The 139,473-nt window shown below is 37.9% G+C and overlaps 16 protein-coding genes and 1 non-coding gene across 23 annotated transcripts; 9 read left to right on the top strand and 8 right to left on the bottom strand.

Moving 5' to 3' along the window:
• Window positions 1-5,964: 5,964 nt before the first annotated feature.
• On the bottom strand, window positions 5,965-9,276 carry LOC145212982 (uncharacterized). The gene has a single exon (XM_080081229.1). The coding sequence runs from the start codon at window positions 8,314-8,316 to the stop codon at window positions 6,577-6,579; it is 1,740 nt and encodes a 579-aa protein (XP_079937355.1). The 5' UTR covers window positions 8,317-9,276; the 3' UTR covers window positions 5,965-6,576.
• Window positions 9,277-18,502: 9,226 nt separating this feature from the next.
• Window positions 18,503-23,613, top strand: LOC145212990 (alpha-L-fucosidase-like). Of its 2 annotated transcripts, none has more exons than XM_080081238.1 (8): window positions 18,503-18,878; window positions 18,966-19,305; window positions 19,605-19,737; window positions 19,957-20,167; window positions 21,818-21,998; window positions 22,300-22,376; window positions 22,556-22,679; window positions 22,841-23,613. In XM_080081238.1, the coding sequence occupies exons 2-8, from the start codon at window positions 18,985-18,987 to the stop codon at window positions 23,270-23,272; spliced, it is 1,479 nt and encodes a 492-aa protein (XP_079937364.1). In that variant the 5' UTR covers window positions 18,503-18,878; window positions 18,966-18,984; the 3' UTR covers window positions 23,273-23,613. The 2 variants fall into 2 exon arrangements, with proteins under 2 accessions (XP_079937364.1, XP_079937372.1); XM_080081246.1 differs by having other exon boundaries at window positions 18,508-18,878; window positions 19,055-19,305.
• A 4,091-nt stretch (window positions 23,614-27,704) lies between these two features.
• On the top strand, window positions 27,705-33,176 carry LOC145218552 (mirror-image polydactyly gene 1 protein-like). The gene is made up of 12 exons (XM_080085971.1): window positions 27,705-27,903; window positions 28,681-28,971; window positions 29,505-29,598; window positions 30,014-30,142; window positions 30,221-30,326; window positions 30,611-30,737; window positions 30,957-31,005; window positions 31,231-31,401; window positions 31,564-31,656; window positions 31,717-31,811; window positions 32,038-32,211; window positions 32,542-33,176. Exons 1-12 carry the CDS (start codon window positions 27,785-27,787, stop codon window positions 32,648-32,650), a joined length of 1,557 nt encoding a protein of 518 aa, XP_079942097.1. The 5' UTR covers window positions 27,705-27,784; the 3' UTR covers window positions 32,651-33,176.
• An 812-nt stretch (window positions 33,177-33,988) lies between these two features.
• LOC145218561 (organic solute transporter subunit alpha-like) lies at window positions 33,989-36,081 on the bottom strand. Its single transcript, XM_080085978.1, has 8 exons — window positions 35,887-36,081; window positions 35,653-35,795; window positions 35,512-35,597; window positions 35,235-35,402; window positions 35,049-35,160; window positions 34,853-34,993; window positions 34,661-34,766; window positions 33,989-34,578 (listed from the first exon to the last, which is right to left on the bottom strand). Exons 1-8 carry the CDS (start codon window positions 35,948-35,950, stop codon window positions 34,424-34,426), a joined length of 975 nt encoding a protein of 324 aa, XP_079942104.1. The 5' UTR covers window positions 35,951-36,081; the 3' UTR covers window positions 33,989-34,423.
• Window positions 36,082-36,151: 70 nt separating this feature from the next.
• LOC145218525 (CCAAT/enhancer-binding protein zeta-like) lies at window positions 36,152-50,642 on the top strand. 2 transcript variants are annotated; one of them, XM_080085955.1, is made up of 19 exons: window positions 36,152-36,382; window positions 36,544-36,678; window positions 36,890-37,208; window positions 37,400-37,525; window positions 38,228-38,334; window positions 38,505-38,652; window positions 39,159-39,249; window positions 39,396-39,572; window positions 39,636-39,739; window positions 39,807-39,937; window positions 40,029-40,150; window positions 40,327-40,608; window positions 40,859-41,119; window positions 41,360-41,551; window positions 48,492-48,668; window positions 48,845-48,915; window positions 49,262-49,360; window positions 49,544-49,649; window positions 50,383-50,642. In XM_080085955.1, the coding sequence occupies exons 1-19, from the start codon at window positions 36,257-36,259 to the stop codon at window positions 50,588-50,590; spliced, it is 2,982 nt and encodes a 993-aa protein (XP_079942081.1). In that variant the 5' UTR covers window positions 36,152-36,256; the 3' UTR covers window positions 50,591-50,642. The 2 variants fall into 2 exon arrangements, with proteins under 2 accessions (XP_079942081.1, XP_079942075.1); XM_080085949.1 differs by having other exon boundaries at window positions 36,544-36,705.
• Window positions 41,560-47,867, top strand: LOC145218542 (uncharacterized). Its single transcript, XM_080085962.1, has one exon. The coding sequence runs from the start codon at window positions 45,380-45,382 to the stop codon at window positions 47,531-47,533; it is 2,154 nt and encodes a 717-aa protein (XP_079942088.1). The 5' UTR covers window positions 41,560-45,379; the 3' UTR covers window positions 47,534-47,867.
• Window positions 50,643-52,489: 1,847 nt separating the features above from the next.
• LOC145235576 (uncharacterized) lies at window positions 52,490-66,014 on the top strand. Its single transcript, XM_080099594.1, has 20 exons — window positions 52,490-52,766; window positions 53,622-53,768; window positions 54,282-54,383; window positions 54,592-54,637; window positions 55,511-55,657; window positions 55,850-55,868; window positions 56,055-57,295; window positions 57,788-57,947; window positions 58,199-58,351; window positions 58,742-60,531; window positions 60,817-60,965; window positions 61,091-61,184; window positions 61,362-61,408; window positions 61,477-61,572; window positions 62,070-62,173; window positions 62,355-62,519; window positions 62,909-63,121; window positions 63,385-63,547; window positions 64,010-64,134; window positions 64,679-66,014. Exons 1-20 carry the CDS (start codon window positions 52,670-52,672, stop codon window positions 64,904-64,906), a joined length of 5,286 nt encoding a protein of 1,761 aa, XP_079955720.1. The 5' UTR covers window positions 52,490-52,669; the 3' UTR covers window positions 64,907-66,014.
• A 269-nt stretch (window positions 66,015-66,283) lies between these two features.
• LOC145235619 (serine/threonine-protein kinase Nek2-like) lies at window positions 66,284-70,772 on the bottom strand. The gene is made up of 7 exons (XM_080099597.1): window positions 70,726-70,772; window positions 69,585-69,948; window positions 68,829-69,227; window positions 68,348-68,531; window positions 68,226-68,286; window positions 67,724-67,942; window positions 66,284-67,211 (listed from the first exon to the last, which is right to left on the bottom strand). Exons 1-7 carry the CDS (start codon window positions 70,755-70,757, stop codon window positions 66,950-66,952), a joined length of 1,521 nt encoding a protein of 506 aa, XP_079955723.1. The 5' UTR covers window positions 70,758-70,772; the 3' UTR covers window positions 66,284-66,949.
• Window positions 70,773-71,152: 380 nt separating this feature from the next.
• Window positions 71,153-80,242, bottom strand: LOC145235593 (DNA-dependent ATPase/E3 ubiquitin-protein ligase HLTF-like). 2 transcript variants are annotated; one of them, XM_080099595.1, is made up of 26 exons: window positions 79,120-80,241; window positions 78,610-78,720; window positions 78,256-78,422; window positions 78,016-78,152; window positions 77,784-77,860; window positions 77,331-77,405; window positions 77,005-77,113; window positions 76,843-76,940; window positions 76,593-76,684; window positions 76,443-76,519; window positions 76,210-76,303; window positions 76,067-76,143; window positions 75,637-75,687; window positions 75,523-75,576; window positions 75,402-75,463; window positions 74,392-74,538; window positions 74,184-74,325; window positions 73,941-74,076; window positions 73,606-73,785; window positions 73,422-73,543; window positions 73,131-73,309; window positions 72,740-72,862; window positions 72,559-72,671; window positions 71,964-72,078; window positions 71,762-71,884; window positions 71,153-71,528 (listed from the first exon to the last, which is right to left on the bottom strand). In XM_080099595.1, the coding sequence occupies exons 1-26, from the start codon at window positions 79,267-79,269 to the stop codon at window positions 71,367-71,369; spliced, it is 2,973 nt and encodes a 990-aa protein (XP_079955721.1). In that variant the 5' UTR covers window positions 79,270-80,241; the 3' UTR covers window positions 71,153-71,366. The 2 variants fall into 2 exon arrangements, with proteins under 2 accessions (XP_079955721.1, XP_079955722.1); XM_080099596.1 differs by lacking the exon at window positions 75,637-75,687 and having other exon boundaries at window positions 79,120-80,242.
• An 81-nt stretch (window positions 80,243-80,323) lies between these two features.
• Window positions 80,324-82,199, top strand: LOC145235735 (protein SPATA45 homolog). Of its 2 annotated transcripts, XM_080099607.1 has the most exons (4): window positions 80,324-81,130; window positions 81,299-81,419; window positions 81,597-81,711; window positions 82,010-82,199. In XM_080099607.1, exons 2-4 carry the CDS (start codon window positions 81,315-81,317, stop codon window positions 82,030-82,032), a joined length of 243 nt encoding a protein of 80 aa, XP_079955733.1. In that variant the 5' UTR covers window positions 80,324-81,130; window positions 81,299-81,314; the 3' UTR covers window positions 82,033-82,199. The 2 variants fall into 2 exon arrangements, with proteins under 2 accessions (XP_079955733.1, XP_079955732.1); XM_080099606.1 differs by lacking the exon at window positions 80,324-81,130 and having other exon boundaries at window positions 81,159-81,419.
• A 270-nt stretch (window positions 82,200-82,469) lies between these two features.
• On the bottom strand, window positions 82,470-85,536 carry LOC145235719 (barrier-to-autointegration factor A-like). Its single transcript, XM_080099605.1, has 2 exons — window positions 85,318-85,536; window positions 82,470-82,962 (listed from the first exon to the last, which is right to left on the bottom strand). The coding sequence occupies exons 1-2, from the start codon at window positions 85,441-85,443 to the stop codon at window positions 82,816-82,818; spliced, it is 273 nt and encodes a 90-aa protein (XP_079955731.1). The 5' UTR covers window positions 85,444-85,536; the 3' UTR covers window positions 82,470-82,815.
• Window positions 85,537-88,700: 3,164 nt separating this feature from the next.
• Window positions 88,701-93,181, bottom strand: LOC145235651 (uncharacterized). Of its 2 annotated transcripts, none has more exons than XM_080099600.1 (2): window positions 92,069-93,181; window positions 88,701-91,315 (listed from the first exon to the last, which is right to left on the bottom strand). In XM_080099600.1, exons 1-2 carry the CDS (start codon window positions 92,087-92,089, stop codon window positions 90,602-90,604), a joined length of 735 nt encoding a protein of 244 aa, XP_079955726.1. In that variant the 5' UTR covers window positions 92,090-93,181; the 3' UTR covers window positions 88,701-90,601. The 2 variants fall into 2 exon arrangements, with proteins under 2 accessions (XP_079955726.1, XP_079955727.1); XM_080099601.1 differs by lacking the exon at window positions 92,069-93,181 and adding an exon at window positions 91,916-92,062.
• Window positions 88,745-89,774, top strand: LOC145235677 (putative RNA-binding protein EIF1AD). The gene is made up of 3 exons (XM_080099602.1): window positions 88,745-88,831; window positions 89,123-89,340; window positions 89,407-89,774. The coding sequence occupies exons 1-3, from the start codon at window positions 88,745-88,747 to the stop codon at window positions 89,633-89,635; spliced, it is 534 nt and encodes a 177-aa protein (XP_079955728.1). The 3' UTR covers window positions 89,636-89,774.
• Window positions 93,182-93,239: 58 nt separating the features above from the next.
• Window positions 93,240-95,478, bottom strand: LOC145235635 (uncharacterized). The gene has a single exon (XM_080099599.1). It carries the CDS (start codon window positions 94,990-94,992, stop codon window positions 94,249-94,251), a length of 744 nt encoding a protein of 247 aa, XP_079955725.1. The 5' UTR covers window positions 94,993-95,478; the 3' UTR covers window positions 93,240-94,248.
• A 252-nt stretch (window positions 95,479-95,730) lies between these two features.
• LOC145235693 (uncharacterized) lies at window positions 95,731-97,834 on the top strand. Of its 2 annotated transcripts, none has more exons than XM_080099604.1 (4): window positions 95,731-95,819; window positions 96,178-96,379; window positions 96,448-96,594; window positions 96,762-97,834. In XM_080099604.1, the coding sequence occupies exons 2-4, from the start codon at window positions 96,196-96,198 to the stop codon at window positions 96,947-96,949; spliced, it is 519 nt and encodes a 172-aa protein (XP_079955730.1). In that variant the 5' UTR covers window positions 95,731-95,819; window positions 96,178-96,195; the 3' UTR covers window positions 96,950-97,834. The 2 variants fall into 2 exon arrangements, with proteins under 2 accessions (XP_079955730.1, XP_079955729.1); XM_080099603.1 differs by lacking the exon at window positions 95,731-95,819 and adding an exon at window positions 95,893-96,118.
• A 19,833-nt stretch (window positions 97,835-117,667) lies between these two features.
• On the bottom strand, window positions 117,668-122,060 carry LOC145228658 (cdc42 homolog). The gene is made up of 4 exons (XM_080093908.1): window positions 121,591-122,060; window positions 121,454-121,512; window positions 118,861-119,075; window positions 117,668-118,690 (listed from the first exon to the last, which is right to left on the bottom strand). Exons 1-4 carry the CDS (start codon window positions 121,802-121,804, stop codon window positions 118,414-118,416), a joined length of 765 nt encoding a protein of 254 aa, XP_079950034.1. The 5' UTR covers window positions 121,805-122,060; the 3' UTR covers window positions 117,668-118,413.
• Window positions 122,061-124,513: 2,453 nt separating this feature from the next.
• On the top strand, window positions 124,514-124,585 carry Trnat-cgu (transfer RNA threonine (anticodon CGU)). The gene has a single exon. It is a non-coding gene; the product is annotated as a tRNA-Thr (tRNA).
• Window positions 124,586-139,473: the final 14,888 nt, after the last annotated feature.

The raw sequence follows: 139,473 nt of genomic DNA, 5'->3' as shown, positions 1-139,473 counted from the left end.
ACGGTGGGCGGCTGAAATCTCACGGCGATTGCGTTTTCGGGTTCCTATGCTGGTCATGATTCAGGGTGACCGAATCGCCACACCTTTGGAGTGTTAGTGGCCGGCGGTTGGGAGTCATTTCATGGAGAAAGGGCCTGATTGATGTGGTTGGCTATGTGTTGGAACGAGCGCATTGGTAAAGTAAAAGCAACAAAATTATTTTTGCATCTTTTTAGGTAGGACACAAATTATGTCAAACATAAACAAACAATATATGTTTCAGGAAAAAAAATGTTTAGCTCGGGTTTTTATACGGGCATTCCTGGTATTTTTTAATGGCGCGCCCCAAACAGACTGTGACGTAAAACTGTAAAAGGTATTTTTGAAACCTTACTGCCTTTGCAATCCCCTTATTCCCATAAACACCGATGCATCACCCAAGTTATTGGATGACAATTATTTGTTGCAGCACTACCTTTTTGTAACTAACTTAAAGGATTTGTTATACAACGCTGCGATGTAAGTTATATGGAGAAATGGCCATACTGTGTCGTTAAACAAACAGAAAAAACACAAACACACTCGAATGGGTATAAATAGTAACGTTAAAAGTGTCACTTTTGATTGACAGCCTGACAAATAGCTTTTAACTGTGTTTTGTCTTGTCCATTGCCTGATTTGCTTACCGGCAACGACCACGCATCACGCCTTCTAGTGCATAGGTTAAGCTTTGAAGCCAACAGGCCGATCCTTGACGCCGCAACTTCACCTTATAAGCACACAAACGTGTATGTTGGGAATCCTGATGCAGGCTTGACTCAATTAAAAGATTTGAGACGCGCTGAACTTATTGTGGATATTCGGCAAACGCTGCCAGCGTTTGGTTTAACTTGCTGCTGCAATTAGCGCGGGCAGTCAAGCGTACCACTGAGCAACACGTCACGGTATTTCGTGACGGGTATGTGCATCCCCCGGATTAATTTGACAAGAATTCTATTTGAACCACTCAAGAGTTTTTTCTTGTTTTTAAACATTTTTTTTATGAATCAAAACGATAGTATAATACACAACAACCTCCGAGAAATGTGTATGTAATTTAATTAATTCAGAACAAGAAAAAACACAGCAACTAGTGTCAAAAACCTCACATACGAAAAACCTTACTTGGGACGAAATGGTGTATTATTTTTTTCAAATAAATACGTTTACCAACACTGTATTAGTGATACAAATTTTACGCGATCCCAAGCATATATATAGCTATACCAACCAACGTTTTCCAGAAAAACAAAAACCCATAACCAACCTAAAAAGTTGTCTTAGCATATTGATATCATTAAAAAAGTCTAGGGTGCTGCAGAGTAACATTTGATTTCAGACTCAGGTGTGGTTTCGTATTATAAGCGGGGCATGGTTAAGAAGATGACCAATTAGGGTTAGGGTTTGAACCAATTTTTTGCATGGTTGCACCCCGACCTTACGGTCGTTGCTAAGGCGACAGTGACCAAAATGTAAGGGAAGGTTACCTCAGCAAACCTGCTAATTGCTCTTCCGAAGTGAAAAGTTTGGATAATATGACCACGCACACCGAGAGATAAATCAATGTCAAGGCGAGTTTGACAAAGACAAGCTATTGTGCTTGACGTTTAAGCTGTGATATGGTTCAAAAACGTTGAACTTAAACCAGGACGCGCCCGAATCAGTTTGCTGAAAGTTTGAGGGGTAAAGACATCGGATGTGACTGTACCGTTGTATCCAGTAGCCCGTGGGCTAACCATTTTGGACCGGAATATGTTCGAAAATTTGTGAATGTCCTACCGAAGTCGATTCAAATAGAATCTTGGTGCCTCGAGAAGTTTTTGTAATTTACGCAAAATGTGCTTATTACATTGTTTCAAAAGGATTTCCAGGAACCCTGCTATAGGACCTTGCGAGCAAATGTGTGTTATACTCGCGGAGGTTGATATTTTTAAAAAATTACTAAAACAGCGAGAGCATTAATTGCAAGCGATGTCGTGATGTTATTCCTCGCAAGATGTTCCACAAGAGCAGATTAAGTCACGACATCAAAGGCTTTTCTTCACTTTTACAAGCGCCGATTACCAGTTTTGGGGAATCATCAAAACACACAATATCTCAGCGACAACTGTCGAACAGGGAATCGTTCGGCCGAGTGCTATTCGAGAGGCGTCTAGGACTAAGCTTTGGTGCCACCAGCTAGGGGACCTCGCAGTGAAAGTGGGGACTTGTGATGAAGAGTGTGTGGTACGATAGCGAAAGGCTGAGTGGCAAAGTGCTTTACGTACGAGCTGGGAGCACTTGTCAGGATATCTTTCTCGTTGGAATGGACACGAAAGGATGGCGCCAACTTACAACGGCCTGTAGGCTATATAATTTACTTTTTTGGTCTAAAAAATTCTCACTAATTATTATCTATAGATGTTTTCATAGCAATTTGGATTTCTTAAATCATTGCGTTTTGTAACCACGTAGTTACCTATTTTACACATAACAGCCTACGCGTTTTATTGTATATGTTTACTCGTTTGTTGTATGATCTTGATAATAAATCGATATCATTTGATTGCAATCAAGTCACATGTGACTTCATGCCAAACAAAACTTTTGATTTCAAACTCGGTGCTTTTATGCATTCCTGAAGCAGATTCCAAACAAGGCAAGGATAACTCAACATGTCAGTCTTCCTCGCGTTTTACCATAACCAAAAATGTCAACAATAGATCAAACGATTTTAAACCGGTGCAAATTTAGTGACTCGGCACGAGACACACACGTAGAGACAAGGCAAACCAATTTGCACAGGAAAGCACGTGCGAACCTTCAAATTATTAATTAAAGCGACTGGAGAATTGCAAACCAAACAAACGGCGACAAAGCGATCGAATGTTGACCGTCGCGTAACCCCTCTGGCAGTGTTTGCCCGCCCCGTAAGCGACAATAGAAATCAAAAGGCAGACGACGTGGTGGTCCAGATCGAATCGGGCCAGCTCAGTGTGGACACAGACCTACTTTATCTGGCAGATATCTCGCCACAATGCGACGTATTCGTGTCGCACAATACGCGGGTTTGTGTGGACCGGGCCAGGGCCGTCGGATTACTGCGTTCCGAACGTGATGTAATCACGCCAGTTTCATTTTACAACACAGGCCAAGCCATTGAAAGTGCGATTAGCCCGGTGCGCCCGTAAGTGCCCGCGAGCGTACATGCTTGATGTGTGTTGTCTTTGTTGTTCAAACAAACAAGCAAACAATACACCGCGACACCTTGTACGGAAACGCAACCAAGATCAAAACTTTGAACATTTCTGTATCGTATGGGCAAGTGTGTATGTAGCACCACAATATATGTCCGTTTCATACAATAGGTGTTGCTTATTTGTGCCCAATTTTTTTTAATTTGCTACTCATTCTGAACCACGTTAACATGAGTTTTTTTGAGCAGGTGTTAAACTAGTGACAACAAACCAGCACTTGTAGTGGACACCCATCTGGTGACGCTTTTCGAGAGATCGCATCAAACTTCCACTTAATCTTACGTAAACTCCACAGTAACACAATCACTTGGGTCTCGTGCGGTTGTTGTTTTTGCTGTTCGTGGCACGCCTGGTCAGTAACGTCCAGTGGCGGTCGGCTACGGTGTGACGGGTCTAGTTTTTACCCAAAACACTAGAGTTCCTTTCAAGCGCATAATCGGGCCATTACGGGCGATGGACTATAAACGTGCGTTGTGGCTGCGCTTCAAGTTTCGTCACAAAGGCGGACCCCAATAAGAGTTTATTTCCATAGGCTTCAAAGTTTTAAAGGTTAATTTTTACCACACAATGCTCTTCTCACACTGGTACAAATCCTCAACGGACTTGATCAGGTGGAAAACGGACACACCCAGTTTTATACATCGTGGGTCAATTGTTACCAAACGTTGTTGACAGAGGCCGTAATGGCTGGACGCATGGGAGGCAATAGTGCGCGGCAAGGTGAGCGAAGGGTGGATATGGCTGGATTGCAACAACGTGGACCTCACCATCCTTCGACCCAAGCTAAAAACGTTTGTGATTAAGCATGCGCTTAACATTTTTGCGGCAGGTGATTTTGCTTTTTAATGCGCGTTTCTACAGCACCTGTCGCATGGACACGCCGCTTTGCAATAGCGAAGAGCATTGGGGCAAACGCATCAACGAGTTTGACTGGGCATTTATGGGCGTTCTTGCATCACACTGTGGGTTATCCATCACTTCAATTTTCTGACCTGCTGAACGCACGAATGCTAAGAACTCGGCACCTCTCCAGAACCCCAAAGCCGGTTGCCACCCGGGTGCCAAATTAAAGGCAAAAATGGAGGACCGTGCCTGTACTCAACCACAGCGAGGGTATCAAGTATCCACACATCTGGCCGACGAAAATCCTGTTTGCGCAAGCCAAAACACTGCGAGAAAATTTGTGTTATCTACAAAATGAATGAACTAGTGCGCTTTACATTTTCGAAAACACCTGAAGCCTAATTAACGACAACACATATTAGCTATAGATATCTATATGTAACGAACAAGCTGAAATATATAACTAAACCTATTGCAATACCAACACGCAAAAATACTATAACACGACGGATAGCAACTAATTTTATGATACATTTGTTTCAAATTACTTTCACCTTTCCTCCTTGTTCCGTTTTTTGCAAACCAAAATAAACAGCAACCTATTTGATGTTAATTAGATTTTCACGGTCGATAAGTAAGCACAACTGGCTAAATCATCACAAACCCGAACAAATATTTCGCACTGTAAACTTTGTTACATTAAAGCGAACAATTGCCTGACACTGCTGTACAGTTACAGCCTGCACGCAGTGAAGTGCTAGTTACGAGGTTGCACGATCTGTTTCAGTCTACCGTGACCTTGAACGAGCACCGAAAACAAAGCAAACAAAATGGCGGAGTAAAGCTCATGGTCATGAATAACCTTCGGCTAAAACAGCTGAGGCAATGACAAGCGCTATGTGTTGTTAGTTTGGAATAAATTCAAACGAAAACTTGCATGTTTTAACATGCGGGTGTACATTACCTCAGCGAAAAGTAAACTATGACAGTTGCTAACTTACTTAACCTTTTTAAAGACAGTTTGCCAAACAGTAGTTACATGACAGCTAATTGGAATAATTTTAAAGTCACATTGCTGATTAAATTAGTACCGCTTTAGGTAAATCATTTGTTCATGCGACACAAGCATATAACCACGATATTTTTTTCCAAAAGTATCAAATGTTTTGAATTTCCAAAAGAAAAGTGTTAAAATATTGTGTAAATAAATATGTCATAAAACTGTTTTTAGACAAACGGCCCTATATACCTTTTTGGACAAAATTGTAGAAGTTTAAACACAATTTAAGGTTCTGCGCAGTGAATGAAAGATAAACTGGAAGACTGCGTTAATGCATTTGTCTACAATTTTTGTCTACAAAAGTTGGGTGTGCTGTTACTTTAGTCAGTAAACCAAAAACTGTTTGTTAAAAGAGTTAGGATTAGAATGAATGATACGGAACTATAATATTCATAAGATTATAGATCCTGTTTTATGTTAAAGCATGCACGCTAAGCACTTACAAACCACAAGGCTCGAGAATACAGAGTCTCTTACTTAAGCAGTCCGTGACAATTTATGTCAGAAGGTGTCAAACGGGAATACATTTTAGGTTTTTGAGGAAAATAAGTTGGCCAAATTATGTTGGATATGTAACAATAGGGTGGATAATAAACTTGGGAGTAAATATTTAGTGTGTTGAAGTAACCTTTTTTCTTTTGAAATCTGCAAAGGGACAGACATGAGAAAAAAGGTAGACCTATGATTTAAGCATATTAACTGTAAAACTGTCTTTTGTGATATTTTAGCTTTGTATTGCATTCGTAGAAACGTGTTTGGGATGATTAGTTGTGTTGTCATTTTTTAACCTAAAATATGAAAGCAAACTTTGCAGTTTTTCAAAACGTTTATTGCTCGTGCGTTCACGAACTATAACACATATGCACAGTTTGAATGCACTTTATATTTACAACTATCCTGTTGCAAGCAGGAAAACGCAAAACTCGTATAGCCAATATCAAACCTTGTGATTAGTACAGAGCACATGCAAAATACATTGCACAGCGGACAAAAAATAGCAAAGTAATAAATCACGACAATCACAATCGACAGTGAATTACTCCATGGGCAATGGGTGCAGCTGTAAAGTTTTAGTTGTAATTATTGCAACCAGTAGCAGATGTTTATGCAGTGTAAAGGCAACCAAAAACCGCAGCTTAAATGAGATGTTTAAGAAAATTACAACCACAAATGTTTGGTCTTTCAAGTGACATTATCAACATGCGAAATAAATAAACACCATAAAAATAGGTGGCCAGAAACACAAAAATATAGAAACTCTTGAAACGCGCAAGGTGAATAGATCATTCGACGCCATGATACATGTGTTATAGAGGTCAAAATGTACCTCATTTCATGCAGATTTATCAGGACGGCATGCGAATGGTAAATAAGTGGTAGAAACGGCGAAGCAGTCAAAAAATCGTTTTAGTGGATGTATTAGTTGGCCGGTACGCACCCTTGGTAGTAATTCGTTGTATCTTGTTGATGTTCGCTGTGTTCCAGGTGACTTGATTGTAAAGGAAGAGGGGCCTGGTGTTGCTCGTGCAATTGCAGCGGGTTGTAGTGCAAGGCCGACGAGTAGTGACTGAGCGATGACGACGATGCAGGCGATGGCGTCGACACTGATGTGGATGATGATGCAGAATTGATAGGTGACTGCGCGTTGGTACATTGCTGCGAAGGCATTGTGTCATTGACAGTCGATGGTGTGATGCCTGTTGTACCAAATCCGTTCATGCCCGAGTTGTAGTAGTGCATCGCTTCTTGGTAAGCTCGCAACTCTTTCGAATTAGCGTAGTGCTGCTGTTGTTGCTGCTGCTGCTGTTGTGGATGATGCTGGTCAGCGACATTCATTAGGCTGCTGATTGAAAAGGGATGAGGTGCAAAGGAGTGTGCAGCAGCTACGGCGGCGAAAGGGTGTTGCTGGACGGCTGCAGCGTACGCAGTAGCTTGGGCGTAGTGCGAGTAGAAGTCATGGTGTTCTTGTTGATGTCCAGATGACGATTCAACTTGGTTGTGTTGCGGCACCTCAACGCTTTGCGCGCGTGAACCAAGGGTATGTCCATCGCTTTGTTTCTCGGTCACCGGCGCCATATTGTGAAGGTTGCCTACTGATTCGGAGTTGACGGGGGATGAAGAACCGACTGATGCAGGGCTGATTTGCTGAGTGTGCTGCTGTAACGCAAGCAAGTTTTCAGCATGGTCACCGTGGATGTGGGACCCGTATGCGGAAGGTTCTTGGTGCCTCTGTGGAACTGGAAGACGCTCATGGACTGAAGTAACGTTGGTAGCAGCGGTGTGCGTGTGGCTCATCGTTACCGGGTTGTAGTGCGTTGATGTTGACGCTGTTCTGTCTTCCATTTCTGGTGATTTTATGCTCGAGTCCGAATCGATGTAAGCGCCGTGGTTGTCCGGTGGGCTGCTACTTGCTGATCCGGGGTTGGACGGTGGTGGGCTGGCAGTTTCGTTTTGTAGCTGCTCAAGCGATTGCTGCACGTCTAGACCGGCACCACCCTTGTTCTTCTTGTCACTTTTGAAGCGCTTTTGGCGTCGCAGGTAGCAACCATTTTCGAACATATTACCAGCGTCGGGATGTAGAGACCAATAAGAACCCTTTCCTGGTTTATCAGCCGATCTTGGAACTTTGACAAAGCAATCATTGAAGGAAAGACTGTGGCGAATAGAGTTTTGCCAACGTTGCTGGTTCTGGCGGTAGAATGGGAAAAGGTCCATAATCCAGTTGTAGATCTCGCTAAGAGTCATCATTTTGCTGGTAGATGACTGCAAAGCCATGGTAATGAGCGAAATGTAGCTGTATGGTGGCTTTGCATGCGTGTAGTTGCGACGGTAAGCCTTCTCAGTACGGCGAATTGACATAAGCGCCATATTGGGACTAATGCCTACGCCCGGTCCCATGCCGGCGTAGGGAGATGCCATTCCCGGGTTTCCGACTGCTGCAGCGGCGGCCGCCGCCATTTGTACGCTGTGGGCCGTATGATGTCCGTTCATGCCGTAGCCCTGGTTGACTGGGTTGTTAAAACCGACCTGATTTCCGATCGAAATCGAGTTCATGGTGTTAACGTAGGGTGCCTGCATTCCGTTTGGAATGTTGGTCATGTTGCCTCCGTATGATTGCTGGAACGGTTGATACTTTGATGGGGGAGACGACAACATCATTTTGACTTGCTTTTGCGTTGATCTGAAGCAACGTTTATGTCGGCAGACGAACTAGTGTTTTTGAGCAGAAAGCAAGTTGTACAGATATTTGCAGAAATAATCTTTTGACAGTTTCGTGAAATATCTACAAAAATAACAATTTCACATTTAGTGTTTGGCACAAAAAATAAATAAATTTAGGTATGGCAAAACCGACAAAGTTTTAATCAAAGCCTCACACACGTTTTGGAGTTTAGCGGAAATAGTAATGTATACTCTAAACACGGCTGTAAATATCACGCTACACTGCCAAAGGCTATCCGCTGCTTTACTGTTTATCTGATCCTCAATATGTAACTCTCTTTCGATAACCTGTTAACCTTTTGCTTTGTGGACGAATTAGTCGGGTTTTATATCACATTGGCATTCACGTTCAACTTCATGATCCTAACAAATATTTGACTTGCGAATTTTCTCGCAACTCTTTCGCGGGTCAGCGCCAAACGTTTACTGTTACACCGTACATTCAAGAAATGGAGCGCGCGGACAATATTTGTCTGTTATACTCAGCACAACAGCGCCCTCTCCCTGTCTAATATGTCTATTCTGGCGTTGCGAGGCGCATAATATTTGAAATGTACGTTTTTCGAGAAGTTTCTTGTGCGCATAGCTTTCAACAGGTTACGATTAGACACGGTCTCGACAGTCGAAATCTTTTTGTGCAGATGTTCTATCATCTTCCACTAGCATTTCTTGGTTATGAAATTAAATTATAATCGAAAACCAACTATTGACAGAAAATTGCGATTTTTGCGAAGTAAAAACTATTGCGTACAAAAAATTAGACTCTGTCATTAACGCGTTTAAATTGCACACTCGCTAACCCTTAGTTATATAAGGTATAAACGGCTATTCGTATTTCGTCTAGTAATTTTGCTACCGTTTCACAACTGATTGCTGATGCTTTGAAATGACTACTATGAGCTCAAAGGCTGGAATGATTCCGTCTGGTCATTCAGTGGTTTATATTGGACACCAGTTCCGTCCAGTCCCTTTCTTTTTTCTCTTCGATGATCAATGCGGTCCAATCTCGCGCCTTGGCTGGCCCAGGTCTGACCAGCGGCCGCATGCTTTAGAAACGCCCTTATTGGCGGGCCACTGTCTTGATGCGTGACGTAATGCATCTTGATCAAGCCTGTGCCCGCACGAGCTTGCGATAAGCTAGGTACTATCAACGTATCGCAACCTCACACTTTTCATGGGATTCTAAATTTTGCAAGACACAGTTCTAACTGAAATAGAAGGTGAAAGTTACACTTTGAAAAATTCGACGAAACTGCTGTAACAGGTGCAAAAAACGCATACAGTTTTGGTCACGATCATGCTATCAAGTAAGTTTACAATATTGCCAGCCTTTTTGTTTTCAAAAAACTATTCCCAAAAATCGATTTTGATTTTTTTACAACTTTATCGACAAAATTCAAATTACAACTTTATCGGCACACACAGTAACCTTCAAACCTAGCCTTATTCTGACAACTGCCAACAGAAGCTATATGTTGACCGCCTCAAACAGTAGCTGTTTGTTGATCGTTCTATGTCTATATGACCAAGTTTGAGGTAAAGCCTCTGTAAATATGAAATGTGTACAATCTTGGGTCAGTTTATTCAGAAGATTATTGGCTTTTATTCCTCAGGAATCACGACGTTTGATAATAGGGCTATGCCAGAAATGCTTAAAGTTTTTTTCTCTTTAGTAATAAAGACAACTACATGCACGAAACTAGGTATCAATTTTACACACATACATTCACTTTAAAACTTGCGAAAAATATTGGCTATAAATGCCGCATTTCAAAACATCCTCAAATATTTGCTTTGGTCGGCAGTAATAACGGAAGGCACAGCAGAGCTATCAAGCATTTTCGGCAAAACTTCCTTTCACAAAATTTTTTACGTAGCGAGAGTCACTCTACGGGATAACGTTACCGGTGCAAAATAATTCTCACTTTCGCCTCCATTTTGTTTGTTTGTGTGTCGAACGGTGGAATTTAGGAAGTGAAGGTGTGTTGTTTGCTTATTAAACGGAAACTGATCGTGTTCGTCTGCGCAACAGTTTTTTGTGACTAACAAGGATATTGACAAATAATAAAAAGCGTGGCTTTTAATATTTTGTGTCTCTTAAATGTGTATTGTAATTTTTCTTACAATTTCTTGAAATGATTTGAAAAATTGTAGCTTCTTGTGTTTCTGGCAAACAACTTTGTGTTAGATGTTCAACATTAAAGCGGTCTTTGAAACCATAGATATCCTTATCAAACGACCACACGACTGACTTTATCATGGGCTATCGGGTAAAAGCGAAATTAAAAGGTTCTAAACTGTATAGTGCTGCTTCCATGATGTTAGAAACCCACTAATGAACACATTTTTATCAAGTTCAAAGACTCATTGATTGAATTTGTATTTGTCTTGGACCATCGCATACTTGTGAAGTTCCTAGATTCGTGTTTGTTTTGGAGCCAACTTAGTTCTAAAATGGCTCCAGAGTCTAAAATGGTTTGCAAAAACAGTTGGCATAATTTTATCAATTTTAATGTAGCAGTTAACATGTTCTAAAGTATAGCGTTTATGTTTTGGGGAAAACAAACATTGCAAAATTCTAATAACGACAATCTAATAACGTTATTTCAAATGTTGCACATAAACTATATGCTTTCACGTTAATAGATAACATATGCGACTAATTTGTCCTGCCAGACATCCTGGTACAAAATGCAACACAGTGGATAACTAGATTTAACATAGTCTCTGACGGCAACAAATCACCAGACGTTGTTAGTTTATTGCAGTATTGGGGGCCTAAAAAGAGCGCAGTGTTTGCGTAAAGGATCGAATCGCGACTTCGTCCGTGGACTCTTCCACACCAGCACGAGAGAATCGCACCAAACAGCAATGACAGGGTCGCCGCTTTTGATGGCTTTCATAAAGAACTGAGACGCTGCTGTGAATGCTTATGGGCCTGAAAGAGGCCGAGACCTTGACTCCGACAGTCGAATGTTTGCAAAAAGTATTTTGCCGGGATACAGTTTTCTGATTGTCTAGAAACTAGATAAAATTTCGAATACCATGGAATCCAAACCTTAGCATACAAATCATATTTGTTTGTTCGTTTAAAGTTTGTTTTTCATTTGACCTAAAAGAGGCCTTTATTTTCAAAACGATTGTGTCAAAAATTTTAAAAATTTGAGCCAAATTGTTGACTGCTAAAACAGTTATAAACGATTTAGATTTTAAAAATCAATAATGCACGAATTCCAGATAATTCTGTTGTCTGTGACGTAACAGTTAGACAGACGATGTGGTGAGTAATTCTAAGCACCTGGCTAATGCGGGTAATCTGAAGTCTTGTACGCATCACCCTTTTCAGACGTTATTTAATGCTGTGTTTGCTTTGTTCATCGCAGCTGATTAAAAGCAAATGTAAGGTTTTACCGGTTGGAAAGACCGATTTGTTGTTTTGGCTTCTATTTTTCCCCACTCCTGTGCATCAGTAACTGTAAACCAAGCTTTGACTTTTATTTTCAAAAACTTTGAGAATCGACTGAAAACAACCAAGCAAACTTACGTCTTCATATTTTATTACAGTAAACTATCTTTGTGTCTAAGCAGGGTGTCGAACTGAACCGAACCCGCGAGCCGGTTTGAGCGGTAAATTTCATTAAACCCGAACCGAACCCGACAAGCGGTTCGACTCCCTGGTTCTAAGGGCGTGTTAGTTCAAACGGAAAGTTTAGTTATCTATATTCTACCATATTTTTGAATTACTATTTTCTGCAACAATTGACAAAAACTTTGAAGGGTTCCTTGAAAAAGGTACAAAAGGACTGTGTCAGATATATCTACAAAGATCGTGCAATTCACTGCAGAAGCAACAATAAAATGAGGACAGTAGGCTACAAGTGCAGGTGGAGTTCCCACAATCCACCATCTAAAGCTGGCCAAACAAACTTCCCCTGTAGTTTTTATTGAAAGTTTTTGATGTATACACTGTATCGGAAGCGACAAACAAAAGGAACAAGCAATGCAACATTTTTTTGTATTTCCGTAGCAGGTTGACAGCAACTGTGGCACCTGGATCGTCACTATTGTCTGGCCTCTGCAGAAAATCAACCTACCAAGCTAAATACACAACACGTTGAAAGCACGTATACGTCAATGGCACGGCACTGGTTTGTTTCCGTCGTTCTTTGTCATCGAAACTTGTTTCCGTCCAGGTCTGGTTTCATAAAAGTTGCTAAAATGTTTGTTGCATTACTAGTATACTTTGAACGATTATGGAACGGGAAATTTGCTAGCCTACATTTTAAAGATCAAATATTTTAGGTTCTAAGCGCAATAAGGAAAAACTAAGATGGAACTTTATCTCTCAATAAAGTTAGGTACACAATTTACGGTTCTATAAATACGCTGTCGAAAAGTTGTAATGTTTTTAACCCAGATGTTAGTTTGTATCGTTTTGCGGAATTTCAATCATATAGCATGTATCGTAAATTAATGTGTACGCGTAGTTTTCACTTATAAAAAAACACCCAAAACATGTTTCGTATAAAACAGAAACAAAGCGCATCAAACGGTATCGATAATCCGTCACCCAATTTTCAAACCAAGTTGGTCCGTTCCTGGGAATTTTAGCTGAGCAAATAGCAGCGGCGAGTCAAGAGCAGTTTAGTCGACGATAAAACATTAGGGTCAAGAGTTGTTTGCTTCTTGGGATCTCGAGTGATTGCGTCGCAACAAAATAAGGTTAGACCACTGTAAAACTCATTCACAAAACTGTTTTTGATTTGCACAGCCTAGCGTTAATAATAATTTGCACAGATTTGCGCCATAATAATGTTTTTAAACGCTGCATTTTACAAACACAAAGGCTTGTTACCGTTTTCATTCAAAAATTGTGGCAAAAAAGCGAATTTTAATGTGTTGCGTTGCCGTTATATGCGTTTCAATACAAACGCCAAAGACCACTGCTAACTTTGAAGTTCGCATATGCGACGATTCGTCCCAAACTGCGTGTTTGACCAACTGTTGACCACAACGCCGGTAAACCTTAATGCAGACCCGGAGTGAATTAAACTGACCAGTAAAACTCACGCATTGTTGAGGCTCAGGTGAAACCGGCCATTATTAGTCAAGTTGCTATTCGCTGGCACGAGGTGAGAATGGAACGACTGCTGTGTCAACAACGCCGCTTGGGCACATGCTGACATTTCAATGCTTTTAATGCGACCTGCACTTGAAACGCGTATTTTTCAACCATCCACGGCGGTCCGCATAGGCTGTTAAGCTGGCATTTCGGGCACGTGCTCAAAAGACTTAATTGATTTTTTGAGCTTGTTGTGTTTTATTTTTTACTAGCGGAATCTGAGGTGATTATACAAAGCACAATGAATTTCTCTCAAACTGTTAATATAAACATGATTGACGACTTTAATGTTTAGGAAAAACCACAGAATGTTCCTCGTTGGTTTCATTAGCCTAGCCTACACTTTATCGTCGTGTATTTTTTGATTTTAAGCTAAGCTTATATTTTTGCATCTGCAGCCGCAGGGGTTTTGCGATACGCATAAGTTCTGGGACAGCGAAAGTGTAGGATGTCGCTCTTTACTGACACAAAGCGAATAATATATTTTAGTCACGCATCCGCTAGGGAAAAGAAGTTGCACCACGCTTCACCTCATATAAAATATAATTCTTCCCGGGAGCGTCCAGGGTTGAAACCCCGCAAGAAAATAAATGAGCTGCAAACCAACGTGATCTTTTATGGTATTTTGCATTAATTGGTTTGGAGCAGAATTTTTTGTCCCCAGTCCCCACTACAAAAATTTTGGAGCAGAATCCAAGTTTTCTACATATACTTTGAGTTGAGTTTAGCCTACTTGGAGTTGGACAAGCCACTGTGCTAAAGCATAAGCTAGTGGGCTAATGACTGGACAAAATTAAGGGTTTAAACTGAAGGTTATAAGAGTGTTTGTAAAGTTCACAAACTAAAGAATGACGAGATGCAAATAAACGCGAAGGCAACTCCAAAATTGTAGCCTGGAACATATTTCAACTGCTTAGAGCCTTATAGACTTGCATTGGGTGAGCATTTTATTAATGTAAGTTCCATGAATTGCTAGGTATGGTTTGCGTAGATCGAATAGATTGCGTAGTTGAGGCCTACAGTCGACTATGCGAATTTGTCGTATGCTATGATTGGCACCAGCGACTTAATTTAAAGTAAAATGCTTCCCACGCCTGCCCTGGGCGCTTTGATTCTAAGTTAGTCTACTATCTAACATAGGGTTGCCATACGTCAGGATTTTCCCTGACATGTCAGCAAGGATGGCAGTACGGTACGGTACAATGGTACGGTACGGTACGCAGCAAATTTCATCAAAAAGTACGGTACGTAGGTACGGTACGCAAAGAAAGCTGAGGTACGGGTACGGTACGTGGTACGGTCCTTTACTAGAGCGTACCACCGTACTAAAAGCGTACCGTACCACCGTACTGGTACGCATATTAAATGTGGATTAAACGGTCATTTTTGAATCGTTACCATTTGCAGATAATATCAAAATTGTCCGAAACTTGAATTTAAGTTGTTTAAAACATGATTTCATCACAGTGTCCCTGTACCAAAATAGTGCTCAAAAAAGTTTATGACGTCACTGCTTAATAATGCGTGCTTACCATGCAAAAGGAGGGTTACGCGCAAAGGCGCCGAGTGGGCGGTGGCGGGGCGGGTTTGTAAAGCACGGTGGCGGCCACCGTGGATATTTTGATTTGTTTGTAGCGGTATAGTACGAAGCATCGTAAAATCTGAAAAAAATTGGGAACAAGCATGCTGGCATAAAAGCAACAAAACGCGAGGAAACTGCAACGCGTTTTGGTTAGAGCTTTAATTGTTTATGACGTCAAACAAATTGTTGGCAGTGCATGTATGGCCATTATTATGTACAATGTGATTGTACTGTGATGAATGGTTATAGTTTAGACCAGGGGTGGGCAACCTGCGGCCCACGGGCCGCATGCGGCCCTTCATTAAAGGCTGTGCGGCCCGCAGAGACGCTTGGATTTCAAAAGTACTCGCAAACGAGTCCAATTAATACATATTTTTGAGCTGATTAATGCGCCTGGTGCTAGTTTACTGCGATCTGGCAAAATGTGGCTAGAATCAAATACGAATTATACTTGTAGTTAAGCATATTTCGTAAGAAACAAAGCAAAATCACTTTGTGTTATACACAGTGCGGCCCGCGATCCAATTTTGACATTCATAATTGGCCCTAAAGTAACAAAGGGTGCCCACCCCTGGTTTAGACTTTGGGTGATACAAGAGCAACAATTTGATGAAACTTTTTCTAAACGTTGCTAAACCAATAAAACGTTAAAGCAAACTGTTTTAACTGAATATTATTTAAAAAAATGTTTTTTTAAAAGAATTTAACGAATGTTACATTCCATTGAAAGTTTCTTGGGCTTTGAGGTGGGTTCGTGTGGTTGCACGCATTAGTGACGTCACAAAGAGTGACGTCATAATTTACGTCCGCCACCTCGCATTTTTATAAAACTCGGCGCCTATGGTTACACGTACCGTAGACGTATTATTAAAACGCGCACGTAACAAGAACAGAGATTAACTCGGCATTTGTAATTGATTCTCCAGTTAGTTGAAAAAGCTAGCTAGTGTTGTTGTCTCTTAAGAAACATGCTGTTGAAAATTACCCACTGTCACTGCACGAGCCCATCGTAGAAAACGCATCAACCTTTCATTTCGAATGAGCTGGTTGTAATGGGACAGCTTGTTGTTTAGACACCTCTCCTTATCCAACTTAATCCCGATTGGTTTATTTGAAGGTACGGTACGCAAATTTTCGTACCGTACCTTGAGTACGGTACGCTTTGATTTTTGACATTTGGTACGGTACGGTGGTACGGTACGCTCTACGTGACGAGGTACGTGGTACGGTCAACGTAATACGTACCGTACCGTACTGCCATCCTTGCATGCCAGGGAATTTAGTGTTTAAATCTGCGTCAGGGAGAAATGTTAAAATGTACTTAAAAGTCAGGAATTTAAGAAAAATATATGGATATACCATGAAATTAATGTACCAACGGAGAAAATTTCTAGTAGTTAGCTACAACCGCGTCTCTACACCAGTGCTCCGCAACCTTTTTTCACGCACGTCACACCATACAAGCTTTAAATGTTCGGCGGCACACCCGAACCAAAAAATGCGATAATTTTTCGAAAGACTAAAAAAAGCATTAAGCAAGGGGTCTTAAACTTCTTTGAGGGCCCAAAACATATTTTGCGTTGGTAAAGGGCCGTACTCGTACTATTGGAACTTCTTCTGTAAAAGTAATTTGAACAAAAATATTATGTGCTTATGTTGTGCGTTCATGCCATTTAATGTACAAAAAACATTCGTAATGCAATAAACAGATATACATGCAATTACGACACAATTGAAAAATTTGACGCAACAATTGGAATTGCTGATTTTCAACAGGAGGAACTATTTCCATCATACGATTAAATAGTCGCATTTATTTCTAGCCCTTACGAATAAAGTTGGAATAAAGTTTAGTTGGATGTTGTAGACTACTGTATCATTTGCTATAATGTTAAAATACACAAAAACAAATTTAAAACAAAAAGTTACGGTTTTGTGGCGGCACACCCAGCATCGTCTTGCGGCACACCAGTGTGCCGCGGCACAGCGGTTGCGGAGCACTGCTCTATACCATGAAACGTAAAGAGGTTCACTGGCGGCGCGCAGGTTAACGCACAAGGTTACTGTTTCGTTTTGCAGTGTGCGTGCGTGCGTGCGTAACAATACCTGTTTGTTACCATAGTTGTCTAACAATACGCGTTAAATACACAAATAAAAATCCGCGTCTCAAGAAAACACAGCATTCAATGCTACGTGCGAACGTGGGAAGTTTCATTTGCTTTAACTGTGTATCTAATAGGCAAGGAATTAACTAACAACAAAAAGTCGAATGTCGTGAGATATAAAAACGTTTTTACAGTGGCATTTTATTGCAAATTTAAAAAGGCGGCTACCAGTGTTGTTGTTTTTCTGTGACAATTTGAAATTGGTCCGAACAGTTTTTAGAGTGGCAAAGGTTGGCGACCCGTAATATATGTGCTTATAGTTTCAAGGATAGTGAGAGTAGTAAGCTTAGCCTAATAAACTTAACTAAACAGAAGCTTACGCAGAAAGTTAATTAACAAGAATCAGAGTATCGTATCTAACGTTTTGCCGTGTCGCTGTCCGTGTGACTTCCGAATATTCTAAATTTATTCCGCAAGAGAAGTAATTGGATCGCAAAAAAGGTGAACCCAACGGTTCTCAAACTGGGGTGCGGTCCTTTAGGGCTCCGTGAGGCAATTTTGCGGGGACCGCAAAAAGCTGGAAGTAATTCTATATTCTAATTTAGCGTCAGTTTGTGCAACTAAATAAGTTTAAATCAAAGTAAAATTGAGAATCGACCGTCTCCATTGCCAAACAATAAGCTTTATTGCATGCCAACTGACAAAAATGCAATTGCTCGCGTACAATGGTAATGTTTTTGTCTTGTCTGTAATGTCAGATTTGGATCATTATATGCAGAATTTTACATAACTAGCTAAAACCCTGCAATCAATTTTCCTTTTTTAAGCCCTCAAAATAATGGCAAAGAGACCGTTTAGAGCAGCGGTTCTTAACCTTTTTGGGATCGTTTCCCACTAAAGTCGATCACCAAGTTCGAATTTCCCACTCTGTTATTTTTATGATGAGTTTTGTGTTCTACATTAACTTTGATTTCTTTGATTGAAATAATTTTGTAAAGCGATTTGGTTGGGATCTTAAAAGCTTGGTACAATCCTATTTAGTTTGAATAGTGCTTCAGTGAAAGAGTAAAAATATGTGAAAAGTTGAATCCTTTCTGCTTGCAAAACTCAATTATTGCATCACAATCAACATAGAAAGACATTTATTCGCGCACAATAACAAAGGCATTAATGCTTTCAGACATGTCTGTGATGTAACAAACGGTTTTTTTGGATTGTATAATTTGATTTTTTATGTGTTTTGTAAAACCAGGTGAAATTTATCTAATGTTGTTGCTAAAAATGCAGTAAATTAACATTAAACGGTCAATTCGAAGCCGGATTCGACCCACTGGACCGAGTTTCGTTACTCCTGACTTACATAATTTCCCTCTGAATACGTTAAATTTCCCACTGGTGGGAAATTTCCCACCGGTTAAGAACCACTGGTTTAGAGAAAATAACGAAAAAGTTTGAGAACCACTGGGTTAACGCAACTGAGATAAATTTTGTCAGGGATTGTGTATCATAAAATATGGCAACCCTAATCTAACATCACACTCAATTGTATTTATGTTTTTTGCCAACCACCATATGATATGACGCATGAGTTTTGATACGATGTGCAATCAGACGTGAAGACAGAAGTCCAATGAAGCGGAATGAAAACAACACTGCAAAGTGCAAACAAAGTTGTCCGATCTTTTGGGAGGTAAATTTTAACACGTTCATTTCAACAATCGTCATGCGATTGTGTAGTAATGTGCTTTGATATTGACCACATATCATTTTTAAACAGGAACTAGATCTGTAATGCAATGGTTTCCACGAGTGTTATAAATATTTGTCTAATTGCCATTACTTTATTGGCAAATGGAATAAATGCAGATTCGGAGTTTGTTATGCGGGAACTTCAAGTTGACATGGAAGAATCCAACAGTGAAGTGATCACTGTTAAAAAAGAAATTGACATTGAAATAAAAGACACAAAAGAAACAAAGTATGAACCAAACTGGGCATCAATTGACAGCAGACCTCTTCCAAGTTGGTATGATGAGGCAAAATTTGGAATTTTCATTCACTGGGGTGTCTTTTCAGTTCCAAGTTATGTTAGTGAGTGGTTTTGGAATTACTGGCAGGTATGATGTTTTCAAAACGTATGCATGTAAGATATTTCACAGCAGAAGTTATTAAACCAGGGTTACAAAGTCGGGTAAAAGGTGTGAAAACATGAAAGTAGAAATAAATGTTAAAAAACCTAAAAAAAGATGTTTAAAGTAGACTGATTGAAAAGCAAGACAAAAAAGTGACTTTGACTCTGGTATTTTTAAAAGTCTAGCTAAAAATTTATTTAAGAAAATAAAAAATGCAGATGTCTGGCATACCAAACATTTTTTTTCTAATCTTGCTGTAGCTAAAAAACATTGCAATTTTTTAGGGCAACTCTCCACATCCTGATGTGGTCAAATTCATGGAACAAAACTATCCACCAGGCTTTACTTATGCTGATTTTGCAAAAGATTTTACAACTGAGTTTTACCATCCTGATGACTGGGCCGAACTATTTAAAGGTAATATTTTTAAAATGTATACACTTCAAACAATTGATGTTTTAACACCTGTTTTTTTTGTGGGAACCGTATGCCTGTTTGTTGGTCTTGGATTCTCATGTAGTGTGTTTATCAATTTTTTGTTTACAATTTAGCACATATTTTCTGGTATTTTGTATCTGTCCTTTCATAAAAAACTTTAATTCACAATAAGTACTAATGTTTTTGTCTTTTCGGTAGAGTCTGGTGCTAAGTATGTAGTGTTAACCAGCAAGCATCATGAGGGCTTTACAAATTGGCCATCTGAGGTTTCATGGAACTGGAACTCAATGGATGTTGGACCTCACCGCGATTTAGTTGGAGAACTTGCAACTGCAATCAGAAGCAAAACTTCAATCAAGTTTGGGTTATACCACTCCATGTTTGAATGGTTTAATCCCCTATATTTGGAGTAAGTATGATATAGAACAGTGGTTCTCAAAGTGGGGGCCTTAAAAAATAAAGAATGGGTGCAGAATGTGAAATGGGCAACTGGGGGTGCTGGAATTAATCTGGACAATTGAAACATAATACAGAAACAAGCAAAATTTGGATGTATATCTTTTTAACTGACCAATGTAAGCAATTTGGTTTAGTTTTTGTGTAATACTGTGTTGAATATTTCCAACTTGAAATCTAAAATTAATAAACTGGTGTCAATCAGTATATATTGTTGCCTGGCATAATTCTCATTTGGGGCATCTTCATAGTGTCAATCAGCTTAGCTGTATTTTTTTAGTATTTTGAAACTTCAGTAATGCAAACTGTGTTCAATTTTTTATGGGTCCCCTTCCCTGAAGGGGACACATATTGATTTTACTCGATTTGTTTGTTTGTTTTTTCTTTTTTTTTCTTCTGCCCAAAGTTTGTCCACCTCGTTTTGCCTTGAAATGTTTGATGGATTTGGATGAAATTTTCACAGATGGTAGATATGGTTATGTAGATGTGCCATTTGTTTTGTTTGACTCGATAGCCCCAGTGTTTACCCCACTAGCCCCCTAAAATGGGTAAATTTTGAACAATGTCCGAATTGGATGAAATTTGGACAGTTTGTTCATTGTGCCATTTTAGGGCATCGTTTGTTGTGTTTTACACTGTAGCCCCAATATTTACCCCAGTAGACCCCTAAAATGGGTGATTTTTTAAACAATGTCCGATTTGGATGAAATTTGGACAGTTTGTTCATTGTGCCATGTTAGGGCATCGATTATTGTGTGTTACCCTTTACCCCCAATATTTACCCCAGTAGACCCCTAAAATGGGTGATTTTTTTAAACAATGTCCGATTCGGATGAAATTTGGACAGTTTCTTTATTATGCCATTTTAGGGTGTCGATTATTGTGTTTCACCATGTAGCCCAATATTTACTGCTTAAGCCACCTATTTTTTGAAAAACGTCCGATTTGGATGAATTTGGCATTTGTAGCTGTCGAATATTGTGTTTCACCCTGCAGCCCTATTATTTACCCTACCAACCCCCCAAAATGGGTGAATTAATCAACAATACATTTTGACAGTTTGTATAATATGCCATTTTGAGATGTCAGTGTTTTATGCTATTTAGGCACACAAACTTATAACAATGTCTCAATTGCATGAGATTTGGACAGTTTGTGCTTTACATAACTTCTTTTTTTAAGTAACACTACCAATCACTGTGTTTGACTTTATAGCAACGTTTCTTATGGTTGTCTGTTTACAACTTTGCAGTTTTGGGGACCCATGAGTTTCTGCCTGCAGAAACAAATCAAGATTATAAAAAATGTTGGCTAATATAGGACCCAATATAAATAAATATAGAGAATATATTACAATTTGCAGAATAGGTTGTAGTGTATATGCTATAGTAAAATGTGCTAAGCCACCCTTCTAGTTTTGTGTGTTTAAACTTATAAATTATTTTAAAATTTTTGTATTTTTGTATTTATAACTTGTTTAAAAAAAATTAAAGCCAACAATTTAATTGTATTGGACTAAATTAATTTTGATAAAACAGTTGTTTACAAATTTAATTATCTGCAGCAAGGTTGCAATTTTACAACAACACATGTATTTCTAAAGGGATTCATCATCAAACTTCACAACTCGAAATTATGTCACTCAGAAAACATTGCCTGAGCTGTTTGAAATTGTGAACACATATAAACCAGAGATTGTGTGGTCGGATGGTGCTGTTGGACCTGTCGAGTATTGGAACTCGACTGGATTTCTGGCTTGGTTATACAATGAGAGTCCTGTTAAGGTTGGCAATATTTGATTTGTTTCACATGACTTGAGTTTATGGTCTGTGTCTATTGGACTACCAATCAATTGAGACTAAAAATGCTTGCTGAAGCTTATAAACTTGAAAAGATAGTAACAGTGCAATTGTCCCGGTGTTTTATGAATACCACATACTTAAATGAAACCACAAATTCATTCCTTGTAACAAAATCCAAGACATATATTTTTCCACCCATCTCTGTGCTTTGAAAACTCAGATTGAAAGTGATTCATAAATTAGGTTTTTAAAATGTATTTGTTTTTTTTTGCTTTACTTCCAGGATACAGTAGTAACAAATGACAGATGGGGAAATGGTTGTGCTTGTCATCATGGTGGCTACTACACTTGTCAAGACAGGTCAGTAATTGACTACTAGGTATAACTCAGCAAATCTAACTCAGCTTTGAATATGCTTGAAATATAGACATTATTTTACATGGCCTGTTGTGTATTGAACTTTTTTTTCTGGTCACTATTTTTAAGTCCCCCTTTGTATGCAGTCACTGCACCTTCAAACTAACTTATTTCATGGTCAGATATAATCCAGGCAAAGTGCAGAATCATAAATGGGAAAACTGCATGACCATTGATCGCAAATCATGGGGTTATCGCAGAGATGCTAAGCTTGAAGATTTCCTTACAATTGAAGATATTCTCTCAGTAAGAACTAAATTTGTTTTTCTATTAGGCAATTTATAATCACCCAAAAAATATTCAGTCATGGTAACCATTTGACTCTTTTTTCCCAATTTTAGCAAATTTAGTTACTATAGACAAGTTTGCAATAAAGTTGTCTATTAGCTCATTAATTTCTTTTGCAGACATTTGCATCCACCATTAGTTGTGGGGGCAATATGTTAATGAACATTGGCCCAACCAAAGATGGAATCATTGCTCCAATCTTCCAAGAACGACTGAAACAAATGGGAAGTTGGCTAAAAGTAAATGGAGAGGCAGTGTACTCTAGTACTCCATGGAGAGCACAAAACGATAGTCTTTCTGAAGGAATTTGGTACACTGCAAAGAAGGGTGCTGTTTATGCATTTGTCCTTAATTGGCCAACTGATAATCTGCTTAAGTTAGGTGAACCTGTTTCTATGGGTACTGAGTCTAAAGTTACCATGCTTGGCTGGGCAAATGCTCTTGTTTGGTCAGTTTCGGGAAAGGAAATTCACATTTCATTTCCTGATGCAACAGTCTCAGAATTGCCATGTCAGTGGGCTTGGGTAGTGAAATTACAGAATTTCAAATAGGCTGTCACGGTACAGGATAAGCTGTTTTCTTCATCATTCATTAATGTGGCGACATTTTAAAAGAAACTTTGTAAAACTGTGTCTGATTTATCATGACCCATGCTTCATTTGTGCTAGATTTGCATTCTAGAAAGTTCATGTGGAAATTTTCGTACTCTTCATGCAGTGGCATATTTTTTTGTGTGTTAAAATTAAGCAGCAGTTTTTTGTTTTTGTGTTTGAAGTGCATAAACCTGGTTAATGGTAACTTTTGCAGTACAATTGTAGCCATATGCACTACTTGCTGCTCTTTGTCATTGTCATGTATTGCTAAATCAGAATAAACAGGCAGATAAATGTTGTTTTTCTGTGAATCATGTCATTTCTGTGCAGTAAGCCTTAAGAAAAGTAACAATGAACTCAATCATTATTTTAGACAACAGATATGAACCATGAAATGAAGTAAGAATAAATTAGCCCAAGAAACTGAGCTGACATAAAAGAACGTTTTTACCTTCGGAGTCAATAAAGCATCGGGAACACGCCACAAAATTGAGACCCTTTTTCCGGATAATTTTGTTTCCACGCGAACGTGCCACCGTTGTCTTCCGCAGTTTTCGTCTACAACGTCGACGAAAACGTAGTTCACCGGCACCATGAACTTGAAAGTCTACGGAATTAACGTCATCACATTGTGGCTTATTTCGCCCAGGAACAGAATAAGTGGCTACACATTCAATGCATGTTTGTCGGCGTAAAAGGTAAGCGTGTCTCCTGCTATATGTACAATGTAGCCTACAATCTCTACACTACAATGTAGGCCAATACCAACGTCCATCAACACACAACGTTTAATCAGAAACCGAGCGCAAAAATGTGCGCACATGATGCCAAAAACGGACAGAAGTCAAAATGTGCGCACATTTTTCGAAAATGTGCAGATGCCAACATGTGCCTACCATTTTTTGAAAATTGGCGTGATCGGGGCATTTACGCTTGCACATTTCTGCGCACATTTGTGCAAATAAAGCTCGCAAGTCTCAGAAACTGTCTTCACGACTAGAGCAACTATCTAGCTAAGCAACCTAGAAACTAACCTCGAACTAAATAATTTACAGATCAACTAGCTATAAGTGTAATCTACATAATCTGAAGCAAGCAACTTGCCAAGTAGAAACTATAATAAAGAAACTAAATTTATACAGGATATTTACCACTGAGTACGAAAACCGTGTTTTATGTAAATACCCAGTTACATTGGTAAAACAGTCCACGTTCTACAGGTGAACATTCGTCCGTTCTTAACGTGCGAAGACCAACTTACGCAGCGCATAGGCTTAAATTTCGCCAGAAAGCCTCTTGTTTGGCAACTCAATCGATCAAAACGATAAAATTTGTTACCTACATGCTCGTGAAGCATGTACGGCAATTGCTGCATCCATAACGCATCCTGTAATTTGATTTTTCAACATCAAGCCATTGTGTTCAACAGATCCCCATCGGTCATCCACAGGCACCTCTAGCACCATTCTTACCCATCCCACACTGACTAGGCCTATATATTTTTGTCGTTACAAAATATTTGATAAAAATGTACATCCGACGAAACGGTCGTTTTTTATCTTACAAAATGCTTTTTCTCTACAAGACCATAAGAAGGGTACCGTAGAAAGTTTTCTTGTTACAATTTTTTTGTGCCTCGTTTATATGTGTAATTTTATCATGCGTAAATTATGGGAATACCGTACCACTAGTCCACTACCATCTCGTCCTTACCAACAATCTCTCTAACCTAGGGTTGCCATATTTTATGATACACAATCCCTGACAAAATTTATCTTGGTTGCGTTAACCCAGTTTTTCTCGAACTTCAAGTCTGAACGTGTTAACGTAAGTCTGAACGTGTATTTCAGAAAAAAACAAAAGTTGATTGTAGGATTTTAGCTAGTTACGCAAAATTACGCATAACAATGATCCAAATCTGTCATCACAGGCAAGACAAAAAAACATTACAATTGTGCGCAAATAATTGCATTTTTGTTAGTTGTGATGCAATAAAGCCTATATTGTTTAGCAATGGAGATGGTCGATTCTCATTTTCACTTTGATTTAAACTTGTTCAGTTGCACAAACTGACGCCAAATAAGAATATAGAATTATTTCCACCCTTTCGTGGCCCGGCAAAACGCCCTAAAGGACCGCGGACCGCAGTTTGAGAACTTTTTTTGAGATCCAAACACTTCTATTCCGAAATAAATTTAGAATATTCGAAAGTTACACGGACGGCGACACAAGAAAACGTTAGATATGATACTCTGATCCTTGTCAATTAACTTTCTGCGTAGGCTTCTGGTTAGTTAAGTTTATCTTGAAGCAATAAGCACATATATCCGAGGTCGCCAACCTTTACCACTCAAAAAACCATTCGGACCAATTTTACACAGAAAAACAAACAAACAATGAGAGCCACAAAGACCTTTTTAAATTTGAAATAAAATGCCACTGTAAAAAAGTTTTTATGTCTCACGACATTCGACTTTTTGTTGTTAGTTGGGTTCTTGCATATTAGGTACACAGTTAAAGCAAATGAAATTTTCCACGTTCCCACGTAGCATCGAATGCTGTGTTTTCTTGAGACGCGGATTTTATTTGCGTATTTAACGCGCATTGTCAGACAACTAGTAACAAACAGGTATTGTTACGTGCACACTACAAAACGAAACAGTAACCTTGTTTGTTAACCTGCGCGCCGCCAGTTTACCTCTTTACGTTTCATTGTATAGAAGCGGTTGTAGCTAGCTACGAGAAACTTTCTCCGTTGGCACATTAATTTCATAGTATATATATATTTTTTTCTTAAATTCCTGACTTTTAGGTACATTTTAACATTTCTCCCTGACGCAGATTTAAACACTAAATTCCCTGACATGTCAGGGAAAATCCTGACGTATGGCAACCCTACTCTAACCTCCAGCACCAGATTAGCCTGTAGCGGGTTTCTTTGAAGGGATTGTTTTCTGAGATAAATATGTTGCAGCAAGCTTAGTGCCTAGGGACAGTAAACTTTTGCCACACGAAGTTCGAGAGGGTATATAGTTTAGGGTTGCCATACGTCAGGATTTTCCCTGACATGTCAGGGAATTTAGTGTTTAAATCTGCGTCAGGGAGAAATGTTAAAATGTACTTAAAAGTCAGGAATTTAAGAAAAAAATATAGATATACTATGAAATTAATGTGCCAACGCAGAAAATTTCTAGTAGTTAGCTACAACCGCGTCTCTATACCATGAAACGTAAAGAGGTACACTGGCGGCGCGCAGGTTAACGCACAAAGTTACTGTTTCGTTTTGCAGTGTGTGTGCGTGCGTAACAATACCTGTTTGTTGCCAAAGTTGTCTAACAATACGCGTTAAATACACAAATAAAAATCCGTGTCTCAAGAAAACACAGCATTCAATGCTACGTGGGAACGTGGGAAGTTTCATTTGCTTTAACTGTGTATCTAATAGGCAAGGAATTAACTAACAACAAAAAGTCGAATGTCGTGAGATATAAAAACGTTTTTACAGTGGCATTTTATTGCAAATTTAAAAAGGCGGCTCCCAGTGTTGCTGTTTTTCTGTGACAATTTAAAATTGGTCCGAACAGTTTTTAGAGTGGCAAAGGTTGGCGACCCGTAATATATGTGCTTATTGTTTCAAGGATAGTGAGAGTAGTAAGCTTAGCCTAATAAACTTAACTAAACAGAAGCTTACGCAGAAAGTTAATTAACAAGGATCAGAGTATCGTATCTAACGTTTTGCCGTGTCGCTGTCCGTGTGACTTCCGAATATTCTAAATTTATTCCGCAATAGAAGTAATTGGATCGCAAAAAAGGTGAACCCAACGGTTCTCAAACTGCGGTCCGCGGTCCTTTAGGGCTCCGTGAGGCAATTTTGCGGGGACCGCAAAAAGCTGGAAGTAATTCTATATTCTAATTTAGCGTCAGTTTGTGCAACTAAATAAGTTTAAATCAAAGTGAAATTGAGAATCGACCGTCTCCATTGCCAAACAATAAGCTTTATTGCATGCCTACTGACAAAAATGCAATTGCTCGCGTACAATGGTAATGTTTTTGTCTTGTCTGTAATGTCAGATTTGGATCATTGATATGCAGAATTTTACATAACTAGCTAAAACCCTGCAATCAATTTTCCTTTTTCTGAAAAACACATTTAGGCTTAAGGACCACAAACCCTCGAAATAATGGCAAAGAGACCGTTTAGAGAAAATAACGAAAAAGTTTGAGAACCACTGGGTTAACGCAACTGAGATAAACTTTGTCAGGGATTGTGTATCATAAAATATGGCAACCCTAATATAGTTATATACCTCCCCTTTAAAAATAAATACGTTTTATCTATGCATTGAAGTGTGACGGCCGAAAATATTTAATCATGCGTGACGCGTCATGCTCAACGCGGCGTTCGCTTGGAGAAGTTATTGTTTTCCTTTTGTTTTGAAAGGTTTAGGGGCAAGTCTCACCAGGTAGGTGATGGACGCTGTTGATGAATGCGACAAGTTGTCAAAAGATTTGCTGATACAAGCCAAAACAGCGGTTGAAGACATAACTGAGCAACTAATGAATGCCGAGAAGGAATTTGATGGCAGCAGGTGAAGATATCTTTTTTTTACAAACAAATTAAATGGTTAGTTATCGTAAAGTGCACTGCTCTTCAACCGGATATACTTTATACCCAAGTGTATACAACATCAAAACTAGGGTATATAACGAAATAATGGTATGTGAATAAATTACAAATTAATTCAGTGTTACTGAATACTGATGGTCACAGTTGTCTTTCTATGAATGTTGCCAGGAAGGTACCACATCTTGACCTATCTAAGGTTATATAATTGCACAATGTTTTTTTAGACTTTTCGGGTACAATTTTAATATATGCTGTGCTAGGTATTAGTGATGGGACAGGTACCCGTTGCTCGTACTCAGTATCGAAATATTTTGTCTTAGTTTTCGATACCAACGTGCGAGTACTGAAGGCCGATTTACACCATAAGAATACGGGGAACTTTATGCCAATATTTGCTTCAGACAGCACAAAATTGGGAAAAAGTTCCGCCAGTTTATGTATATCTTTTACGCTATCGCGTGGAGATGACATTTTTCGGCATGTGTGTGTGCACGTTTGTACCCCGACCTACACTTAAGTACTCGGTACTCTGTATCGAAGGTATATACATGTGGTACTCATACTAGGTATCGGTACTCGCTTCAAAACCTGGTATCGTCCCATCACTACTGGGTATACAAAATTGCTGAAAAATTTTAAAAGGTCGAAAAAAGGTTAAAGAGAACTGGTATAGTTTGTAAACAGCTCATTACCACAAAGAGTAGACTATACAAATAGATATGTTTAAATGTATTTTTAGTGAAACAACAGATCCTCATGTGGTAAATAATGACACCACCAAACAAGACAAGCAATCTGTTGGTGGCCAGCATTTGAGCCATAAACCACCAATTACCCATCATGAAGCTGCCTTTAGAGAAAAGTTGGTGGGATTTGACACACGAAGCAGCACACCAAAACAGAACACTGTTGTTTTACAAAAGACCGAAAGACAACCACGGCAAGCGACAAAATGTGTGATGAAGCAACTGACTAATGATTCAGAAAAAAGCACTGATGCATCAGCTGGGATATGGAGTTTGGATTCCAAGTATGTATGAATTTTTGTGTTATTTTTGTTGATTACGGGCAAATATGATGACCAGAATAGATGTAAAACACAACATGCTTTATTATTCAAATGAGGTTACATCAGTCGCACCCACTAATGATGGCATAAGTACTTTCAAAACATTTGAATAATAAAGCATGTTGCTTTTTACATCTACTTGGGCTATGATATTCATTATTACACTTATTAACAGATCCATGTTGATTCTGTTTCGGCAAAATTGCCATGACTTTTCGCTGAACTATAACATATATTTACAGTATATATATTTGTCTGCTGTTATTATTGTGACATAAAGATAAGGTTATGCAAATATATGCCACTAAAAGCAGATACCGCTGGAGATAGTACTCCTATAGTTTGTAAATTGAAATTTTTTTTCACTGTTACCACTGCAGCCTATTATTAGTAAAAAACCGTTGTGTTCAAAACATAAAAAAGCTTTGCAAATCGAGCATGCTATTAATAGTTATCATCATGTAAACACACTGACTAACCTATTTGTTTTTCAGACCAGTTCAATTTGCTGCTTCACAGGATGACACCAGTACAGTGGATTTTCATTTGGTAGAAGCAGTTTTGCCAAAGAGTCGTCGTTCATTGCATGTTAGTACTAATGAATTTATATTTTACAACAACTTTTTTACAAGTTATGCTTTTGCCTAATTGTTTTGTTCATTCTGTTTTTTATTGCTGTGACTTTTTTAGGAATTTGTAACATGCAAATCAGTACACGAAATAGTATTAAACTTTGTTGTTGCACGTAAAAAGTTCCCTAATAATAATCAATAAAAAAAGATTAGGTACATAACGCATGGTTTTAAATTCTAAACCAAAAGAACAAAAACTGGCTTTGATCTTTTTGCACGGAATTGGAAAATTGCCAACAATTTTTTTGAAAGCAATCATGTCAAAACTAATCAAAAAATGTGTATGAAATAATGCTAACTAACTTAACACTATTACAGTTTGATTCAAAATCAGCTCAGTGAATAATAACCTATTTTGTTCAATTTTGCAGGATCACCTTGTTAAAGACACAGCTGCTACAGATGATGATGAATTATCTGATGGTTCTCAGTCACACTCAGTGTTTACTATTGCCAAGTTGGTGAGCAGTCTCAATGCAGAGAAGAAAAAATCTAAAGATGTAAATAAATTTCTTTATTGAAAAAACTATGGACCAAATTGATTCCAGTTTATCATGACCTGTTTTTTCACATTTCAGTTAGAAGAGCAAGTGTTGTATTTAAAAAATGAAATTGAAGCAAAGAAAATTGAACAAGAATTGAATGAAGCCAAACGCAAGGAAGCAGACACAAGTCATGTTGCAAGTATGAGAACAGAATAATCTTACAAAGCATCTGCTTTCATCACTAAATAAACATTGCAGACTTTATTTTGTAAATATAAAATATATTATAAAAAAAATAAAAATGAATAAAAAAATTGATTTAATGCATATCTATTAATAACAAATTAGATTAAAGCCACCTATGGCATAATTTTAAGCAACATTTTTTATTAGGCATGTGTTTGTGAGTTAACAACCAGCCAGAACATCTCAACCTAATCTGAAAATATAATTTTGTTTCAACTTGTTCATGTGTGCAAACAGGTTTAGTGGAAGAAATTTACACAGCTCAAAAGGAGCGGGAATCTGCTGTCCTTGCCAGGCTTAAACTTGCAACACAAGAAAGGGATGAGGCAATACTAAGGGCAAAAGCCTATGCAAAGGATGCTAGGTAACTGGAGATGGGCTACATTTTTTTCCTGCTAAAATATGTGTGCACGTGTGTAGCCAAAAGTTTTAAATCTACTGCAATATGAAAGTTATTGTTTTTCTGCCAAGTTTATTATTTACATGTTTTACAAGCATAAACTGTCAAATTTTTATTAATTTATTGTACATCCTTTTGAGAAAGGATTTCTTACTGTTGAAATATGTTAGTTCTGTTTTGCAGACTTTCTAGTCATGATGTAAATAACAACAATGCAGCAATGCAAGAAAAAGTAAGTAACTTTTCAACTTCCAATGAATAGTTGTTAAAATATCTTTCTGCTACTGTAATGCAATAGCCTTTTCGTAACTTAGTAAAATGGAATATATCCAAAGCATTTGATTAAATCTTTTAAACCTAGATAGAGCAATTTAAAGTGGTAAATGAAAATTTGTGACAGATATCTTTGTTTACAAAAATAAAATGCTATAACTAAAATGCTATGTTGCATTTCCAGAGTTTACAAGTTTTATTGAATGCTGTTTGTGAAGCTGAAACTGGAAGAGCTGCTGAAAAATACAGCCGTGACATCATTTCTAGAATTGGTGTGATGAAGAAAGAAAGGGATAGAATAACTTGTGAAGAAATGAAGGCTGTAATTAGAGAGCGAGACAGTGCTCAGTACATGGTAACAATTGTGTGCAAATGTTTTTACTATTTTATAAATTTTTTCAATCAAATTTTATCTTCTCAATATATTTTGCTATTGATAGTTATTCGTTAACACATGGGGACCAACATTTGCAATTCCAAAGCATGTTGTTATGTATCAATAATACTTTATGGTTAGTGTCGCAGTTTGCACCGGGAATTAAAAATTTTAAAAGAGAAACGAGCAAAAAATGATGATTCGTTTCAACTTGAAGAAAATCAAAAACTAAAGGTTTGTAAATGAACTATTAAACTGTAAATTTTTGAGCTAACCCCAGTAAATTTTGTGTAGGAGCAACTACGACAGACTGAGGATGAAAGAGATGATGTTATCGCAAAACTTACAGCAACAAAAGAAGAAATGGAAACATTACGAGTTTATTATAGGTCTGTTTTCCAATAGCCCCCCAAAATTGATGTTTTGCATTGTATTTGTTGTTTTCTAAATGAGATGTAATTCACCAACTTTTGGTTATTCAAGGCATGGTTTGGGTGATAAAAAAAATTGATGTGATTGTGACTGAAGGCATGAATTTGTCACCAACCTGACTTTCAGAGTATGTCCCACTCTGGTCAAAGAAACAATTTCCTGTTAAAAAAAACGTATTTTTAGTCTGCACAAAAAGTTGGTTGAAAGTGGAAGATTGGCGAACATGAATTCGGACCAAGATGATGCAACTAGACTTGCACAAGTGTTAAGAGTCGCCCATGAACACAACCATGTTCAAGAAACAAATGCACGTCGCCATGAGACAGAGGCATGCAGGTTACGGGAAAAAAATGAAAGGTTTGTATGTGTCAGCAAGAAAACTTATAAACAGGGTTGCAAGGTTTAAATGTTTGTAGGTCATATATTTACAATACAATAAAGTCCAATGTCCATTTTGTTCAAGAAGAAAAGTTTCTTTACAAAGTTTTAAAAGATGGTGGTTTGCAAAACACCTGTAATGTTATTTTGGAAAAGGTTTAAATTCTTTTATCTTAATGTTGCAGAATGCAGTGTAATTTTTTGGACAGTTTGTAGCATGTTTTTTGTCTAGTTTAATCACATAAATGTATGATTTAATTATTGAGAAAACAGCACAATTCAAATGCGTTGTTCCAAAATTTTATTCAGGTTAGACCGTCTGGTCACTGTACTCCGAAAGAAATTGGCTCTACTTGCCCAAAAATCTGCTCAATCGGTTATGGATGCCAGTAGTAACAGCAGCAGGGAGATATACTGAGTTGTACTACTTTTGTTTCTTGCCTATTTGCACATTATTTATGTTTTCCTTGCCCATCAAAAATGAATTTATTTTCCAAGTTACCTGTACTATTTTTCACAAATTTTCTACTGTGAATAACAATGTGTGTTACTTCTCAAACCTGTACTCACGATTTTTTTTACTTGTGGCTTTTTTGCTGCTGTCTAACAGTAGCATATTTTTCTCTCAGAACACAAGCTTTACTTTTCAACAAAATAACGAATACAATCTATGCAGATTTAGACTGGAATAAAAGCACTAAACTTCCTAAAAATATTTGTCATCAAACTGTGCTTTTTGTGTGCTAACTATTTAAGCTTTGAAAAAATATGGTAATTGCTGGTTACTATGTTGTAGATTTACCTGTCTATCTACCTAACGCCTGCATTATTTGGATAAGTGTGCCACGTTTTCTTTTAAACTTTTTTTCACTTAGCTGCTGTAGTGTTTCAAAGCAGTAGTGTAGTAACAAAACTAAAAAATAAACAATTTATTTGCACAAAAATGTTGTATCTGATGGTTTATTTTGTAATCACGGTAGTACATGGTACAACTTTGAAATTTGAAAAAAAACTTAAAAAGCATCGGCGAGGACTAAACTTATCAACAGGAATCGCTTTTTAAAACCCATGCAACATTTAACCCTAAATGAAACACTTGGTAGCAATTACGTTACGTTTTTGTGAAAAGCAACAGATTTTAGCAGGGCTTGGTTAATCACGCGTATTGACACTTAATTAAAGCACCAACGAAATAGGGCACCACAGAAACTTTTTACAATCAAAATTCTTAACAACAAAGCGGATTCTATATTTCCAAGCTTAGTCCCCATTATCAAAACTGTTAAGCAACCACAACGCTCCCAAGCGCGCCAGCCACCAGTACACTCCTAGAAAGTCGTAAGCCACTCCTACAGTCGAGGCCGAACCCCTAAGTTGTATCAGGGCTTGTGACGTTTACTTGCGCAAAAGCGTGCACGTGAAAATATGCGCCTCTAAATGTGCAAACATTTTTGAAAATACATCAATTCAACATATAGCGGAAGGTTTAGCTCGAAGTTTTGTCACGATTTCGGGACAAAGCACAATCGTTGAACGACGGAAGAAAATGAGTCGTCCCTCTCTCCCGAGCTTATAGTTGTCCTGACTCCTAACCTCGCACCTTTTTTCAACAAATATTTTAACCCGGACACGACCCAGAGCACCCGGTCTAATGCTGGTCGGCTCCCACGTTGAAGCTTGAACCTTGAAGGCCCGCTTTGCCCGCCACCCGTCCACTCTTTGGTCACTAACTACTACAGTACAGGGCAACAAAATGTCAGTTAAATGATCATATTTTATTAAAATAATTTTAATATTAAATTAATCACAGCAAAATCACATTTAATTTAAAAATATGCACAGTTGAGCAAAAGTACACAGTTCACGATTTAAAAAAATATTTAACAAGAAACAGGCGAAGGGGTATACTTGTAAAAAACATGACGGTTCATTAAAAAGAACCGAGGGATTGTCGAAGTGTCATATTTTTTACAATCATTCTGGCTGGTCTGTTTCTTGGTAAAATATACACACGTAACAAAATGGAAACAATATTGCACAATGTGAAGACTATCGTCTGAATGGCGATTTCGTCGGTTTTAAGACGTTATGAATTTGCTTGACAAAAAAACGTCGATGGGGTTGGCATTTGGCACAACAAGACCGAAAAACCAATTTAGGACATGAAAACACTCAATGCCGAAAAGAGTTATTATTCAAAAAATGGTTGGTCAACTAATAATGGGGTAGTCTCTTTGGCAAGCGATGTGCTATCTCTTTGAGTTTGCTGTGACCATTTTCTGCAAATTCCACTTGAAAAGATCGAGAGCAATAACATTTCAGGAAGAACTAGAACATGGTGGATCACTAAAACACAGTTTTTAGTTCTTACTTTTAATAGAATGTTTGGGGAGTGGGGACCAATAACAATTTTATGCTGTTTATGTACCTGAACCACGAACAGCTGAATTAAATGGATCCCTGCAGGGAATAACACCTTTTTCCACCAGCAGATGAAAAATTGCTTGTTGGATTGTAACAATAATCATAACAATCTGCCAAAAAATGTAATCAGAGACAGATTTTTTAAAATTGCTTCACATTATTATCATAGATCCTAACTGGTGGGAAAAGGACAAACCTGAATACAGTAGAACTTCATGGTAATATAATGAGGCTTGAACAGTTCAACATGTCCATTGTAAAGCAGTTTCATGAAATACATGGCAACAAGAACGGCCACAGCACTGAGAATTTCCAACAGCTCAATGCCAAAATCTTCCTACAAAGTCAAACACTGGTTTAGTTAATGTCGAGGAGACTTGTACATGCTTTACCTTAGCAAAGCCATAGTAACCATTGGTCCACAGAACAGCTTCAATAAATGTAAACAGTGGTCTCAAAATGACAACTTGGTACACTCCAATTTTTACATATTTAAAGAACTTGCTACCATACAAGGGAAAAACATAATTACATTTTGTTTTGTTGATCTCAACAATTTTTTTTGAAAAAGGTCATACCTATTGATTTTCACATGGGGACAAATACAAATGAAGCAGCAAGCCAGTGGGGGAGCAGCCAGTGATACAGTTTGTGGACAATCGCTTTCTTGTTCTTCATCTACACCCTTATTTTCTAATATATGTAGCATCAAGTCTACAAATTCTTTTAGAGTGAATGAAAAGTATCTAAACAAAAATTTTGTAAGTTGCATATGCACTGAACTGATATTTACAACATTAGTGCTTACAAAATACAAGCTTCAAACTTATTTACTGTAGGTATTAAGATACTTACACAGAGAAGACAAATTCACACATTAGACTTGAAAGAGGTGAAACAACACCAAGGAATGACATCAATGAGTAAGCCGCAAATGTTCCCTAGAAAAAATACATAACTGGTAAAAATTTACAAAAATAATTTACCAAAACTTACCTGAATGTATATTAGATGCCTGGCTGATGTCTTTGATTCTTGTCTCTGCACAAACAACACACTTTCAACGATGAACAGAACCACAGTGGCAACAAAGAAAGCAGAACAGATGCTGAGAAGAATTATTTGCCTCTCCGTAACATCTAAAAACGTTATTTAAGCTATTTGAGTATTTTACCACATTTTCATATCTTTATCAGTAGATCTTTAATAATTTCACATATTTGGACTAACCTGTGAATAACGTGGTAATGTTGGGTGGTGAGTCGTACGTGCAGTTGGTTTTAACGCGTTCCATTGAGGTAGTTTCTGTTAAAATCACTTTATTTGACTACAACAAAGAAACGCATGGCTGCAATATGCAACCGTTTACATTGAACATCACATGCCTGGTGCTGGTCAATGTTTACTCTGTTACGCATGAACAGAGCGGGTTGACTAAATAGCGTTTTTCGTTTTTCATGCTTTTTTTCTTTTTTCTCTCTTTTTGTGGCGAGTTGACACGTGCGTTTCTGAACATAACTTTACAAGTTTACATACTGCATAAAATCACAGTGAATTTGGCGTTCATGTGCTTAAAATTACAGTAAAATATACATTTACAATGGATTCAAATGATTTAAACCTCGAGGAGGTTATAGCGCTTGGTGGCACAAAAGAAGACTTTGACATGCTGAAGGATTTAGAAAAACATAAAACATCTTTAGCATCTAAAAAAGATACATTTAAGGTAAGATGATTTTACTGGTTATTGTTAATGAATGTATTTACTTTAGTATAGTATAATTGCAATTTAAGTGACTTGGCTTTTTATAGCTCTTTTACTTTAGTGAAAATGTGTGAACAAAGCTGTTTTTACAACTTGGTTTCACCTTGTTTTATGATTTGTAGGAATCTGAATTTGAAGATCTGGTAAAAACACTTGGATTTAAACAAATTAAGAAGAAAAAAAGGGCAACCAAAGAACCAAAAACAAGTAAAAAAGAGGAGTCCCTGAAGAAAAAGAAGAAGAAGAAATCAAAAGAGGTTTTTAGTTGCCACAAACTTTTTATGGTAGTTACTTTCACTGAAAAATCTCTTTTGGCCCTTTTCGAAAATATCTTTTGACAAGTTTTGGCCCCAACCATAAGCTGGTGATCATCATGATTTTATATGACACAATAACATGAATTTCTTAAACTCATTCTGCCATTGATAACCCACTTGCCTATATAGTAACATTTTGTTGTCTTTGCAGCCAGTCCAAGACAATGCTGTCAGCAGCTCATCTGATGACAAAAAAATAACTGAGAAGCCCAAAGTTGCTAAACCAGAAAAAATTACTGCTTCTTTGCCACAAAAAGTCCTGTATAAAGCAGTAGAGCCCTGGCACGAACAGGATGAAGATGAATTATCTACAACTGGTGCAAATGATGACATTGATGGTTCTGAACTAAAGCTTTATGCCGAAATAGTGTTGAAAAATGAACTTGCTTTGTACCAGGAGAAAAGGTCAGGCAATACGAAGAGCCAAGGCACAGGAAATGCAGTATGGATGAAAACAGTTGCTACTGCAGGTTTAAAAATAGATGTATAGCATCAATTTAATGCAAATTTTAATCTGCATGAAAACAACATTAACTCATATTCTTGCAATAAAAACCAGGATTACAATAACCAAATGTCCAATGTCTACATTTCCATTTGTATGACATACATCCTGCTGAAATACAAAAACTAGTCTGGCTATGCATTTTTTGCATTTCAGGAACTCTGTCTGATCGTGTTTCTGCCCTCTCTCTTATGGTTCAAGAAGATCAACTACACAACTTCCATTGTCTTGAGCAACTTCTTGCTATGATGAAGAAAAAGGGGAGGAGAGAAGCTATTATGGGTAGACTTAAAACACTGAATTATAAAGTTACTGTTTACTAGTTTGCTATATTCTAACCCAGTGGATTTCAACCAGGGGCCATGGCCCCCCAGGGGGGGCACGAGCTGTGTTCCGGTGGGGCCACAGGTGTAGATTCACCAGAAAAACCAACTAAAAGCCATTTTCGTTTTTAATGCGCAAAATTAAGTGTGTGTTGCATAAAGTCATTCACTAAGTTTAATTGATTATTTCACACAATGTTTGTCTGTATTGAGGTTTTTTACGATTACGGATTCTTGTTTATTCTATTAGACCTGTTTTAAACCGAAAGTAGTACCATATTCCAACATGAGTTTGCCATTATATTTTTTTAAGGGGCCACAGGTCTTACAGGGTTACTTAGAGGGGGCCACCAGGCAAAAAAGTTACTTTTAGGGGGCCTCGGTCCACGAAAGGTTGATAACCACTCTTCTAACGTTTAACAGTCACCATGGGTCTATGAATTGCTGTGCTTAGCATTGGAAATTTAGTATGTGAAAAAATTGGAATAAAAGTTTCATGCTTAAAATTCACTACATAATTACCAGCCACGAATTTTTAGGTTATAATTCACAAACATGTTTAAATTATGAGGAGATTAAAAGTGTACAATGGCTAAATTAGGATCAAAATTGAATTACGTCTTTGTACAATTTGCCACATAACTTTTTGTTTTGTGTGTAGGGTTGGAAGCCATTAGGGACCAAATGTTAGGAGATTTGCTACCATGCAATAGAAGGCTAAAATTTTTTCATCAGCAGCCTCTAAGTACAGTTGCTCAGGAATTAGCAGTAAGTTGTTGAATTATATCTCTTTGTGTAATGTTAATAAGTAATTCTGATCAATGTAGCATTTTGTGTAAAAATACATTGTCTTCCTTCTTCACAATTAAGTGATTTTATTTACATATTTTTGATTTTATTTAAGTGATTTATAGTAATTTTTTTTATTTGTTATGCAGAAAGATGAAAAAAATTGGTCAATCGAGTCATGCCAGCGCAAGTTGCTTTTATGGATTTTTGAGGATCATCTAAAAACTCTTTTTAAATCCTTTCTGGATCATCTTAATGTTATGGCACATGATGCATTGGAGGCTTCAAAAACAAAAGGTGTGTTGAGTTGTTTAAACTGCACCCCAGCTATAACATGACTTGTTACATGTGGATATATATTTCACAATTAAAAAAGCCTAAACATTCATTCTAATGAAGGCATCCATTCCAGTGTGTGTACAGTTATGACTGTGCTAATATATTTTGACGCATTAACTGTAAAATTTATGAATATCACCTTTCTTTATAGTAAATGTATGTATTATGGTACAAACTTTATTTGCAAAGCAAAATGTTAGATTGGAAGTATTCTTACTGGATTGATAAATTTGATTAATTTATATCCAAAATGAAATCAATACCTTTCATTTTTTTTCACCCTCTTTCAATCTAAACTGTTGCTAGATAAGTTCAGATTGCATTTAATATTTTAACTACATATTATTTGTAAACATATCTAGGTCCTTCCATGTTTTGTTTTACTTTAATTACATATAGGCCTAAACTACAAATGTTCACTTAAAACAATTATTGTTGCTGTCATTGATGTTTTTTTGTTTTAGCTATGTCTGTTGCTCTAAACTTGCTGTTGAAAAAACCCGAACAAGAAAAAGCACTCCTCATGCTGCTGGTCAACAAACTGGGGGATCCAAAGTAAGTTTTGTCTTTTTAAATAAACCTAATATCTGTACTGGTTATTTTGCATATGTGATACCTGTTTTATAATCATTCTGTAGCATTGCTTTTATACCCCATAATAGAATTCTAATGAAAATTTTATTGCAACTTTGTTTTTTTAGGTATAAGATTGCATCCAAGGCTCTTCACATGCTTAACTTAGTAGTTTTGAATCATCCACTGATGCAGGGCATCATTGTACGTGAAGTAAGAGATTTACTTCTGAGACCCAACCTTGCAGCACGTGCCCAGTATTACTGTGTGTGTTTTCTGTCATCACAAATTTTGAGCCATGAAAGGTAGTTTTATCATGATTAGCTGATTAAACTTTGTCCTACTTTTTAACACATTGTTTTTTACAGAAAGGAGGTTGCAAAAAAGCTTATTCAAATCTACATGAACTTTTTTAAGTCCTGCATAAAGAAGAAAAGTACAAACAACAAAATGCTTAGTGCTTTGCTTACAGGTAACAGTTAGTATTATTATTTTCGTGCATTTTTTACTGTGTATGATTTTTGTGACATTTTTTGCAGGTGTAAACAGAGCATTTCCTTATGCTGATCTGGCTGATGAAGACATAGTCAATGAACTTGATGTTTTGTTTAAAACTGTACATATTGCTGGATTGAGTACAATGGTCCAGGCACTAGTCTTACTCTTTCAGGTTTGTGATCAATATTTTTGACCTACAAAAAAATTACTCCAGTATGTTTGCCAAACCTGTTTTTTTCCATAAGAAAAAGAATATTTTGTAGGTTTACAGTTCAAGAAATGAAGTATCTGACAGATATTACAATGCACTTTATTCAAGCTTGTTCCATCCTGAGTTGACAGTGAGCACTCATCGCCATCCAATGTATCTTAATTTGTTGTACAGGCAAGTGTTTGAAACCAAATATTTTTTTGTATTTAAGCCACCAGCATGTTAAACAAATTTGGCATGTAATGTTGTACCTTACTTAAAAACTTTCTGTGAAGTAAGATTAGTACATTTTTTTCCCATTGGTTTTGTAGTGGTGGCTAATCAAGCATTATCATGTTTTATTCAAACAGATCACTAAAAGCAGACCCATGTGAGCCAAGAGTTCAAGCATTTGTCAAACGCATGCTTCAAGTCTGTGCCCTGCAACAGTCACCATTCACTGCCGCTGTTTTGGTTTTGATTCATGAACTTGCTTCATCCAAACCCTCACTGGCTTTCTGCTTCTTCGGTAAAACGTCTTTGCATGAGGATGAAATAAAAAAGGAAACATTGAAGACTGAGGATGAAGGGAAGAGTGATGATGAAGATGAGCATTTTACTGATGTTAAACTTGACTCTGATATGGAGGAAAGGTAAGTTTGTGATAAGTTTTTAGCTTAAAACTCATAATAGTGCCAGAATATAGACTGTGTAATAATATACAAATTTTTAAAAATCAGGTGTTGAGCTTGTTTTGTAAAATTGGGTCTTCTTGTTAACAACTTTGCCACAATTTTAGATTGCTTTTTAGCTGAAGAAATATTGGTGAAGACATTTTGGAAAAAAACTGCCTCTACATTTTTACCGACACAAACTCTATTTAAACATATTATTTCTTTGCAGTGAAACAATTGATGACAAACCTGACGTAACTTCGGCATGGACTCACAAACATAGAGAACAAATGCGCTTTGGAGAGGGAATGTATGACTCCCTGCACCGAAATCCTCAGTTTGCTGCTGCTGAGAAGTCTTCCCTATGGGAACTTCATAGATTTATCCGACATTTTCATCCCACTGTCTCACTTTTTTCTAAGGACTTGCTGGAACAAAATAGCAATGCTGAAAAAACTGGTGACCCATTGGATGACTACACCCTAATCAAGTAAATTATCAGTTCTTATTAATTGTGGGAAAATTTGTAACCAAATTGTTTTTTGTATTGTTGTAACTGTTAACAGATGTTTACTACTGATATGTAACTCACTGAAAAATACTGCTTGTTGTGTATAAAATACATTATAAAACATAAAGGTAATTAAACAAAAATCATACTCACTCTAATTGAGTAAGATTAAATTTCATTTTTGTAAACACAATTTAGGTTGTTGTTTAAATGTTTTAGGTTTTTGGATCGCTTTGTTTATCGAAATCCAAAATCAAAGGAAGGAAAACGCACCAAAAGTGGAGAACCAGTCAAGATGCTTTCCATTCACAGGCGAAAGAGACATGCTGCATTTAACAGTGTTCTTCCTGTCAATAGTGCAGAGTTTCTTCAGAAACAAAAACTTTGCCCAGAAGAAATATTTTTTCACAAGTAAGCAAGAATTATATTGTAAGTTTAATTTTCCGGCACTGAAAAACAGTTTTATTTCTTTGGCGAACAATATAAGCGATTCACTGTGTACTGTTTCAAAAAAGTGTGCTGTCAAAAAAATGTTCTAAAAATTCAAGAACTACTAATTATGTGTCCCCTTCCCTGAAGGGGACACATATTGATTTTACTCAAATTGTTTTTTGTTTTTTTCTTTTTTTTTCTTTTTTTTTCTTCTTTTTTCTTCTCCCCAAAGTTTGTCCGACTCGTTTTTCCATCAAATCCTTGATGGATTTGCATGAAATTTACACAGATGGTAGATGTAGTTATGTAGATGTGCATCCCACTTTGTTTTTGTTGATAACCCGAGTATTTACCCCGCTAGCCCCCTAAAATGGGTATTTTTTCCCCAAAGTTTGTCCGACTCGTTTTTCCATCAAATGTTTGATGGATTTGGCTGAAATTTACACAGATGGTAGATGTAGTTATGTAGATGTGCATCCCATTTTGTTTTTGTTGATAACCCCAGTATTTACCCCGCTAGCCCCCTAAAATGGGTATTTTCCCCCGAAGTTTGTCCGACTCGTTTTTCTATCAAATCCTTGATGGATTTGGATGAAATTTACACAGATGGTAGATGTAGTTATGTAGATGTGCTTCCCACTTCGTTTTTGTTGATAACCCCAGTATTTACCCCACTAGCCCCCTAAAATGGGTGAGTTTTTAAACAGTGTCAGAATTGGCTGAAATTTGGATAGCTTGTAGAGTATGCCATTTATAGATGTCGATTGGTGTGTTCAACCATGTAGCCCCATCATTTACCCCACAAGCCCCTAAAGTGTAAAACGTATTTATATGTTACTGGGCACCACAAACGAAAGATTTCTGTTGCTCAATAGTGTTACAAGGGCAAGCAGTTGTATGTTACTCTTTTATGACTTTGTGGATTGCTTGGTGAACGTTAGTTAGGGGGTTGTTAACAGCCCTATGACATCTGAAACATTAACGGTTGTCGCTCAAAACACCTCTAGTGGTCGAAATTTTAAACATTGGCGGATTGGGCTGAAATTTTGCAGTACTATTGATTGAGTCATTGAGGTTTCATATTTTTTTAGTTTGAGTGTCTGACCCCATTAGTTACCCCACTAGTCCCCTACAATGGGTCAGTTTTTTAAACAGTGTCGGGATGGGATAAAATTTGGGGTAGTATGTGGACTATGCTATTTGTAGGTTTCAGTTGATGTGGATTACCTTTAGCCCCAACATTTACTCAACTAGCCCCCTAAAATAAATGAACTTTTAAAAAACATTCTAATTATATGAAATTTTGCAAAGTTTATTAAACATACTCAAATGTTATGTTTTTACATAGTATTATTATTTAAGCCCAGTGCCGATCACTGCGTTTACCTTAAAACACCAAACTTTCACATGGTTATCTCTTGAAATGCATTATCTACAACTTTGCATGTGTGGGGACCCATGAGCTTCTGCTTGCAGAAACAACTAAGGTTATAAAAGATAGTGGATGGCATGGGACCCAATATAAAATAAGCATAGGAAATATATCAATGTTTGAAAATAGGTTATAGTGTATATGCAAGGGCAATATGTGCTAAGCCACCCTTCTAGTTTTTTGTGAACATGCATTGTTTTTAAATATATATGTATGTAATCTTTGTGTTCTGTGTAAATGATTCTTTGAATAGGATATCAAGGTAAACCCTTTGTAACTGCCAGATAGGCATAACTTGCCAATATATTTGCTTGGTGTTAGCCAACCTCATATATTTATGGGTCCCCTTCCCTGAAGGGGACACATATTGATTTTACTCAAATTGTTTGTTTGTTTTTCTTCCCAAAGTTTGTCCGACTCGTTTTTCCATCAAATGTTTGATGGATTTGGCTGAAATTTACACAGATGGTAGATATAGTTATGTAGATGTGCATCCCACTTTGTTTTTGTTGATAACCCCTGTATTCACCCCGCCCGCCCCCTAAAATGGGTATTTTTCCCCCGAAGTTTGTCCGACTCGTTTTTCCATCAAATGTTTGATGGATTTGGCTGAAATTTACACATATGGTAGATATATTCATGTAGACATGCATCCCACTTTGTTTGTCCAAATAACCCTAGTATTTACCCCGCTACCCCCTAAAATGGGTGAGTTTGTAAACAGTGTCAGAATTGGCTGAAATTTGGATAGCTTATAGAGCAGTGGTTCTCAAACTTTTTTGAGCGCAACCCAAATTTGAGTTTTATGAACATCTCACGACCCAAGCCTCAAACATCAATAAATGTATTTTTTCTTGTACAAATACTTACTCATTCTTGAACGCTAACTGTTACATCTCCATGTTCAGCTTCGCATGATTAACTTGTCCTATCATTTCGCGCGTTATGACATCACAATCGGTAAATGCGTAACAGTAAAATTGGAAGGCTATTGTTGTATCCAGTGGTCGGCAACCTTTTAGGCGATGCGTGCCAATTTACTTGTTACTTCCATGTGTTAATGACCTCGCGTGCCAACGTTTTTCTGAATAATAATGGTTCGTGCCAGCTGATATCAATAATAAAGACAAAGCATAGTTTTTGTGCATGCAAGGCTAAATTTTAAGACAATGGTGTGATAAAAGACTATAAACAAGCAATGTAACAGGTTAAATTGTTACTTCAATATAAACACACAAATCGGTTGGCGTGCCATGAAAAACCACCTCGCGTGCCAACCTTGGAACGCGTGCCATTGTCTGAGATGAAGCCACAATTCAGTTATGATGGAGAATTAAAAATACTTTAAAAACGAAATAAAAAAGTTGGTTTTGGCAGAATTGAATCACCATAGCGTGACCCATTTTTTGACCCTGCGCGACCCATGTTTGGGTCGCGACCCATACTTTGAGAACCACTGTTATAGAGTATGCCATTTATAGATGTCGAGCCCCAAAAGTGTAAAACGTATTTGTATGTTACTGGGCACCACAAACGAAAGATTTCTGTTGCTCAATAGTGTTACAAGGGCAAGCAGTTGTATGTTACTCGTTTGTGACTTTGTGGATTGCTTTGTGAACATTTTTGTGCCATGGCAGTTAGGGGGTTGTTAACAGCCCTATGACGTACGAAATATTAACAGTTGTTGCTCAAAACACCTCTAGTGGTCGAAAATTTAAACATTGGCGGATTGGGCTGAAATTTTGCAGTACTATTGATTGAGTCATTGAGGTTTCATATTTTTTAGTTTGTGTGTCGGACCCCATTAGCTAGCCCCCTAAAATGTTTTTTTTTCACTGTTTAAAAACTTACCCTATTAGCCCCCTAAAATGGGTCAGTTTTTTAAACAGTGTCGGGATTGGATAAAATTTGGGTAGTATGTGGACTATGGTATTTGTAGGTTTCAATTGATGTGTTTTACCTTGTAGCCCCAACATTTACTTAACTAGCCCCCTAAAATAAATGAACTTTTAAAAATCGTCCTAATTATATGAAATTTGCAAAGTTTATTAAACATACTAAGTCCTCAAATGTTATGTTTTGCCCTGTAGCACCACAACTTAACCAACTAATCTCTAAAATGTGTAACCCTTTTCACAAAAGCAAAAACTCTAACACTTCCTCAAGTTTTGCCTCCCTACCTTGGCGCTTGCTATCGCAGCTACAAAATCAGATATGAGCGCAAATTCAATTGGTTATGGTTCAAACAAGCTGAATCCCGCAAGCGTCTTAAGTCCGCGCTTCAGAGTGACGCACATTCCACCAAACGTCGTTTGAAGAACAGAAGCGACAGAAACCGCTACATCCGACGTAAATGTAAAGCTAATGCCACTGTTATGAACCAACAAGCCGAAGATTGTATTCTGAATAAATCTAGTGAGATTTTATCACATACGGACAAATTGCTCCTCTTGAAAGGCTTAAACTTTGCCCCCACACCTGACTGGAGAAATAACTTAAACCTAGAATATCGCTCAAGCCTGCACAAGCTTAAACGACTTGTCGCGAAAAACGTCATAATCATTTGTGAGACGGACAAAGATGGGAAAATCGTCGTAGTAGACTACTTCGACTTCTGCACTATTATGAGAAAAAGCCTAATGAAGTTTTCCAAATTGCCAGTAAGCCCTGAGGACTTCGACAGCTACCAAAGGCATATCTACCTCGAGTGCGAAGCATTGGTAAAAAAACTACACTTGACCGATGTCATAGACATGGACATGCTGTTCCACACCGTAGGTATAAAAGCGACGGGTTCTACCTATCACCATGTTTCAGGACCTTCAGCCAAGTTTTTTAGCAACATCAAACCGGCCTATGCATACCCTTTATTCAAATCCCACAAACTGGCACCACAACAACTGCAGCTTGCCAAGTGCTCAGATATCCCGGTGAGATTAGTACATGCGGCAGGAAATACATCTCTGTCACGCATTACAGCACTACTGGAGTACCTTCTCAAACCGGTCAGCCAAGCCTTCTGCAAAAGTACTGTGAACGAATACTGCAAGGACAGCAAAGAATACCTTTTGGAAATTGAAAAGTGGAAAATGGATTACCAAGCACACGGCCACACGGATAGTTTAGTTATTGAGGCTGCCGACGTAGAGGCCCTTTATCCAAGCCTGGACCGAAAGTTGACAAAAATAGCACTGGTCCATGCCTTAAAAAACCACACTAAGCACAGCGTCACAGGCCGATGCCTGCTAGTCAAGCTCACTATGCACTGTTTGGAAAATGTTGTCACCCAATTCGAGAACAGCTTGTATTCACAAAAGACCGGCATCATCACCGGCGACAATCACTCGGTTTCGGTGGCAAACATAGCTCTACACCACATCATTTATCAATGCGCCTCAACCATACAAAATTACACGATGGTGTTTAAAAGATATATCGACGACATTATATGGATTTCAAAAAGTGCAGATGATGCAAAAAATGTACAGGACGAATTAAGAAAAACTTTTGCCAGTTTCGGCCTGTCCCTCACCTTTCGAAAGATATGCACAGCTGCACCTGGAAAAGAATTGGAGTTCCTCGACGTTCTCCATGTAACGTCCGACACCACCGCAACAGGTTTTACAACTAAAGATTACGTTAAACCTACGGCTGTATCCCGTCGTTTTTTAAATGGATTTTCGCACCATCCTCCTTGCGTATTCAAATCAATTGTTTTTTCGGAAGCAGTACGCATGCGCCGCCTGAATGAAAATGATGCCGACTTCATCCACAGCCTTAAGAGGTTGCAGCAAAAATGTATACTTTCTTGCTTTGCTAAGAAAATGACTTCGGACATAATCACACTAGCTTCCACCTGGAAACAACGGTTTGGACCTAAAACTATGCCGCAGAAGCCACACCAAAGGGTTGTCTGGGCTACAAATTTTCCGAGCATCCTTCACCTGACAGGCAAAGAAAAAGCGCTGAAACCCGGGGCTTGCATTACGTTCAAACGTCCCAAAACACTGGGCGCAATACTATCAAAAAAGCACGTACTGGATATGTCGAGTCAACAGGCTGGTGGATATTCACGACCATGCGGCAAATGCGCATTGTGTGGTTGTAGAAAGGGGTTCAAAGCTATGGTTCCCTCCGTTTCCTGTGTCACCACCCCTTCCAACCACTCTATTCCTCTAAGGCAACAACTGACATGCAAAAATTATGGCATATACGTGGCCACCTGCACCACATGCAAAGAACAATACGTCGGGCAAACGAAAAACCGTTTTAGCACAAGATGGAATGCACACAGATCAACGTGGCGAACAGGGGACGTAACAGACAGCAAGAGCGACAAGATGGCGTTGGCAAAACATTACCTAATCTCCCATCCCTGTCTACAAAAAAACAAACCGGACATATCAAGTTGTTTTTCGGTAATATTTGTTGAAGAGCCGCCTATGAGCCGGTTAGATATTTGTGAGGACAAATGGTTGAACGACCTAAAGGCGTCCATAAACATACAACCAATGATTTTCCACGGGTAAAGTAATCAGCCTTCTGACACCTTGTACGCACGACCCCTTATCACTTAATGACGTCATCGCCTTCTAACGTGTGTTAGTTTATTCGCTTGCTACCGGCGCCTTTATTGCCACCCCTTTTTAACAGTCAGTTAGCTTTGGTGTTAGTTGCAGACCTTCTCCATTGTTTTTCACCGCTTTAGTCTGATTTTGCGGCTGTATTTTACCGTGGTATTTTACCGTTTTAGCTTTTATGTGTTTTTATCGTTCTTTTCTTTTTAGACGGAAACTGACGATGCCCAAATAGGCGAAATTAATATTTCTGTTTTTCAAAAATAAAACATTACACTGACGCTGATCGTCTGCTGCTCTTTTTGAGTACATTTTGTACCCTTTTCACAATGTTCGAATTGAATGAAAATTGGACAGCTTGTAGAATTTGCTATTCATTTTTTGTTTTATCCCATTATGCCACTACTTACTCCTTTGTTTCTTTGAAAAAGAACGTTAAATAGGACATACTTCATACAATACCTGGGGTGAATCTAAATTTATATAGTTTGTACTCTACATAGTATTAATATTTAAGCCCAGTCCCGATCACTGCATTTTACCTTACAACACTATGGTTATCTCTTGAAATGCATTATCTACAACTTTGCATGTGTGGGGACCCATGAGTTTCTGCTTGCAGAAACAACTAAGGTTATAAAAGACAGTGGATGGTATGGGACCCAATATAAAATAAGCATAGGAAATATATCAATGTTTGAAAATAGGTTATAGTGTATATGCAAGGGCAATATGTGCTAAGCCACCCTTCTAGTTTTAATATGGTTTTCTACTTAAATTTATCGTTTCTATGTGTGATTGATCAAATTGTATCTTATCCACAAATTTTATTTCATAAATTTCAACCACAAGTTTATTTATCTCATGTTACAATTTGCAGTGGTGAAAAAACTTGTTCTTTTCTTTTTAGGTATTTCACTAGTCAAGCAGGCATTAGACCGAGAAACTACAAATCACCAAAATCACAAGAGGATGAAGAAATTGAAAGTGTCAGTGATGATGAGTTTGATAACTTCATGACAAGTTCTGAAGGTCAAAAGCAGCTTGACCACCAACTTAATTTCTCTGACCATGTGTACAAAAACAGGTAAAAAATAAATACTGCCATTGTAGCCGGTTTGATAGGCCTACTGTTATAGGTTTCTGCCTGTGCTTAGGACATGATAGACATGCTAAATAGGCCTGATTGAACTTACGCTCATAAATTCATCATTTTTTGGCTATGGAAACATAAATATCATCAAATAATTTCCTTATTTTCAGCTCTGGATCAAAGAGAACATCTGATGACGCAGCTTTAGACAGTGAGGAGAGCGACATGGAAGATGGACTTGGTAGGTTTTACTTATATTTTTGCCACGCATGTTTGGTGTAGTTAGCTTTTTTATAGGTAATAGTGGATTGTGCAAGGTGATCTTCATATTAAGCAGAACGAATAGTGTTTGTGCATGTAAACTAGATTTTAATGTCATGATAAAAACTGAAAACAAGCGGTGTATCAGGTTAAATTAGTAATTCAATATAAACACGCAAATCGGTTCCAGAGGTTGCCGACCCCTGAGCTAGCCTATTGTCTGTAACTAAATTTTGGTTCCAGAAAAACTGATTAGACCTTTACCCATCATCTGTAAAAAACACATTAATTTAGACGTAAATTGAAATTTGGCATTTTTATAACAGATGACGATGAAACAGATATGGGCGATGGTTATGGGTTTGAGATGGAAGATGATGAAGATGACTTGCTGGGAAAAGCGGGAACGTTCGATTTCGAAGAAGGTGGGGACCTATGACCTTGGGCTGTATTTAGATTGTTTGTTTGTTATTTTCGTTTAATAATCAACTTGAAAGTTTTCATGTTGGCATTGGAGCTGTGTTATAAAAATTGTTGCCGAACGACCAGGGCACAGATCGGGTATAGTGTAAGCTTTCTATATTAAACTGCAACTCTTACAAACGCAGATATGCCAAGAAAAACCAGTAAAGCTAAACCGCAAAAATCGGTGAAGAAGGAGTTGGACGATGTGGATGAGTTCAGCATGATGCTTGAGGAACACTCACACAACAAGTATGTTGTGTATATTAGTTTTTTTTGGCAAACAATCATTTAAAGCATTGATTCTTAACTTTTTGGTCGAAAACCTACCTATTCTTATAGTCTTATCTTTATCGCAGTGGTTTTCCGAGTTTTTTAAATTAGATGCGACGCCTTTAAAACAGTTTTATGCGTGCGACGTAAAAGCTATGAAAACAGTGCCAAGTTTAATGTTTAAAACTTATAATGTTGCTTGTATTTTTTGTTAAAAGCGCTTATCCACGCGCAGTATTGCAAGTCCGCTGAATCATTTTTCTTTTTCTATTTTTGGCTTTTACAATGCGTGACCTAAATTTAGTTCGGGAAACCACTGGGTTGAAGTAATGCCAATACAGTTTCTTCCTCAAGGAAAACACAAGCGACGGAGATAGGATTAGAACGCACAACCTTGTGCACACCTGAGGGTTGCGCAAATCACTCGACCATCTTGGCACTGACCTGGTTGAGATGTTCCCTGTTCCTCTGTTGTGTTTCAACTTAACTGAGTTTAGCCACGAGACGGCTTCTGCGACGCTATTTTCACACAACGGACAGTTTGTGAACCCTAATCCTAATAATGTAGCATTTTCGCACCCCTGGGAACATGTCATAGGTCACTTACATTTTTCCCCCTAAATAGTATTTAACTTAATTCCCCAAATATTCCCTAAATATAATAACTTTTTTGCTTCCATTCTCATGTTTTACGTTTTTTTATCCTTCGTAGATTTGATTCGATTTCAAGCTCGGCTGTAAGCAACAAGGATCGAGCAAGCGTAAAACAGCTTAAGTGGGAACGACAGCAGGAGATGAAAGACGCCGTTGCGAGAAAGAGGCAGAAAATGGGAGACAAAAGGAATCGCGGTGGATTAAACGATCGTAGAGGAAAGACACACAAAAACAGTTCGAAGCGACGGGAAAAATTTAAGCGATAAATTTTATTTCACCGGTTTCGTTTCAAAAAATAAAAGAAATACAGTACAGCCATTTTGTGTCTTGGAAAAGATTTTAGCGATAAAGTTAGATAAAATAGTTATAGTTTTTCCAACAACTTGCACGAATTAGTTAAAATTGGTAATTAGTAAATATATCACCCTCTGGGGACCTCTTTTACTTACGACCGTGTGACATTCCATGTGTTAATGTTAAATCTTCAGAACGGTTTGTTGCAAGCAAAATTATTTTAGGTTTAAATGATTGTTTTTTAAATTCAACAACATTGCAACTGCAACAATTACTGACACTTACAGAAGCAGAACTATCACACTAAACACCTTAAACTCGTTTTGCAATAACCATCGTTTTACAAACGCACATGTTTCGGTTAAGGTGTGCAAATTATTCTCGGCAAGCAAAAATGTTTAGGTGTTTAAAAAGTAGCCAACACACACAACTCACTTGTTGCGTGTTGTGCTGCTGTTTTTTTACATGCAAGTGTGCTAGTCTGGGCAAAACCAACCCAGAAACAAGGCGGAGCATTTGTTTAAGAGAGGAAGGCTACTTCGATTGCTTGTTCAAGAACAACTACGAGAAGTGTCGATAAATAAAGCAGGTACCCTTTTTATCACATAGGCTACAATTCACGACTACAGAGAATATCTTAGGCTAAATGTAATAATGGTAGCCCTGTTGTCCTGTTGGTGACGCAAAACTCAAAAAGAGGTATCAGCTCTCTAAGGAAATGTCACTTCCGTGGTTACTGGTTTGTTGATTGTCTCATACAGGTATTGATTGTCTGATAAGTCCGAATAATTCAAATGCGTGGTAACATAAGTGTAAATTTTTGTGCAATGTTTTTGTTAAAAATACGATTTCTTTGTGGTTAAAATGTATTTGTCAATGTGAATAAGTTTAAATTGTTATTATTGCATGATCAAAAAATTATAGCTAAATTGCATGTGGGCAGTGTTTTGACATTTGTTATGATGGCCAACATAACAAAACAAAAAAATATTTTTTTTTACAAATTTTCTATATTCAACAAGGGAAAATGAAAGATGTAAATATATTTTGCAATAAGATTTGTTTTTGAATAAAATGTCAATAAACTTTGCATTTGTTTGATTTTATGCTATTTCCCAAACACGTGGTTTTCTGACGACCTTCACTGGTAACCGTACATACTCCGAAAAATGACATCAGAGCAATGTGACGTCAATTTTCGGGTAATGTGAGCGCAACGCTGCATAACAAACACGATGGGAGAAAATTTGCTAAGGGAAGGCGCAACGCGAAACAGCGAAACTCGAAAGACGGAAGGTTTTTGACAAAAGAAACTTTTTTCATCACGTGGCGTTTAATCATTGTGACGTTTCGGGCTAAATGTTTGCCCCTAATGATTGCATTGTTAAGCAAAATGCGCTCAGCTCAGTTCAGCAACGAGACTAATTTGCAAATGGTCGCCAGTGGCTGTTAGCTGGCCGCGCGGCAGTGAAACATCGTGCAATGAGTTCGCTGTGTTGTCGGTGACGTTTTTGATAACAAACGCCTCCTGAGCAGATTTCTAACTTTCAAAAATGCTGCAATTGATTTCATGACATGATGACAAAGATGCGATTTCAAAGTTCCGTTTATGTTAGGTATTGACTATGACTATTGATTACAGTACAGTCGATCAACGAAATATTCTGTGTTGCATATGTAGTGTTAAATAAATTCGCCATTAAATTCAGATTTGTGCAAACTTGTGAACACAATCTGCCTAATATTTTCGTAATTATTCCTTTCAATAGTAGTTCTCAATTAAACACATAAGACAGGTGACAAGGATTTTTTAAGTAATAAAGTTTGCAAGTTTAAGGTCGCATTATTCAACAAACACATGTTTAGTTCTTTAATTTTGTAACTCCAAGTTTTTACATCAAAAGGTCAATAACAATGTACAATAATACAAACCCTTTTACAAACTAAAATGCAATTGCTGGGAATAAATCCTGAATCCCAAATTAGAGTATAAGCAAGCGTTGTGTGGATAACAGTAGCTAAGCATATCTTGCTGACAATAGTACTGCAGCATGGAGGATTACCCAAGGGATAATATGGAAGTACTTAAAAGAGAGAAGAAGAACTTGCTTCTCACAAACAAAGACCCAAGCCTATCACACTTGTTTGGTAGGTTTTGATAGGTGTATATATTGAAATGAGTATTTATATGTGCATCACAAAACTTTACAATGTAATCAAAACTTTCTCTAACACTGTTTTCAAGTGGAAAAATATAAAATTGGTGCATTATTTACATTTTACACATTGCATTATACTATTGTTATTAATATTTTACTGAACTTATAAACATGTTTGTACATTTTACCAAATACATTTTCGTTTAATGTGTTAGAAATGATTTTCCTGAAATATCTTTAACGTATAAGTTTTACATCACTTAACTGCACATTGCTATAAAAAATATGCACAAAATTTAAGTGCAAATACTGTAGTAGTTGTAGAAATATATTCTAATAACAGAGGACACACATTTAGGAATAGTCTTATGCAGATTTATACACAAATTGAAAACATGTGCATTAGTTTTACAGCACAAATACACCTGCATAGAGTTCAAAGGATGTGAATTTACTTTAAAAATAAAAAAATATTCTTTCCAACATACATAAATATGTGTATTAGTAATACCTATAACTAAAAATGTATGGACAATCACATGCTTGGCATAGTTTTGTTTCACATGAATACATACAAGTTTTTGTTGGCTAAAGTTAAAAATTTGATGTTAAATAGAAGCTGGTGCTTTGTGTAAAAAACACATTTTTGCTTTGAAAATGTTAGACCCAGAGTTTATGTTAATGTGTATGTTAATTGCTAATGGTAGAAAACATAGACTAACAGTTTTCATTACCTTTGGCTAGTTAGGCATAAGTTTTACAGCCACTTAAAATTGTTTACTCATTGCTTACAAATCCACCTTATGCAAACATTTCCAAGTTGTGACACTATATACATTTCCAGACAATGCTGGACCTAATACACCTAATAGTGTAACAACTGAAAGTTTAAATCAGTCTACTATGGAAGTGGATGGAGGTTTTCCTGAAGATTCCGGTGACCAAGACAACTACCCACTATTTGATGGACACAGTGACTCGTATATACCAGGTGGTGAAAACATATTGTTTTTGGAGCATTGGAGTCCCAAAGTATTTGCTGTCAATTTTCTCTATAAATACTAATTAACTGCAAACAAACTGAGTAAAAATGTTTGTCAAACTTTTTTTATGGTGAAATATAAAAACATTGAAACTGATAAGTTTTTTAAATTTGTCTGTTTTTATGTGTGGATATTTGCCTTACCGTGTAGAGAGCAGAAAGTTTGTTAATAAAAATTAGTGCTGTCAGGATTCAACTTGCCAACACATGTTTAAATCTTGCTGTCAACAATCCTGAATGCATTGCTGTTCAAATTGTAATTAACAAGTCACCTCATGGAATGTGACTTCTATTGCCTTGTATGAATGAGTATGTGGAGCAATGAAATTTCCAGTCACCCTCAAATTGCTTAGTGTGTAGTAAAATACAAAGCATTGTGAACAATAGGGGTTGCCATTGTAATACATTTCTCCTTTATTATGTGAGCTTATACATAAATTTCTTTGCGCTTATTTTTCTTAGACCTGTCACCTGAATCTTCCCACATTATATTGGAGTCCAACAAACACACTTCATACAATAACAACAACAAATCAGACCATGGAAAACAAAGACCCCAAAATGGTGAGAACTTATCAAATCTATCAAAATCCACAAGCATTTTTACCTTATTTAATAGGGTTATACAATAACAATATGCACAAGCTTTTGGGTGCACAGTGTTTTTACTTGAATAAGCCTTTAGAAACGCTCTTTTTCTCCAACACAGTTCTAAAGAACATTTAATTGTTAGATTTAAATTTTCCTACAATTTTTGTTTACTTTCCAACAGTGCTTCCTGAACATGTGAAAGCTGAATGGGTGGAGGGCAGACAAATGTAAGTTCTTTTTTACAGTGCATTTTTTATGTCTGTATTGTGCCCAAATTAGGTGGGCACTTGCCTATATTATTCATGCAGTTTTGTTGGACCAAATTGTTTGGCAATGCAAAGTCCTAATAGTAATTATAGGACTTGCATGGTTCATGCCCTAGCAGCCGGTGATCTCTAACACATGTATTAACATGGACACGCATTTGCCTTGGGGCATTTTATATTGACATACCAATCAATTGTGTTCTGGTGCATTTTTTGTAAACTTTTAGTACAATTTCTTTTTCATTTTTGTATGACCTACCAGGCTGATATATAAAGGGTGTTCAAATCTAGTATTTTAAGCCGAACTGATGCTTGTCTAAATTGAAACTAGACGCTTATTGTTACTACACATGCCATAAACACAACAAGTGTTTGAGTAACTAACTTTCTTTGTGAAATGAGAAAAAAAGTAACATACTTACATATTCTAAATATTTATGTGGCAGCATATATACTGCAGTGTTGTTTTACCTGTCATAACTAACTTCATTTTGTGATTATGAATGTTCAGTATGAAAACATGACAATCAATGTTAAAAAATTCAGCAAGGCAGTACATTTTTATAGCTACTGGTATTTGCACAGACGTAATTTATACAGCTAAATTATTGTAGCGCTTTCACTGCCATTAGAGTTTACAGCTTTGGTCAATACTTTCAAAACATCAACCTTAAGATGCTTGTCATATGGTTCCAATGAAAGGTGTACTGAAATACTTTCAAACATTTTTAAGAACATTAAACCAAAATCATTGATGTAAGACGTCATATTACTTTGATTTGTGATTCTGTATTGACAAAAGGTATAAACATAACAACTTCATCTTTTGTGTAGTGCACCAGGAATTCGCAATTCTCCCAAACCACCATCCCACCTCTCAATACAATCAAGGAATAAAATCCCAGCTGATCAAGATAAACCACCACCTGGTAATCCAAATCCCAGATGGAATGGTTCAGAGGCGGTTGAAGGCAATGCAAAGTAAGCGAGCTTAATTTATATAATTTGAGCCTCAATAAGTTTGTAATTTTGGCAATGATTGGTTAAAGTATAGATATATATATGTACCAATCCTGTAACTTTGTCTGCATTGAAATGCATGTCATGAAAAAGGCACAACAAAATGCATATACCGTTTTCATTAATTTTAACTATTGTACTATTTTATTTCAGTGTCACACCCAAACTAGAGGTAAGTAAAGTTATTTTTTTCAAGTTTGTTTACAATTGCATGTCCAGCATAAAATGTTAAGGGATTGGGTTTGTCTGTAACAAAAATGTACTGGTAAAACTTCTTTGATACTTATGTAGCATCTACTGTGCAAAAGAAAGTGCAAACCTCTTGTATCTATTTTTAACTTTTATATATACATTTTAGATTGATGCCGCTAGAAAGGGTAAAGCGGCTCCTCAACTTACATCACCCCCAGCAGACCATTACAATATGCAACTACTTGCATTCAGTGCTCAACAACATCAAGAGCAGTTACTTGAAGAGCAACAAAGGTTGCATGGTGAAAGTTATAGGCAGGGCAGTAGCAGTGATGCCCTTCAACAACTTGCACTCAAGGCTAAGCTACGACAGGAAGAGCAAAACAGCTCTGTCAGAAACCAAAGCAAAGGCGATTTTTTTGTAAAACCAGAGGTACAACAAATGGTCGTGCCTCCAGCATTGGTTGCTGGCCCTTCTGGTACCTTGGCTCAAGTGCAATCCAGAAAGTTGCCTATGAATGTTAATGTCTCTGCTTCAGCTGGAGGATGGGCTGTTACTGATCGTGCTGTGCCAGATTTAGTACCTTCTCAATCAACAGCTTCATGCAAGCTCCCCAATAATGCCAATAGTGACATTGCCTTTGCCTCTCAGGGAAGCCCAATCCTTCCTTTGCAGAGCACAGAGTCCCCTCGTAACACTCCCAAGCTGAACACAAGCAGGAAATCAACACCCTTTGCAATCCCAATTACAAAAGTAAAAACAGCTGCAGAACCAGAGCTAAAAAGTCCTCTTGATCATCCTGAGCATCAACTTGATCATCAGCAAAGAGCAAGGTTTTTCTCTGGTGAATCAGTTTCTGCAACTCAAGGTGCAGAGCAGGCAGATGATGAGGCTCCTCTAAATGAACGTGACAAGGAGGCAGCTTTAGCACTCCGTAAACTTTTAGAACAAAGTGAAAAGACTGCTGGGACAACAATGGAAAGCAATTCCAAAGCACTAATCATGGAGAGCCTTGTAAAAGCTCATCGTGCCTCCCCGGCAGTTTGTTCTGCAATCCCCAGACTTTTGCACGAACAATACATGATTCGAAATACTCCGCCCCCTGCATATGAGCAGCCCTTTGCCCCACAATCTGCAATCCAACAGCTCCTTAGACCTGCAAATCCTGTTCATCAGCCATTTGTTCATGTAAATCCTGACACACGCCTGTCAACGGATGGCGGAAGAGAGCTGGTTGCCAACAATGGAATTAAAATTGAACCACACAGCCCAAGTTCAAGTGCACCTGCTCTACAGAGCTATGTTCCAGCTGGTGTGACGTTGCCAGGACAAAGCATGGTTTTTCCATTTGCCCCTGGAGCTGCTGTTCTTTATCCATTGCCTGGTCAGCACCCAAGTGTAGGAAGGTATGTGTCCTTTTTAAAGATTGTAAACCCTTTTAAACTGTAAAACAAGTTTGGTAGGCTATGGGTTGTTGGTAGAAATGTTGGAATTTTTTACAAATAATGTTTGAAAAAAATGTTCAAATATCTTCCATTTTTTTCCCGGTAAGTCTATGTGACATGTACTTTTGCAATGCATTATATTGTTCAAAATGTTCTGTTTTCACAAAATAACATATTCTGCTGAATGCAAGTGTGTAATAACCATCATAATGTGAAAATTTGGCTCACAGAAAATTAAAAAATTTCAATTGGGTTCTGCTTCAATGAGCATGCAAAACAAAACAGATGCACATAGTTACATGCTGCTTTCTCTAAAAAATTTTACACTTTTACTTGGTAGGCATATGCATACATTATACCTCAAGGGCTACAGTTGCTACAAAGTTTTGTTAAAAGATATAAAATGTTTATGTTTCTATTTCCGTTTTTATCATTTTTTAAATTAATATTTAGACAAGGCAGTCCAGTGGTTTCATTTGCTACGGGTGATATTCCCTATGCTGTTGTTCCAACTGCAGTCAATGCTACTGGAAACTTCTATGTGCCTCCTAACAACAATGTTGGCAACCCTGAGGCTGCAGTAAACAGAACCAAAGCAGTCACACCTGCTAAGGTACATCTTCAAAAACATCTAGTATTTATGTGCAATAACCATTTCCTATGCTGGCGGTAATTTACGATAAAACTGTACAAAGTCAGTCGGTAAAGTCTTTTTATTTGACACATATCAAACATTACTATGTTTGTTTGTTTTTTCTATGAATTTATCACAAAAATTAGCAAAGCAGGCTGTTGTGTGGCTAAATGCAATTCTAAACTCACAACAACTCCATCAATGTTACTATTTTTTGTTTCCAATGCAAGGTTCCAGCATCTCGGGATAGAAAGAGTAGCAGTGGAAGTAGTGGTAGAAGAAATTCTGATGGGAGTTTAACATGTGGTCTATGTGGTCATTCATTTAGAAGCACACCCGCTTTGAATGGACATATGAGGGTTCATAGTTCTTCAGATAAAAAGGTACAAAGGTTGAACACTCATTGATCATAATGCCTGCATTTGGTTTAGCTTCTTTCAGCTGTGTATTTCACACTGAAACTGACATACCTCTTTTATTGAAAAGCATTGGAAACAAACAAATCCTGAAAAACATTTTAAAATATTTTTGTTTGTGGTATTTGGTATGTCTTTAAACCAGGGGTGCCCAACCTTTTTTGACTCAAGATCGACTTTTGAGGTCGACGGGTTGGGCACCTCTGCTTTAAACCTTCTGGTTGGATCACTTACAATTATCGAAAAACTACACACAAAACAGTACAACTAATACCTACATACATGTTTGCTTATGTTTTACTTTCAAACATGGGCATTTATAATTTGAAAAAGACAATAAACATGCATTGCATTCAGAGCAAAGAGGACAGACACCAGAAAACCCCATCTACAGACTCAAGTAAGGGTTCTACCCTTCAGCCACACCAAGTTCAACCAGCTGCCCAGGCTGATTTTATTGATATTCGATCACCTCCAACATTGTTACCAGTAGGAAGTACTCACTCAAGTCTTGAAGGAATGTCCCAGCTACTTCCCCAGCAATATGCATCTCCTTCAATCAACCAACAGGTGGCTGGTCGTCCACATAATGGACTGTTGACAATGGCATCAGCTGCATCGTACCTTAAAACAGAGCCAACACATTCTGATTATCTGTACCAGCCAACAATGCAAACTACATACGTTGTTCCCCAAAGCATGGTAATACCACCAGCACAAATGGTTGCAGCCAATTTTGGTCCTACCACCAGTGATACAATGCTAAAAGGAAAAATTCCACAGCCTGCTTTGAACTACCAACAAATTTATGCTGCACAAATGCAAGCCCCCTTTCCGATGAGTATGCCCAATGCAATCCACCATGTGCCCCCTCTTCTAGCCCCAGATGTCCAATATGTCAGCAATCAAGACCATGCAAATTTAGGTCACGATGTCCAGGTCAATCAACAACCATATACACCTGACCAGCCTGTAGTCGAAAAACCTATGGCATATCCCATCCAGGATGAAAGTTATCCAATTAACTATGAACAGCATCACATAGAAAATAACTCCCTCTCTCAGTTGGCGTCAATTGCTGTTGCAGCAGCCAATCGAGATCAACTTCCTGAGTTGGCTGGAATAGATTCAACTTTCCAACAGCAGCCATTTCATCCACCTGCAGAAATGCATAACCAAAGTAATGATCAAGTTGTGGGTTCCGATTTGGATTGGTCCAATTCCTCTGTACATTCTGCATCCCAAGACCCTACAATTGTTCAACAGAACTCAATGTATGCAGAAACAAAGACATCACCAATTCGAACAGGCCATGATCCATTTATTCTGCCTGTGACTACTGCTCAAAGACGCCTTCAAAGTCGTTACGGTGAATATGAATCCAACCTTGTAAGCCAAAGTCCATCTCTTAACCAAGAACCTACAGTAACATGGCATGATAACATCCTTATCTCATCATATGATGACCATGATCCGATTATGCGTGAAGCTATTAATGTGGCAAACCCAAGTAAGATCCTACCCAATTCCATGATGGGTGGCACGCCTTCATGTAGTGGTATGTTTTCAAGCTCGAGTGTGCGGCCATTTCGGCAAAGACATCACAGTGAAGGTTCCCACTTGGTCAAATCTTCAGGAAGCAGCATTTTAAAGCAAATTCTCCACAGCCCTGTACCTACTGTGAAGTTACGTCCCAGTAAAACTCCTCCAACAGAAGATCTTCAGTCTAGTGGAAACATAGGTGAACAGATGAGTGCTAACTACCCTCCCAATGAGGCTGCCAACATGCCAATTTCTCAAACAGACACTGGAAAACAAAGTGCTGCTCTACCTGCACCAACACCAGAAGTATGGGCTGAACCGAAACCTGTCTCCCGACGTATTCGCAGAAGACGCCACTCTGCAGATTGTAGGTTAATTTTAAAGTCAGGCCTGCAATCAGCTTATGGTCATACTAGGCATGACATGCTAAGACTTGGCCATGGAACTAGTAATGCAATGAAGAAGCCAAACAATGCACTGATCAGGTCAAATACCAGAGTCCGTCATAAACCACCTCCTTTGGTGATCCCATCCAGTGTCAATGCCTACACCACTGGACACGGACAAGCTTACATTTACCAAAGCCATCTACATCACAGGAGAAGGTGAGAAATTGTGTTTGACATTTTGAACATGGAGTGTAAAACTAAACTAGATCATGTGTGAAATTACCTTAACATATCTTGCACATTTGGAAACTGAAAAAAATACTATACAAGGAATATTTGGGGCTTCTGTTTGGCATGTTATGTATTTTTAAAAGCATTTTCTGTCCTAGCTAAGGATGTTAATATTCTTCCTAGTTTATGTGTAATTTGCAACAAGTTATTGTGGCAAAGATTTTTTCTATTTCATTTGAATTTCATTTTACACTTATTTTTTACTAACAGACCAAGTGGGGACAGCAATTCAAGTTACAATGGAGTAGCTGATAAAATTCCCCCTTACACCCCACCCCCTATGATCAGCCCCCTGCGAGCTGGATCAGGATTGTATTGCACCACCCCTAATACCCCTTCTGCCAAATTGTTCCGACAACGTAAGTATACATTGCTAAATTCAATGCTTACAAATTATTGCCATAAAACTAACATAAGGCCTTTTATCAACATTTTGAACTAAAGCAATATGTGTGCATCAAAAGTTTTTTTTCTATTTCTTTAGTCAGTGGTGATGGTCAGAACATTCCCACCATTCTTGAAGTGGATGAAAACCAGGAGACTGATGAGGATCAAGAACTTGTCAGATCGAGTGATCCGTATGTTATCTGGAGAATTGCTTTTTTCTGTCACATAGAGTAAAGCTGATCAATTTGTGTAAAAATATAAAATTGTTTTTTTTAATTGTGGGACATTTATGTATAATCTATATGTTTGGAATCATGTGTATTATGCTAACACGTGCATATGTAATTTTTTTTGGATGTGTTTTGCAGAAAAATTAATATTGGGTCAAGATTCCAAGCTGAAGTGCCAGACGCCCGTAAGTATCAATTTTATGTTATTCCTGACTTCCGGTACATTTGTGTTAAACTTCACCTAATTTGCCAGGGCCAAGGAAATATGCAAATCGTGATCGTCATCCGGCAGATCTTGTGTGGCATGTGCCACCTGCAACAAACAGTAATAAAAATGCATCTAATCTCAGTAAGTTTTGGCAGATGCCTTTACTGTAATTACTGTGTCTCAAAAAGCTTGCTTGTGTGGTTTTATGCTGTAGACTTAGATACAACTTCTACAGGCTGTTGGGACTAAGTTGGTATAATTGAGTCCTGGACAGGATGCTTTTAACAGTTTTAAACTGCAGCATAGTGTCAACAATAAGACAATTCTCTTCTGAAGGAGACCTACAACCTTTGGCCCATTTTTTTCTTACCTGTAAATGCTGTTGGCAGGACATGTTTTAGGGAGTGGAGCAAAAGTCTTGCACATGGTACATAGCCATGGCCATGTTTGCTCCATTTTTCTGTAGCTTGACAAAAGAACAAATGCTGTTCATACTTATGCATAGTTTCTGTGATTAAAGTTATAAAGTGTTTTAAAACTTGCAGTTTGACAGTTAACTTATTCAAGCATGTTACTAGTTTAGTGAGCTTAAATACTTTATAACTAGTCATCATGTAATTTGTTTTGTATGTTTGCAGTGGAAAATTTCATGGAATTATCCTGTTCTGCTGCTGTTCCCTATGGTGGTTCAAATAGAGAATATGCCATTGATTGCCTTGCAAGGGCAAAAGGAAACATTTTGGTAAATACCAGTTAAAATGCATTGTAACAGTCAAGATCTAAAATTTTTTGCATTTTGCTGTTTTTCTAAATGACTAATAGACATCTGGTGTTTTTCATTTTTGTACTTTTTCTTTTTTAATATGCTGTTGTGGTCCTTATATGAAAAGAGGAATGTAACCTGTACTTAACAAATTAAATAGGCGGCTGTTCGCCAACTGATTTGCAACAAATCCACAACTCCTTCCCATTGTGAATCAACAAGGGAATTTTTGGGTTCTGGAAGTTCTTGGACACATCAGGAAGTAAAGCATTATGAAGCTGAGATGTTGGATCACCGCAAAGACTTCTTTGTGATTTCCAAAGCGGTATGAGTATTGCATGTTTTAAACCGTTTCCGTGTAGAATAAGGACAATAGCAGAAGCTTAAAATTAAAATATGTATCACATGGCACATTGTAAATCCTCTTTTATAAGAAACTGAGATGTTGATCAGCACAAAGACCTCTTTGTGATTTCCAAAGCGGTATTGCATGTTTTAAACCTGTGCCTTGTGGTTTCAATTTGGTAGACACAGTACACAAAGCATTGAAAAATGAAAATATACTTTATGAGGTCAAATGTTTTGCATTGACTTGGTTTTGACAACAGTTCAACTTGTGTTTTTAATCAAATTACTTTTAGGGCTGTATAGTGTTTTTAAATTCTTGTGATTAGCATTTCCTGTAAACCTAAAATATGTTTACCTGCTTTTTAGGTGAAGACCAGAAGCACTGCAGAATGTGTTGAAAGGTATTACCATGTGACCAAAAGGCAACGCAGAAGAATACAAAGACCGAAGCGCTTCCATGGTGATGATGGAAGTAGCGTGTTATCCCTGTTAGCTGGAACTCCTTCAGATGTTCGGAAAGCAATGAAAATCGAATCTTCTCCCACATCATCTTCTTCTGATGAGGAAGTTTCCAACAAGGTAAATAACTCCAGCAACACATTATTTGTGTAACAAGTAGACTGCAGATAATACACACTGTTCACTGTATGAGGTTATATGAGTGCAGCTGGTGCCTAGACGTGGACTGTGTATTAAGAAATTTAATTATGTGATACACAGGTTTTGGCATTTTGAAGTTTTGTGCAATCTGCACATTTCTACTTTATGTGATTTTAATTTGCTTCCGTCGTAAACCTTGACTTGTGCTTTTTGCTCATACATAACCAAACCATATGTTACAGAATGATCTATACATGCCCCCTGGACAATCCAGTTGGTCTGGCCAACAGCATCCAGTGGACAGCTACCCTCAACAGACTGGACCACCCAGGGTCACTAACTCTCTTCCAATGCAGCAACCCAATGTGCAACCAGCAATTCCTAAGCCTTTAAGGACACATAAAGGTTTGTAGTTTTGTTATCAGTCATCACTAAGTTTTTCTTGAAAACCGTAGTGTTATATGTACTGTTTTTATTTGATTGTATACCACCCTCGATTATAAGCTAGCTGCATGTTGAAGTGTCAAAAACATGATCCACATGCTTTGAAGTTAGGTACTATTGTTTCATAGCACTTCTTTCTGTTGCTACATACAGCTATTTGTCAGCATTTGTTATTCAGGCAAACAATTGTTCTCAGCAAAACGTATGTTGACATGTAAAGCTAACATGTAAAAGAATTTTGAACGGAAATAAATTAAAAAGCGGGGACGTAGAAATCAAATATATAAATAATAAAATAAAATATAAGCCACCCTTGATTGTAAGCCACACAAACTGCAGGGTAAAAAGCTGCAGCTTACAATCGAATAAATATGTATGGATACTTGTATTAGCCTTTATAACAAGTAACCTCTGTTGGTGCAGGTCGGGTTCAGCATAGTGGAATTGGAAGTCCTTCCCCTGCTGGTTCTCCTGCTTCCACCACATCAGCTGATGATCAACCCACACAAATATTCACCTGTCCTGTGTGTGGAAAATCATTCGGCAAGGTAATAACATGTTTCAGTGGTACAAAAAGGAAAAAAAGAACATCTTTATTAGAGTTGCACTGTTGGTTTCAAAGAACTTAATAGACATAGTGGTTAAAAGTCAAAAAATTTGTTGCAATGTAGGTTGGGTCATTTTATTCAGTAAGTTTCATCAAACCTCTGCAATATCATACTAGCCTTTTCAATGCATGGAATTTTCATCTTGTCCAAATCTTGAGTTTTTGGGTATCAAACAATTGTTATGGTTATAAATATGTGTTGTTTGTTTGGGGCTATCCAGGAAATATTGTAAATGATTTTTAAAAATTCCCCAGCACCAGCCATATGTTCACAAGCCTATTCAATAATTTATCATTTTCAGCAGTCTGTATAAGCAACAATTTAAATATGCCTTTTTCCATAACTATACACTTTCAACTTCAATGCATTGTTTGCCAAAGTTATTGAATTGCCACAAAACTACATGAAAGTTAAAATTGTTAGTCTCTAAACTTAGATTTTACCAAAACATGACATCAGACCAATTCATGTATTTATGTTCCAGGTAAAAAGTCGAAATGCTCACATGAAGACCCATGGGAAGCAAGCCCAAGAAAAAAGACGACAACGGGAAGAGGAGGCAGCCCGACGTAGGGAAGAATCCACCAGACAACTACAAGTTCCTCATGTAAACATCCCAAGAGCAAACTTTATAGTTCCGTCTGTTCCTGGCAACCAGTTACTACACAATGTAATTCGAAGCCCTCACAGCAATGTTCACATATCTATGTAAGATGGTATTCAGCATGTATCCTAGAGGGTGGCAAAGGTACAAATGGTACACCTTCAAGGAATTTTAAAATTGCCTTTAACAGGTGCATAAAAAAGTATGTTCCTAATCTTTTAGTACAACCTAAAATCCTTACAACCCCACACCTAAGGGTGCCTGTTATATAGTGCCAGGTGTTTTAGCAGAAAATCCAGATTTCCGTGCCTTTTTATTATGTGTACAAAGTTCCATTTTATTGCTTTCAACCAAGTTTCCTTTTTTGTGACTATGAAGACTAACATATACCCTGCACTGCTTCCATTTTTAAGTTCCAGTGTTTATCGCTCTGTATGTGTCCGACATTCTTTTTAGTGTCTGTCGTAAAAACAACCTTGTGAGTGGTTAACACAACAACAACTACAAAGCTTTTGCTGAACATTAAACTTAAAAAAGGAAAATTAAATTGCAGATATAATATTGACAAATTTTGACAAAATCCTTTCATTTTGACTGTGTTGAACATCTTTTTTTATGTCAGTTTTAAATCCTAAACTTTACAGAATGCATATTTTTGACAGCTCTAATCATGCATTTGTTATAAATCCCTTCTTCAAGGCAGAACTTCTAATGTCAGTGCCATCGTATGTTTCGTACAAAGGTGTTGAACTTTTATTTTCTCTTGCTTTTATGTGCTATTAACAGTTGTCAAATAACAATTCATTGAAAATGTTACAACTTGGTTAGGAAACTTGTTTTTGTAGAATAATTCTTTCTTTTATATGCACTTACATTTTGTTATGTTTCTGGCTGAAACCACACTGTCTCCGCCCCATAGGGCAGTGTTAGTGTTGGCAACTTAGACGATGTATACAAGCTGCCACAGTTTACCACAAACAGCTGAAAAAATGTCAATTCCATTTAGCGGTACATCTATAAGATTTCCCTTTACAAAAGTCCTAAGTATGTGGGACGTATGTGTCACTTTATGTACAGTAACTTTCTCCTATTTAGTGCCATTTTCCTCTCCCACCCTATGGAGATTGTCTGTGTACAGGACACACAAATGGTTAACATTCACGCATTGTTTTTTGTGTTTTCCCTAAAAATATACATTACAGTTTTTTGCCATCAATGCAAATGGATATTTTCATGAGCCCTTAGTACAAAAGTCAAGTACAGATTTGGTCAACACTGGTAGCGTGCTACAAAGTTTAAAAAAAATTAAATCTTGCAGGGCAATTATAAAGTGTTTAAATTAAACGAAGCAGGTCAATATAATTTGTCAAATTCAGAATCCCCACAACTTTTATTTCATCTTACATTGCCTTGAAATGGACTGTATAGTTTGCACTGATAAGTTTGGAGTTTTGAACGAATGTGTTGAAGAAAGACATTTACAAGCACAATGCAAGGCTTTTACTCACGCAAGACTGTACATAGTCACAGGTTTGTACATCCAATACAAATATTAAGGCGTTATTTGAAGAAGCAGCTAGCATAATACATAGTGTCTATTTCTACACCAGCTTGGTACTCTACTAAAGAGTGTCCACTGGGAATACTGTAGATGGTAAGTGACAAAAATACTAGGGCTAAACTTAAAGCACTTTGTTTGTTGTTGTTCAAACATGGCATTTAAAAGTATCATGCTTTAGAACAGTTTTATCTGTTGCAATGAAAGAATGTAAGAAATGTACACCAACAAGTGTATCAGTTTATCCACAGGACATATGCATGAAAAGAAATGTTAAGCATTTTACACCAATAGCTTGGGTTTTGTTTCAATAAGCTGAAAGAAAATTCTACCTGGCAAATATTTTGATGTCTCCCAGTACAAAATTAGAAAATGGATTGTATAAAAAATTATAACCTGTTACGCTCATATTTTGTGCAAGGTGTGAGCGTTAGCAGGTTAGAAAAGCAAGTATTTACATGCAGTACAATAAAAACATTCATCTGCCTAAAAAAGTGTAAAAAATCTCAATACAATTTCAAACAGTGCTTGATAAAATGTGAAAATTGGCCATTCAGACTCTCGAATGAATTGAGACATGGGCTTAACTTAAGTTATCTCATGCCCAAAATGTGACGCACTTTAACATCAGAATCAAACTTTGGCACTCTGCCATACTTTTTGGTTTGTTCCTCATTGAGTTTTAGATCCCTGAGTTTTCTGCGATAGTCAACAACTGGCTTCCCAGCCCCATAGTTCTCTTTTTTACCAAGTGCATAGCGATAGTTGTCCAACCCATAATAAGCAGGGTCATTCTCCTTTGCTTCTGCTGCAAAGTGAACTTGCTTTCTGTGATCCATTGCATCAAGTCCATATCTATGACAGAAAGTATGTGTTTATGAGTTTTTGTATCAACTATACATAACTTACATTTAAGCTTTACTGACATCGTTTTAGTTCCATTACTAGTGCAATCTTGTATTATTCAAAGCCACATTATGATTTAGCACAAAAAGCATTGAAATAAACCTCTATATCCTTGTGTTTTATTTCAAATTTCCCAACTATATAAGTCGAGCAAAGGTAAGATTAATTATAAACGTAAGGTTTAAACCCCTTTGTGTTCTTACAGCAATGTTAGCTTCACCCAGGCAGATCAACGATTATACTACAATTACATATGAATCATATTAAGCCAGGCTTATTAACGGCATTATTATCAATTAAGCTGGTCTCTCTGTTGTGGGTTTCAATTCTCTCTGCTGACTATTTTTTTCCAGCTATTGGCCTTGCCAGATGTAGGAATGCTCGTAAGACCAGCCTTGTTCGGTATATAAGCTTGGTATATTAAAATGACGAAAAAGAACAAAGGGATATTTTTTACTTACTTGTCCTTGTTTGCAGCACCAAAGAGCTTTTGATCTGATCTCAGCTCTCTGTATTGTCTTATGAGAGATTCTGCAGTCTTCATCTTTTCCTCTGCAGCTTTTTCCCTCTCATCGAGAAGTCGCGCTTTACGTTTCAGATCTCGCTCTCTCCTCTCTAGTTCTCTGCTCTTTTCATCCAGGGCTGATTCTTTGGCTCTTAAAGCAGCATCTGGTGACAACCTGTAAACAACGTGTGTATATTCATGTGTACTGCTAAAAATGGTTTCAACTAAAATGGATACTCATACTCAGAGTAAATATTTCAAATTTATATCCCTGTAACACATTGTTTTCATTTTTTATTTCTAAACATATTGTAGTCACAAATCTAGAATGCAAAATCCACATTGCACTCATTAAAAAAGAACTGAAAATGTGCAGGCTGCAATGTTAGAAGGCCTGTACCAGTCCAGGTATCCTTCTAAGACAATGTTATTGTTTTAGCTTTTGTACAATAGTATACCTTCTAACTTCACCACTGGATGTAGAACTTGAAGAGATTCTTCTTTCTGCCAGCTTTCCTTCTACATAACCAATGTTAAAAATATAAATAACACTCTAGGGGGAAACAAACAGTGACATTACCTATTGCCTGCAACACCCTTTCTTGAGGTTCTGCAGGAGGGGTGGATGGTTTTGCTTCAGGTTGAGCAGGAGTGACATGTTCACTGTATTCTGCAACAATGTTCCTGAGAAGTGGTAATTGAAGAAGGTCTTCTAAGGATGGTCGAGCTGTAGAAGTCAGTCTCAGCATTGAAGAAATGCAATTCTGCAAAAATGGGTTTCATATACATTCAAAGCAAAATTTTGAATTTTAACATTCAACACATTTGCTTTCAAAGGTTTCCAATTTATCCTCAAACAGTGGTTATAGTAGGTTGCAAAAAAAGCTCTAACAATAAGTCTGTCACATTACAGCGGTAATACAGGAATTTCTTTTTTATCTATTTGAACACAAACATTTTACACTGGACATTTTGGGCAGATGTAAACGCAGCTTTAGAGTGTGATACCTTACTTTTAGTATCAAAATAAAGGTAGTTTAAACATAGCAGTGGCTACTTACATGCAGCTCATCAGAGTATTTGGATGGTATCCTTCTGAATCGCCCTTCTTTTATTTTCACTGCCAACAGACGTTGGTTGGGTGCAGTGAAGGGTGGCACAAGAGCACAAAGTTCATACACCAAACATCCCAAAGACCACAAATCTGACTTCTCATTGTAATGTGCCTTGCTCATTTGCTCTGGTGACATGTAGTAAGGAGTTCCAACAAAGGTCTTGGCAAAACTGGTATCATGGTGTAGCACTCGTGCAAGACCAAAGTCACCAAGTTTTACATTGTGATTTTCATCAAGAAAGACATTAGCTGGTTTCAGATCCCGGTGCAGTATTTTGCCTTGGTTGCCACTTTTCTGGCGTTGCCCATGACAGGATTGCAGGGCCAAGATAAGCTGGACAAATATCTTAAAAGGAAAAAAATATGTATACTTGTAAATTTTATGCATTATTTTCAGCTTTCAAATTAAAATGTAGCAAATGTAATTTGTGATGGTGTGTACAAACAAACTATTGCACAATTATTTTACTAATGTACTGGCCTATTTATTCATGAAAGTTCACATAAAAATCCAATATAATTATCATCAAAATTTTAACCACTTCCATGTTAAATCATACAAAATTACTGCTTGCTTAAAGTTTAAAATTATCAGTTTATGACATTGCTTTAATTGCATAAAACACATTGTTTAAAGGGATCCAAAAACAATCCTTTACTCTCAGATTTAGATGTAACAATCTAAAAGGTTTAATGACTTTACCTTGAGTATGAATTCTTCTTCCATAAAGCGTCTCTCTTTTCTGTATTTTGTGATAAGACTTGCCAAATCACCTCCTGCACAGTATTCCATGATCAGATACAGTCGGCTTTTAGATCTGTCGATGATCCTGTCATGATACCGAACAATAAAGCGGTGTTTCAGTTCTCTCAACAAGTTAACTTCAGACACCAGTTGTTGCTTTTCAGGCTCTGTCATTGAGCCATAGTCCATGTCTTTCCAGACTAAAATCTTGCTGTCACTTCGTCGTCTTACTTTGAGGCATTTTCCGTATGATCCTGACCCAATCTGGTACAGAATGTCATAGTCGCTCAGCTTGGAAGGCATATTTAGGTCAGTGTAAGTTCTGAAAAGCAGAATTCACAAAGTTTAGCAAAAAAAACTACTGTATTTATATTTACACAGATAATTTAAACACAGATCAAAAACCTTAAAAAAAAAATTACTTCCACCATACGTATTATATACAAGAATTATAATTCTTGCAGTTGCAAGTGTACTGATTTGTTTATTACACAACATTTTTAATTTGTGCAACAAATCATTTTGTTATTACTGCACACCTTTGGTCATTACCACAATAACTTTAAATCCACCTTGGTTCACAAAATAAACGCCAACGCCGTGTTACTATAAAGTACTTTGTTCTTTATTGCCATTACATATGAACCGATAAACTCGCTTGTTGCGTTGTGAACGCGATGCATTTTAATTATTTGCTCTTCGACTCTTTCCAGTCTTAATCTAAAGCGCTTACGCGTACGAAGAGTAACCACCTACAATTGTAAGTTAAATGAGAGCGACTAGCAAGCATAGCAACCGCTCGCATTTTCTGTTGAACGGAAAAATGTTTAAATTTCCCGTTTCAAAACATTGTGCGCAGCCAACCGCATCTGTTATTATACGTCACAATAGTTTAAATGCCCAGTTAAAAAAGATTTTTTAAAGCAGGGGAATAAATCACTTTGCATAATTTTTTGAAAAATAGATTATTTGCTTAAAAATCTTAGACAAGAGAATCTATTTTTTTGATAATGTCTAAATTTTGTCAAGATTTTATAACCTTCGTCTAAAGAAGTTAATTGCCACAGAGGCTACATACAGGAAAGTTTCAGAAACTAACATGGTAATGTTTCCAATTTGTTTTTTGCACATGCAATGACAAATATCTAGGGTGTGCCTTTCAATGGCTAAGAAGATATGTTTCTTGTGTCAATGGATCTTGGTAGTACAAGTCGGTGCAAACCTGCAAGGCATAAATTCCTAATCGCAAAACGAAAAACGACGCAACGTGACATTTCGGCACTCCATTCCGTATTTTAATGACAAAATCGAAGGTGTTTTCCAATTTTTCAAAATTTTTAAATCACCAGCTCTCTACTGCACAGTTTTTGCAGTCGCACTTACAGCACTCCACGACAATCTGTTCCTCTAAATTCTAAAATAATTTCTTGGTCGATATTTGGCATCACAATGTTTTCTAATGAGGGGCGATGTAGAACGAATGCTACCCTGTCCTAAATTATTAAATACCACACACTAGCACTGAGCAAAGTCAAATACATTCATCTTGTGTCAGACACGAACTATTTGACAGCCATAAAAAGAAACAAACGTAACGAAACATCAAAAAGAATGTGGTTGAAACGAAAAACTCTAAAACACTGCTGGAACACCATTAGTAGCTGACCAACAAAGCAACTTGGTGTCACTGTAAGCAAATTGTACAGAAAAGAAGTGAGAAGTGAAGTTGAAAAAAACTAATTAAAGGTTAACAAGTTGTCGCAGATCTTCCATTCTTTTCCGTTGTCTTTCTTCATGGTTAAGTTTTAAAAGTGATTTTTCAGCCAGGGTTCGCTTGACGCTTTGTATGTCGGTTATACGTTCCTCAACAGATTTAGAGCAAACAAACTTGACGATTTTAACCTGTATAACACATTACACACTAATTTTTCTCCAGTATTTTTCCGATTTAGTGAGAAACGATTCCGATTCAGTGAGAAAAACCGCAAGTCACAAACGTACTAAGAGAGATTATTTCGCAGGGAGTCAAAAAGGTTTATACAAACACATTCCGAAATTTTAAGGCATATTTCTGTTAGCTAAAACAGAATCACGGTCTTCAGCTTAACTGCAGTCTTATGCTCTTTTTTACTTACAGGCTTTGTTTGTCCAAGTCTGTGAACACGATCAAAGCATTGTTCCTCAGCGGCTGGATTCCAAGCTGGTTCCATTAAGAAAACACGAGATGCTGTAGTGAGGTTTAATCCTACTCCCCCAGACTATACAACATACAAATACACAGATGTATAAAATGGAGGCTTTCCAATGTGGTAAAATTAAAACATTTTTGAATCGTACCTTCAATGAAAGCAGCAGAACCGATGTTTTACCGCGTTGGAATTTCTGTAGAGTACTTTCCCGTTGTGCGCTTGTCATTCCACCGTGAAAGAAATCATACGAGATATTTTTGGCCCTGTAAGATACTCACAGACGTTAAACCCTGATTTACAAACCTATTTCCAGTATCAAGCAACAGTATTCAAAATGGTCGTGTACTGGAACCAACGCCTCGTTAATGTGACCGCGAGCTCTTTGGTAAAACTTTTTAAAAATAATCAAGGGAAAGTTTTCACTGCAATTAAATACAGCTTATGGATTGAATAGAGTAGGGTTTGTTTCGAGTTTGAAGATAAAAAGGCTACAAGTAAAATATTGGTCGGCCAGGTCTGATAATTAATTCAATTACGTTAATGCACCAAAAAACGGTTATAAAATTACGCTACAACGCCCAAACGTGGATGTTTATAAAAGTCCGGTTTCAATCCACCTAGAACCTAGTCACTAAAGTATGGTTTAAACATTTTTTATTTATATAAACTATGGGGGGTTGCTTTATACGTTTCGAGTAGCCTATCAGTCCCACTTCCCACAGTTAAAAGTCAATCCTACGTACTCTAAATGTTTGGCAATAATCCTGAGGAATGATGTGAACTGGGAAACAACCAAACTGCACACTTCGGGTTCTTCATCACGGAGAGCCATCAGTTCAAACATCAAAGCATTGATCTACAAAACAGTTTTGCCAGTTACATTATAAAAAGAAAAGATTGGGTCTGGTAGAAAAAAGGGTTGACCTTTGAACTTGGATTCATTACTTCATCACCTTTCACCTCATCCTCGTCTTTAATAGTTGCTGGTATTTCAGTCAGTTCATCCTGTTTTACCTCTCCACGACACAAAGGACACTTTGCTGCATCCTGGAGCACATTTATTTGTTCAAAATCAAAACCAAATTGCTTTAAAGAGGCTAGGAAATGTTTGCATACAGACAGATTTTGGGTTTAAATGCAAAAAATTTCTTTCTTACAAAAACTATAAACGCTGAACATTCCTTGTTAACAACAATGCCCTGTACTTTGTCAGACTTTTTAAAGTCAATGTTCTGGAGCTTCTTCCGCCTTGGTGAAATATTCAGCACAAATGTGCAGCCATCACAATTGTGCAGACAATTAAATCCTTACTTACCATGGCATTAAGGATAACTTCTGAAATGCAGGTTTTGCAAAATATGTGTGCACATCTTGTTATAACAGGGGATGATAGTGAATCAAGACAAACACAACATTCCTCTGCTGATCCTGAGCTTAGGAGCATGATTAATTTAGAAACTAGCTCCTTAGCTTCTGAAACTGGAACAGAAGATCCTAGTTGCAAGTAAAAAATAAAACAAACTTAAAATGGTTTAAATCATTAGCAAACAGTCAGCAGTGAAGTACAACTACTGAAAACCATATAACAGAAAAAAACAAAGCTCACCAGAGTTTAATTCTGCAATGGCATCCTTGGCTAGGTATGGATGACAGCAAATTTGCCTCAGTCTCATTAGAATAACCAACACCTCAGCATAATGGGACATGACCGTACCATTTTGTATCATACTAAAAACATGCAAATTATTAAACACTGTTCCTGAATTACAGGATAAGAAGTAAGTACTCACTTGCTTATGGTTTTCTTTGTCTTTGCATCCATTTGGTTGTAAAGCAATCTTTCTTCTGGTGACATTTCCAACTTTTTAAGGATGATTTCTTTTGTTGGCAAATCAACAATTGGTTTTCCATTAACTTTCTGATGTTTTGTTCGACGAATACAAATAGACCCCATCAAACATTGTACTCTCCTTTACAAATTATTAACTTATTAAAAATGCTAATTCTAATTTATTTCGAATGTTGACAAAGGAATATTTAAGTGTTTTTTAAAGCAGTACTGTGCTAAAATAGATTGTATGAACCACCCAAGCAATGAATAGTTTTAAACAAGATAAACTGTTACTTGATTGCTGCTTGTTCTCCATTGCGCAAAGGGCGCTCTATTGTTCTTTGCCACCATGTTCTATCAGTAAATGGTTCCAAGCCAAGAAATGAAACAACAGTCCAAAGGTCTTTGATAGAGTTTTGTATTGGTGTACCTATAACCAACATGTGTTACAACAGCTGACTTAAAAATCAGCTTTAATTTTTTTCGAACTGTTTTTAGACATGAAATATGGACACCTCTAAATTTAATGATATTTACCTGAAAGCACCCACTTTCTTTCAGCTTTTAAACTACAACATGCTTGTGTTTGCAATGCTGATGGGTTTCTGATCACATGACCTTCATCCAAGACAACTCTCAGCCAATCAGTGATCAGCAAACGACCTCTGGTTTTTGATTTCTAAATTAATCCAAGCTTTTAATGTAAATGTTGTGAGATACATCAGAAAATAAATTAGAATGAAACCTTAAATTCCTGGGCCAGTGTCTGGTATGTCGTAATAACCACATGTTGTTCACTTAGCTTTTGTTTGGTTTTTGATGATTTTGTAAGACCATGATAAATGAACACTTCTAAATTTGCAGATTTGTGAAGATGTTCCTTAATTTGCCCCTGGTTAATAAATACTAAATGAAGTTTTAGGAACACTATACATAACTTTACATTTTCAACAGGTTTAGCTAGGCCAGGGGTTGCCAACCCGCGGCTCCGGAGCCGCATGCAGCTCTTTGATCCCTCTGATGCGGCTCAGTTTTTGAATTTACCAAATGTTGCACATTTGAATAAAAATTATGTGACAATTATGCCGAACACGAAAATTGAAGTGCAGTAGCATGACTGTACTCGCTTGTTGTAGTTACCTGCAACCTCGCCTCTATACCATCAAACGTGAAGTCTGAAAGAGGCAAACTGGCGGCTCACAGGTTAACACGCAATATGAGACAATACTGTTTTTGTTTGCAGTGTGTGTGCGCGCATAACAATAGCTGTTTGTTAATTGTTATGCAACAAACGCGTAAACAAAGGAATAAAAAACTGCAAAAACAGAATATGCAACGTTACGTGAAGTTGTTTTCTCTGCTGACGAGACTAGTATATCAGTGTGTCTAATATGCAATGAAACACTAGCTAACAACAAAAAGTCGAATGTCATAAGACTAAAAACGTTTTGCATTTTATTTTAAATTTTAAAACGGCTTTGTGGCTCACAGTGTTTTTTTACTACGTGAAACTGGTCTGAGTGGCTCTTTGAGTAGTAAAGGTTGGCGACCCCTGAGCTAGGCCAACAAAAAACAGAGTACAATTTTAACAACAACAGCCCTCAGATCCAAAACAGTTTTAAGGTCAAGTAAAAACACTGGTTCCAAAACTTTTCTACTTTATTGCACCCAAGAGTCAACATTATGTCCCTAGTCATGACAACAAAAATAATCAAATGTAAAAACACAAATCAAGATATAAATTCATTTTCCTACCTCCCAATTGGACATGACTGATAAAGGGCAAACAATCAAAGTGGGTTTCAAATTTTCCACAACTAAAAACATAAATTAAGTCTTTCTACCCAAAAATAAATCTTAAATAAACAATACAAACCCTGAGTAAATTTAGGGCTTTGGTTGTTTTCCATGGAGCAAGGAGGGACATACACTAAAGAAAAATGTTTTGTGTTGATATAAACAAAGCTTAATAAATAAAACAAAGTGATACCTTTGTCCGAGCTATCGTCACTGATTTTCTTTTTTGTTTTTAACTTTTTATCTAAAAATAGTTAGCTGTGTAATTGCTATAGGGTGAAATGGGTTGCATATGAAAAGATGAGGGGCCAAATTAAGGTTTGATAAAAACTTGGCAGACAAAAAACTTGGTAGATTTATAAGAAACCAAGTGAATTTTAAGCAACAAAAGGCCTACACTTATTCTATGAATTGAGCCTAGTTCAGTTAACACTGAAATATTTGACCAGTGGAGTTTTTTTTTACCATAGACCTTTAGCAGTCATTACACTTAGTGTACATCACATAGATCCAAACATGTCCTCTAAAAAATCCAAGTACAACAATTAGTTCATCAGCACAATAATGCTAGTTTTTTAACAGTTTAGAAATCAGATTAGAATTCTAGAAAAAATGTATGAAACCTTTTTTGGGTAACACAATTTCTGGAAAATCATATTCCACAACTTCATCAACATATTTAGCAGGTCTTTTTGTTGCTCTGTAAATGTTGATGATTTAATTATTAGACACGTTGCCTAAATGCACAAAAATTTTACGTACATACCTTCTGGGATACTTTGGGGCCTTGTTGGAACTTCCAACAGTAACTGGTGTAATTTCTTTGTCTGTCCTTTTCTCATCCACACTCGGAGTTGAATCTGAAAAACAATAAATGAAGATGTTCAAAATTAAATTAGAAATGGTTAATGCTGATTACTACATGTTTCTGAATAGCCCTTACAATATACTTTTCACTTTGTGTGTCAAAGTTTAGGAACAAGTCTTTCACCCATTCACCTGCAGTTAAGTCAACAAAAATTGTCTTGTTTTCGTCTAGTTTGGTTGTTTCAGATTGACTTTCGTCACCAATATTGCTGCAAACAGTGTATTTTAATAAATGTCTTTATTTGGTACCAAAATAAAAGTGGAAATTTTAAAGTGTCAAACCTCTGAAACATTGCATTTTCTGTAACTTTAAACATTGGTTGATTTCCACAAGAATTTCCCACAATCAATGAAATTACGACAAGAGTCTTGCCCTGAAATAGTCAATACACTACATCAATTAAAAACTTCTTGAATACCTTTTTTCCTTTTTTAACTTACATACAAATTAAGTTACATGCTATAGGAAAAAGTGGTCATGAAAAAGTGGGACATAAAATGGCATCCATATTAACCATCAGCAAACCCATACCAAACCCATGTCATCAGCAAGTATTCCTCCTTTAACCCTTCCAGGTTCAACAACACTCTGAAAGTTTGTAACCGTATTTTTAAAGGCAACTTTTCCATCTATATAATAAAAACTGTTTAATGTACTTTGTTAACATGGTAAAACATTTTTCCAAGTTTGTACCCAATGTTTTTATTTCTTCCCAGAATGGAGGAAGATCACTCCCACGCTCCCTTTGGATCATCCAACACAATGCTTGACGTTGGTGTTTAAATAAGGGTGTTTTAATAACCTATAGGACAAAAAACATTTTGCCTTACTTGCCTATATGCATGCAAATGCAACCTTTTTTGTGAAACATAAAGTTACAAAATGTCACAAAGAATTTAAGGCAAATTTCCAGATTATGGACAACTGACAGACTCGTTTTATTAAATAAGAATACAACTAGACACATTTGTATTGCTGTTCGACAGTTAATAGCATAATTTGCATGTCATATCTGTCACCTTGTCTTGTTCTATTTCAGATGTTTGATCAACTTCTTTCAGATTTTCGAACAGTGAGTCCAATTCATTTTTGACCTAATGACAACGTACATAAGATACAAAAATTTCATTGCATTTTTTTAATCTTCCCTTGTTAGGCAGGTTTACTTTCTAACTGCTAAGAGATTCACATGATATATTCACCCCATTAAAAATCTACCAGCTCTTGGGCTGCTGAAACCATTATAGACAAAAAAGTGCTTACACAGCTACACAGTAATGTTTAGATTTGAACGTTAACCCCCCCAAAAAAAGCATTTTAACTTTAAAATCCATTTTGAATCCAAAATAAAAGATAAATAAAACACAAAAACATTATGTAGTTAATATGTCTGATAATATCTGAAATGTAGTGAAACGATATGTTGTGTTTAATTATCAAATAAATAAACTATACATATGTCCTCTTCTTACTTGTGAAGAGGATAGTTTGAATGATTTAGAATTTGGTTGTGAATACATTAAACCTGCAGAAGACCCAGTGCCTCCACCTGCACAATATTAAATAGCATATCAGAAAAAAGGAATATTATTTGTTTAATTCAACATTAAAAATACAAATGTTGGCACTGCTAAAACGTTTAAGGTCACTGATTTCATACAGAATGCCGAAACGTCATTAAAAGATATACAAACATATTTTTACCTGTAGGTAATCCAGACTTCAGCTGGAATCCACACCTTCCTAATGATTTTGCAACAGCTTCTTGTTTTTCACTTTCTCCCCAAAATGACAAAATAACTGGGATTGTATAGACATTATCTGATCCCCTAGGAACTAATCTAAAAAGTAACCAAAAGATCAACTTTAGCAAAAGCAATAAACCCTTAAAGTTGTCACATGTATTGTGAAATTGTAAAAAAGCACAAAAATAAGTTTTCTCACCCTTCCACTCTTGTCATGCTGTTGTCCATTAAAGGAGCCATTGCTTTTGCTAAGTCTCGCTTTATGTGACCGACTTGTTGGCCTCGTACATTGTTAACTCGAACAGCATTGCAGTCATATGCATTATCTGGTTGCCTTTGTAAGCTAACCATTTCTCGATTGCTAACCTGACAATAGAAAATCATTCTTAAACTAATTCTTAAACTTTGGTTTATAAATGTAACTCTTTTGGGTATATTGTTTATATTGTATGATTAAAACATTTAACACATTCAAAAAAAGTTTATTTCATTACACAACAAAGAAACAAATGAAAAACCTTAATCCCCAGAATATCCTCATAAATACACTTACCATGCCCGAATAATATCGCACACCCACAATAGATGCATTGATGAAGCCAAAATAAATTTCATCAAAAAGAATGCTTGAATTGGATGCATCAACTATGCTTAGGGTGGAGACCTTAGAGTTTTACAAACATACAAAAACAGTATTGAAATTTCACAAAGACTACACAGTTTAATTCAGAGGTGTAAGGTACTGCAAAAATATATGCTTAGCAACCAACTGTTCATGTATCTGTAAGCTTGAAATGTTATTTAAAAGACAAATTGGGGCGATAAATCTTTAAATTTGAACAATTAAAGCATGTCATTTGTTTAAGATAAAATATGGCTCAAGATAGAAAAATTCCCATAATTTCAAAACTGTAAAACTAGCATAGAAACTTTACTAAGAGAATGTGAACAAAAATACACACATTTAAACTTGGAGCCGGTGCAAATGAGTATCTTCTATCACAAACCTGCACATATTTTTTGAAAACAAATAGATTTTGGGATGAGCAACTAATGCCTATACCTGTGTAGGTCTGGCATCTACTGGTGGTGCATAATTAACATCAGGAGTTGTATTTTCATCAACCAATCCTGTCCATTGCGGCAAACCAGCACCAGAAAAATTTCCTCTCCCCCAGCGCCTCTTTCCTTTTCCACCACGCTTTCGGAACATTAGGCCCAATAAGAGTTCCTTCTAAATTACGGGCCACTCTAAAATACGCAATCTACGCAAGCTATATGCAATCTACTAACAAAAACTAACTAAGATGTTGACGGTTAGTGCTATTAGGGTCAGGGTGAGGGTTTGTGATACAATTAACTTTATAATTTAATTTCAGATGCCTTTCAGGTCTAATTTTCTCTACAAGTGTTAACATGCGGTACCATACAGTGTTTAGTACCACTCTCAACACATATCAGAATATTAAGCCCAAACTGGACATCTAAAACTAAATTATAGTGTTAATTTTATTATAAACCCTCACCCAGATCCTAAAAACCCTAACCGTCAACATTTTTAAAGGTTGCATACGCTTTATAAGTAGATTGCGTAGATTGCGTATTTTAGAGGAGCCCCTAAATTACCTTAATAATGCTGTAATAACTCTAGTTTTAATGGTAAAAGCAGTGTTGGTGTTGAAGAAATTACAAATACCAATTAAAAACCGCTAGGTCATAAATTGGCAAAACGGCGGATGATGAATTTAACTAGTTATGTAATGATGACTTTTTTTCTTGACTTAATTTATGTCTCTTTAAAGTCATTCCCTGTGTCGAGTCATCAACCACCAAGAATGGGCATAAAGTCAGGCCGGGTGCCCTTTTACCTAGCGATGTTAAGGTGCACTAAGAGATGTAAAGCTGTGCAAAGTGTTACGTTGCCAAGCGTTGATAATAAGAATCCAACGGAACCAAGTAGTCCAACGGTCCCAGTATATTTTAGATAAAATTTTGCGCTGACGGACAACTTGTTTTCGATACTTGCTAAAACTAATGGCATGATGGATGCCTTCGAATACGGGTTAGGGACGTTTTTTGCGTCTGTATTAGGGCAAGCGGCCGAGCGCTTAACATTTTTGGCTAAGTTGAAGCTTTGCTAAGTTAAAGGTAATCAAAACAAATTTCCCACAATGTGCCGCTGCGCGGGTTAAAACTTGGGGGTTTACCGAAAAAGAAAAAATGTCGGTTTAACTTTTTTCGCTAGGGTGCCGCATGTTAAGGCGTTAAAAAAATAATGTAAGCCGCCCTCGATTGTAAGCCGCACGCTGGAATTTTAGATACGATTGTTTCTTAATACATCCTTCTGTTGTTATATGGCAGGTGTGGCCAACACGTCGATCGCGATCGACTGGTCGATCGCCTGCTTTTGACTGGTCGATCGCCACTAAATTCTCCACAACTTATCAAAAGCTTATTAGTTGAAAAACAAACTAAATAATATAAAACAGCACTTCTGACATTTTGACACAACGCACAAATGTGCAATCGGACAATAATTATGTAATTGACACTTTCTTTGTTGCGTAACAATTGTTATTTTGGCACCAAATTGTGTCGTAACATCTACAATGCTTTGTCGTCACAACTTGAGTGTTTGCTTCAACGAAGCAGTTGCTATTAATTGGGGGGATTTAAAAGTTCCCACTGAATACTTTGATAAAAAATATGTACGTATGCGACGTTTTAGTGTTGTAAGAACTACGTGATGCTTGACAATAAAACTCATGACTATAAATAACTGTCAATCAAATCTCATGCTGATGTTTTCATTATTGCTTTATGTTACTGGCAGCCTAAATCACGACTGATCAGTCGATCGCGTACAATTAGGAAAAATTTTGTCGATCTTAACGACTGGCAAGTTGGCCACCCCTGTTATATGGTATGACTATTTGCCCATATCTGTTAGTTTAGTTACGTTGATAACGTACCCAACGGAACGTATATCGACGTATAAACTGTACATGGATACAAGTCGCACAAACGGCAGCTAAAAAACAATATAAACTGCGGCTTACAATCGAGTAAATACGGTGTGTATTTAGTGAGATTCTATTGTGCTCATATTTTGTTGTAAAGCTGTGAAAATCATAGAAATGTTCACTTGTTTGTAACCTAGCAACGCTTGGCGCTTTTCAGTTTCGAAGAAGGACCTAATATTTTTTAGCTTTCAAAAAGACCAGTCGGGCATTTTATTCCAGATCTTGAAAAGTCAGCATGAGCGCACCTTTGGAAGATCTGGGAAACGCACGGGAGTCGTGGTGTGCAGTTGAACTAGGAAAATCACAATCATGGTGCAGGACTGAACGTCAACATTACAAGGTTTGTTCAATCCTTTTTTTTAACTTGGTCTAAAAAATCACCAAAGCATTGAGACCCATTTATTGGTTTACTTTGGCCCACTTCTTTACAATTTAAAAATACAAACAAATGCTTTGTGTGATTTCAAAAAAAAATTAATTGTGACCAACAACAAATATTAAAACGTTTTATTTTAAGGAAAACTTCCAAAGCACAGTTTTTGAGCCTAATCGTAATATGGAATCAAAACCAAGATGTCAGTGGAAAATAGATGCACCAACACATAGAGAAAAAAGACATTTTTCAATTCACCGTAAGTTCAAAAGTATATTTTGCAAATATTACTTTGTTCCTTGTAGTTCTCCACCTTCCACGAGTAGTTCACAGTTTTAAAATTTTAATTGGGAAAACATAAGTTAATATCACAGATTAAAACAAAACTAAGATTTGGCATCTATGTGTTCATTCCCAAGCATAAATAAAAAAGGTCTTCTCTAAAGTAACTGCTGTTTAGATGTTAGTGTGTTTAATTCTATTGTAAATCCATCATTTTTTTCGATGTTAATGAGGTCAAAACAATATTCTGCCTACAAACAAAATGTTTTGTTTAGATTCTTGCCAGTTGAAATTCTGAAATGCCATGCTGCCTTGCTACTTTTGGCCATACTTAGAACAAACAGCTGTGAGATTCATTTTTTGTATAGAATCTTTATTTTGTGAAATTTATTGCTTATGACTTATTGGTGCAAATTACATGTTTTTTGTACATAAGAAATAAATGGGTCTGTTCTGAAGCATAAATATCTTCCTCTGTGTAAAGTTAAATATTATAAGCAAGTAAGACAGTTGTTTAATGATAATTCTTTAATATGAAAAATGCTGAAACATGCATCATTAAAAACATTTAGTTTTATCTTAAAACTTCAGAAATAGCAATTTGGCAAACCTCAATTGTTTTGACTTATTGTTCACACCTCAATCGCTATGTCACAAAAACAACAAATTGTGATATCAATGCAGGAAAGCCTAAAATGTTAATAAAAGTTTCTGTAGTCTTTTAATCCATGCAAAGAAAACGAATCATCATTTATTTACAAAAATTTGCAAGAAAAATAACATAGTTTTATGAATAATTTTAAAATAATTCCGTAGCAAATAGTTGAATCAGTGAGTTCAACCCTAAAATATTTAGCAAATAGGGCAATAAAACCAATTGCAAAAACTAACAGGTTAAAGAATTAAATTTGTTTTTCTTGCACCAATATTAATTACCACATGTATGTTGCTATTTCACTTAGAATCATTGTTGAATTTGAAATTTTTGTTACTGTTGAAGGTAAAATGGTGGATGTGCCACAATAAAAAAGACCCCAACCTTGCACAACATGTTTACGACAAAATAACAATTATTGCAATATTACATAAACGAGTCACACCATTCTTTAAGGCAAGTGTATGAGTCTCTTCCCTGCTTTTTGTTGGCCTTGATTTCCTCTTTAATCCAGTCAATATAAAGTTCTTCGTCTTTATGCAGTAACAAAAATTGTCCAAGAAGAACATAAGCCTAAAAACATGTAAAATGTATACATACTGGTCCATTTGACATAATTTTAAAAGGGTTCATTTTGGGGCTTCATGGCAAGAATTTTTCTACTTGTTATACAGTCAACCATAAAAAGGCAATTTTTTTAAGCAATGTCTCAATTTGTTAGGCCATTGTGTAGAATATCATTGTTGGTTGATAATCTTGTGAAGTTTGATAAAATTTTAAAAGTCTGAAATCGATAAAATTTAGACATTTTGTAGCCTATGGCTATGTAATACGTAAATTTCACCCTATAGCTTCACTAGCTATTCCACTACGACCACTAGCCCCTGTTAATCGATTTAAACTTGTAAACAATGCCCAAGTCCTGGGGTGTTAAAGTGTTATGATGATGGGTCCAATTTTTTTGTCTGAATTTAATTAGGTGTACACAGCTTGTTGTTGACGTTATATCATGTTGGCTGCTGTGTTTCATCCTGTAGCTACACAAACTTGAATACATGCAAGATGCACTAGATTGGTTAAATTTTGCACAGTTCAAAGAACACATAACATTGGGTGTTTCAATTGCTGTTGATGGCTACACAACCCAACCAGTTAAGTCACCCTAAAATTTAACAATGTTCGAATTAAATGACATTTGGAAAGTTTGTACTCCATAGCAAAGTTTTTTAGCAGTGTATGCTAGGGATGTTCAAAGTAGAATAATTGGGTATTCTAGAATAATTGATGCGAATCTAGAATATCGAATCCAGTTCTTATATTATTTTTGACTGAGCAATCATTAATCTTAACAACAACTAAAGTAGACCAGTTTAATACATTATAGAACATATTTTTCATTTATAATGTAAAAAAAGAACTAACCAAAACACAGAAAAAAAAACACTGGAAAAAAACTTTGCACAAGTGCATTGAAACTAAATGACCCCAAATCCACTAAGCCAGAAACATTAGCATAAGGTTAACAAATAATTATAACAATTCTATTTAGTAATTATTATTATTGCCTTCAGTAGAGGTAACTATGTTGTAAGCATGCTGTGGTAATTTGATCTGTTCAAGGTAGAGGTCTAGTGTACTAATATGTAACGTTTGTTAACCTATAACAACTGCGAAAAACGGCACCCTAGCCAACAAATTTGGGACATTGGGTGATAAATTTCAAATTTCAACTAAACTACCAGCGATTTTGCAACACAAAATGTGAACTTTGCAGCGTTTACTCACAACATTTTTATGTTGGTTTGGCGTTAAGAAATGATGCAAACGTCATATGTTTTAGGATTCCTTTACTGTTTTGCGATATTAACAGACAATCCCATGCTTCCAATCGCTGCCTAACGCCATGATCGTTAAATGTTTTTTGTTGTCAAAGTCGGAAACAGTTAGATGCTGGTAAGACGTTGCAAAAAGTCGGCGGTATGTCATTTACTGGCATAAACGTAATCACGTGATCAGATGCGTAACAAGTGCGCTAATCGTTAAATATGCCTCCAACGCGCAACCGTCGTCATGGCGTTGTTATAGCGACTCGTGACTTGGCGTTATAACGTTGTATAGCGGTCACAGATTTTACAGCGACGAGGCACTTGCCGTCTTTTGCAACTGGTGCAATGACCGGGCGTGGACGTAAAAACGTAACGCATGTGTTTACATTTTCACAAACGACGCGAGGACACATTTATATCGGTTCCAATTACCCGATATAAACGGCAAAAATGGATTCGAATCCAAAGGATTCGTTATTCTATTTTGAACATCCCTAAGTGTATCCAAAGTTATGTTTGTTCTAACTAGACTTTTACATGCTTATCCTGTAGAATGCAGAGTTAACAACTTTGTGTGGTCCCATGAGCGTCTGCTGAATTTAATAAAAGTTGGAAATGCACAAAGCTTGTGCCAACTGTCACAAAACACTTTACCAAATGTAAAAATGGCATGTTTTTCAGGTACAGACAAATTTGGTTAATTGCACAACTAATTTGCTAAGGTTTTTGTTTATGTTTCTCAATAAAACTTGGTATATGCTTCCCTTATTAATATTGGACTCTCCAACATTTACAAAGATTGTTGTTACAAAACTGGTTGTTAACAGAAAGAATCAATTGAATTCAATTATTTTGCTAATCTTGAAATGACAAATAAGTAAAACAATAATATTTGCATTGCTGAATTTTGCAAAAAATGTTTGCTTTATTGCCAGTAAAGACAGTACACCCATGAGAAGATGTATCTAGTTTTCCAAAACCTTTCCTAAACCTATAAATATGTTTTTGAATGTTTGCCTTAAAATTATAATAAAAATTTAATCTAACAAAAATATACAATTAGTTAAAACTTAAAATTATAAACTAACTTATGCCAAAGTACCTTGTCAAAACCTTTTTCAACCAAGCGGTTTCCGAGAACCTCACCAATACCAGCAATGCAGTTGACACCTTTGTCGCCCATTGGCTCAGCTACAAATTCTTTGTGTTTTTGGGAGGTTGAAGACATGTTGGGGATGTCTGGATTGCAACAACTATACCTACTTTTTATAGTGATAACAGTTTTAGGTCTCTGGTGGATTTAAATAAAAAAAAATAACACAACAGTTAATTAGTAATGAAATCTTACCCAATAAAAACAAAATAATTTTCACACATAGTTACAGTTAGTTGACATTATATACATCATTAAACTTCCCAATATGTTGATCTAATAAATTTAAAAAAAATCAACCTTATGTTAAAATTTATTTGAAAAAAAATCAATATTTTATAAAGAAAAGGTCGACATTACACAATGTCTTTGTAGTGTGTGACTGTGTGTCACCACTCACCAGAGTGAAGCTGGTCAGCAATCGCTATTGTGCTAAAACCAAAAAAGATACGATACTGAGATTTAGACACAACATTCTACGCTTTCAAAGCTTTTCAGCGCACAAACTTTTGAAAAAAAATATTTTTCAGTTATTAATCTGCGTATTTTGAAATTAATATATTAATCGATATGAATGTCATAACACCAGGGGTGCTCCATAAAATGTTTTGCAGAGTTTTTCTCCTAAACACAAGCTATAAAATAAGCCCAAACACAATCTTCTAGCAAATCGGAGCAAATCTGTGTGTCATACTAGATCATTTTTCAAATTAGCAAACACTTTTAAAAATAATATATTCACTGTCTACCCGTAAAAAACAAAATATTGTTGTTAAAAATCATAGCCAGAGAATAAATACAGACAAATTAAACTCTACTCTACGTTGCTTCACAAATAAACACGATTTGCAAGGAGGCACTGTTGGTGACAAACTGTTTATTGCACTCCACAAAACAATTGGTAAAAATGCTCTTCAACGCTTGTAACAGATAGAACTAATTGATTGTAGATTATTACATGAGACAAGTTGAAAGTACACTGCTACTGTAGGGTAACTGTAAACAGTGTCAAATTTCCCTCTTTATTCCACATCAGTTTTACTATAAAAGTGTATCTAAAAACAAATGAGTGGCTTCCCCAACCTTAAACATATATCTGACAGTGTATATTTTTAGCTTATTAGTGTCAGACTAGCATCTGGCGACTTTCCTAAAGACGAGTCCGAATTTACATCAAACAAACGAAACAAAGTAATTATAATTACTCTTCTAAAGGCGGAACTTGAAACATCTTTTTTCTCATGCAAATGGCGGGAAATGCTCGTCGCGAATAAAAAAGCGATCTGCCCGCTCATCCGAATGTTCGGTTTTCGGTGCCAAAGTCTTTTTTGAAAATACTTCGACCAGTGCCACTATAGTGGCACTGCTTCGACCATTTCATCACACTTCTGTTGTCTGGTGGACTACCTTGTTAGTGGAAGTTAAACATATCTGTCGATCAGCTGTCAAAAAGTACAATATGCGTTAAATACACAAATAAAAATCCGCGTCTCAAGAAAACACAGCATTCGATGCTACATAAGAACGTGGGAAATTTCATTTCCTTTACTGTGTACCTAATATGCAGGGAACTAACTAACAACGAAAAGTCGAATGCGTGAGACATAAAAACATTTTTAAAGTGGCATTTTTCTTCAAATTTAAAAAGGTCCTTGTGACTCCCATTTACTAAACAGAAGCCTACGCAGAAAGTAATTGACAAGGATCAGAGTATCGTATGTAACGTTTTCTCGTGTCGCCGTCCGTGTGACTTCCGAATATTCTAATTTATTGCGGAATAGAAGTGTTTGGATCGCAATAATGGTTAACGTAGCGGTTCTCAAACTGGGGTCCGCAGTCCTTTAGGACATTTTGCGGGGATCTCGAAAAGGTGGAAGTAATTCTATATTCTTATTTGGCGTCAGTTTGTGCAACTGGATAAGTTGTTGTCAAAGTGAAAGTGAGAATCAACCGTCTCCATTGTTAAACAAAAGGCTTTATTGCATGACAACTAACAAAAATGCAATTGTTCGCGCACATTTGTAATGTTTTTGTCTTGTAATGTTTTTGTCTTGTCTGTGATGTCAGATTTGGATCATGCGCAATTTTGCATAACTAGCTAAAATCCTGCAATCAACTTTCGTTTTTCTGAAATACTCATTCAGACTTACGTTAACACATTTAGACTTAAAGTTTGAGAAAAACTGGGTTCACGCAACCGAGATAAATTTTGTCAGGGATTGTGTTTCATAAAATATGGCAACCCTACAATACATACCATTGGGTGGAAACAAAAACGTGGGCGACTATACTTGCAGTGGTGTCGTTTTTTTAATGCAAACCGATGCACAACTATAAACTCAAAACAATTTCGTAAGGATTTGTTATTCGTGCGCAAAACGATTTTTCACATAAATGTGTGCCTGTTTTACCATTCGACGTATGCCTACTACTGTTATACATGTAGAAATAAATAAATAGCTTTAAAGTTTTTTAAAGAGTTTTCCTAAAGATGTATTCTGTAGGTATACATTTTAGTCATACAGATATATATTTCTGGCATTATGCGAGTCATAGAAATCACCATTTGATGATGATGATACGCATGAAAGAACGCAAAACCATTCAGTGTTGCGCAAAGGTTGTGCAAAACGCAAAAGCGATGTTAGGGAATCAAATGAAAAACGGAAAACACGATGACAATTTTAGGTTACTTCGTGTTTCTGGTTTTACCGTGTGTCACAAACCTTTTGAGATCGCAAATGGATCACATATTACCAATGAAGTGTATTGGTGGAATTCGATCAGAAATGTGGTCACTTGACAACTTGACACGTGCGAACTGCGAATGCCAATGTTGTGGCTTGTGGCCAAAGTGAAGGTTTGTAAACGGCCTTAAATGAGTGGTTTGTAACAAAATTCATTTTCGTGAGTAAGTTGTGCGGACCTCAAACATTTTTTTTTAATTGTTGAAAACATGTCAGCTCTGGGTCACTTTTCATACAGTGTCGTTGGTAGTGTTGGACGCCAGTTACTGGTTATATGCTAGCAGAAAATCAGAGGGTGAATAACTGGAAGTTGCTGTATTGGTTATTTTAACTAGTAATTCAGTTCTGTAAGTCACCTTATAAGTTTTGAAATCAATTACCTAAAAATTAATATGTAGTTTATGTGAATTTTCAGTTACACTACATAAAATGTTTTTTAATACAACCATCTTGAACGTATCATCAGTTTCGATCCATTTCTGCAAATTGTAAAGATGGTAACCTTTATGATTATGGCTTTATAAAAGAAGAAGTGCCCTGTTTCTGCCGTGGCAGATTCCAACGGCAGGAAATTCCATTCAAGAGGACTTGTTTATTATTTATTGACGTGATTTAATCGAAAACCAAAGATGACAGCTGCAACCAAGCGAAAACATGTTGTAAAAGAGATGCTTGAAAATTTTGACCTTCCTATGCCCCATCAATCAATTGTTCAAGTAAGTTATTTGCATGCAGTGTTTTTTTTAAGATGTGAAATTTCTCCAGCGGTTTCCCAAAATTTGGATATGGCTATTTTTTGGTATTTAAATCAAACACTTGCGGTCTCTTAAAACTACTTAGCGGTCACCCAAACCAAACCTTAAAAAAAACTGTTTGCATGTATATATAATTTTAAAAAAGCATGACCATAAAAATTGTTACAGGCATTCCTGTGGCAAAAACTCCATAAAACTCTCCTGCAAATGTAATTCTGAAAAATACATCAAATTTACACAGTTTTGTTTTAGGTACAAGGAACATCAGGGTCAAACCTACATGAAGTCTGTACTGAGAATGGAGAAAAATATTTGGCCAGTCTGCCTACAAAATTTAGGAAAAACATCTGGATCAAAAGGGGTGACTTTGTGCTTACTGAACCGATTCTTGAAGGTGATAAAGTAAAAGGAGAAATTGTAAGGATCCTCTACCCTCAACATATCAAGATTATTAAACAGGAAAATATGTGGTAATTATGGTTTACTAGTTTTTTTTTAAGAAGTTGTTTTGAAATTTTTGATTTAATACTTTTCAGGCCAAAGCAGTTTGAGAAGAAAAAAACAATTGTCCATAGTGATGTTGTTGAGCATTTAAGTGAACTCAACTTGCTCAAAAACACCAACAACAATGCTTTAAATGAAACCAACCTCAGTAGTGCAGGAGAAGAAAGCGAAGAAGATGATTTTTCAGACATTCCAGTCAATACCAACCATCCTCCAGAACTGTATGAAAGTGATACTGATGAAAGTACAGACGAAGACTAAAACAACTTGTGCAAATGTGTCTCTTATCTAGTGGGCTTACCATATGCTACGCAAAATGGTAAAAAGTCTTTTGTTTGTTGTCGAATTTTTGATTTTGTTTCGTTCAAGTGGCAGTAAATAAATGGTTCATAGGGTTAAACACAGTAACTAACACTACTACTTCAAATTCAAAACCCCAATCCCAAGCTTTTTTTGGATAAACAAAGCATTGCCTAAAATTGTAGAACTTGAGTGAGTTTCATATGCATGAGATTTTTAAAGAAACGTTTTGTTTGGATTTTTGGCATTACTGCAATGGTTCAATGCAGAGGCCACCAAGTTCCTTATGTGCATCTACATTTAGAATATCTTACAATACACATGAAAGTGAATTGTTTTAGACATGAAAAACGTAGAATTTGAATTAAGGTACATCACAAAGTTGTTTAAAAATAGCAAATGTGTCTTCTAGGTTTTAAAGCACGTTGGTTTGACGTTGTAGGTTACCTTAGTGCAGGGGTGCACAACCTGCGGCCGTGAACATGTTTATTAAAATATATGTCTTCATACTGTGTAGCTCAATCTGTGCAATCGGTAGAAATCAATCTCTCTGGGCTTTTTGGGCGACATTAGATGGTATATAAATATACAAGTCAATTTCTTTACATCAGAAATTTTAAAACAAAATAAAGCAGGTAAAGGGCGGCCGTTGGTCAAATAAGTATCTGCGATGCGGCCGTCGTAGCAAAAAGGTTGTGCACCCCTGCCTTAGTGCCTTTCAGCTTCACTGCTCCAAAGGTTGACATTTTTCACTACAAATCTACCTTGTGTGCCATTTTAGCCGGTTCTTGACTAAAAATCTCATGCTCTTAGGTAGCAAACATATTAGTTGTGAACAATAGAACAAAGTTTATCTAAACGAAATTCTATATCAATGGTGAACAAGCACCCAGTGTCAAGTTTAGTTCCCAAACAGTTGTCTGGTTTCTACTTTATTGCCGGAAAACGACACGTTTTTATTAGATTTTTTACTGTTGTTTCTGGCTTAACGGACATACACTGATGCCACATCAGACTACCTGCAATTTCCTCCCAGTAAGGGTTTGACAACTCTGGTGCACAGTTCTCTTCGCCGGTTCGTGAACAACTCGCTATTTTTGCATCAGCACAGTGCTCACACAACACCGGTCCCCGCTGGTTAAATCTATTTGCACCGTTTTCGATAGCCCTGTTGCCGTCATAAAACAGCGGGGTCTGCACCAATTTGGCCGGCGCTGTTTTTATTCGCAGCATTCTCTCTGCCAGAGCGCGGTCTTTTCTTGAGGGGTAAAGCTGTGAAATATCTGGATTTGCCCCATAATTTCCGCCGAAACGAGACACCCGTGGCAAAACTGTCATCCTTTTGCCAACGACAAGCGGCATTTTGGACGCCTGTCTGTATGTGCTTAACTTAACACCAGTTACAGCAGCTCCAAAAACAGACTTTGTTGGGAAAATATACAAATTGCGCACAGCTTCTTCTAATACACCCGTGTTTGAGTTAATAAGGTCTGGATCTGGGTCCACCACTCCCCATTTAGCAGTTTTGCTTCCTTGAGGTCGAATCTGAATCAGCATTGGCTGTGGTGCCCTTCTAACAATTTTTTGTCGATTTGCAGTAATACGAGCCTGAAGTGCTTCCATTTTGACGGTGATGTAAGCCTATAAGCAAAGCAAAATTCAACTTAAAATCAGGAAACAACCGTAACTGCTTACCAGCAATTCTGACCAAACACTTCGTTTGTTTCATAACAATACACATTTGTTTTGAAATAATAGAAGATTAGAAATAAAAAGGGTGGCTTTCCTGCATATTGTCATTTTTATAATTTATGTCCTATTTAGCGATTCACTATATACCGTTTGATCTACTAAAACGATTACGTGTTTATACGAAGTGGGTACACGTTACGTTACAGCAGTGGTTCCCAGTCGGGTGAGGAATTTTATAACTTGAGAGGAGGAATTTGTTTAGTTTTTACACGTGGTTTGTAAATAGAAAGTTTAGCTCTGAGAATATGACCCGTGAAGTTGATTTTTTGTGATCTTTCTATGGATTAACATCTACTCTGCAGTATATTAAGGAGAACTTTGTATTGTTAATTCAAGTTCGTGGAAAAACGTTGGGAACCTCTGCTTTACAATATAAAACGGGAGGAACAAAAACAATACTCCCAATCCTACGAAAATTAAATTTCCAGCTTTCACTTTTTTTTAGAAGTAACAATACCTTATTACAAAAAGTCAGATACTGTTACTGACCATGACAAAGCCATGTTGCGATAAATATGTAGCTCAGTGGTTCCCAACCTTTTTTGTTACATTCCTCCCTTCGCCCATTTTCGAACTATTCATTCTTCCCCACAAGAAGAAAAACAAATATAACATAAAATATTATAGCAATTCGAAATATACCTTATAATTAGGGATGTCCATTCAGAATCCTTTATTCCAAATGTGAACCGGGTCCAAATTATAATGGACATAATAATGTATGTACAAAAATATTCTGTAACATTTCCATGTATGTTTTTGCAGTTTTTATGAAACTCCTGCCCTGAACTCATAAAATTCCTCCCAAGGGAGGAATTCCTCCCCGGTTGGGCACCCCTGGTGTAGCTAAAACTTTCTGATTTTGTTTCGCAGTAACTAAGCGTTGACCTGCACCTCTCGTTGGGCGACCGTTAAATGGGTTTTTTGAAGACCTGTAGTTTATCTTTTAACATCAACATTTTGCACATGCTAAATTAATGACATAATGCTGCGTCAAAGCATCACCCTAACTACTGACCAGTATCTACAGACATGGGCGTCCGCAGGAAAAATACAGGGGAGGGCAATACTATCTATCGTCACATCGCCGTTCGGGAAACGGTATTTCAGAACAAAAGTCATCTGACTGTCCTACGCATTGTTGCCAATCCCAAAGTAACATAAAAATACAATAAACACAATATTAACTATTACTGAAATATGTGGTAGGCACAAATTATGACAAACAAGAAGTCGAACTTTGCCTTATCAATTATTGTAAGTGTACTGCGTGTTTTCTAAAATTGTATCCGTTTAACCGGCATCGGGCAATCACCCTGGATAATTCAACCCTACCAGCAACACACCTGCAGATGCGTGAAGCAGAAGACCTTCGCTCTGTATCAAAATTATTTGTTAACCAGTTATGCACTCCCTTGCGACCTCTGTGTTAGTGTCTGAACGTCCAGTGGACACATATTTCATATTTGGGGCCGCATGGCAACTACTGGACCAGTTTTACTAAAATTTTAAACAACAAACAATACACACCCTCTGAACGACTATTTACAGTTATAGAACACTAGGGGGGGTATTGCTAAAATCAAGATCTATAAACGCACAAATGAATATTTGGGGGTTTAAGGATGAAAAATGAGTGAATGATATTACATGTTACAAAATGCTTCAAAACATTTTGCAATGCACCAACCAACAATATATGAAACTCCTAGGTCATCAGTTGAGTAATAATTACCCTTTTTAAAAATTTATGTTTTGGGGGCCTGTGGGTGAAGTGCTGGGTCAACCTGAAACAACATTTACAATGCACAACTTCAGGTCTGTAATATATTTAAATATAGAACAGTTTGAGTCATTCATTCTTGATCGAATGTATCTACTAACTTGCAAAAACAATGTGTTGTGTTGTCAAAATGTTCTTAAAGACCTTGATACTGCACGCTACCAATCATAGAAAAATATGTGGTTACAATACTGTGAAATTAACACTCCAGATGTGTCCAAACTAGATAGTTCATGGTCCCTTAGTGGCTAACAGCGTTATTTTCGTTGACCTCCAAGAACTCATGACTTTACAATCTTATTTGCGTGTTCATCAATGCTTCTTTAGTTTCATAAACATCAACAAAGAAAGCTATTGTTTGCGCATAATTCCATATCTTAGTTTTGTCTGTGATGTCACAACCCACTCTTAGATCATTGATATGCGTAACCAATTGATAATATTTAGGTAAAATAAATCCTAAAGTGGTAAAAGTTTAAATTACTTTTGGCAGCTTATGCTTCATCGTGGACCGCGGAAAATTATGAAACGTCTGTTATGTAAATGAAATGGTTTGGAAACCACTGGCCTATAGGCATCTGAAAAAGTCAATGCGACCAACATAAGTGTCAACAAAATGTTGGTTGGTCTTCATGAACTTAAAAGTTTCTTATCCCTAAGCTAAACAAAAATAGTGGACGCAAAAAAACTTAACGGATTTGAACTTTACGCTTTGAGAATAACAATAAGATTGCATTATTTCATCACAATAATAATAATAATGTATCACAAAGGTTAAATTTGGTTATTTTAACTTGGTAATATATAATTTTGAATTGTGAAATACTTTAAGGGTGAATAAAACAAACACATCCTTTAAATTTTAAAGATATTAATTTATTTGTTCATTTGCTTATAACGCCGCGGGCCACGGAAAATTGCCTGGCGGGCCGCGTGTTGGAGACCCCTGGATTACACTAACCTAATGTTACACTTCTTAGCATTATGAGGCAAAAAACTTAATGAATTATTTCAAGTGCACATCAGAACTACATTTTCATCACTTTTCCTTTTTATGCTTCTTTTTTTTCTTTTTGGCAGGTTTCATGTCATTTCCTTGTGGCAAACTAAATGTACCGTTAACATCCCGTTCCACTTTTATGGTTTTTTCCTTGTCAAGTTTGTGTTTTTTCTTCTGTTTTTTCAACGAATTCATGTTACTCAAGTCCAGGTTGCCATTTTTGTCATCTTCGGGATCAAACTTTTTGCCAAGTTTGCGCTTATGTTTCTTTTGCTTTGTTCTAGGTTCAATTGTTGATTGTTGTTTATGATGTTGAAGATCTGTTGGTGATTGCCACCCAAAAGGTTTAAATCGAATTTGAACATTATCAGGTACTGGAGGAGGAATTGCTTTTGGTATGCAGTTTCCAAGATCTGGAGTTGTTTCATCTATAGTTTGTCTGATGTTTAAAGAGTGTGTTGTATCTTTAACTATCATAGTTGATTGGCTTGGAGAATCAGCCAAGATTAATTTCTGGTTAGAAAGCTCAGTGTTATAGTTAAGTATGTAGTTGGATTTGTTTCCCTGAGACTGTATGTATGTTTCACTGGAACCCAAATTTACTGATAAATCGTTCAAAGTACTTATGGGAAAATCTGAAGGCATTGATATAAGGCAGTATTCAAATTCCTCATTGTCACCAGTTTCCAATTGCGCTGACGTTTCTTTATAGTTTTGTACAAGTTTCTTGAAAACGTTTTCAATTTTATTTTCGGTTGACTTTTGTGTAGTTTCCACCACCATTTTATGTCATGAAGTTAACCCAGTGCTGAACAATTCTTGTTTGAGTTCACAATAGGTCACAACTACAAAACTGCGTTGTTTGAAAAATAATTTGTGACAGCTAACGTTTAACATTAAGTAACACATATAGACAGTGATAGGATTCAATTTTTTTGTCAGCTGGTTCTGTCACAAAAGTCATATTTTTCAGCCGGTTCTGTTAAAAAAGTCTATTGAAAGTAAACAGTAATGCTAACCGGTTCGCTGATCTTATAAAATTTCGTAAGACGGTTCTATAGAACCTGTGCCGTTGCCTGTGCGAACTGGCTGAGTCCCACCACTGCATATAGATATATATAAAATTCTAAACCCCAACCTGCAATCAAAGTCTATGTAAAACACAAGTTGTCAAATCTATTGTTACTTCATATAGCCACTATTTCCATCTTGGACGCCATTTTTGTTTTTTACATAGACTTTGCCAACACTCACCCCATTGTCAACAATGCGGCAACACGTGCGACACTGCGACTAGCTTTGCTTGTGGACTTCTGGTGGCTTTGTCAAATTGTAAACATAAGGTACCATTTACAACAATAAATCCCCGTATACTTAACAACAAAAACAAGGTATATTATTTTAGGCAAGTCGAAAATATTTGCATACATATATTCATCAAACATTTTGTTATGTTTGATGGTTATCTGCACCTTTGCAATGTGGTGCCTCACGCGCAGTTGGAATAGTGCAAGTTACAACCGTACCTTGCAGAAGGCTGAAGGCTGGGTTGGTGAACTGGACTTGGAAGTCGACCGTAAATTCGTAAAAGCAGTAGGGTAGACGTAGACGTGAATTGTTTATGTTGAGTCGTTATCGTGGCAAATTGTGTATCAAATGCTAAACTACGGCAGTAGACTGTATTTCTTGTTTACACATTATTCTGATAGTGTTGTATATTTTGGTTACGAATGTTTTTAGTTACGAATGTTAGGTTACGAATGTTTTTTTTCAGTCATTTTACTTTCCCACTGATTAAGGGTTGTTCAATTTGCTCTCAATCGTGTCTTGCCGTCTGTTTACCTAAACAAGATTTGGTCAAGTGGCATTTAACCGCAGTCAATGGCTCAATGCTAGCATTTTTCAATTGGTCTCTTTTGTCCCGATATTTTTAATACTTAATTCTATTAAGCATTTGCATTACCTTAGGTTGCATATGGTTGGAGAATGGATCCTTGGGGAGTAAAAACAGAAGTATGTGGCGCTGATTTTCATGAACAATTTGATGATTCTTTTTGCTCCAAAGAAGAACAACAAAATCATAGAACAGAAACCCCACAATTTGTGCCCATCGCACCTTGCATTCAAACACAGGGATTGCAAGATAGTGACACATATCTTAAAAGGCTTGGTAAGTTGTGATGTTAACCTATTCACTTATATAACTATTGAACAACATTTACCAAAGCATGCTTTCAGAAAAACGATTGAAAAAAATTCAAAAAAGAAATGCTCAGGAGTCTTCACTCACCTCGCAAAGTATGATTTCTTCGCTTCAGTCAAGAAAACATCTTTTCTTTGAAGAATTACTCTCATCCCAAATTGACAGTCAAATGATAGGACAAGGTATCATATTGTAAACTCAAACAGAATTTAACATACTAGCACTGAGCCAGTACAGGGCTCATATAGAACAAGGGGCCAAGGAGATGTTGCTGTTAAGTGCCATAAAACCGAGACACACTTGCATTGTTGAAGATGTTAGTTGCTTAATTGTTCATGTTTTTGTGTAGATATTGATGAAGTTTTAAATGAAGAGAGTGAAATAAAGTCAAGCTCTATTAGCAATGAAATAGGAAGAATATTAAATCCCAATCAGCAAGCCATATCCAAATCTGAAGTGTTGGCTTTGGTAAAGCATGATGTCCTTTCTAAAATGTCTGATAATAATCAAACTGACCAACCTGATGACAAACGATGACAAGTCCTGAAGAGTTTGTATTGAATTGTTTTTGTTTGTTGTTATGTTTCGTAATAACTGTTTGTGGATATCAGCAATGCAAACATCTTGTTTTCAACTATTTTTTTAACTTCTTATATTGCCTAGGATAGATCTCACTTTTTAGTCAAAGGATTTCCGAAATTTCATTTAATTTCAACACATAAGCAATAGTTTTTTTCTGATGTTTTGCACAGATCTAAAGAGTTCAAGGGGCACCAAACGGTGATTTTATTTAAAACCCTTACCATAGTTGTGAAATATCCCACCTAGAGGTTCGATATTTTATTGCCCAGTAAAATATGTATTTTCGTGCAATTTCTGTGTTTTTGTGAAACTATATGAATTTAAGAATGAACAAAACCCACTTTGTTTTATTTCTATTCTCAGTGGACAACATCTTACTGCTCGCGATTTGTCTGTTGTCAAGCTGTTTGTCGTTTTGCAAGTCCGTTGACACTATTAGGTTTTTTGATGTTGTGACTTCAATTTAGTTCAACTCATAAAGTGTTCTTTGGTTGGGGGAATTCCCCGTCACACAGTCACACTGGAAATGTTTACGCACGGTAATATACGCTTCAATCAGCTTTACACACGCTCAAATACGGTTTAAACACAGTTTTCAAGAGTTTTTGGCCGGGGTAATAGACAACCAAAGCGTTGCTACATGGATTTCATCGGCAAAATGGTTTCTTGTTTTAAACATTTATTCAGGATTTCCAAAGTGTCGCCGCCCCGATGTGTGATGCTTTTGCTGGAAATTTAAGACAAACTTGCATATTTTTTACTATTTTATCTACGTAACAATGAAAACAAGTATGTGACTAAAAATCATAAAAATTTGAAATAAATATTGGAGATCATCAAGTGATTTTATGATAGATATGTGACACGGTTTAACTATAATGTGACCAGCATTTTTTTCGTTAGTGCGCACCTGCACCTTTCGGCTTCTTCTTACCACCTTTCATTATATTGGAAACATTTAGAATCATGGAGCCTTTTATTATTTAAATATAACTTGATGACAAAATTCACATAGACTCAATGTTTTAGAGCAGCGGTTCCCAACCTTTGTGGTGCCGTGACCCCTTAAAACAGTTCCCAAGTTGCAGTGACCCCAACGATAAAATTAGCAGGCTTTATTGAATTTGCTTCTAAATATCGCGAACTTTATTTCTCACTATACTTTCTTTTCCTAATACTTGCTTTCGATGCATCATTGACAGCCTGAAATTTTACTCATTAAATTTCAGTTTAGTTGACTATTAAGTTATAATTAGAGGATAGTGATATTATCGCAAGAATACAAAACAAGTTGGCAGGTGACTTGGTGATTATGATATGTAAATGCAGTATTATCACGTAATAGAAGGCAATAATCAGCATTTTGTGAAAACAATTAAGTCTTCAAAAAAGAAAGATCCACCCCAACTGTAGTTATTAGTTTTCATACGAGTTAACAAACCATGGCGAAAGGCATGTTGATAACTGTTCTTTCGGTTTTTATTTGCTAAATTAGTCCACGGCTTAAAATGAGTTGGAAGCCATGGCCTTAGGCCGGGGGTTCTTAAACTTTTTCGGTCGTGCCCCACTTGACACTGTTTATTTATTCTCACGCCCCCCCTAAAAAACGTTAGCACTGATGATGCTTGTCTTGTTTTTTAAAAACAACATACATCGTAGGTCCGCCTTAAGCTACTGTCAAGTTAGTTCCAATCGTTAGAAAAAGCCACTTCAACGCTGATAAGTTGCGAAAAAAGCGCGCGCACAGAGCCACAGTATTCTTGTAAACTACGCATATGTTGCCCAGAAATTGTTGATTCACTTAAAGTCAAGGCAATCTCTAATGCGAAATTGCGAACAAATAAAGAATGTACAGCCGACTATATAGTATATAGGGGTCACCAAACTACGGCCCGCGATCCCATTTTTTAGGTTTGCCAAAACGTATTGATAACTTTGTTACTGTCAAAAATTAATCTAATCCTTACGAAAGTTTACTGTTACGACATGTAAAATTATCATTACCGACTTTCATAGGATTGCAACGCCAAGGATTGATCCGAAGCCAGTTTATTACGTCCCAGACAAAACAAAAAGTGTTAATTGTGCGCAAACAATTGCTTTATTGTGCTACTTGTGACGTAATATACAAGAATTCCTTGTAAGATGAGACTAACTATACTATTTAATAGATTTTAAATGGGTTTTTAAAAAGGCCGTATCTTGGCGCCCCTATAAAAATCGCCTCGTGGGCTAAGTTTGAGAAGACGGCACTAGAGCATGTAAAGCCCGCAGTGGAAAAAAATTTGGTTAGTACAACTGGACATCCATTTCAGAGTAATGAAGCGTTTGCTTCAAACAATACGTTTCGAAATCAGCACCCACATAATTCCAATGCATTCGTTCGAAATCAGCGCCCACATAATTCCAATGCATTCATTTACAATTGTTTGCAAGTGAAAACTTTGCTGCCGTAATGTGCTGCGCCCCCCTTGCGAACCCTTCACGCCCCCCTAGGGGGGCGCGCCCCCCAGTTTCAGAACCCCTGCCTTAGGCGACCCCAGGCAAATTGTCAGGCGACCCCACTTGGGGTCGCGACCCACAGGTTGGGAACCGCTGTTTTAGAGTTTGTAACAAAATGTTCAAAATACTGACATTGTCAAGTTCTTTTTTGAGTAATGTGAGGAACGCTTAAGTACAATTAAAACTACAGTAACAAAAGGTCATCACATTTAATCAATTTAATGTCCCGATTAGGAGCATTTTTAGGACATTGTTGCAGCAGTATTATTTGCGTTCGCAATAAATCAGCCGACTTTTACAACACCATACTTATGCATGGAAACACCCTGAATTAGCCTACTACAGAAGTTTTTGTGCACTTTTAATACAACCCCTTGCCAATCGATAAGCAGCAGGGTACTGTCATAACAAAATCACTTCTACCAGCTGTTTATCTTTGTTTGTTTTTGTTATTTTAGGTTTTTACGCAGAAAACGGCCGGTTAGTGTTTCATGTTTTTGTAGCTCACTTACATGGCTTTCAGATATTAAAAGATGATCTTTTGTCACTCATTGTTTATTAATTCTTCAAAGCCGGTGGTTTTACACTGAGCATGAGTTCCCAACCTGGGAAGAGTTTCTCCCAAGGAAGAAATTTTAAAACTCCAGGGGAGGAATTAACTTTAATTTGTGGTTTGAAAGTTGACCAAAGACCCACTTTTAAATGATATTTGTATGTTTTAGCATCTGATATGTAGTCTATTGGGGAGGAACGAGAATGTTTTGAATTGTTAAGGAGGAGATGCGTCGATAAAGGTTGGGAACCACCTCATTATAGTATACCTTGAAACTTTAACTTCTACTCAAACACAATGCAGTAGACAATTTATAATGGGTGAAGCACTTTCGTAAACGGACATTGTTCATTTCTATCGCGATATCTCGTCACAAAACTAATTGCTTAAAATCTAGGATTTATTTGAAATATTTAACAGTCTTTTGTTTCTGTCCATCATTTTCATTGATGAAATGTTTTAGATCAGTGGTTCTGAACTGGTGGTCCATGATGACTTTTTGGGTGGTCCACAGTGTACTGAATTTGGTGATAAACCGGAGATTATGGCATATTATATATTCCAACAGGGTCCAAGTGTTAGCTGTTAATAATTTTGTCTCACTTCTTGAAAATCGGTTTTAAATCATTATGTTTCGAGTCAAAATGCTTATTGCATAGGTCTACTTCAATCATGCTTAGAAATGGAATGGTCCACAACATTGTTTTTACTAGGTCGGTGGTCCATGGCCTGAAACGAGTTGAAAACCGCTGTTTTAGATTTGTGTTTGTCAATTTTCTCACAACAACTTTACTAGAATCTAAAACTTATGTTTTGCCTTTCGGTGTTAAAACTTTTTTGATCCTTCGTCATCCAAAGAACTTGTAACAATGCGATTAATTATCATTATAATTTGTTACATACTTCAACTGTATTTTTTGTAACAATTTATTTTAATTTAATAAGGCCTTTAAATTCCGAATACCCTATGATGTAATAATACAAGACGGCTCCTGTTTACCCTTGTATCTGTTTTTTTTAGTAGGATAAAATTTAAGAGCCGAGTTTTTCTAAACCGAAGCGTCGATTTGAATTGTAACAGTTGAAAGTTTCGCTGAGGTCAAAAGTGCTACGTCGCGTTCTGTGCTCTGATGTGAGCCTTGTCTACGCTGTGGACTGAGTATTTTCTACACGAATTTGTTCTTTCTCATACGGTGTACGTTTTGACATATACAGAAAAGTTCATCGTGTGAAACGAAGTCAAGCTGTTCAAAATAACAGAGTCGGTGATTTTTGTTCTTATGCATCAGATTTATGCCGTTCGTTTGGCGCATATTTAGTAATATTTAGTCGCGAGAGAGAGCTAAAGAGCAATTAAAAATAACAACACTTCTAATTGCCAAATCGCAACTTAATTTTAAAGTTAACGGATATATTCACACAGGGTCCCTCCTTTAGGTGGGAGGGGTCTTGTCAAATCCCTCCTTTTAGGTGGGAGGGGGTCTTGTCTTTAAAACACTGACAGTAAGACCATTTGCTTGAACAGTAGTGTTTTTTAATGCGTAGTTTCGCTTCTCCCTAAACATTACAGCCGATTACGCTTTTCTGTCCGTGTGTTTCAGTTTCAGTAATCGCTCGAAACCGAACAGACACTTGTGGTGTAACAGAGTGGTGTAAATTCTACCTAGCATACATCCTGATGTTTAGTTCTTTTGTATATTTATTAGGTCAGGATTTGACAAGCATCAAGCACTTCTATTATTCTATTGCCAATAGCTCGTACAGGCGTGTTTACCAGTTTATGTGCAAATCATGTCACGGACTAGTAGCTGACTTCATTCTCACCAGCTTTGCTAACGCTTTACTTTTGATCAGATCTGCCCTACATCACAGTTTAACGTCATGTATTGATTACGTCAACCCGATGTTGTTGTTTTAAAAAGACTAAAAGCATTAAATATTGGAATTTATGCTTTGGTCCGTCTGGGGATTTTGGGTACGTGCCCAGCGCACTAGTGAAGCCAAAGCCCTATTTATTGATCAAAACCTTCCACTGTGACTCAATTCCCGAAACACGGCACGGAAATTTAATAATGAACACGCGCCTTCGGAGTTTTTGGCGATAATTTTGTTTCGTGTCTCTGCGCACACGTCTCGCTTCCCCAAATTGCCTTGAAGTTGTCCAGACCTTTCCGTTATTCAACTAGGAGTGGGCTTTTGTGAAACGTACTTTGCCACTGGTGAATCATACAACTTTTCTTGTTTTTCTTATTTCTTACAGTTTTAATGGTAGTGCAGTGACGATGACCAAATATGAAATACGAATAGATTTTTAAGACACTTGTGAAAGCCATCTTTAGTATCGATAATCACACCAATAAATTGTCAGTACGTTTAATGCGACAAGTATCGTTTAGTATCATGTGATTTACAAAGCGGACTGATGTAAGTTATAAAGCTAGTGACATATTATCACTCAACTACTTATCACTCAGCTCAAAATATAATCAAAATAATAAAAGAAAGAGTGTCAATATACATAACTTTTACGAAAATTTATACACAAATCTGACATTTTGGTTTAAATCTTGTATAACCGTTTGTCTACACCTGAGTATCAGGATAAAGATTGTGAACATCCATAAATTTGTCTTTGGTTTATTTTGCCTTGACCGCTACATGTCGCCATTGAATCGTTTATTCTGAAAAATTGAAACCAAGCTCTGGTCAACACATATGCATGTCGCCAATTACTTCCAACCATGGCATCTGATCCACGTACAATTGTCCATTCCAAATACATACAGCAAGTAATTAAAAACGTTCGAGGGTCAAAACCCACAAACGAACATCTTTAACCCATTTCATTCACTTTTTTGTTTTATATGCCTGACAATCTATTTGTTTTGTGGCGCATATTACAAACGTGCTTCGTGATGACTGATGACCAATTTCAGACAGTCAATTTTCGACGCGAATTGATATCACCGCGCTTCAATACTTTACTAAAGCATCGCTGGAAACCAAAACGGGCGCACCCCGTATTCACGATCACCGCACGGGGAAAGTACTCCCACATCCAGCTATTTTGCCCCAGAAAACACACCAAACCTCAAAGCAAAATTGATAAAGTACTCCACTAATGATTTTACCCCAACGGAAATTTTATGCCTCTCTGCACGCGTTTGTTGTCTCGCGCAGGAAGAATTTTCGAGATGAATGGCTCTCCGGGGTGCGTCTTCCGCCGGCCTCCCACAATGCGATTACTGGCACCGTCTTCTTATCTATCTTTAGTCTATTCAATGGCGGTCATGTTGCTCGTTGTTGTCTTTTGCATCATACAGGTATTACCAGATTATTATCAGCAACAGAAAGTAAAATCATCACAGAGGAACTATTCTTCCTTAAATCGTGACTTTATGATTTAAGGAGGTTATGCTATTTGTAATTTAAATTTAATTAAATTTCATTGAAAATCACATTGAAGTAGTTATGTCAGGAAACAAATCATGAAAGAACATACCAACAAATATGGCTACTACTTTATTTGATATTTCATTGCATAAAATAATGTGAAACCATTTGTATTTTTTCAACTTTTGGGCCAAAAAGCTAGATTTCACTGTGAGCCGTACTTCATAAATACGTGTTTTTCTTTTCTTGTTTGACTCTACAGAACATTGTTATAAACAAAACTTTGTTAGCAAACCACCTTACATAGTTACGTCTATGGAACTGCGGAAACCGTCCCCCAACAGTCGCAACTATTCGCTTAACTAATTCATTCATTTACACGGCATTCATTACAAAACTGATTAACAAGTTTCCAGCAAATGTAATTAAACATCACCATGACGACGTTACAATAATGCACAACGCAAATCAAAAGCTCTTACAAAGAGAACAATGTGTCCCCGACCAAATTAATTACTTGGTACATCGATACGCAAACCCAGATTCTTTGATGTTCACATATTACCCTCGCAATCCCACAGCTCCCGTCTTTTCATCGATTTCTTTCTTTAAATGTTGACATCGCTTCATTCATTCCCTTAGCTCCCTTTTGCCATGGGTTCAGCTAAATTTAACGGCTTTTGCAAATGAATAGCCCCAACCCGGCTACAGAAGACATGGGCCCTTGCTCTTGAAAGAAAACAGTTAGTGTTCGGGACACACAATACTGCTTTGGAACAATGCTAGACGGATGTTGAGACCAGGCCATCTCAAACTTGTTGATTTCCACATTCTTTTCTCTTCAAGGAAAACATGGGCTTGTTGCAAATTTGAATGGATCTCACAGATTTTCAGGGTGGTCGCCTGCTCAACAAAGAAAGGTTTTTTTCGGGACAAAAAATTTTCCGGTCACGTTTAGTTTTTTTGGTGGGACCATGAATAACCGGTAAAAAAAGGCAATGATTCACAAAACAGGGCGATTCTCCTTGCAAAATCGTTTGTCCAATTCTGTCTATCTTTGTCTTTCACACAGTCTATTTAACCACCCATGGTAAAGACGTTTTTGAAGGCAAAATGGTTGTTAAAAAAATCGAATGATGTGTTTTTATAACATTTAGGTCTCTATACGGTCCTATCATTCAAACGTTTTTTTTAAAGACGAAGCTTTGTGAAGTGCGTACATTATTTCCAAAACCCATCTAAGTTTAATTAATTTCCACTAAGGTTTTATCAGTTGGCTTCCTGTGTGCACACGTAGGTATACGGCCGTATTGCTCAAGTGTCGGTTTAAGTTTCTCGCATTCCGAACTAGAAAAGCACAAGCACGACGGTTTATTTTGGGTACGCAGGCCCTTAAACCCCACAGTGTCACAATGACAGCTTGACACATTGAGAAACGCGACTGGGTGACAAGTGGTATTTTGCCGCGAGGGTTAGATGTCTGGCACAAAAATGCAATGCCCTGTGTAACATGACTCCGATCACATCCGCTCCAAGAGTCGCACCAAGCACTCAGCTTGAAATTTTGCAAGCTTGAAATTCGGTTCAGGGCAGTGCAGCAGGTGAAGATCGTTGAATTTGAGATTTAATTTTGAGATGCGCGTGCATTTCTGAAGTGTTTTGTCCCAAAATACTGTATATAGTGCTACTAAGAAATTAGGGCCAGATGTGGACTAGGTGGGCTGAAAATTGTTTTCAGGGATTGCGCAATCGCATGTTTTTTTACAACGGATATTCGCTGTGAATAAACTTCGATAAGCATGCAACACGGTATTTTTTAACCACATTCATGCATGCCAGATGAGCTGATTTTGAATAGACCTAAAATCTTTAACAGGTGTTCTTCCATGTCATTTGCAAAGGTCATTGAAAATGTATAGAAAACACATTAAGATGAACCATAATGGCGATCGCCCCGCCCATTCACGCACATCTCCCGCCCACTTTCCCCTTTGAACTGTTTCATCACAACAGTTGCCAGTTCATAGGACCCAGAACGTACCCGGTGTGTTCAACAACCCTCACATCCATAATCCAACAACTTTCTTATCCACGAGCTCAATCCAAAATAGCCTCGGAAGCAACAAAATCCCGATGTGCCTCCATACACGGTAGCTGACTGGAAACGGCCTGTGAAGTAAATATCCGACCCCGGTGCCTGTTTTCCTGTTCTCGCCTTACGGGACGCACGGGTGCCTCAATTAGCCCTGCCTGCTCAACGGTAGCGACCCTGAACGGTAAGGTAATCCTTCATTGTAAGGAGGCCTCTTATCATCCGATGGCAAAATGGTTAATGGAATGTTGTTTTTCCGTTCCTCTTTCCAGAGTCTTTACTGTGTTGTGTGCTGAGTGGAAACAAAAACACACAATGTCCTTCCGCATGACGTCAATCTAGTTTCGGTAATTGTGGATGAATGGCGCCTAAATTATTTGCGACTGTAATTAGTTTCATTGTTCTAGTTGCTACGGCAACGCTTGTTTTTGGATTTGTCATGCAAGTTTGTATAGTTTTCGTTTCAAGTCACGGGACCATTTACAACAACAACGGGCGTCACTGTTCGTTATACTAAATAACACGCAACATACAATAAAAAATGAGAACGTACCGCAAAAACGTTCTAGAAAAATTCCAAAACCTTTCCACAAAAGACAGAGCACGGAATTGAGGTAAATGAATAATCTTTAGAAGTCATTTACATATTTTAAGGTGTGTAACGAATGAACATCCACTGCATAATACACGGTTCTTTCTTGGCAAATAAGCATAAAAGGGATCTTCTGTAATTGTTTGCCACCACTCGAGGTGTTCTCGTAAAAAAACTCCATAGAGCATTTTCGCGCCACTGGTCTTTGTTTGCACATAAACTTTCCAATTCATTTGTTCGAGTGGCCACTGACGTGCGTCGCTTATTCGTCGCCCCGCTACGTGACGTCATGGATGCATATCTCCTGATATAAGAGCTGGAAAGCTCTCGAGCCCCAGGTCGACGATATAAACATTCGCTTGTCTGCCATTTAATTGATTTCTTCCGATGCAGCGGGGTTCCGGGCGCCACCTTTTATTGCGTTTTTTCTTCGTAAGGCGAAAACGAAAAAAAGGCTAAAATGCGAGTTCATGGATCAAAAATCTAAGTACTGCATAAATTTAAAGAAGGTTTATGATTAAATATTACTTTTTGAAGATATCGTTGTAAATTTTTAAAGTAATTAAGTCTTTCAATGACTGAGTGTTTTACGTTTTCCTGAAAAACTGAAGAGACAACTATATTGTCCGAAAATCCAATCTTTTAAAATGTTTTTGATCGAAAATAATAAAAATGGATAAGTGTTTTAGGTCAGAAACACAGATTAACGACTTCTGTAAAATATGCCCTATTTTGGTAACAAATAACTACGAAATGTTTGCCTAAAGATAAAGATATGCACAGTTCTGTTTAAAACACCTTTGTGTTGGAATCTATGCCACTAATGGATGTTGTAGTGTTCATGCGAAAATACAAAACCATTTAAAATACCCGTCCGTCGTCATGCCAATGTGTCAGACTTTGTAAGGAATATTTTGTGAAGAGTTTGTTTACTGCAAAACACATCACAGTTTTGGGGGGGTCAGCCATAAACACATCGAAGAATGACCAACCTTAGGGTGCGCGCCCCCTACCTTTGTGCATCCTTTGTTTGGGTAACAGACCCCGCCATTGCCATTGCTGCCTGGGAGAGCACGTAGTGACGTCATAGGGATCAATTATTCACGCGTGCTTGGTGACGGAAGGTCGCGTTTTATGTTGGCATCATTGTTGTTGTTTTCCACGACAGCAAAAAAGTGGGCAGGGCTAAGGGGGTGGTGCAAAGCCTGTTGTTGGAAGTTTCTTCTTGCTTAATGGTGTGTTCTAACTGCTTCTTGGCAATATGACAAAATTGGCGTGTATATGTTAAATTTGCGTTTACTGCATACATTTTGAGTACAGGTGTAAATTTGCAAAATTTCAGATTTGATTTTACCGTAAGAGTTTAATGGTATTTGACAATGGAAAAATAACAGTGCATTTTCAAACCCGGCACATTTTAGCAGACGTATAAAACATTTGAAAAACAAATGGATGACCTTATTACGCGCAGCATCATTTCGAAATGCGTCAGTCTTTTGATTTATTTAATATCCAACGTTTGCAGATGCGTCAATGTGAATGTTTACATCATGTAAATTTGTTGTTATCTGCTCGGAATGAAACTAAGTCACAACGACATGATCAGTCGTAACCTACGTTGCCTGGTGACAGTAAACATCACAACCAACGGATGACATAAGGTTGCATCGATCTATGATGGGGTGAACGACACACGACATCAACACAGTATCTGCTGCGCAACAATCGTTGTAGCTGTTGCCATAACTTTCTTGGAAGCTTAAACAAAAGCGATACACTGCTTTGCTCGCGTGCCAGCCGACATAATTACCAATTTCACCACAAGTCTAGCATACCGAAATGATGAACAATAGCCACCATAGAAATTCTATACCCGCCGACAAAGGCACACGGCGATGGCCATAGAAATCGTATATGTGGTGGGCGATGTCGCTTAAAATAGACGCTACCTCCACGTGAGGAACGGTTTTTCTGTGGCGGGCTGGACCACTTTATAGATTGGACAAGGGACACCCACCGAGTCGGCCAACTCGACGGAAAAAATGTTTCCTGAGATTTAAGATTACCGGCCTAAAATGTTTCATTTTTTTCATTGACGTTACAAAGGTCAACGGCGTTCAGAATCGCGGAAGACTGCAAATTGATATGCACCACTTGATTCCGGTTCCTATTGCGTGTAAGATGCAGTATATTACAAGGAAATAATACATTCTTTGAGGTACATCCTTGTTGTACTAACTTAAAGTATGTGCTAAACTCAAATAAGTTTGTGTTTACGGCAATGGGTGACGTAGCAGATGCCCGTGTCGAACTGTCTTGTATGGTTCATTTGGGTTCGTCCTTCTCTATTTACCATCCCCTAAGAGCAGATGAGCTGCTGAAATTGCGTTATGAGAGAAACAGCAAATAAATTATTCACACTTGTTTACAACGCAGTTTTACGCATGCAAAAATTGTTACAATGAAATGTTTAATTGAACAAAGAACACATTTTGCTCTTAGAAATATTCACGCCGTGTTACATCGTTTTTGCTGTCGACATCACGCCACAAAAACCGGTAAAAAAGTTTTATGAGTTGAAACGATTTTTCTGGGCTTTTGCATGATAACGCTGTTACTTAACTCATGCCACACATGGAGGCGAAGTCAATCCGGTTCGCGCATGCGCACTGCGTTCATCGGTACCCGTTTAACCTCTGACGATTGAAAACAATTTTGCACAGCGGATTAAAGATCTAGCGTTTAAAATTAGCTTTACTCGTCCTACAGCAGCAGAATAACAAACAATATGTCTCTTTCAGAATAATAACCAAGCACGTCGCCTTGTAACAGCCACCATACCTAAAAACATATGGGGCTAATTTGAAAGGTGTTTAGAACACATTTCAAAATAGAAATTTGTTTCTCGTTGAAATCTGGGCACAACAATCGAAAGTGAAAATCCATAAACAAGACACTAGCACACCGACGTCACAATTTAGCTTTGTCCACATTGGTTGTATTGAAATTAAAGTGACACTCAGCTGAACTGCAGTGTTTTACCGTATGGAGAAACGCACGGCTTTCAGCGTATATGATACTCGGCTGATAATGATACGTTGTAAATCTGTTTACGTTTCCATGTCGTTCGGCTTTTTATGACGCTAAAAATGGGCCATAAAATTTGAACTACATCAGAACAAACAACCATCCGTCAGCATAATCTAGCGCTTAAGCTCACCTGTGCTGGTTTTTCGGGCAAAACCCGGGTGTGCTAAATCAGTAATCGCTGTTTGTGAGCCTCGGTTGGCGAAAAGGCAACTTTAATTACCATGAGAGAAGTCGGCCTTTCGTTGAAGAGGTCCTAATTGAACGCCCAAGTTTTTCACATGTGTGATCTCATTCGAGTGTGCTCGGACCGACTCCGCCCTAATTGCACGTGCCACGACCCAATCGGTCCCTTTGATATGACACAATGCTCCTAGGATAGCACTCGCCCGTCCTAAAATGGAAACCTTCCATTACGTTTATGACTTTGTGCGAAACAACAACAATAAATGGTTTGGGAGTGAAAAAATAATTCAAACAGTTTTTGGCTTTTCATGTTGAAATAACAACTTAAACGTTGTGGAGTGGGTGGCGTAATAAATTTTAATTTATCATCATGAAAAACATAACATATTTAGGCACACAAAACACCGACATTAAGAACAACTTAACTGAAACAAAAAGTAAAAACAATGACTACGTTTTTTTTCACATGATTGGCAGTTTTGTTTTTAGGCAAAAACTCACATCAGGATATAACGAGCACTAACTAGCCCGCGTTATTTTGACACACGCTGTCCTTAAACGACCTCCAGACAACCTATAGCACAAGGGCTGCTCGATAAACACGCCCCCCGCCTTCTTACCGCATCCTTATGGTACCAGAAGCGCTCTTTGGTCACACCAACATCCGTGGCTGCACAACTATTCACCGGACGTACACACAAGTGACTACGGAAGGGTTAGTTCTACATAGCACGCCATGCAAAGGCCAGGCATCATTCAATGTCATCAAGCTGCCAATTAACCTCACCAAAACACACACTCCAACCCTGTCACTTTCAGGGCGTCAATGATTCCAGTTCACACTTTCACAAGGCGGTTAGACAGACAGGTAATAAGCCGTTGAGGTCACTAAATTGATGTACTGTGATCGTTTGCGGCGTGAGAGTGTTGCCAGTCGTGTTGTGTTCGATTGGGACCAACACTCGTCCAGCTCGAACGTGCCAGTTGTTTTTCCTGCGTTTAGCGAATGATTAAAGCCATAAGTCGTGACCGGGTCCACCTTGGTTGATAGCAGGGTTGCCCCTACTACCAAAACTGCTATGGAACATAATCTCAATGCTAAAGTTGTTTCGTGGCAATCAGGCAAATCATAGGGTGTTTGATGGACAATTTTGGCGCTCAAATGAGATCAAATCTGCCTCGAGCGGTGGACTTCAGAAAAAGTTTACTACCATATTCTATAACATTTGAGACACTACTACGAACTTTGCTTGAATCATTAAGCAGGAAGTGACGGACGCTATCACGTATGATTTCAGCCTTTTTCTTGACCAAGCAATTACAGCTTAACAACATGGTTATTATCAGAAGTAAATCATAGGCCGTTTTAAGTGTGTGGGAACGTCGTGCAATCATTGGTCCGGCCTTGTGTGTTTCCATTTTATTTTCAGTGTTTACATTCAAATGATTTGAAAATTGCCATGGTTAGCTTCAGGTTTTTTTTAAGGTTTGGTTTGGGTGACCGCTAAGTAGTTTTAAGAGACCGCAAGTGTTTCATTTAAATGCCAAAAAATGTTTTGTTTCTTGGGAAAAATAATTTTGGGAAACCGCTGGAGAAATTTGACACCTTAAAAAAACACTGTTAGCTTGAGCACGTTGCTTGACAACGGAAGCGTACGTTTGTTTCGCCTTGACAACGTGAACTTTCTCAGGCACCCACGTCCTCGTTTTTATTTTAACTTGAACAACGCACAAAAACTATCGGGACAATAGGGTAATGCATCAAAAACGTGCAAACAGTTCGAATTTCGTGTTATTACAAACCTATTGTTTCATCCAAAATCGGCTATGACAAAACAACGTGAAAACGAAAAGCCGGGTGGAAATAGTCCATTGACCCTCTGTTACCATTTCTACAACAATGTACACAACCGAGATCGAGCATCGTACAAAGAAAACAATGAGAAGGCAGAGTGCCTGAGAGACCCTATAGCTTTAAACAGCGATCGGCAGTAATTTATTACAGGAGTAAATAAACAGCAGTCGCTTGAGTGTACTTGGCTTAAGCAAACTTTACAGCCGTTCATGCTCCAAAACAGCCCGTGATTTTCCATCCGCGTAAACTTGGTTTCAACGTCTGCTTATTGAGGCGTTACCTAATGGTTATTCAGGTGTGAAGATCAAGGGTGTAATTCACCGAACTATTGACGAAATGCTTTTTATTTCAAGCGCCCTCAATTGGGGAAAATTGTGCTGCCTTTGTTTGTTTAGAATACCCAGGTGGTGGTTATCCACTATGATGATGCACAGTACCCTTAGATCTCAGCCAATTTTCCAACTGCCAATGTTGCACGGGTGTTTATGATACCTTTGATGTCTTATACTTGTTACATAACTTATATCTTGTTGGTCTGCTAATGTTTCGTGACCTTTTTTTGGTGATTTTAGAATATTTAGGACAAGTTGGTAAATATATTTAAATGGGTCCAAGATAAGACAATATCTTGTAATAGGAACGGCTTTTTTTCGTAAGAAAAACTTTAGCAAAATCACACAGCTTTTGACTGTTTGCAATGACGATGTAAAACAAACAAGACACTGTCTTTACTCCAACTTTTCGTGTTATTATAGAGCAGTGATTCTTAACCTTTTTTCCTTGTTGCAACCCTTTCAAATCAACGACCAATTTTCGCACCCCCCTGGGTTTTTGTATTTATATAGAATAGGCCTAACCAACCTTATGGATTCAGCATCCCCGCACACCCGTAGGAACAGTTCTCGCACTCCTTCGGGGTACGTGCACCCATGGTTAAGAACCCCTGTAATAGAGGGTGTTCATAACATACATTGAACACACGGTAAAATTAATTTTGTTCAACAGAAACAGAATTACAAATCATAAAGGTTATTACAACATGTTAAATAAGAGATCACATCACAGACTACTGGCTCCACGTCAAACTAAATGACATATTTGTGTTGCCGCATGACTGCCATCAAAGCACAGTCCATTGACCATTGTTAACCGCAGGTGTCCGTCACACAATGCCACTTTCTTTCATGGCCACCTTCGTGTCTTTGATCCGTGACTGGATATCCGGACTTGTTTTATTGTGACATGAAGAAGAATGGAAACGCCTGTTTTGCTTGCGCGCTTGACCGCTTTGAGCGGACCGTACATGAAAAAATTAACCCCAACTGATGCGATGTTATTCTTTTCTCTGTATGCAGCTAAAAGACCGGGTTCTGATTTTAGGGTGTAGTTGGTGTTTGATAGAAAAGGGCACCACTTGCGAGTGGTAACAAAAACTGTAGGCCAAGCTGCCCTTATTTTATCATGCTCATGCCATAAACATTTATACCCTGATTTTTTGTGTTTAACGTTAGTTTTTGATTTTTGTTGTTATAATGGATTAGCATTTTATGCAATTGTCAAAGATTTATTTCGACCGATGTTCCTAAAATGGCTATACAATGCATTTTTAATGTGAAAAGAAAAATAGACTGGTGTTCTTAAAATAGGCTGTTGTGCGCTCGTGGTGAACAACCAAATTTGTCTTCAAACCACATACAAAATCAAAATAAACCTACCAACAACGAAGTTATGGATGCACTGAGTCGTAGGTTTCAATGATTTTTCAATGTGCCTTTTCTGTACACAACCCTTGGTATTATTGTAACTGACTGCAACGTCATTCTTGGCAATAGCAATTTGAAAACGTATTCCTTGAATGCATGTTCATTGGATTTGGCATGAAATCTTAGAAAACTGCCACAACACAAAAAGTTTTTGGTCCAATTGTTAGCATCAGTCTGTTTTCCTTGGCCAACTCTTTGACGTGTCATATCACATTTTGTGACACAACCCAGGTTCAACAGTAACCCAGGCGACTTCAAAGAAAATGTCTTTTTCGCAATGATTAAGTTTATAGTATATAATGGAACGCTATCCAAACAAGACAAATTCATTTTGATTGGCAGCTTGAGAGATAGTCGAATCACTGTTTATTGTTTGCCACTCAATGTTGTCACTGCGGCACTATAACGTCACCCTTCTATATGATTGCGACCTCGTTGTTCGAGATAAGGTTGAGGGTCATGCCAAGAGGCAAGTCAAATGATCTTGCGTAACGATTTCGAGAAGATGTTTATAAGTGTGAGTATTGACTTGTACTTTTTATTGTTTAGCAGCACGTTTCTGTTGTATGGAGTATTAAAATAGAACAAAATACACATGTATGTAGTCTGGGGTATTTTAAATGTAAATTTTAATGTTATCGTACACCTACATCACGTTGTATGTTACCAACTGTGCCTACACATGCGCTATTCCAGATTTAGCGGTTTCATTCAGAAACTTCCACCCACCAGCACCTTATATCAAGATTGATCCAAGTTACAGATCATTAAGTTTAACTTCCTCCACAAGGAAGCGAGTCAACATGAAAGTCATAATTACAATACATGATAGATTCAAGCTATTAGTTGCTGTTTGACGCCCTCAAACTAGCAATAATATGTTTCATCGTTGCTAACCACAACAACCACTCAACCCCCACGAAAGTAGTAATGGCAAAGTTTAACCGTCAGTACCAGCTCCAGACTCCATGACGTCAGAAGAGCAGTTAATTGTAACCAATTTTGGCAATTATCTGTTTGCCAAGTTGGTAGCCCTAGCTCGCGGCTGGCCTATGACTTATAATTTCAAATCCGGTGCTGTTCGGAGCAAAAGATTATTTTTTCGATTGGTTGGCGTAGGCTTAAGTGCTAATCAATGAAAAGCAATTGCTTAACCTCCAACAGCATATCAAGGTCGGAGTTTTGTGACTTTCTGTCTATTCAACTATGGAGTTTTTCGTTGGCATGCGAAGTATATACGAACATAAAAAAAATTAAAACAACAAATAACCGTAAAACTACAAATATTTTAAATTCAGATGACAAATCCAATACTTCTAAGGTACCAAGCGTTGTAGCCCAGAAAGTTACCACATTCACCGTAAAACAACAACATGATTTTAGAAAAGAGGGGAAAGGATTGCCCGATGGTTGAAACAAGGCGGCACGTAACATTTTCTATTTATAGAACCGCTGATGACATTCGATATGCAAGTGACGCAGTTATAAATCCGGCGAAGAAGTCGGTTTATCCCAGTTATTACGAGCCTAACTCTTGCACTTACCTGGTGTGTCTATATATGTGCCATCAGTAAGGTCTGGGTCAAATTGTGGCAAATTACGTCACTTTTGGGGTAAAACTCGGTTTTGTGGTGTAAATAAAATTTCGTAACTTTAAGAGACAATTCTCTTTCCGTATATGGTGGGGTGATTTTACCGTACCGTTCATTGCATTCCACATTCGTGGTACATCACCTGTTGGGCGTATCACATTACGAGGGCGGACAGTAACGTGTCCAATATGTGGCAATTTTCTAATGGCGCTCCAAAATTGTGTAAGGTCCTTACGTTTACAATCTAAGGACTCTGCAAAACTAAGAAATCCCGGTAGAGATGTTATTGCCAATGTTTTGAAGTATTACCTAGGCCCGTGCGTTTTTGAATATCAAAAAGGTAAAATATGCAAACTGGTACGTTTCAATGTGAGTTTAGCTGATAAAGCTTTTCCCAATTTTATTTCGAAATCGCGTGATCAATTTGCGTTACGTCATATCACTTTCGGGTGGCGCTGTGTTATGGCAAAGCTCAGATAGGTCACTTATCGTCGAACTGTTAGATCGAGCTATGTTTTGATCTCCGCATCGCCCCGGGGCCATAGTGTTGTGGGCTTTCGAACAACGTCCGTCGTACGCCCGATCTCGTTTGTTGCCGTTTCCGCCTGTGCTCACGCGAGTACGGCTCTTGTAACTTGAAATAAATCGCTTTTAACCATGTTCTGCTGGGCGATACACCGCGCAATCAATGGGCTCGTTGATGTTTCGCGCAAATCGCAGCATCTTATCTCGCCAATTAAAATCTAGTTACACCTCGCGGGAGGCATGAGGTACACGCTGCAGCACAAAGGACGTTCATCACTCCATCTTGAAGATTCGTCAATGTGTTTCCCACGCGGGTTCGGCTTAACGAACTCCCTGTGGTGATTCGTCGATTGACAGGCAATATCGGATGTGACGTACATTATGATGACATCAGCGGTCATCAGCGAGCGAGTATTGTATCAGTTTGCTCGGGCATCGATTTCGTTCAAGCATCAGCGTTGGCCGAGTTGGGGTCACTGGCCTTGCTAACAATAGCGAAATGTTGTACTTAGTCAGAGCTGGACGAAAAACTAACGGTCGTCGCGTAGGTTGACAACTCCTTTTTTGGTTTCCCACTGAGTTGTCTTGTGGGCGTTATGTTGTGTTTTGTGTAAGCTTCGTATGTCACCCACCGTTGTGTGCGTTCAGTGTGGTCAGAAAACACATTATCTTGGGACTCCATGGAACAGAGTAGAACCGGTTTCCTTTGTACCAAAACTGGCATTTTCGCTTCCACTCACCTTCTACCATAATTGCCTTGAACCGCATGGGCAGTGGGCACATTTCTGTTTGTAGGTCGCCCAGAAATAGTTGTTTTAATATAGGATGGCATTGCAGTGTGTGGACAATTAGTCTTCACATTTCTTGGAATTTTACTGAAAAAATAACTCTTTCTCAAGCGTTGTGGCACGTCTTGTTTGAGTCCTATAGGACAGGGCAATGTGATAATGATTTGTTTTTACCACTAAAAAACAAATAAACCAGTATGTCGGTCAAAAACACACCAGTGTACGTTATACTGTATATGATTTTGGTCCAATGTGTACGTTATACTGTACGTTTGTTAAAACGATATTTCGCTACCTAAAATGTGCAGTGATGTAATTTTAAGACCGAACGTTGAGGAATCGTATTTACCATAACCATTTAAGGCAAGGTTAATTTCACTTGACAGAAGGTTTGGATCATTTAGAGCTCTACAGCTGAAAGGACATGGGAGCCCTTGGGACTTATATGAATCCACTGTCAACCTTTTTTCACAACGCAATTATTGACAAAAAGTTTTTTTCCACTGTATGCTCGTTAGACTCAGTACAAACTATGATGCTATAGATGTGTCTTCTTTTGACCGGTAGGAGCATGACTAACTGTTGACAATACAAAAAATAACGTAAGGTTGCCTGACGCCGGTGGTCAGTTCGATTTCAATTGCTAAGCGCCACAGAAAAACAGACACACAAAGGATGGTCCAATGTGACACACACACAAACGGCAACCAAAAGTCACACATGCCGCGTGACCCACATCTATAGGGGGTCGTTGGTCAATGCGTCACTATCAAACAGTATCAGGCTATTGTCCCTTCTCCGCTACAAACAGTCTAGACGCGACCAGCGCAACGTGATACGCTGTGAAAAACATACCAAAAGCGAGCTTTGAAAAGTACCTCGTTTGCGAACCTTACTTGCCAACTCCTACTTTCCTTTGTACATCAATCGTAGAAACGTCAATAGAACGTTCTGTGATACACAAAACTGATTAGTCGATGCTCGATTGACGACAGTGCGTGTAGGAGAATGACAATTCACGCTACTGGAGTAGATAGGTAAATATGTTTGTCAGTTTTTTCGGGGTCCCGTAGACGTCTTTGCAACGATGACGGTAGAATTGATTTGTTTACATGTTAAAGGGGTTATAACGCTTCCCGTTAAGGATTTTTACCTTCTCAAATATGTTTTGCACTGTTGGCTTGAAATTATGCGAAAGGGATTGTTTTTGCAATGTTTGTCCACGTTTGTAAAGTACGCTTAGAGATGATCACAAGTCAATAATTGCTCTCTCCCATTATCGTTAAACTAGGCGACCACCTTACTGTTGTTTCTCTGGCCAGTCGGCAATTACAACACAGTCGTTGGCAAGGTGATTTGATCGTTCCTTTGTCGTTGGCCAAAGACCTTTCACAAGCTTTGTATTGCCCCTGAGTCGCACACGACGCACTAAAAAGTCTGACGATCGGTTCGGGGCCAACGGTCCGGTAGCTAAGTTTATGCTCGACAAGGCTAATTGTCTCAAAGGCGTAGTTACTTTGTTTTTACCGTGTCTCCGTCACCGTTTACGATGTCTGTAATAGCAATGTCATGAGCAGCCGTGAACTGAACCGGCTCTAAACAAACAGACTGTGGGGTCATTGGTGTCCAGCACACCTGCGCGAAACATGAAGTCACTACCTACTGTGTAATAATTCATTAACCTCTCGTCTCGCTTCTATTTTCGCTTTTCTGTCAATGACATCATCACATTAAACGAGCAAAAGTTCTTTTCTCATTTTGTTTTTTATTTATTGCAGTGGTGTTCCAACGCACCAGTGGCGAACTAATAATACGAACAGGGGCAGCGCACGAAGACCGAAAATATAATGCCAACATCAACTACAAGGGTCAGGGACTTCACAAACCGTTGTTCTCCTGTCATTCAATGATTCACAAAGCGTAAATATATAAATGTACGCACATTGAGATTAATTGCAATGCTTTTGGCCCTCAGAAAGACGGAAATACCCTCAGAAGACGTAGTACGTCAATACAAGATAGAAAGAACAGTCGGTATAGAAAAGTAACAGTCATATTTTCCCGACCACATATAAGAGGAAGCAGTGTGGCAAAAAGCAACCTTTATCAACCACGCAAGTTATATATTAGATTCTCTGCGGGGAGACACAGTGGAAAACGTATCCGCGATTTAACCGAAACCAGTTCGACAAGCATATATCGCATATATGGGTGTTTGATCAACAAAGCAGTAATAATAGAACAAAGAAAAAACAAAATAGGCCGGTAATCGTACATTGTTGTGGCCATTTGATTGTTCAGTGCCAGATGCCAAGGCACGTTGCATTCAGTCTCTTGGAAACAATCCGGAACACTACGGAACGCTTTTGAACTTCCAGACTTTCGACACAGTCACCATACCGCGGCCTGTCACCTTGCCAGTTGCATGGTTCGTGACTCTTTTCCCTCACGTGATCATTCTGCCACGTCACTGTGTGGAAACGTGTCATAATCACGCGAAACAGAAGGCTTTCTTCCACCAGACAACTGATTTTCTCCTCATTTCCAGGGCTCTCCATTGGGTTTGCTCGCGTTTTGCCATGCTCTTCTTACGCCATGATCGCTTGCATTTCCGTTCCAAATGCTCACGGTGCTCGAAGGCATCGAGGATAGCGCTGTCAAACACGTCTTTCAAGTGCTTTTGTGTGAGCGATGAGCATTCCACGTATTTGCTTGCACCAACTTCGGCTGCGAACTGGTGTCCTTCTGCCTCCGTCACTGGCTGTTCACTGCAAATAAATAATACAAATTTAATATTTTTAAAAATGTGTAGCATAAAGTAGTCATGTTCACACACTTAGTAGTTTCGAACAAGATTTAACTCATTGCTTTTCTTGGTTTAATTTCAACATAAAGTCATATTGACTTACAAACAAACTCGAGTTTTCAAAACATTTACCTGTATCGAGCCAGGTCGACGAGCACGTCCACACTCGTGCGAACATCGGTTTTGGTTCCAACTAGGATCACGGGAACCTTGGGGAGATGCTTCCTTATCTCGGGCAACCACTTGTCCCGGACATTGCCCAGCGACGTGGGCCTGATGACGCTGAAGCACACGAGTACCACGTCAGTGCCCGGGTAGCAGAGAGGCCGCATGTTGTCGAACTCGTCCTAAAAAGGAAAACAGATAAGGGTTAGTGATTACAGATATGAGCGCAAGAGCATATTTGTACCACTAACGCGCAATATAGTTTGACTTATTGGGCGACAGGTTGCGGGTTATGTTTTTTTATATACATTATGGGGCCTTTCGGAAACTGTCTCAAATCATTTTTTTTGTTAGTCTAACATAATTGCTGTTTTATTAACCTAGTTCACATCGCCAGATGTACGATCCTGTGTTTTGTTGGTGAATGCACGCTTGAGCTCCAAGCCACGAACCAATAGGTAAAGGTCGCATTCCGCAAAAGTCATATCCTGCCCCAAACCCTTGCACCACAAAATGGCAAGTTTACGCACCGTTAAATGCGCCCGCAAGTTCGCGCCTAAAATATTAAAATTGGTGCAAATTAATCGGCTAGATGTAACTTGTGTGTGTATGTATTCGTTTGTCGATTTGTGTATTTTGTGGCTCAATCCAAGCTGTCGTAACACAGCCAAAGCGGCGTTTATTTATTCGTCGGCGTTCGCTTGTTTTGCGTCGGTTGCTTGCTATACGCGATAGCCTTATACGGCTACAAAATCGGCTCGTCGAGCCCGCGTTCGATTCTATCTCAGCGCTTTGATGTGGCTTGACCCGCTCAGTCGTTAGCCAAGTCAGCCATCTGCGGCTATTGCGTGGCGTCAAAATCATTTCAATTCATTTTCACGGTCGTTTCTTCGGCCACAACGGGGGCTCGCCAACTTCCGTCCGACGCCTTTTTATCAATCCGCGCTTCAGGTGCTAGTTTACGCGATGCGCTGACGTCTTTCCGTTTCTCTGACGTTGATACTGGTTACTTACAGTCTCACATACATCCCTATAGTTTCCGATCACACGGTAGCGCATTATTATTATAACCCGTTTACAATAAAGTTGGGCAAGCTTTGAACTGTCGAAGGTCTTACAATAGCTGAAAGGCACACAAAGAAAGACAGGCAATTCGACGCAAGCTTTACAAAGGCATTTGAAAAGGAGCTCGATTATAGGCTGTAAACCGGTGATCGAGGGCACCATTGGGCGCAACAATGGCATGGGATAAAACAACACTGGCAGGGCGTGAACAAAAGGGCCCAAGTCGAATCATAGAACAAATCCTGATGCCGGTTTGCTGTAGATCGATTTAGAAGATACCAAATAAAATCGTGCCACTATTGTTCAAAAGTCGCCAAAGGCCGTGGCAAATGAAAACACTAAACTGTTTGTCGTGTGTATATATACATTTGCATTGACAAAGACGGACGGCAACAATTAGAGATCGCAAGTTTGCTTGTTTACATTGACGCAATGGGCTTCCACAAATAGCGCCTGCCGCCTAGTTCAAAGGCTATCCGCTTATGAAGAAAACCTAATAAAGTTGACAGATTACGCCTCAACAAAACTGCAAGGACTGTTTGTTGGTTTTGCCCCCTTGTGAAGGTAGATGATTACTTCGCCCCACAAAAGCCTGCTCGCAGTGCTATACGTCTTGCTTCCACTGATCCAAGCGCCCTATTGTTTTGTTGTTTATTCACGATCACTGCGGGAAGTTGTCGACTACCGTATATATTTGCCGGTCAAATAAACCGTGGAGCCTGAGCGCTAAAATTGACACCCAGGGATTCAATGCCGACGCCCGCGCTTGTTTTCCCGGCCGAATGCTGTTTGCGCAGGCGATTAGGCGCAGCGAACGAAGCCTTGTGTTTTTGCTTCGTGAGATCAAACGCTAACTTGCAAAGCAAACTGTCAGCCTCTTCAAGGCAAAACCATAGAGAAAAGCAAACAAGACAGTTCTTCGCTTCATGCAAAAACCGGTTTAAGATTTTAATGCTACCTTAGGATATATTGGCGGTTTTCGGTTGTGTGATTAGTGGTCACCGGAAAAGGCCTGCTAGCAACCTGTGGTTAAGTTTACAAGCCACGCTCGCATCCACTTAATATGCGAGGTCATGTTAACCAACGTTTGAGCTTGCGTGGAAAAGAAGTATAGTTCGCGAAGGCTTCAAGCAGCTTTTTGCTGCCAGCGGTTTACACTACGGAGTGTCCACAGCAGGAGGTTTATTCCCCAATAAGCTGCTCACAACGGGCGACGAGGTTTTTCCATTTGCCGAGATCGATCAAGTGCAACTCTCATGATGAGCTCTTATTGATTTCGCTGTGCGTCTAATCGCATTTTGAGAAGTTTAATATTGGCGCAACGCAAAAGCCGCCACACTTCGGTGGACGACAAGTAAATCACTTATTTCAATATCAGCGTGACATCGCTAATGTTCGTGTACACGGAATTTTTTGTTAACTGGATGGCGACATGACCCGGATAGTTTGTGAATTTTTAAACTTTACAGTTTGAAGAAAATTATTTCGTACACACCTGTCCAGCAGTGTCGCAGATCTGAAGACGTACAGCTTGATTGTCGACATTTACGCGAACTGTACAAAAGAATGTTGTTAAACACAAGCCACATACGATACCCCCAGTCTCCCACAGAAAACACAAATAACACTTACCGGAATAGTTGTCAAAAGCTGTTGGCACGTATTCGGTTGGATAGCCATTTGTTGAGTAGCTGACAACCAGACTTGTTTTACCAACAGCTCCATCTCCAACCAGCACACATTTAAGTCGCTTTTCAGGCGCCGGCTGCTGGCATTTTTCCTCTGCCGTCAAAGCTTCTGCGACCGGAAAGTCATGATGTCCGTATCTTGGTGCGTCGGGTGCCATGTTATGCTTGTATGTGTTCTTGTGCAGTTGTTTCAAACAAAGGTGATAATCCACGCGCAGTGCGTTGTTTTCTTAACGTTACTAACACTTTCAAAGCAACGAAATAGTCTGGTAAAACAAGCAACAGTTCATTTACTTAAAGTTCTAAACTTATGATGTACATATTCTTGCATATGCTGTGTAACCACTTAGACTCAGTAATATTAAAGCAAAATTGTTAGGCAAATGCCCTTACACATCCGCTAAACACTGAACATAATATTGCTTTACATAAAACTCCCGGGGCGAGCTGTTCTGCAGACTATGCGCCTTCAACAACTCAACTGGGTTTATGAACGTCGACGGTTGTCCCTTTTTTCTCGCGCTCAGGTCGTTGGGACTTCGTCAGCGGTATTGTCGCAGGGGAACTGTTTTCGACAGCCTTTTTCACGCTGCTGATAGCGTCCCATGGTTTCGCCATCTCAGCTCAAAAGTCTTGTTTGTTTTTACACTCGGCGATTGACACAATGCCGCCGCAGTTCAAATTTTTAAAAGAAAATAAACCTGAAGCGCGATCGTCAATGGTTCGATTTAAAATTCAAGTTCAAGAACGACATCGAGTGCTTTCGCTGCAGCCACTATGTAAACATGAAACTTGAAAAATGCGTTTTTAGCGTTGATTTTTTTGCGTAATGCAAATGTGCCAACTTCGAGTTTGTTGTCATTGGTAAACACGTTTTCAAATTCAAGCGTGCCCGGAACAACTACTGTGTAAAACAGTATCCATGAAGGAATATACAATAAGTAGCTATTAAACTGTTACGAATTGTGCCTTTAAAGTCGCAGCCCAGCTCCACAATTAATACAACATTCAAATAATTTTTTTAACTAGTGACGTACCAACATTGCGAATACGGTTTGGCGGTTTAATATCTACGTATTGTTCGACTTCATCATTTATAGTCTAATACAAAAAAAATATTTTTTTAGGAATGAATGTTTCAGCTGCGACATCCAGTGGCAAAACTTGTAGTTTTAACACAAATCTGTTCGAAATTTAACTTTTATGACGAGCAGTTTGTTACCAAATCCCTTTGTTTGATTAACAGAACACCCGCTGTTAATTCATGTTGTATAAGCAATCGACTTTATGCGCAAAGTAAACAACAAAATTAACGCCTTGCTGTCCTTCGCTTATATATGGGCAACCAGTCGTGTTGTATCAACATAGTGATTTGTAAACCTTGTGTAATACCTCTTTATGTCTGTTTTTGTAGTTCATAGCTCTTGGTGTTATTAATAGGAAATCTATTGAGGTGCTGGTGCTCTTCGCATCTGGAACAAGAGCCGGTGTGTTTCCTTTTCTGCTTTGCGCTACTGACCAGAAAAGGAAAATAAACAACCGTCCCGGGCGCATAATTTCCGTCCGTGGCTTTGCGGCCGAAATATGGGAAGTGCCTTCTATTGGTGTTGTTTTGATTTCTCTTTCTCGCCCGGCATTGGTAAAATAAACACGCGCGCGTTTGGTGCAAGCCTTGCTCTTTGACCTTCCTCTGCCCTTTGCATTGTTGCTAAACAGCAAACCTAATATTTACAAATATCTCGTTTGTAGATCAATATTGCCTTTCCAAACTGTATTTCCAGGTAAAAAGGTTTGCATTTGCAGAACGAATAAATGGTATGACGAATCTATTTGCAACCAGCAAACCATCAATCATAAAGAAACGCTGTAGGTGTTCCAGACCACACACACACACACACACTGACTTGCAAAGAAGTGATTGCAATGTCTTGCATGCGAGGTAGGCTACACCGTTCTACGTAACGTGGTAAATTTAGCCCCAAACTTTTTGCCATAATTTGGGACTTTTTGCTACAGCTTGGGAATAAAAACCAAAGTTTACTGTCGAAAGGTGATATAGGTCAGCCAACAGTAGGTACTTGAGTAGGCTACAAGCGGTTGTTTTGTTGATGTATTCAAAATCGATTCCAGTACGTTACTTCTAGACGATAGTGCAAACTCGTTATTGCACTTATCTGTTAATGCAGAATGCAGAGACCTAGATTGCAGCATTGTTTTACGATTAAAATCGGGTGACTTACGCTTCCGACGACACCTTATTTAAAAAAATTCACATTTCCTTGTCAGTCAGGTTTAAGAGTGGATTTAGCGCGAACCACAAACAGTCAAGCGGAATTATTTAAATTAAATTGTCAAATCGGATTAGTTGGATGTGTTTAACCGACGCTATAAACTTTTGCGCCAGATTCCGGAATTGCCCACAGGCATCCGTTTTCTGCGAAATGGGAAAGGTCATCACCTCAAACAGTTGCTTTTATCATCGTTTTAACATGCCTTAAAACATAGCAACAAACAAATAGCGCATTTTGACTTGGGCGTGCACACACGTCATATCAACGTTTTTGCAACCTGTTGGTGACTGGTGCAATGTTTGTCATGTGACTTTAACTTGGATAAATTCAACAACAAATCGAGCATTTAAATTGGATTTTGTCTGCTCGAACTTTTGCGTCTATACACGCAAAAAATGTTAATTTCCATTAAGTTGTAGAAAGTAAATTCGTACATGCTTCACACAAGGCCAAATACAGAGGGGATAGGTCTGTATTACCCAAGAATGCCACAAACACTACACCATTCTTCTGATTGGTTGACAATGTTAACGCATACGGATTTAAGAACGCTGTAGCAAGCCGCTGCCATCGTGCGCCGCTATAGCTCAGTGGTAGAGCACTGGTCTCGTAAACCAGGGGTCGTGAGTTCAAACCTCACTGGTGGCATCGTTTTGTTTTGTTGTTGTAACTTTTATCTTTACAACATGTTTGTTATTTGGGCCAAAATGCAACGATTATGACCATAACATAGTTTTTAATTACCCTTTTCTTGCTTGTAAACTCAATTTAGAATTTTTAAAGCTGCATTTTTTGTTGGTTAACTGCTGTGCTGCCCCTATATTAATTGGTAGTAAAGTGACAAGCCGGGTTTTAACTCCATCCCCAACTCGTTCACACTTGCCGACTGCGAACGTCGCTTGCAGACAATGTTTAAAGATCACCCGCTGGCGCCAGTATCGTGGAACTATGGGTCGATAATCGGATTTGGATAGTTCGAAAATCCGACTCGTGCAAGTTTCTCATCGCTCTAAAACGCGATGTTATCTCAACGGGCACTAGACGCGCTACTTCGGTAGTTATTGTTTTGAGTGATAGTATCTTTTTCGGAATAAAAACATGATTTGCTGTCTTGCAGATTGCTGTGAGTAGAACAACGGTATTTAATAGTTCTGTAAACAATCGCAACGTTCTTGACCTTGTTTCCGAACAACGTAGCTATTGTTGCGCACTTAATTTGTTTTTGTAATGTCACGTTACAATGCAGATTTTGTCATGACTGAATTGATGTGGTCACGTCATGTTTTTTATTTACATTCTGCCTAGTAATAACTAAAAAATGATGCCCAAGAAACAAATGCGGCGTTTGTAAAAATATTTTCATGTCTTGCTTGTACTGTTGTTACGATTTTTCAACTAACAAATCCCATTTTAACTTTTAATCTTTGCAAACAGGCTTAAAAAAGTTCTTAATTATAATTTGTGGTTGTCAATTTCGGAACTGATAATAGTCTTTGAGTCAAAATATGAGAGAGTTGTATTGTGTTTGGTATATTTACAGAAAGTAAATATACAAAAACAGAACGATTTCACAGAACCAAACTTCAGAGGGTCTTCAAAGGGAACTATATTGTTAAAAAGCTGCCAGGCGTAAATGTCGACAACACTAGATTGACATCAAAACAACGACCACCAAACGCGGTCAAAAATAACACTCCCATTCACACTCGGGTAAGCGCATCGATTCTCCGAACTTGCTCAAAACACGACTTCGCCAAACAGGTCCATGTTTAAAGAAACCCACCTTCGGTGACGCACTTTTCCAACCAACCAAAACCACAGGGACCACCGGCGCCTTTGAAATTTGACAGTTTTTGCAATTTTGCACCTTTGTGTCAGCGCTTCAACGGACCGCATCAAATTTGCACAGACTTTTTGTTTCACCCGTCATACCACCTAAAAAGGGGATGACATCTCTGCACACTTAAGGTCGAACTGGTCATGCACTTGTGCGAAACACACCGCGGGTTGCTTCTGTCTTGGAAATTTACGCGTCAACCATCTGGAACAAATAACTTCCGGTTGTACTTCAAAATAGACAACGGTTTGATATGACGGTTGTTTACATCTGATCATTGAGTGTAGCACGTTTAGCCTACACGTAAAATGGGCTTGTCAAGGTCAACGAGGACAATATTGTTCGGTAACTAAAACCTTGCTTGTGACGTATAGGTCGTAAAAGTGTTTCAATAGTTAATGTTTGCAAAGGAGGTCCTAACGCATAACAAACACTCTAAAATATAAACTGCAACAGCGTGCAAACAACCTACTTCACTTACTCGTCAAAACAGACCATAGTAAAACCGGAAAATTGTATTTTACCGTAAAAAACACAAACTGTTGTTTTGTCCAATAAATTTATTATCGCACCCTTCTCTTAACTTCTTTGTGTCACCTGATCGTGACGTAGGTTCAATCGATGGGCGTCGTTTGAAAGTTTAAACGTTTGTTATCGCACTTTTGATAAACACGCCCTCGGTTGACTGTTAAGCGCGCTGAACCGTTTTGGCAGTAAACCTATAGAGCGAAAATCACGTGACCTTTGAATAAACGACCGAAAGTCGCCTGACTCTGACAATTTAGAAAAAAATATTACGCAATGTTTGAGCTCAGATAAGGCCGGCGTGTCGTGGGGTGGTGTCAACAACACACACAATGAGCTTCAACAAGCTTCGCAAACATCCTACTCCTACTTCTCATGTGTGTTGATATTACGCCACCTGAAGCGTCCTCGACGAATGCTAGTTCTATAATCTTTAAACCAGGATTTCAAGTTTTCAAATTCAAGTTTGACTTAACAATTACAGTGAGGCATTTAAGTGGAGTCTCTCGAGAGACTGATTCCACTCAGGGACGCGTTTGTTTGATTTTGTCTAGGGGCGACCGGTTGTTGCCTGACCCTAAGAGTCGTTACGTCATCCGGCATCGTGACGCAACAATTAGCGCCCCCGGGTGGGCAGGCCGGGACTTGCCCGTCTGGGCCTGTTAGCAAGGTGATTTACAAAGTGCGGCATCAGCATATATTGCGCATTAAAAGTTGCTGACGGAGAGAGTTTGCTTATAGTTGTGTAACATTTGCTTAACAAGTTCTTAAACTGCACTCTATTCTGGATTACCTGACAAAATTATGTAAGTTAGTTTGTGATTTAATGTCAGGCAAAATTAGTGCTGCTATAATAAGTCAGTGAATATTTTTATTAAACAACACATGTTTTAAAACACAAAACACATCAGCAGGTTCGCAGGGGTGTTGACTTTAAACAATCCCCAATACTTTTTCGCAAACATTTGTGGACGAAATTGCAACGTTCTAATATATGCCATCAGTGTGCATAAAAAAATATGCTCAAAGCTGCAAAAATAAGACGATTCCCAACATTAGCAACTTTTTTCCGCATGTAGGCGCTATGGGGTAAACATAATCAATCTTTTGATATCGTTTTAAAATTGTTGACGCCGCTCGAGGCAAAAAATATTTCTATACCTAAATTCGATTTTTGCAGGGCTTTCCAATAACTAACAACGCAAATTCAAAAGTAAATAACCGAGTAGTTTCCCAGCGAATGGATCAAAGTAAAAACAACCGAAACACAACAGGCCGGTGAATTTTAATGTCCTGTCAAAACAAGCGTTATATGTGGTCCAGCTGTAGAGATTATCATGACTATTGAGCTAGAACAAACTTACACCACTTTTCACGTGTTCGGGCGTAATGATCGATGATTAACGCAATGTGGTGTGGTCCAAGGCCTCTATTATTTCTTTTCTGTGTTTCTGAGAAATTTTTACGGTTGTTTGTAAGTGGTGTGATGGATTGGCGTCTATATCGGGATTTTTCACTGTCGGTTGTGACTCAGGTTTTTTGATTTCCTCGAATTATCATCATATGTCTAAAAGCGACTGCCGGACTTTTTTGCGGTCTCTATATCTGTCGATTTAAAAGTTTATGTACAAAGCAATTGTTTCATAGATTTATATTTGTTTTATTATTATTTCTGTACACAAATCTTTTACTTTGTTTATCATCATAATCTTTGCTTTATTCATAGTAAAAATCCAGTCCATTATTGTCATGTATCGACTTCAAGAGCTGGTGACTTCAATTTAGTTCAACTCAATTTACTGGGTTAGCTAAATTTATTGCTCAGGTAAACAAAAGTGACCGAGACGGGATTTGAACCAACAACTTTGTGAATAGGCATACTAGGCGGTTTCGCTTTCCACTCGTCCATCCTGTATTAAATGGTTTTGCATCTTTTTATATTTGCGGTTGTGTGTTAATCTTTCAATAAAACTCTTGCAGTTTTTCTGTAAGCATTAACGTCGTTGTTATCCGTTAAAACATGTTTTCTATCTTCCGCTGCTCAAGTAGTAGTGCAATGTACAATGATTTATTTTACAGTCTTTACTTTTGTTGTTAGCCTTGAGAATCGCCCAGGTTTAACATTGTGTTATCGAAACAGCTTTGACTGCCGTCAACCGCTTTGAAGGTCTTGAAATAACAAATGCGGAGTTTAAATGAAACCTGTTTTCAATGGGATTGCCTGAAGGACGAAGAAATTAGTAAATGGTTTACATTTTATCAGCATTGGGCAAATCTCTTTATACTGAAGCTATAAATACGTTCTTGTATCACCAGGGGACGTTGCAGGCAAATCCCCTTGTCAAAAGAGAGACAACACACTTAAAGCCATCAAGCAAACATGATGATTCACTCGCGTTTGGTATTAATTGGACCGAGACGCATCAAAACACCTTCCACACAGAGCGACACGTTTCTTCCTGTTGTTGCTGCTAAAATCGCTGTACAAGTGGATTAAATGTTGATTTTGTTGTCTTGTGGACAGGGCACCCGGGTTTAAGAGGCTTTCCGGGGATTTTTGACCCAACGTCGAACCTGTTGACCTGTTTCCGCTCATGGGAAACCACAGGCGACAGCGAATGTAAACAAGTTGTATTTTATTTTCTGAAATCAATCAAGGTGTATTATTAAATTTGTAACCAAAACTCGTTTTACAGAGTTGACTCAGCGTGTCCACATTGACGTACCCTGTAAACTTGTTAGTTGTTACTTTAGGAACGTCAAAGTTTTGTAAATTCCATAGGGAGAACTGAAAAAAACAACAACTGTGCGCTTCCTTATTAGAAATGAAAACGCAACAGATGTCACAATTAAGTGCCGTGAACATTTATGTGCAATTTTTAAAATTTATGTTTGTTCTTGTTATGAGTGTCGTAAAGACATTTAGCATGGAGTTGCTCACGTATCTTTCAAACCACATTGCATTAGACGTCACCAACAGATTAGCCAACATGACGTCACGTAACTTTGTTTGAAGTCAATAACGTTTACGTCACGATTTACCGACAGGAGTATCGCTTTTACGTTATTAGCGGTGGGGATTGACGTCATAACCGCTTGACACGTGACGTCGTGTTTGCAAATATAATGGCGGTTTATTGGATTTAATGCCTCAGGGATCCTTGTGTCGTGTGCATTTCGTATTGCGCCGTTTTACAGTGTGCACGTAAATTTTAAATGTCCTTTTTCGCAGCGTCGTCAAAGTGCTACTTTCTTGATGGGCAATTCTTTTGTTTGCCCATCACTTTCGTAATCCGGACCTTTCAAATTCTGTAGAATATTGAATAGGTGGCCACAACGTTCTTTCAGAAATTTTTTTTTAAATACTGAACGCTTGATAAAGTTGCAAAATGTTTCTTGTTTAAAATCGGTAAGACTGGTTCCCATCACGGTCTTAAAGCCTTTATCATTTTTTTTCAATTTCGTTTCCATGCCTAAAAATGGCATGTACAATACCAATGCTTAACATACCCAACCCAACTCCCCAAAATGCTACTAATCTTTACAAAACAGAACTTTTCATTTTTAGCATTTTTTCTCAAAGAATAACAGGATAGTACAAATGAATTGCATAAGACGACTCACAACGCTTTTAGGACTTGGAACTGTTTTAGTCGCGGCGAAAATGAAGGGTGTCTATTCGGTTTTGCCGCCTTTAATGATTTGCATGGCGACTTGGCGTCTGGTTATGAATCTCCCGAAGTCCATGTTGGGACAATTGAAGATTGTAAAGATATGACTTTAGGACGTTCTGGCCCGTAAGCAATGCAGATGCTTGACCAAACAAAAAGTACCCCTTTGTGGCATCAAGCAGTGTGCAAGAGTTCTCGAAAATGTCACCTCAAAGTATGTACACAATTTTGGAATAAATTTTAAAAGATTAAGTAGAAGGCGAGACTTTTTGCAACAATAATTTCGTTGCGTCAACCTATAGCAAACGTAGGATATGCCGCACTATATCATGGACTAGATTTGAAGTCGGGTCCTAATTAGGGTAGAAGTTAAACATTCGAAGAAAAGTTAATTTTTTACACTGTGTTGTTAAACCTTTCCGTCAAATTAACTTATAAAGCAAACCGCCATTGTGCGTCATTGTGGCTTTTACCGGATCCTTTAGTTAACTGCAATACTTTGAACAACTGACTGCAAACGAACAACTTGATATTATATGGCCAAGTAAAAACCGCAAATTTTACCCCCAACGCTGAGAATGGCGCGAATATATCGCACTTCTGCTGTCAGCGTTTCAAGTTTTCGACCTCAAAGCAATAAATCAGCAGAGATTTGGACCACCTTCGTTGAAGAAGATGTAAGAGTGCTTTAGTTGTTGTGTCAGCACGCATAAGCATTGAACAACGCGGTGGTTATATGCTGGCTGCACTCAATCAGCAACTATCAATGACTTGAGAAGCCAGGCTATGTGTCTGAGGTCACTAAGTTTTGCTACCATGAACACGATTAACCATCTACAAAACTGTCTCGAATTTTTACCCCACAAATTATTTGTCGTGCGGTTATAAATTTGATCTTCACACATTGGTGCATATACAATTTGTTTTAGTTTTGAAGCGATACAAAATATCACAAAATATCGTTATCGGTAGTAGTAGTACATTTACTTGACGATATTTAATTGCTTGGTCATGCTGGCTTTTTGTAGAGTACGTTTGACTTTCGTTTGCCATGCTGGTTATATCGAACAACACAATTACTTTCTTTTCCGATTCAAAACAATATGTTGATCAGTTAAACATTAGCTCATCACTGAACTGTTCAAACCGCAATAAAACACCTAAAAATAGAACCTACGTAATCTGGGCATTCTGTCATTACTTTCATTTACGTGACGTGCCATGATGGATGTATGCGTAAATCTGAAACTGTTTTCATTGCCTAAACCTTTTAAACAGGCTTGTTTTGATGCCACAGAGCTTATCGACGCTGATTTGGTTCCATAAATTATCATTTGTCCGAAATGTAATCGAAGAGCGATGACCTTTAGCTGGAACATGTGTCGAACTAATACCTTGTAGTTTAAGTTTTCAAAATTTGCCAAACGTTTTATTTATATGACATAGGCAGTGTATGTAAAGAATTACGCATGCAAAGTATTTGTTCAACTTTTTTGTTCCTTGAGTAAATTATCCCTTAAGGCAGGGGCGGGCAACATACGGCCCGCGGGCCGGATCCGGCCCGCGACGGGATTTTGAGCGGCCCGCAGACAGTTTCAGGTCTTACATGATAATGTGGCCCGCGGCCACAGTCTGCCACAATCCCCCACTACTTGCCTACTGCGTCAAATTATAGTTGTAACGGACAGTAACGCTCCCTAATAGCAAAAACTTTCCCGCCGTTGTTACCATTGCACCATACGTACATTGTTACGACATAACTGCCAACCATGTGTGTGGCCTACATTTACGGTTTCTTTTGTTTCCACACGTGTAGCCCAGTGTTTCGGCAGTATCTAAGTCAGTGGTGTATGCATTAAATTTGCTGTGGTGAATAATTTTATGTTATATCAGTTAGATTGTTTGGACTGTATTGCATTTGTGATGTTCTTGAATGTATATGGTTTAGGTCAGGGGTCGCCAACCTTTACTACTCAAAGAGCCACTCGGACCAGTTTCACGTGGTAAAAAAACACTGGGAGCCACAAAGTCGTTTGAAAATTTAAAATAAAATGCAAAACGTTTTTAGTCTTATGACATTCGACTTTTTGTTGTTAGCTAGTGTTTCATTGCATATTAGACACACTGGTATACTAGTCTCGTCAGCAGAGAAAACAACTTTACGTAGCGTTGCATATTCTGTTTTTGCAGATTTGTATTCCTTTGTTAACGCGTTTGTTACGCGCGCGCACACACTGCAAACAAAAACAGTATTGTCTCATATTGCGTATTAACCTGCGCGCCGCCAGTTTGCCTTTTTCAGACTTCACGTTTGATGGTATAGAGATGGGGTTGCAAGTAACTACAACAAGCGAGTACAGTCATGCTACTGCACTTCAATTTTCGTGTTCGACTTTTGTGTTCGGCATAATCGTCACATAATTTTTATTCAAATGTACAACATTTGGTAAATTCAAAAACTGAGCCGCATCAGAGGGATCAAAGAGCCGCATGCGGCTCCGGAGCCGCGGGTTGGCGACCCCTGGTTTAGGTGGTCGAAAATCCGTTGTAAATCACTGGATAAATACGCGATTAATGTGTCGATTCAGAAATCCGGCCCGCCAAGTACTTCATTTTCCTATATCAGGCCCGCCGACTGGAGAAGTTGCCCGCCCCTGCCTTAAGGGATCTTTCATCCCTTAAGGGTTAGGCTAGTCGGTTTACCATAACGTATAGCTACCTGGACTTAAAATAGGTTAGTCTATTGTTATAGGATCTATAACATAGATTCACAAGATGTGATCAAACTACAAAAAACAACAACAACATAAGCTTATGCAACAAAATTTAAAAAAAGTTAGTCTGATCAAATTGTGTGACACTTAACAATAAACAAAATGAAATACAAGCGTCACAAACAAGCAAAAACAAAAACATCAACTAGTTTATGTTCTACTAAAAATTAATATTTTGTAACATCAAAGCCTTGTTTGAAATTACGAGTTGACATTTCCGCGAAGTGTCGTAAACGCTCGGTTGTCAACACAGGCAGCCTCATCCTTTGCTTTGTGTTTGCTGGACGATGGTTTTATCGCTCTGCAGATTTACCTCAATCCTCGTAAACCTTCTGTACCCGGCTCGTTTTCCGAGTCACGTGATGCTCTGTAACTGCCTAGAAATTGGAGAATTTTTTTTTCAAACTTACACAACGAAAAAAGATATAGAACAGTTTAATGACATAAAACAGTTAAAAATTGTATGAAACGGTTGAAAATGGTAAAAAAATATTTCAAAATGGTATCTATAAGTTGAAATAGTATAAAATAGTTGAAAATGGGATAAAGAAGTTTGTATTTATCATGTGTGAACTTTCAATACCGGCATTTTTAAACACAAATAAAATCGAGACTCACAAACAATAGAAAACGTACCTCTGGGTTTATTTTATTTCAAGCTTGCTTTAACATATAATGCTATGTCAGCTGCCATGTCTGCTTTAGGTTAGCTTGAAAGTTTGTTTGCATTTGGAGGTTGTCGTGTCGCAAACCCGTTAATGACATAAGCACACAGCACAGTTGGATAAGATAATGTCGCCATATGTCTTACTTATACTTTCCACGATCAAACAATCAAATGTGTATATACTTTGTCCAAACATGCCGATAATTAAATTCACCTTATCCGGAGGCCAATTTACTTTTTAATAAATCATGTAAGACTATAAAAGGCAGATAAGGAACCCTGAGTTAATTTACCCTATGGTATAATTTATTTACCTGACAAAAGGGAATGTAGACACGATAAACTACCATAAGGCAGAAAACAGGGCAACCACTTTAGGGTCCTAGCACTAAAGATCTGTCAATGTTTGGCCGCGCGTAAATTTTTACCAAAACCTCTTTTCCAACAAACGTGCAAACATTAGTTATGGCGCAATATCCGGGCTAAATATGGACTATATGTGCAGACGTACTTGTACACACCGCGTTTTCTATATTTAAAGGCTTGTGCGACATTATTAAACCGAGAATGACATTTGCACAGTACCGGACCTTTTGTATTCAGTCATAAATAAATATAGTACGTTAGTAGAAAGTTTTGATGTCTGCAAAACGCCGGTGTATAAAATCACAAGAAAATACCAGTTTAACTAAATAACTGTGCAGCACTTTGAAATTGTGAATTTTTTTCTGGGAAAATTGACTTATGAGCGATTTCTGCGTAATACCGTATACCTCTGTATAGGTATCCCGTGAACCTTTAGACTTACACCATCGCCTACATTGTCATAACAGCAAAGAGCAATTTGTGCGAATGACAAAATACCTATGGAATCACGGTCACTGCATATAGGCAAATAACAACGGGGTTACATTTCGTTCACATCGTAAATTATCTTGTTTGAGATACAAAGCCGGCATACGTTGCTCAGCAACCAACACAACAGCACCTTAAATTAAGCGATTTGGCAGCCGTTGCACAAGCTTAAAAGTAAACGTAGATTGCAGATTTCCGATGGCAACCTTTTAAGTGATTTATTTTCGTATTTAAGATTTACGTGGCAGGTTCAGTTTTATTGCCGCCGACAATGTGTGTAGTGACGTCATTATGCGATTTGTGGCTAAAATGTACACAACCAATATGTGAATAAATAGTTTTCCACACGTTTCCTGCGGCACGACTTTATGAACTTTTCTTGAAGGTACCTAAACTTTTCCTCTCAACCAGCTGATAGTGTTTACAAGTCCATAGTTTACTTGATTGCCTGTGTTCAAAGTGTGTTCGTTTTCAGTGGTTTTTAAACTTTGGTATTTTCAAGCTGGCTTGTGTAAGTATAGAGGAAAGCAGATTTGTTTTGCACATGCTCAAGTCATTCAGGGTTGTGGTCACGTGGTACAAGAACACATAAAATCATGCGCCACGGCAAATGTTTGCAAACCTTCCCTACTTCACATGCTCAATCTGTTTGCACTTGCGACTAAAAAGCAAGCTATGTTGCGAGCAGTTTATTGCCAAATCTTGCGCAATAAATTGCCCACCTACACCACAAGTCAACCGATCAAACGTTGAACTCTTCGCATCACACAACGACGAAATCGCAATCTAATTTAACCTGTGTGCGATGACTTGACTAAAAAATTGCTGATTTTTATACGAAATGTTTTGGACTAAGGTGAGATGTTTTATGGTTAAAAGGTTTTTTCAAACGGTTAAAAGGTAAGTTTTCGACAAAAATAATAGATTGCTTTAAATGTTTGCATCTAATTTCAGGTAATATGTTTGCTTATGTTAGGAAAAGTGATAAAGTTGCCATTTTGGTGACCATGTTTATACCCTGATATCCGGCGACTTACCATAGATTACATGTATTTTAAACCCGCTCGTGCGAAAATAAAACCCAAAGTAAAACTGTGTAATACATAACCCAGCAGCACGACCTTTTGCTGTACAGTGTAAACGGGTCTCCTTCTGTTTCGTCAAACTTCTGGGAACCAGTTCAAACCAGTCAGAAGTGGTTGATCGTTCGCGGTTTAAGTTGAAGGACGAAGCACGCCCAACGAACATCGCTTAACACAGCAGTTGGCCACTTAATCTCGTCAAGGGCAAACTCTTCTGTTGTTGATCGTGAAACTCTTTTGGACACGGGTTAAAGTGCAAAAAAATGATGTAGAATTTTCTCGTTCGCGTTTAAACTCATTGCTAGATTCGAAATAATCAAATGCAAAAATATTTTGACATTGCATTTTGTGACAAGCAAATCCACGAACATATCATTCCAAGCTATTTGGTTACAACATTGTAATAATAGTACACACATCGCAATACGCCAGGTATTCATCTTAATAGTACATCTAATTCTAATAGTTCTTTTTGACGGTTGTAAATGAATATATGAATAGACATACAAAGAGATGTTTTGTTAACGGACACCCTATAGGCTAATTAAGGAAAAATTCAATAGGTAAAAGCAGTTGCGTGCAGAAACAAAACATTTTATTGTCTCTTTCCTTCGTTTAAAGTTCATGGTTTCGGGTAGAGGTTAAGATTCTGTTAGCCTAGCGCACTGTAATGAAAATTACTTTTTACCAAGCAAAATAAACTGCATGGTACTGCAGGTAGAGGGATGTGAAGCGACTGGTGCATGGTCTAAGTCGCTACTAAATCGTGGACGCTCTGATCGAAGCGGTGTAATGCAGTGCTCTTCAACCTTTTTAGTGGCACGGAACCCCCATGGTGTTTTGTCAAACCTTGTTGTTATGGAATCCCCCGTAAAATAACTTTAATAAATGTAAGAAGTAGGCAACGTCAAAGAAAAATTCTTTTTTTTACTTAACACATCCCAAGCACATAATAAAAGTTGACATCAGTTGAACGATTCTTTGAAATACATTGCCTGGGATCTGTCGTTTCTACATTTATCTCGCAATTTGGAGTGGATCGTGCCTGTGTTTATTACGTCACAATTGATCAATGGTGTAATCAAGGTTAACAATATTGTAAAGGCGAGCATTGCTGTTCGCAACAGTGATATTATGGATCATTCATGCTTGAATTGCTACACCAAGCCGCTGTAAACCCCCGTCCTACAAAGTTCACGGAACTCATGTAAGGGTTGCTAGGAACCCCGGTTGAAGAGCCCTGGTGTAATGACAACATACTGTGTAACTATACACAATCATTATACCATTACCCTAACAATGTATATACAGCACTATATCTTTAACCACCCCATGTACCATTACTGTTTGTTTGTTAATATTTAACTTTGCCAACAATGGCTTGGTTTTTAATATACAACCGGAAATTTGGCAAGAACCTTTTGAATGATATTTTAATTTGCATCAGCTCTATGCAAAATCTTGCTTTTGCTGTATTTTATTTGCGTTTAGTAACGATTCGTAATCCGGAGTTTATCAGAACGGGATTTTTGCTGAAAACAATACAAAAACCTTAACCAATTTGGACCACGTATCACTTACACGAAGATCTAAACTTAGTATTTTCCTTCAAAATTCGTTCCCAATAGCGCTTTGTGTGGTACACCCAATACCCGTCCATTAGCCAACTATTTTGTGCGCTTAGCCAGCCATCCTATGAAAGTGTATGGGTTCCCACGGTTGTACGTCAATAGTCAGACTAAGCGGAGTGAGCTGGTGAACTGAACACCTGATACACAACAACACCGCTTTGATTGTCCCGCATGCGTCGCGAGCCACTGTACCAAAGCTTGTAAGCCGGTGTTCCGACGTCTGTGCCATCTTCTCAACAAGTCTATATGTGGCTGGTGGCTCTATGCCACTGATGCCGTCGAACTGTGAGAACGGAAGTAGGGCTTTGTGTGGCGTGTCGATTTCCGTGTGATTTGTGTCCAGTAAAGCGTGTCAGGTGGAACGTCAATCGATTGACAGACAGTTTGATTTCCGTTCTGATATTTACAACCATGCCTCAGTTCGCTTTATTGCACAATAGCATCAAGATCGACGTAAATGTTTTTAGACTTTTCAAAAACGAAATCTTTGACAACGAGCTATAATGTTTTATGGTCCTGAAAACCTTGCCATATGGTGGTGAATGCTTGGTGACCGGCTGATTCGATATAGCGCCTTCAATGGCCCTGGCGTACTGTGATGGTCCTGAAAAGTGCGTAAAATAGGCAAAAAGTAAAGCAATGCAAAACAGTGGGAAACTAAACGCCCCGATGAGTTTACATGTAACCGAAAGAGTTCCTTTAATGCCATTTATGCACGCAACATTTTTTTGTTAAACCATTTACACATGTATGTTGCAGACCTCAAGCGAAGCGTACAAATCCCATAGTGCTGACATAGGGAAGATGCCAAGATTGAAAGAAGATTATGATGTGTGCCAAAATCAAGTAAAGCCTATATAGCCATTTCCTCGCAACATATCAACAACAGTGGTTTAGCCTTGGCGCACCTTATGTACACTGGAAAAAGGACTCCAGATGTCACCGGCCTTATGGTTTGACAAGTCTTTTCATACCTGAAATCTATAAAATACAAGAGCTTTGTTTCGTTAGCCTAACGTCCGATTTAGATAGGTGAGTCGTTTCCTACACCTGAATGGGCTTGTCAATATCGTTTGATCCCTCCTTCAGGAAATTTGCCCGTATGGGGTAAAAAGATTTGACGCCTGGTCGAAAGCGTATTGCCTATGACCTTTGCAGTCGTTTAGGTAAATCTGATTTGTTTTTGAAAATCTTAGTGCTAGAAAAATTGCACATCGTACTAAAGATATACTTCAGAGGGTTTTTCCTAGTTTAATCAGATTATCACGTGATGAGACATAGTTATTATTAACGACAAAGGTGTCAATGCCTATAATGACAAAATTTTGTTTTTTAATTTAACTATTTATATTTTTGGCCTCGTTTTTATATTGTATAGAAATAAGCACATAACCTCAGTACCATGCATATAAGCAATCAAAATAAAACATTTAAACTAAGAGGTACAGCTTTATAGCCGACAAAGGATGAAAGTCAATCACTTTCTCCTGTTTCAAGGCACACCTCCGTCTTGGGATCACCACCACAAACCTGAAACCTGCTGTAGTGGTTTCATTGACACCGGGCTGGGCACAGAGGCCTAGCCCATTAATGTTAATATCAGCTTTTCATTGGCGACAACCACGTCGCCTATCACGTACATATGCCTCAATTGAAAAGCAAATATACAGTCTCTTAACCTGAAAGAGGAATTAGAAGCGTGGCTCATTGTGATGTCGGCTTGCTACAATGGTTCATTGTCAACTGCTAGTAGAAAAGGCACGAGGCGTATACGATGCGAACTCCAAAATATTTGTTAAAGATGTTTTTAGCACAGTTTTTAATTCTTGGCTCCGATTGTTATGTGACATGAAGGCCATTACCCGTTATTCTGGTGGATTGTACCCAAATAATCATATAACGAACTTACAACCTGTGCATACTACAAAAAGTTATTTTTGATCAAATATAACAACTCCAGTTAAGAATTTTTTTTCTTGAGTGCAAGCAAAGGTTACTGCAAATTAATCACGTGTCTGCTAAATAAAATATGCCACGTTGTCATTCCCACAAAATCGGTGAATATTTGCAACAACAACGTCAATTGACGCGTTGAACAGTGACGAGAAAATGTTTTTAAGTCGGTCCGTGCGTTGTTGCCGTTTACACTCGGCGATGACTCAGCCGGCTTTTAGTCCCAACATTGATCACGAAAAGATAAGATTTAAGCTGGTTAAACCTGTGCAAAAATCGTTGATAATTACACAAGATAAGAAGTCTTACTTTTCGCCAAGATTTGTTGAACAACGAGTCGTGCGAGTGTTGATCTTGTGCCATTATGTTCAACTCGTGTTATATGCTGTTGTATATGCTTTTGTAGCAGGGTAAACGTCGCGCCTTTAATCGAATACGGCACACAGTTTTGGAATAACATGTTACTTGCTTGTAAGTTATCAAAAGTCACATCATTTAATAGTTGTGCAGTTGTTGTTTTTTGCTAATCACGCCAAATCCC

The sequence above is a fragment of the Phallusia mammillata genome, chromosome 1 (genome assembly GCF_965637545.1).
Source record: "Phallusia mammillata chromosome 1, kaPhaMamm4.hap1.1, whole genome shotgun sequence".
In the NCBI taxonomy this organism is placed as follows: Eukaryota; Metazoa; Chordata; class Ascidiacea; order Phlebobranchia; family Ascidiidae; genus Phallusia; species Phallusia mammillata.
This window is presented reverse-complemented; position numbering and strand designations above follow the sequence as displayed.

Coding starts and splice junctions, on each gene's coding strand:
- LOC145212982 (XM_080081229.1), bottom strand. CDS start 8,316: ATGATGTTGTCGTCTCCCCCATCAAAGTATCAACCGTTCCAGCAATCA.
- LOC145212990 (XM_080081238.1), top strand. CDS start 18,985: ATGGTTTCCACGAGTGTTATAAATATTTGTCTAATTGCCATTACTTTA. Junction 21,999..22,299: donor ACAATGAGAGTCCTGTTAAG/GTTGGCAATATT, acceptor CTTTACTTCCAG/GATACAGTAGTAACAAATGA. Junction 22,377..22,555: donor TACTACACTTGTCAAGACAG/GTCAGTAATTGA, acceptor TTTCATGGTCAG/ATATAATCCAGGCAAAGTGC.
- LOC145218552 (XM_080085971.1), top strand. CDS start 27,785: ATGGACGCTGTTGATGAATGCGACAAGTTGTCAAAAGATTTGCTGATA. Junction 31,402..31,563: donor GAGACAGTGCTCAGTACATG/GTAACAATTGTG, acceptor CTTTATGGTTAG/TGTCGCAGTTTGCACCGGGA. Junction 32,212..32,541: donor TTACGGGAAAAAAATGAAAG/GTTTGTATGTGT, acceptor AATTTTATTCAG/GTTAGACCGTCTGGTCACTG.
- LOC145218561 (XM_080085978.1), bottom strand. CDS start 35,950: ATGGAACGCGTTAAAACCAACTGCACGTACGACTCACCACCCAACATT. Junction 35,161..35,234: donor CCCCATGTGAAAATCAATAG/GTATGACCTTTT, acceptor CTTGTATGGTAG/CAAGTTCTTTAAATATGTAA. Junction 34,994..35,048: donor GTTACTATGGCTTTGCTAAG/GTAAAGCATGTA, acceptor TTGACTTTGTAG/GAAGATTTTGGCATTGAGCT.
- LOC145218525 (XM_080085949.1), top strand. CDS start 36,257: ATGGATTCAAATGATTTAAACCTCGAGGAGGTTATAGCGCTTGGTGGC. Junction 39,573..39,635: donor CAAATTTTGAGCCATGAAAG/GTAGTTTTATCA, acceptor TGTTTTTTACAG/AAAGGAGGTTGCAAAAAAGC. Junction 40,609..40,858: donor GACTCTGATATGGAGGAAAG/GTAAGTTTGTGA, acceptor ATTTCTTTGCAG/TGAAACAATTGATGACAAAC.
- LOC145218542 (XM_080085962.1), top strand. CDS start 45,380: ATGAACCAACAAGCCGAAGATTGTATTCTGAATAAATCTAGTGAGATT.
- LOC145235576 (XM_080099594.1), top strand. CDS start 52,670: ATGGAGGATTACCCAAGGGATAATATGGAAGTACTTAAAAGAGAGAAG. Junction 61,185..61,361: donor CTTGTCAGATCGAGTGATCC/GTATGTTATCTG, acceptor TGTGTTTTGCAG/AAAAATTAATATTGGGTCAA. Junction 61,409..61,476: donor AGCTGAAGTGCCAGACGCCC/GTAAGTATCAAT, acceptor CTAATTTGCCAG/GGCCAAGGAAATATGCAAAT.
- LOC145235619 (XM_080099597.1), bottom strand. CDS start 70,757: ATGTGCAAAAAACAAATTGGAAACATTACCAT. Junction 68,287..68,347: donor AAGGGTGTTGCAGGCAATAG/GTAATGTCACTG, acceptor TTGGTTATGTAG/AAGGAAAGCTGGCAGAAAGA. Junction 67,212..67,723: donor GGTGCTGCAAACAAGGACAA/GTAAGTAAAAAA, acceptor TTTCTGTCATAG/ATATGGACTTGATGCAATGG.
- LOC145235593 (XM_080099595.1), bottom strand. CDS start 79,269: ATGTTCCGAAAGCGTGGTGGAAAAGGAAAGAGGCGCTGGGGGAGAGGA. Junction 78,153..78,255: donor AGCATGACAAGAGTGGAAGG/GTGAGAAAACTT, acceptor GTTACTTTTTAG/ATTAGTTCCTAGGGGATCAG. Junction 72,079..72,558: donor ATTATTGCCAAACATTTAGA/GTACGTAGGATT, acceptor AGTATCTTACAG/GGCCAAAAATATCTCGTATG.
- LOC145235735 (XM_080099607.1), top strand. CDS start 81,315: ATGAGCGCACCTTTGGAAGATCTGGGAAACGCACGGGAGTCGTGGTGT. Junction 81,420..81,596: donor CTGAACGTCAACATTACAAG/GTTTGTTCAATC, acceptor TTTTATTTTAAG/GAAAACTTCCAAAGCACAGT. Junction 81,712..82,009: donor AAGACATTTTTCAATTCACC/GTAAGTTCAAAA, acceptor TGTTTTGTTTAG/ATTCTTGCCAGTTGAAATTC.
- LOC145235719 (XM_080099605.1), bottom strand. CDS start 85,443: ATGTCTTCAACCTCCCAAAAACACAAAGAATTTGTAGCTGAGCCAATG. Junction 82,963..85,317: donor TTGAAAAAGGTTTTGACAAG/GTACTTTGGCAT, acceptor ACATGTTTTTAG/GCTTATGTTCTTCTTGGACA.
- LOC145235677 (XM_080099602.1), top strand. CDS start 88,745: ATGACAGCTGCAACCAAGCGAAAACATGTTGTAAAAGAGATGCTTGAA. Junction 88,832..89,122: donor CCCATCAATCAATTGTTCAA/GTAAGTTATTTG, acceptor GTTTTGTTTTAG/GTACAAGGAACATCAGGGTC. Junction 89,341..89,406: donor ATTAAACAGGAAAATATGTG/GTAATTATGGTT, acceptor AATACTTTTCAG/GCCAAAGCAGTTTGAGAAGA.
- LOC145235651 (XM_080099600.1), bottom strand. CDS start 92,089: ATGGACATCCCTAATTATAAG. Junction 91,316..92,068: donor TGGACATCCCTAATTATAAG/GTATATTTCGAA, acceptor CTTTGCTTATAG/GCTTACATCACCGTCAAAAT.
- LOC145235635 (XM_080099599.1), bottom strand. CDS start 94,992: ATGGTGGTGGAAACTACACAAAAGTCAACCGAAAATAAAATTGAAAAC.
- LOC145235693 (XM_080099604.1), top strand. CDS start 96,196: ATGGATCCTTGGGGAGTAAAAACAGAAGTATGTGGCGCTGATTTTCAT. Junction 96,380..96,447: donor CACATATCTTAAAAGGCTTG/GTAAGTTGTGAT, acceptor GCATGCTTTCAG/AAAAACGATTGAAAAAAATT. Junction 96,595..96,761: donor CAGTCAAATGATAGGACAAG/GTATCATATTGT, acceptor GTTTTTGTGTAG/ATATTGATGAAGTTTTAAAT.
- LOC145228658 (XM_080093908.1), bottom strand. CDS start 121,804: ATGGCACCCGACGCACCAAGATACGGACATCATGACTTTCCGGTCGCA. Junction 121,513..121,590: donor AGCTTTTGACAACTATTCCG/GTAAGTGTTATT, acceptor TCTTTTGTACAG/TTCGCGTAAATGTCGACAAT. Junction 119,076..121,453: donor TCTGCGACACTGCTGGACAG/GTGTGTACGAAA, acceptor TTTCCTTTTTAG/GACGAGTTCGACAACATGCG.